This window comes from Natator depressus, chromosome 5, assembly GCF_965152275.1.
Source record: "Natator depressus isolate rNatDep1 chromosome 5, rNatDep2.hap1, whole genome shotgun sequence".
NCBI classification, from domain to species: domain Eukaryota; kingdom Metazoa; phylum Chordata; order Testudines; family Cheloniidae; genus Natator; species Natator depressus.
In genome coordinates, this window is record NC_134238.1 from 76191107 (window position 1) to 76335285 (window position 144179).

Genomic DNA, 144179 nt, shown 5'->3' on the forward strand with positions numbered 1-144179 from the left:
ACAAAGGCGAATGGCTCCACCCTTCTTCTGCATCACTACTATAGGTGAAACCCATTCTGAGGAGTTGATCTCTTCAATAATGTCCTTTTGAACAAGTTTTCTAAGTTCCTCTGAAACAGCTTCCCTGACTGAAAATGGTAAGCGCTGTAATTTCTGTTGTACAGCCATCACATTATTCCACATTTTAACTTTATGCAGAAACCCATAAGCACAGCCGAGTTTCTCCTCAACTTGGTGTTGGGTCCCAGCTGAAACTGGTGTGTGTACCGCAAGAGTGCTTTGCTGAGGAAGATCAATTCGTCCATTAACTACGCTGAGATTGAAAGCAGCCAATAAATCTCTGCCAAGGATAGGAGTGCCTTTGTGGACAACGTAGAACTCTGCAGTTACACAGCAATCACCAAAAGTAACTATTACTGGCAGGCAGCCATGTACTGGAATATGGTTTTTCAAATAGCACACCAAGTGAAGTTTGGGTTCAGTAAGAGGCACATCTTTAAAGTAATGCAGATAGATGGAATCAGGTAGTATAGATACTGCTGAGCCAGTGTCCAACATTAGCTGAATAGAGTGTGGTTACCTGAGGGTATGTTGGAAACATTTACAGTGCACTTTATCTGTTCTGGAATATGTGTAGTAGTGATTTTGTCCACGCTCAGCACAGTAACATCTGGCATTGTAACTGCATGCACCTGTTGATTGAACTGGCTACTGCAACATACTTTAGCAAAATGTCCAATCTTTTTGCAATGATCACACTGAGCTACTTTTGCTGGACATCCTGTGTAGCTTGCAAGGTGTTGTGGGGATCAACAGCGAAAACATGCTTTTACTGTATTTTTGAATTTGGTGGTTTTTCATTAGTTTTCCTCTTGCAATTGTATGTCTGCAGTGGTAGTGAACTTTTCTGCAAAGGAGTCACAGCCTGGACTGTGCCTCCTGTATCCATGCTCATTATTTTGGCTTCAGCTGTAGCTGACTCAATCTGAATAGCAATGGTTATTGCTTTTCCTAGTGTAAATTGTGGTTCTAGAAGTAAGAGTTCTCTTACATGAAGCATGGTTGTTTTCTCAATGACCTGGTCTCTAATCATCTCATCTGCCATATTCCCAAAGTCACAAATTACAATCAGACTTCTCAGGGAAGCAATATACTGCATTATAGCTTTTCCTGGTTTCTGCTCACGCTGGCGAAATCTGTAGCAATTAGCTATTACATTCACTTTTGGCACAAAAAAATTCTTTAATGCAGTGAGTGCAGTCTCATATTTATCATCTGCAAGGGGAAAAGTGTAAAATAGACGCTGCCCTTCTGCTCCAAGGCAGTGGATTAGCAGAACATGCTTTCTTACTTCAGAAATCTCTGTAACACTGATTGCAAGCAGATAAGTCTCAAACATATGGATCCAGGCAGTAAAAGCAATTGGAGGCTCACCTGGGCTTTTCAGAAAGGGTGCAGGTGGGTTCAGAGGCAGAAGATCCATCATCGTCGCCAGAATGTTGTATCAACCAGGCAAGGTACTAACAAGCTTCAACAGGACTTTATTTTCAAATTGGAAACCTCTTTACCACGCTGCTGCTGCACCCTTTGTAGCTTTCTCCCAGCCTCTCTATTCCTCCCCCGTCCTTCCTGTTTCCTCTACTTTCAGACTACCAACAGCCAGTGCTCCCAATTCTAATAATTACAAGCAACATCTAAACACCACCGGAGCAAGCTCACTATGGGGCGAAAAAGCACTAATGAGAGAGAAATAGCAATGTGTTTGAGGCCTGTACCTGGCCTGGGTCACAATCACTCCATAATTGGATTATAACCCCTCTAAATCAACGAGGCATTGAAAACACATCCCAGCAGCACAAGGAAAGTTAGAATAGTGCCCAGATAACAGTAGTCTGATCCTGCAAGCAAATTTAGATTTTAGTCAACAGGGTAGATTAGAGTAATTAAAGGGTCAGTCATATTCCATATAAACATCCACCCATCATCTATATGTTGCTCATCCCAGACAATGGAGGTAAGAGGAATGTGACGGGTGTGCATCATAGCTTGTCCCCATAGCTTGGAGTACCTTTACTGCTACTTCAATTAGCTTCCACTGCTCTGAACCATCATCTTTGATTTTGCTCATGGGCTTCCGGTCCTTAAATGCATCATGTTCAGATTTCTTGTCTGCACATTTGGTGCCCTGCTTAATCTCTCAGCAGAGATACATGTAGCAATCAGTTCTTCCTATTCTCTCTTCACACCATACACTACACCCAGCCCTCACTATTTACTTTCCCTTCCTCTTCTTTTCCGCTCTCAGCTTTGTGCCCTCTTCCCAGTTAGGTGCTGAGAACCTGCAACTCCCATGATTTTTTTCGATGGGATGGCTTCAAAAGGGGATGTAGGGGCCCAGTAACTATCAAACGCAGGCCTCAACTACCCTTTCTCTTCTCCATAAACTCACTTTTAATCCTTTCTTTCCTAATCTCCGCACACCTCTCTCCCAGGCTTGAACTGTTGCCCATGTTTGACTTTTGTTACCATTATCCTTAATTTAAGGCAACTATTCTCAATTCATAAAAACTATTTGCAAACTTGGACCTTCAGATGTTTCACTGCTACTAGTTACCCAAATAGCAACAACTGCCAACAATGCCCAATTTCATCTATGACTAGCCAGGAGACTCTTCCCCTTTTGACCAAGGCAGACTTCATCATGTTGATCCATGTATATGTGACTTCCAGGCTTGATTACTGCCATGTGCTGTATCTAGTGGTGCATGTGATAATCTAGAAGAATCTCTAGCTGGCATAGGATGTGTCAGCCCATCTCAGAAACAAAATAACTCTGGTGCTACTGGTGCAGCATTTGCTCTCCTTAGGCTTCTACGTCAAACTCAAAGGCCTGGATACAAATTCTCTGTGGCACTCCCTTTCCACTCGGCATACCGAAGAAGTAGAGACCATCAAGCAGATACTTAGCTCTCCCTGATTCTCAAACTGGTCTAATTCCAGCCCCAAAGTAATTTAAAGCAACCTAGTGGCTGTTCTAAATGACACAAGCTGGTAACAGCTCCCAAGGTGCCATTTGTCAGCTTCTTATACCCAGAGCGCAGTAGTATTGTGACTATGCTTCTCCAATTCAGGGGCATGGAGAAGGAATTGCATGTAAAGCCATTATACCAGGTATACACCAGTTTAAGGTTCCCCATGCCAAGGGAATTCTGGCATGGCCGGATCTTACAAGTTTCTGATACTTTTGCATTGTTCCAGAAGTGTAAAGAGTCCAGAAAAGGAGGAGAAATTATGGTCCCTGGGTCTTGATCTTCAAAGTCCAACCACTCTCAAAGACCAACTCTCTTCATCACTATAACCGTCCCAAACTGCAATCAATGGAACAAATGGAACTGTCAATAAAAGTGAAACGCATGAGAGAGGGGGATAGAGCTTTCATGGCGACCCAGAGCTGTGGAACATCCTGCCTCAAGATGACAATGAATCTGTTTCCTTCTTAACACAATGATGAACCCATTCCTTTACCAGAGCTTTGCCACCATTCTAGCCACCTCCCAAGGGGAGAAGAGACAAAAGGAAATGTGTGTAGGGAAGGAGGAAAAAATCCCTCTAATGCAATAGATGATTCTGAAGAAAAAAGAAGTTGAAGAATGTATCTAGGCAAGATAAGCTCTAAATATTGTTATGTGCTATTATTTAAGTTCCTTATCTATATAGTTTGAGGTGGGGTGGGGAGGAAAGAAAACAAAAGATCTCGGCCAGAACCTCAGCTGCTGTAAATCCAGCATAGTTCCATTGACTGCAATGGAGCTATGCCAATCAATAACCGTTGAGTATATGGCCCAAATTGTTTTAAACTTTGCTGGCTTTAATTTTTGAACCACTCACATAGTACAGTGAGTGTGGGACAGAAGGATGGATGAGATAGATTGTAAATGCCTTGGGGCTGGGTCTTGTCTTATTTGTCTTGCACGGTGCTGTGTTCGTTTGTGGTGCTATGTGAATGATAAATAAAAAATGTTGTCTTTGGAAGAAAACATAGTTGGCATCGGAACAACTCTTCAAATGATAACTATATGTTTTTTCTGATTCATAATTTCACATTTGTGGATTTGGATAGGTGCTTCTTTGTTCTTTTATAAATTAATTCTATTTGTTTTGATAAGCCTTGTCTTTTTGATGGGCGGGGGATGCAGGGTGAAAGCACACATAGCATGTTTACTCTTTCCTCCTTGGTCCTGTGGAAGGGCCATATTTTTCTATCACTATCACTTGTTGGCGTCCTCTTGACCTGTGCCCGTTGCACGTCTCTTGTTACCTGAGATTGTAAAATCTGTCTAATGAGACAAACATCAAGTCCAGCTTCGGGTTGTCCACCTCATCCTCATGAAGCTAATCCAGTTCTGTTCTGTTCTATTTAGAATTTATGTTCTGCACCATACACCATAGCATAGTACTCCAGTGGGAGTAGGAGCAGACTTGAACAATGTTTTTGCTTAGAGAACACAGCTTGCTTTCCTTTTCTCTGCTGCATTATAGAGAACAATAACTTGTTCCTCAATCTTGCCCTCATGCTCTACCCTGCCTGCTGATTGTTTAAAAGAGCACTACAATTTAATGGAAATTCTATTACAAATAAACTATTTCAACCAGACAGGAATGCACACTACTCAGTAGCAACGGTTAAATTGCAAAGATAACAAGTTTTCCTGTAGCCAGCAGTTCTTTAAATAGCCGGTGTTCCAGATATGAGAGATGTCAAGAAAGACAAAGAAAACAGTAGTCTAATACTACAGAGCCAGAGAAAAACACACTCTGAAATTAACCTCCACCCCAGGTAAGACACTGACATATTGAATGAACAAAATTAATAAAGACAACTATGGATTAGTTATGTTAAGTTAGTTTGAAGATCCACAAAATAACCTAGTTTATCAACATTGCTGGATATTACATTGCAAACTAAAGGTTATTTCATCAATTATGGAGACTGGAGATATTTTTCCTGCACTGTTCTCTGTTCATATTAATGCTGAGAAACTTCTCACATGCAAGTTGGGAAGCTTTTTATGAACCTCTGCTGAATGCAGATTTGATAAACAAACTTTTGACTCCAAAGTCTTCCTATTTTTTCCTCACAAAGGATTTTAAAATGGGATCTTATTCACTTCAGAAAAATCTTGATAGACCTGATCAGTAAAGGAAGGTGAAATCCCTCAGCAATTGATCATCAAAATGAAACTCTCTTCTTTTTTTCTGCTACAGGCAAATTAGCTCCTTCTTTGGGAAAAATGGTCTGTACAGTGAACAAGTTTATAGTCTCCTGTTGACAATTTTTGGTGAGCTGTCTATTATGTTTTAGCATTATGCAACTGTTAGTCCATCTGCTTCTGCCCACTTTGGCATACTGAAAGTTTGTTGTTATTTTTATCAAAAGTAACATTATTGGTTTTGACATGAAGGGTTTGAGTGATTTTTTTTTTTTTTTTAGAAAAGATCAAAATGAGGATGATTTGTTATTATTCTTTAGGAGAAATAGGTATCACTTGTACAAGCTGTCTAATTTTAAGAACTAAGGGAAAAGTTCCCTTACCCGTATGCACTGTGATCTATTTGCCTTATGTTCTTTCCTTCTGCCCAGACTGTTTGTGCTTTGGGATATGTCTGTGCTGATACGGGGAGGTGTGACTGGAGCAAGTGAGGACATACCTAAGCTAGATCAAAGCTTGCTCAAGTAACAATAGCAGTGAAGCCGTGGTAGCATGGGTGGCTTCACAGGCTAGCTCTGCCCACTCAGGATTCTTGAGTACATACCAAGGCTCCACTGCAACTTACATTCGAGCTTACTTAGGTACCTCTACAGGTGCTCCATTCACTCCTCCCAATTGCAGTGTAGACACACCTTCAAATAAATGTTTGTTACTTCTGTCAGATATTGAAGAACTGTGTGGGGTTTCTAAGGCACAGCCTCACCATGCTCAGCTTACATCTTGTAAGGACCAAAACAGACAATGGAAAAAGCATACATGATTGTTAAGACTTGACTTCCATGGGTATACAGTATTCTTGCTTAGTTAGCACTTTGAATGGTTTCTCTTGTAAATATACTATCTCAAAGCCAGTTGGAGCAGAAAAGAAAGGCCAGCCAACTACCACTCTTTTAGAACCATTTCCCCAGGACTCTCGGCCCCCAACGCTGCCCCTATTGAAGTCAATAACAAACCTTCCCATGATTTTAGTGGTGTGGGATGGGGCCCTATGATTTTAATATCTAACAATTCCTACTGAATTCTAAGCTTCTCTGCTTTTACTACTTATTTATGTGTATTTCCTCTTTTCTTAGTGGAGGGTCATTATGAGGTACTCCAGAAGTCTCACTTTGCCTTTCTCCTAAGTACAAGAGACACAGATAATTGGTTCTCAGAGATTCCTTTCAGCTATATTTGCATGGGTTTTTTTACAATTATTTAATGATTGTCTAAAATGGCTTGCTTGAACTAACCCAAGAACTGGATTCTTCTGCCTTCTGTATTCTAAGTGGTTCACAGTAAGTGTTAATTTAAAATTTCTTAGAAACCTGTTATTCATTGGCATATCTTCTTAAAAACCACAGCAGAGGGCTTAATTAGTATATTGACTATAGTTGAAAAATTCCTTGTTATATCACAGGATTTCTTTGATTAGAATTAATTTGTAGCCTCTATTATAAATTTCAGATTATATTGCTTTTTGCTTAAGGCTCAAATGAAACCAAACACTTACGGTTCATGGTCTTAATCCAATTAAACACATTGTGTGGTCAGGATTTCCTAAAGTGACCCATTCATAACCCTATTGAATTGAAAAGGATATGTGTAAATTGACATTTAACTTAACTCAGAGACTTCTGACTTTTTTATCTGGCATCTTGATTGGCACCACTGAGCATGTGTATACACTCTCTCCACATAAGACAACAGTTCCTCTCTTTTACTCCATCTCTCTTCCTACACAGGGCATATGAAAGAATGTAGATCACACTGACAGGATAGGAGACTGTATTTTGGAAAACAGTGACTCTGAGAAGGACACAGTGGTCATGCTGGACAACTGACTGAACATGAGCTCCCAGTGCAATGTGGATGGGGAATATGGTCACCCTAGATATAGAAGAACTTAAGACAGAGAAATAGATCAATTTTGTTTCATACATTACAGGGAATAGCCGTACATCCATGCCTCCGGTATAGCTTGCAAGCCCCTTCTACTCCTGTAGTGCCTCTGCAGGGCCCATCCTGATGAATAACTTCACAGCATATCTCATTGGTTTGTCCTTGGCCTTTTTGAGTAAGACCAATCTCTGCCTCCTAGTCACCTGCCTCAGTTTAACATCTTCCATAGTGAGGACAGCCTAAAAGGGATGTAGAGGAGATTACTATCTAGCTTGCCTCCAATGCCTGCCATGCCCCTTTACACCTCCAACGCCTTAGAAGCACATCCAGCATGCAAACAAAACTTCAAAAACAAGTCTGGAACACCGGATAGATCCAAATTAACCTGATTTTAGTTTTCCAAACCCATTCTGAATTTCCCTACCTCCAACTTTTCATAAAGTAGACTACCTACATTACTCAATTTCAAACCACTTCACGTATGTCTGTAGGGGAGATTTAATCCAAAACTTTTTGATACAAGGCAAGTAACTTGCAGAATGCAAGTCACTCCAGTAGCATGTGCATAGAACCCCTGTTTTGTTTCAAATTGCATTGTGTGAAAACATAGCAACAGTTGCATTGTGTGAACATGGCAACAGCTGTGAACTGAGGGCATTCTCTGAAGGTATCCCATGGTCCTTTGCTTCTCTGCTGAGCAGTGTGTATCCCAGGATTGTTTTCTCTGTGAATTGTACAAAGCCCGGTGGATCAAAATTTTTTTTTAAATCCCATGTTTTTGGTGTCACCACACCATACTTCCTTTCTGGGCTGGCTTGCGCCATTTTCAAATTGCTGTTGACCAGGATCAACGCATAAATGCTCTGCACCACTGTGGTGGTTGTTGGGATGCAGACATTGCAAGCACTGGAGTATTATGTGGGGTGGTTGAAGTTTTAGGTACTCTATGTGCTTTTGTAAAACTCTATGAATTGTTTCAGCTTTATTTTTAAGGAGTTTTTTGTTAAATGCAATGAATACTCAGAATGGATGTACTGTAAATGGTTTTATTGTGAACAAACAATAAAAACTAATAATAAAGTTTGAATGAAACCAATGGAAAAATAATCTTTGTATATGGAAATACATTTAACTAACCAATCTTCTTAAGTAACCAAATATACACAAACCTTTCATTACTGCAACAGTGCAAACAAAACTTGAAGTGCAACAGTAAGAATATTTTAAACACAACTTTTTGTGGGGGTGCATAAACTTAAAGGTGAGTATACACCTTGCCATTGGCTCTTTTTGTACGCATGACCTCGGTCCTGGGGAGAGTGCATGTATTGTAGGTTCGTTCATTCATAAGCCAATAGCAATTTGAAAATGACGCAAGCCAGCTCAGAAAGGAAGGATGGTGTGGCAACACAAAAAACCATGGGATTTAAATTTTTTTTTTTATCCATCTGGCTTTGCACAATACACAGCGAAAACAATCCTGGGATACACACTGCTCAGTAGAGAAGCAAAGGACTATGGGATACCTTCAGAGAATGCCCCCAGTTCACACACAACTGTTGCCATGTGTTCACACAATGCAATTTGAAACAGAACAGGGATTCTATGCACATGCTATTGGAGTGACTTGCATTCTGCGAGTTACTTGCCGTGTATCAAAAAGTTTTGGATTAAATCTCCCATACGGACATGTGCGAAGTGGTTTTAAATTGAGTAATGTAGGTAGTCTACTTTATGAAAAATTGGAGGTAGGGAAAATTCAGAATGGGTTTGGAAAACTAAAATCAGGTTAATTTGGATCTGTCCGGTGTATTTCAAACTCTCCAAGTTAGGAGGTGAAGGTGGGAACAATGGCTCTAGTTCTGGCTCACCTGTCTGAAGTAACTCAGGATTTGAGAGTGGAATATTTTTCACCAAGACTTAAAGTTGAATGGCAAAATTAAAAAAAACAAAAAACAAAAAACAACCAAACATTTAGTTCCTGATTGTCCCTAAATAACACAAAGGGAGTATTCATCATAGTACTAGTTAAAACTTACCCTTTGATGTGGATTTGGTTTCTCTGCAATCACCAGCTCTTACTTAATGTGACACCCCTGGCAATACTCTCGTAATATCACACTCACTATCAGTCATAGATCACCATCCTGGAGCTGGAGGCTGACTACAGATATAAAGTACTATATATTCCTTTCTTTACAGCTTGTAAAACTTTGGAATTTTTTAAATTTTATAAGCTGTGGGATAGAAGATACAAATATTACCAATTTGAAAAATATTGTAGTTCTAGACTATTTGAAGGTCACTTTTACTGGGAATTAAAAACATGATCCAACGTTCACTGTTCCTATGCTATAAAAATACAGATTGTGTCCTGATATTTTTAAACAGAGTAATAACAGTGCTGTGTAATATAATATATAAATATGGTACATCCTGCAATCCTTATAAAAGGTGACCCTTGTATCTCAACAGTTATTGCTTGTACAGACATATAGGGCATGATCAGAACTCCTTACACAAGCAAAACTCCCACTGAAGAGTGCAGGAACAGGTCCATAAGCAGGAATATCAACTCTATGCAAGATATTATCACACATAACACATAAAAATATACTTGGCAGGCTAATAAGCTGCATTTAAATATAGAGTGTATTTATAGCCCCTAAATTACAAAATATGCTGCTTTTCTTTTCCATAGACGCTGTGTTCTTTGACCACGTATGAATTATATGTGACATTGTGTTCTGAAGCTGACCTGCATTACTTTTCAGACCATTTAATCATACAGGGCTGACCAGCATTCCTTTAAAAAAACCACCTAATCAAATGCATTTCAAATACCCAAAACAGTTATTTAATCGCCATACAAGTACGAGTGTGAAATGTACAGTGTCCAAATATGCCATTTCCTAAGAGCACTGAAATAGTCAAATGTTTCCAAAATAAAACCCTTCTCTTCCTCTCCCTGAATCACACACTCCTCAGACAGTGCACAGACCATTTTAGAGTGAATTTGAGCAAAGTACTGTTCCACATAACATGGCCTCAATACAAAAACTAGAATTCATTGTAGTCAATGTTCAAGCTTCTTTTCACACATCTTAAAAACATACATTTATTTTTTAAAATTAACACTCTTCCACCTTTGGGCAAGTGTACTGAATGAGCTGTGAAATATATGAGAACACATTATGTTGCAAGGAAATTATCATGGAATACTATATTGCCTTTCATCTTCAAGTCACTGATGCAAATGTAGATCAGATCAGTATAGTAGTTACTATCTGATGGCTGTTCTATGGAATACATCAAATGGTGGTCTCAATTCCATTCCTAATGGGCCAGGAATTAGTGACTTCACTGGAAATCTCAGTATGAAGGCCAAGGAGTGAATGAACATGCAGACTGAACTACCGCTCTCAATTCCTAGAGATGTTCAGTCCAGAACAGGGTTTAGTAACATTAGTGGCTTGCGCCCCTACTGTCTGTGCTAAATTTGTTCTGCGGATAACAGTTACCAGTAATGTCAAACCAGGATTTTTTACAAGCATGAAATTCACTTTACTATGCACATCTTTGGGGCTTTTGCAGTGTTGTCTCATCTGAGACAGAAAACCCCAGTCCTGATTTATGTTTGAAATGTAAAAGCATACAGAAAATCTCGGGGGGGGGGGAGGGGAGGGCAATGAGAAAGATATAGAGCAGGATTAGTTTAAAAGACAGGCTGGAAAATGTGTGTGAATAGTGATTAAAAAAAAATCCCAGACACTTCTGAGAAAACATGGCAGAAGAGAATAAAATTAAATTATGAAGAAGAGGGGAAAATGCATTTAAAGGAACTTTCACTGCAGCCAAACTATCACTTAGTGTATGGGTAGTGTTTTCCTGTTACATCACACTGAAATCACAATGGTTTAGCCTAGTAAGTTATCACTCGAGAATCTTATAACAAACAATTAATGGAATGTTTAAGTAGAGTGACCACCTGGCCCATGTTTGACAAATATACTATATATTCGGAAGCAAAGGCACAGCTTGTAACTGCGCTAACCCTCAATAACATGAAATAAAATAAGGTTTTCTAACAGGGAGTTAAAATGAGTTTAATGGAAACGTGTTCCATACATTGCAAGGGTGCCACCAACTCCATCTGTATCTACTGGAAGGAAAGCATGATGTGTGCTTTCCAGGTTTTATACTAAGCCAAAAACCAAGGTTTTATTTTAAACAGATGTGAACGAATTAAACCCAATATTTTCAGGTATTTTTAGTGCACTATGATGCCATGTGATTAATACGTTATACCATGAGTGCGTGTTTTCACCTTAAAGATAGCTTTTTAGACATCTATCACAAATCGTGCCTGCTGTTGCCAGCACATTACAACTCTGCGCCCTGTATTGCTACTTTTAGCACATGTTGGTGTTTTTAGAAGGACCCGCTTCTGGAGCGGCGCCCGGTGTGACAGCAGAACCCCCGAGGGAATTCCGTGAGCGGCACAACCAGGGCACGCGCCCGGCCTTTCCCATTCTTTCCGTGCGGGAGGGCTCTTGCCAGGCGGCATGGTGCGAAGAAGGCAGGCGTTTCTGCTCAGCCCTCACCCGAGCTGACCCCTCTCAAGGAGCGATCGTTGACCCACTTGAGGAGAGGGGCATCGAGCCCTAGACAAACAAACACCCCAGCAGTTCACCCCGGAAACCTCCCCCCAGCAGCCCGGGCGGGGGCGATTCCCGGTGTGTGTGTGTGTGTGAAGGATACAACGCCCGGCTCCCCCTCCTGGCGTTGTCCGGTTTCAGCCCCATGCCCAGGGGCAGCGGAGCCGCACGGCCCCGGCGGCGGGGACGGAGTAGGAACGGGGCGCCCCGAGCTGCAGCCGGGGTCTCTGTCCCGGGGGGGGGGGGAGGAGAAAGTGCAAGAAGCACGAGCGTGCGCGTGGGGAAGCTCGCGGGAGGCGAGGGCGCAGGGGAGCGGGCGGAAAGGCGAGGACGGGCCGAGCGCGGGCGGGATGGGCAGCTGGCGGGGCGGCAGGGGAGTGGGCGGGGAGCTCGCGGCGGGCAGCCTCACGCGCCTCCGCCCTGCCTGACTCCCCCCCTTCCCCTTCTTCCCGCCCGGCGGCGCCTCGCCTGCTCATCACGTGGCGGCTCTCCCCAGCCCCCCGAATTCCCGGCGTGGGGAATGGCCGCGGCGTGACTGTGACGCAAGCAGCGGGCGGCAGCGTCCCCGAGCTCGCCCGGGCCGCGTTCTGCCGGAGTCCGAGCGGCGGCAGGAGCGGCGCGAGCCCGGCCCCGCGGAGCAGCAGGAGCACTGTGGCCGGCAGAGCCCCGGGGTGAGTGAGCGAAAGTTCCCTCGAGCCTGGGCCAGCCAGAGCCCCGGGGGAGGGGGCAGCGGAGGCTGCGGCTCCAAGTTTGCATTACGGGGGCCCCACCCCCCTTCCCTCGCCGCGGTGCACGGCGAGGCGGATTCCGGGCATCGCATCCCTTCTGGCAGCCTAGGCAGGGCACGGCGCTGTTTGTCTCCGGGAGAGCAGCGCCTCGCCGGGCAGGGGTTAGGACAGACCCGGTGTCTCTATAGTAACGCTGCAGCCAAGGGGTTGTTTGAGCAGGGAGATGGTTGACACACAAGAGGCAGCAGCTTCCACCGCTACCTTATGGGGCATCGATGTTCTTCCCCCCACTCCCTTGGCTGGCATCCTGTCTAGTATTGCCGCTTATTGTGTCTTCCTTTCAACGAGCCACTTCTTGAAAAACGGGCACGGAAAAAAGGCAGCATCACATACAGGGAGAGGTGGCGGGTGGGGTGAAACCAATACACAATAGAATAGTGTGGGAAGTGCCTGCTACCCCCCCCCGCCCCCCCGAAATCCAGCATTCAGGACTTGGACATCCTCAGCCACCTCTCTTGCTGGGTTACAGTGTGCTTTGGTTTTGCTGCTTGCTGAAATGTGGCTCCTTTGCTTTCCTCTCCTGATGACTTTCATCTGCAGGTGGTAAGTGAGGTAAAGGGTTATTGTGGCTGTTGTCGAAATGCCAGGCTGTGTTTATTTTAAACACAAAACAAAACAATGAAAAGGGAGAAGAAAAATTAGGAGGACGTTACTGGCAGCCACACAGTTTCCACAGGAAATGCTAGCATTCTTTGCTGAACTCTGCTTGCGGAGAAGAAATCGGTTTCAGAAATAACTATTGTTGACAATTTTCAGTGTTCCTTGAACTAAATCCTGAAATATAATAGTCTGTTCCTGTGGTATTTTGGCTTGCCTGTGAATAGCTGGTGAAAAAGGAGGAATGCTCCTGTTGTTTCCCTCTTAAAACAAGAAACAGAGCCCTGTACTTCTTATCAGCATATGATTGACAGGTATCAATCAAGGAAGAATAGCACCCAGCTCTGTAAAGAAAGACAATGACAGCAGAAATAAAGCAGCAAAGAGTCCTGTGGCAGCTTATAGACTAACAGACGTACTGGAGCATAAGCTTTCGTGGGTGAATACCCACTTCTTCAGATGCATCTGAAGAAGTGGGTATTCATCCACGAAAGCTTACGCTCCAGTACGTCTGTTAGTCTATAAGCTGCCACAGGACTCTGCCGCTTTTACAGATCCAGACTAACACGGCTACCCCTCTCACAGCAGAAATGAAGAGCCTCTTCTCTCCCCTATAAAGTGGAGCCAGCCCAGGGTTGTGTTTTCCAGATGAAATTAGGGTTTTATCTGAGGGATTTAATTAGAGCTAAAGCATATACATGGTGTCAGTTCACCAAAGTGCCACTGTAAAAATCATTTTCTATGGAATTTGAAGCCAATGCAAATTTATTTGTGTTCTGTTCTCAGCCCAGACATCCCTTATGGGAAAATGGTTTTAAACACTGTACATATTTTACTGGTACATATTGATAGTTAAAAGAAAATTTAAGAAAAGTTTGCTGTTTTTATACCATAACGAAATATTAGTAGAAACTGCATTTATTTAGTTCTAAGAACAGTAACTACAGGTCTATCTGATAGAAGGACTGCATCTTAGATTACAGTTAAATTAATCCAAGGCTATTCTAATAATACAGGGTTGAAATTTACAAACTGTTTACTCAAGCTGATATCAATGGGAGTCCTTGTACCAGTAAAAACAACTTGGATGAGTAAGGGCTGCAGGGTCAGGCTCTTAGCATATAAATTAGCTCTGAAATATACTAACGCTTGATTTCAGAGTTGCCAGCTCATATTTGATGTTTGACTTGAAGCCTCAGCACATGGAGACAATTGATTGTGAGCTTTATTTATTTATTTTTTACATAGAGAGTTAGGGCTTGGCAACAGAGGCAGGTAATGTGCACTATAAGGGTGTGCATAGATCAGTTAATGTGCATCACATTAGTGCACTGTAGAAATCAGAAATCACACCCTTGTAGTGCATATTACCCCACCATGTAAAAAGCCCTAAGTTTCTAGCCTTATGGTTGCAGAGAAAAGCTTGGAAATATGATCCCAGTGCACCCTAAAGATTCCAAAAAAACAGAAGGCAAATAAAAACAACATTTTATTGTCTTTAAAATCTCATGATTTTTAAGCCATGATTTTTGAAGGGCCTGACTCATGATTTTTAAACATTAGGGTTGGCAGGTACTGTCTCTTACTTCCTTTGAAGTCAATGGGAGCAGGATCAGATCCTCCAATTGGAAAATAAAAATAATTCCACTTGGTGCAGTTAGGCATGATCCTGCAAACGTCTATTTCTCTGGTCAGTCCAATGGCACGAGGTCCAATAGCAAACCTTTATAGGATCTAAGTCAAGTCAATAGGACTACTTGAGTAAATAGGTTGAGCACTGAGCAGTATTTAACCCAATGTATAGAGAAAATATTTTTTTTTCATTATTAGCCTTTTTAGTTAGAAAAATGCCATTTGTAATAGAGCTATACAAACAGGCTACTCCTCTTTGCCCAATCATTAACTCAGTCATAACCCAGCAACTAAAAACATATTTCAGATCTTTGTGAATTGCCATGTAAATCTTCCCTGCGTCTTTGAGCTAGGGAAAGCAGATGTGCTTTGCAGCATGCCCTGAAGGTTTATAAAGTCTAACTGTTCAGAATGAGGGAATGGTGGAGGGCGAGATCCAAAGGTGAGCGACCCTCACAGAGAATATCCTGCTAGATGCCTTCTTAAATGAGTGGGTTTGTGGCAAGTAAGTTAGATGTTAGGTAATGCTCTCATTTGAAATAATTGTACAACAGAGTCTGCTGTTTGATAGTGATTCTCCTGAAATGGGGAAAAATCATGAGAGTATGACCTAGCTGCTTTTGGGCTACATTTTGCCTTTAAGGTACAGAAAGCTCTGTCTAAGGCAGGGGTGGGCAAACTTTTTGCACAGAGGGCCACATCGGGGTTGCAAAACTGTATGGAGGGCCGGGTAGGGAAGGCTGTGCCTCCCCAAACAGCCTGGCCCCGCCCCCTACCTACCCACTCCCAGTTCCCACCCACTGCCTGCCCCCTCAGAACCCCCAACCCACCCAACCCCCCTGCTCCTTGTCCCCTAACCACCCCCTTCTGGGACCCCCACCCCTAACCACCTCCTGGGACCCCACCCCTATCCAACCCCACCTGCTCCCCATCCCCTGATCGCCCCGCTACATCCAACCACCCCCTGTCCCCTGACTGCCCCCCCCCGGAACCTCCTGCCCCTTATCCAACCCACCCCTCCCCCCCCTCGCTCCCTGCCTTTTACCGTGCCACTCAGAGCGGCAGGAACTTGCTGCCGTGCTACCCGGAGGGAGCAGCGGGCCAGAGCGCTGGCTGCGGGGGAGAGGGGACAGAACGGGAGGGGAGCTCAAGGGCCGGGCAGGACGGTCCCGTGGGCTGGACGTGGCCCGCGGGCCGTAGTTTGCGCACCTCTGGTGTAAGGAGTGATATGTAGGTACACCTCATCAAGTGGACCAGTGGGAGGCAGTGTGCTTGAGAGAGGCGCCTTTTAGTGGGACAGTGCTTGCTGTGGTTCCTTTTGTGTACTTTGAGGAGAACTAATTTGCAACACGCTTTTATGAGATGCAGCATACCCCCTCATGCTTCTAAACAGATCTTCTGGTCAGTATTAAGTGGGTGTAGTGGAGCAATGGCTCGGTTTTCTGCCCATCCCCCCACTTGCTCCAGAGGAAGGAACATTTTGGGTGATTCACTGAGCATCAGGAGCAGTGATCCAGGAGGCACTAACATGGTAGCATACAGGGAGGGAAGAACCTTGGTTCTCTCTGTGACTGCGTTAGCGCTAAGCACAATCTAGCCCTTTGATTTTTACTCTGACCTGAAATAGAGGCTTGCTGGCATGTAGTTATTTTAATAAAGTCTTTATAATGAACCAGAGTTGTCAACTCTTTGCTGTATATAATCCAGAATACTTAAGTATTTAACACTGTATGAAATAATCATTTTCACTGTCAAGATGAAAAATATGTCAAAAAGTATTTGAGAAGTGTTGTAGCTTGAATGAAGTGTGAAAACAAGTAGACTGTCATAGTAAAGGGAGCTTGGAGCCGGGCAGTGGTGGTGTTGGTGTTTTGCCAGATACAAGGTATTTCTTTGTCAAAGGGGTGAGGGATGGTTCACGTGGAGCAGGTGCATCATTAAAAACACAAGGAAATAGTCCTGCAACAACAGGACTGTTATCACTATTAAAATAGGATACATGCATCAGATACATTATTGATCCAGGTGTCACAGAGGAGTTCTTTGCTGGTGGGGAGAAACAGGCACATAAATAGTCTGGTAGAAATTCCAACAGCTGTTTATCTGTCTTGTAATTTCATCTTCAAGTGTAAAGTTACCAGTGATATACAATATAAAGAAGCTACAGTTACCAAAAATAGCTGATTTATGCATTTCAACTTTCATAGGTTGGTCAGTATGGAGATCATCCTTTGCTATGCACAGGTCTTATTCTTGTTTTTTAAAGAACAGTTTAAGAAGTACGTAAATGCACCAAATTTGTGTTCAAAATAGTTTTGTAAACAACACTGTTGTGCTTTTAACAGCATTTTGTATTTTTCTATATTTAATTTTAAGATGTAAATAGGTTATTCTAAACTGTTCCTTTATCAATATTCCCCCCCCCCCCCGCATGTTTTCTTGTGCATGCTAGACTGTTGGCCTTTTCTCTTTATCTGTATAAAGGAGAAAAATTGTTATTCTAAACACTAACTTTAATCAAATGCTATTATTGCTGCTGTTGTACATTCAGATATTGTTCTTAAAGCATATTCTTTAATTAAGCTGAGTACTAACCTATCATTTTGGAAACTCATGTTTTGAGCATTGGATACAATATAATATTTGTGCTTGTTGCTAGGACGTGGGCAAAAACTGTTCTTTTGTTACAAAAAGGAATGATCAGGAGATGGATGTATGCTTAACACCATTATTTGGTTTATTTTGACTTAAAACAGATTTAAAATGAGATGTAAATGCATTTTACAGTCGCTAGTAAAAAAACAAATTTGAGTTTATACTGTATCTTTGAACGTGGTGCATGTTTTCGCCTAGCTACAGTAGAATTGCGATAACCTGGACTTCTTGGTTGCTCAATATGTTTGAATTAATAGGTGTTCTGATAATAGGAGTCAATCAACAGAGACAGTATAACAGGGAAACATGCTGGCAGTTCATTAGAAGAAGAATAAGAAAGAGAGAATCAGCTATTGAGTATCCTATTGTATAAGGCTTGTGTTATATAGCATCATGATGAAATGTTTGACTAAAGTAATTAGCTTGACATAAGCTACATGATGGTTGTTAATTTTTTTTTTATGTATACTTTTTGTTATCTGTGCACAGCATATTAAGTGATCCTTAGGAAAAGGGGAACTGACTTTTAAAATATAAATATGATGAGGGTAATTGATGATTTAAGATTCTGGCTATTAGAAAGACACTGGCAAAGTGGCTAGCCCCACAAATTGGACTACCTTTGTAATTGCCCCATACTAGAAGTCTTATCTTCAGTAATCTCTAAATCCATTTATTTTGCAAACCAGTTTTTGCTTGCTGCATCCATGTATGATATACTGTTAAAAATGTATATGGAGCAGTTCATACATTATAGGTAAGAGTACGTTTTAGTCGCAGGTGTTTTTACTAAAAGTCATGGACAAGTAGCAGGCAGTAAACAAAAGTTCATGGCCTGTGACCTGTCCATGACTTTTACTAAAATACCCCTGACTAAAATTTGGGGGGAGGGGGTTTGGAAGGGTGGCCCTGGGGGTGCTGGGGGGGCATGGCCCATGGGGACGCTGTGGGTGCTGGGGGGGAGGTGCGACCCAGGAGGGTGCTCGTGGAGCTGGGGCAGGCTCCCTACCCGGCTCCCGGGAAGCAGCGACCCTAGCTCCATGTGCTGCCTCGTCTCCACCACGAGCCCCAGTTCTGCAGCTCCCATTGGCTGGGAACGTGGCCAATGGGAGCTGCGGCGGCGGAGGCAGCACATGGAGCTAGGAGCTGAGGGAGGGGAGTTCCGGTCACCCTTCCAGGGAGTTCCCACCAGATAAGCACTGCTCCACATCCCAGCCCTGAGTGCCCCCCCCCGCACACCCAAACTCCTGCTGCTGGGGGGGCGGGATTGGGGGGCCCAAGACTGCTCCAGCAGCAGCCGGTGCGCCTGGCCCACCAGCTGCCTGAGCTGCTCAGGTGGCCTCCAGGCCAGGCGCACTGGCCACTGTAGAAGTCACAGGGGTCACAGAATCTGTGACTTCTGTGATCTCTGTGACAAACACGGAGGATAAGAGGCTGTGCATATGCTTCTGTTTGTTTAATGTTAGTCTATCAAGCTGTACTTTTGCTAATTTGTTGATGATGTTTATTAATTTCTGGAAGGAAGATGGCTCTGTTGACAAATAATTTTAATGAAAAGATTCTTGAAAATAAGATCTTCAGGGGTCTGACCATCTCAAGGATTAGTATGAGACTACTAAGCCTTATATCTGTTGGTCATCAGTATAAATCTGGCTTTTGTCCATTGTGACCAAAAGTAGGAGTTGTCTCATAAACGTTCAGTAGCCATCGTGAAAAGCATTGGTGGTGTCAGTTTAATTCCAAGCAGATAGCTTTTCACATCAAAATTGGCACCTTGAAACTGGTATTCTCATTACAATAAATCAAAGATTACATAGGCATAAATAATGAACTACCAATTCACCACCGAGAAGTAGTTCCTGAGGGTCTTAGCATATTAGTAAATAGTATATTGAAATTTATACTGTGATTTCCCATGTTGTACCCAATTTGTGGATAAATTGACCTGCAGTCTATCTACATCTCTGATCATTTCATTTAAAATCAGTGGCTCCTCTTACTCTAGGGGTCCCTTCAAACCATCCTCCAAGCTCCCATGGTGTTTCTCTTCTCCAAACCGCTTCTGTGGACCTTAGTAGTGCTATGGGAGGTCTCCCCTAACCATTTACCAGGGAGTATGAACTGAGACAAGGGCTTCTGTGCACCTGCAGTTCACTTTTGAACATGCATCTAAGTTAGACAAGCATGCTTGAGCACTGCACCTTTGGTGTGCATTTTGGCTGTGATTCAGCAAAGCACTTAAACACACGTGTCTTTGTTCAGCAAAGCACTAGAGTAGTAGTGGTTTCTGGATTATGGGATTCTTTGGTGGGGGGAACTAAAAAAAGTCTGTGGCAAATTCAGGTAAATTAAAAAAAATAGTTGGTATTAGTTATTAAATAAAGCTTTGGGTGTGGGGGAGGCATTGTAGACTGTGACAACTGTTGAGGTTTTTGGTTTTGAGGTTTTTCAAGGGGCATGAGAGATGGGTTTTGGTACCCATGATGCATGAAAGGCTTTGGGTAGCTCTTTTTTTCTTTCCAGTTTTAGGCCAATGCAAAAATAAGTTTGGAGTGAGAGGTCACGAATTCAGCAGCTGCCCCACAGTATACCATTCCAGGCTCTGCCATGGCATCCAACAGGGATGGATAAGCATGTTACTGATAGTTTGAGGTTTCTACTGAAATTATCGGCATTGCAGTAGTTGGTACTCGTGTGGTTGCTTACATTACCATTTAGGCTCATGAGTTAACACCCCATGAAGCTGAGAATGGGAACGTTTGACACCTCTCTTAAGGCATGTCTTCACTAGCAACATTAAAGCACTGCCGTGTAGTCGTGGCACCAGCTCTCCCAGCGCTATAAAAAAAACCCACCTCCATGAGGGGAGTAGCTACCACGCTGGGAAACTTGCAGCACTCGGGGGTATTTTTTCACACCCCTGAGCGAGAAAGTTGCAGCACTGTAAAGTGGCAGTGTAGACAAGGACTTAGTATTATTGCGTCATGTTCCCTGTAGCCTTTGAAAACTGCATCAGTGTACATTTGGTTCCTGTATGGAAATTTTTCTTCAAAACCATAAGGGCTAGAGACTTTTTATATAAAAGTTTAGAACCTGGAGTACAATTATGCAGCAGTTTCAAAGAGGGCAATTATATCGCTATTTATGAGGGAACATAAACACATGGTCTTGACTAAAGTAGTGACTTCAACTATACTGAAAGAACCTGTATTTATCTCATTTTACAGAAATGTTTATCTTTTTGTATATATCAGGAAAGAGACCCACATTATAAAGAGCTGACTTGTTTTTTTTTGTTGTCAGTCAAATTCTCTGTTATTAAAGTGTACCATATTCTTAGCGCTGGAATTTTTTTTCAAAAATATGGTATTTAGATATGCTGCTGTTTAAGACACTTCTTTATGGCAATAATATTTGACATTAATAGGTCATATACCAAAATTTAATATGGAAGTATTTGTAATGGAAATATGTTTGCCCTTCCTCCCATAAAAAGACCCCCAAATGTAATTTAAGAAAGTTAAGGCAGAAACCGTAGTTTCTAAGGATGAGGATGAAACAGAAAAAAGGTGAGCTTGTGTAAATGTTCCATGAGCCACAAAAATATATTATGCAAAAACTATGGTGATAAATCAAAAAATTAAGAAATAGGATGCAACAAGATGTGTTTCTGTGAAATAACACATGCTTTGGTGACAGAAGGTGAAGCTGAGCTTTTCAGGCTGGTGAAATGTCACAGCTTGTTTATATACCAAGATAAAAATATTCTCTTTAGATAAATGACTAAATAGAAATAAATTCATTATTTTCCCCCATCCTTCCTCAAATTGCAGCTGTGGTTAAAAAAAAAAAAAGGCGATTGTAAAAATGTTACCTTATTGCTTCCATTACCTGCTGCTCAAGGAAAAATAGCAGCACTGTTTAGTGGATTAACTAGGAGCAAGGAATTCCTAATGCTGGCTCTGACTGATTTTAAGGAAGTCTTTCTGCCTCAGTTTACCTATTAGTAAAATGGAGGAAACCTGACCAGTGTACTGAATTTACTCATTATAAAGGGTGCTAATAGCAACATCTGTTTCTAATGTGGGGAGCTGATAGAGACCTAACACTTAGTTGTCTAACACTTTCCATTAGAAATGACTCTTGCAATACTGTCTTGAGAAGCTCTATCACTTCCATTGTTTGCAGTTTGGATCATTGAAATTCAGCATTAACAAGGCACTGAGATCTTTCTTTGGTCCATGAAATATGTCTCATGAACAAAGTCCTTCTTTGGCCCATGAAATTCCATTCAATTTTGGCTGACGTATAAACTTTTGAAAATTGCTGTTTTCTTTCTTTTGCATTGTCAGCAAAATTTTGGCAGCATGTAAAAATAATAACTGAATATGAACATTGTAATGAAAGGCCGGTCCCTTGCAGCACCGGCAGCACACGCTGCACTGAGATCCCTGGAAGCAAGACAGTCTTCGCAGGAAGAAGTTGGAGAGAGTTGGCGGTGGTCCATAGTTAGAGCAACAGCCTGGTACTTTGTGGACCTACATTTAGTTTACTGCTCTACCACAGATTTCCTTTGTGATCTTGGTCAAATCTCTTATGTCTAGATTTACAAAGGCATTTAGGTGCCTAAATGTATAGATAGGCATCTAGTGGGATTTTCAATAGTGCCTAAGTAGGTTAGGCCACTGAACATCTATCTGCATCTTTAGGTGCCTAAACTCTTTTTTAAATCTGGCCCTCAGCCTCTCTCTTTGTACCTCTGTTCCCCATTTGTAAAATAGAGATATAGCATTCCTCTTCCTCATAGGAGTGTTGTGAGGATAAATGCATTGAAGATTGTCAGATACTCAGATATACTATAGTAATGGGGATCATGTAAGTACCCTAGATAAATAAGATAGAGTGGAGGAGAAAGAACTGCACTGGGCTTCCCCCCTCCCCCCCCAGCAATCTTTCCCTCTGGAGGTGCTAGGTGGGTAAGAAGCTCCCCCACTTCCTGGAACAAGGGAAGAGAGAGGGCCAGGCCAGGCTCCCCTCCCAGACTCAGCAAGTCACCTCAGCAACCCATTCCACCCCGCCCCCGGGGGAATGGCCTTTTGCTGCCAGCTAACATAGTTAGTCCTATATTTCAAGTCATGCTCAGATTAAGGGAACAAATTTTATACGTGGAACTGTTACAGTTGGATTTTTTTTACCTTTTTCTTAAAAAAAAAAAAAAAAAAAACTAGGAAATCACATACAGAATTTTTAAAGTATTGTCATTTAGGTTACAAAGTCAAATACTGGAAAGATAGGAAATGCCAGAATTAAGCCTATGGTCCCATAATTCATACCCATTGTGTGTATACATTGCGATACAGTCTTCAATGTGCCTCTTTCAGTGCACAGAATGCACAATGCTCCTATAATGAATCAGGGTTGGGTGGTGGACAAAATTGTAAGCTGTCATGGGATAAAAAGGATGGTCCTCTCACGGATCAGTAACTGGTTAAAAGATAGAAACAAGGAGTAGAAATAAATGGTCAGTTTTCAGAATGGAGAAGGGTAAATAGTGGTATCCCCCAGGAGGTCTGTAGTGGGACCAGTACTGTTCAAAATATTCATAAATGATCTGGGAAAAGGGGTACACAGTGAGGTGGCAAAATTCTCAGATGATACAAAGCTACTCAAGATAGTTAAGTCCCAGGCAGACTGTGAAGAGCTACAAAAGGATCTCTCAAAACTGGGTGACTGGGCAACAAAGTGGCAGATTAAATTTCATGTTGATAAATGCAAAGTAATGCACATTGGAAAACATAGCCCAATAATATATATAAAAGGATAAGGTCTAAATAAGCTGTTACCACTCAAGAAAGAGATCTTGGAGTCATTGTGGAGAGTTCTCTGAAAATAGTCACTCAATGTGCAACAGCGATCAAAAAAGCTAACAGAATGTTGGGAATCGTTAGGAAGGGGATAGATAATAAGACAGAAAATATCATATTGCCTCTATATAAATCCATAGTATGCCCACATCTTGAATACTGAATGCAGATCTGGTCGCCCTATCTCAAAAAAGATATATTGGAATAGGAAAAGGTACAGAAAAGGGCCACAAAAACGATTAGGGATATGGAACAGCTTCCATATGAGGAAAGATTAATAAGACTGGGGCTTTTCAGCTTGGAAAAGAGACGACTAACAGGGGGATATGATACAGGTCTATAAAATCATGACTGGTGTGGAGAAAGTAAATAAGGAAGAGTTATTTACTCCTTCTCATAACACAAGAGCTAAGGGCCACAAAATGAAATTAATAGGCAGCAGGTTTAAAACAAACAAACGGAAGTATTTCCTCACACAATGCATAGTCAACCTGTGGAACTCTGCCAGAGGATGTTGTGAAGGCCAAGACTATAACAGAGTTAAAAAAGGAACTAGATAAGTTCATGGAAGATAGGTCCATTAATGGCTAGTAGCCAGGATGGGCAGGCATGCAAAACCATGCTCTGAAGTGTCCCTAGCCTCTGTTTGTCAGAAACTGGGATGGACGACGGGGGATGGATCACTTGATAATTACCTGTTCTGTTCATTCCCTCTGAAGCATCTGGCATTGGCCACTGTTGGAAGACAGGATACTGGGCCAGATGGACCATTGGTCTGACCCAGTATGGCTGTTCTTATATAGGATCCTTGCCTTATTTGTCCTCTAAATTAGAAAGTGTTTGGATTGTAAGGCAGGGGGCTGTAGGAAGAGAAGGAGTGGTTAAGACAGGCAAATACCACATGGGACTGCTCAGTTCTATCCGTGCTTCTCTTACAGTCTCCCTATGTGATGCTGAACAAGTAACTTAAGCCAGAATTTTGGCAGGTGGCTAATTGTGTGTCCTTCGTTTTCTGAGTGCCCAGGTTGAGCCATTTGGGGCCTAATATATAGAAGTGTTGCTGAGCATGCATCTGAAGTCAGTGGGTGCCCAGTACCTCTGGTAGTGGTTAAGTGCATGTCTGAAGATATGGGCAGAAGATTGGAAGTCATGATGTCCTGAGTTCTGAGCTGTGTCTGACAGTGATTCCTTTGTCTCTTTGTCTCCGTTTCCCCATTTGTAAAATGAGAGTTATAATCCCCTTTTATTTTGTAGTGGAAATAAATTCATTAATGCTTGTAAGGTGTTCAGATATTATAGTGAGGACACTAATAAAGGCAATGAGGAAGTGAATCATTTTGCGTTCATTTCTGCAGAAATACTGGATTGGGTGCAGTAAATGAGGCAGGGGCTACTACTTGAAGGATGAGGAGAAACATTTCTGAATAGTGGCCCTGTTCCCTGAGTACTCGCCTGCTTGTGCACTGAATGAGGCAGAGGTCCTGTGGAAAAATAGCATGTGATGTGTAATTAAGACTGTATCTTACTGCATATGCACAGAGGGCTAAATTAAGAAAGCATGGGCAACATGAATTCAGCCATTTCCTAACTTTCTAGTGTTTGGCTTCAAAACCTAGACAAAGTTCTTTTTAATGAAATTTTTAAAAAATATAATTGTTTTGAGATTCTCTAAAGCAGTGTTTCCCAAACTTGGGACGCCGCTTGTTCAGGGAAAGCCCCTGGCGGGCCAGGCCGGTTTGTTTACCTGCAGCGTCCACAGATTCGGCCCATCGTGGCTCCCACTGACCGCGGTTCACCCTGTGCCGCTTCCTGCGGCCCCCATTGGCCTGCAGCGGCGAACCGCGGCCAGTAGGAGCCGCGATGGGCCGAACCTGTGGACGCGGCAGGTAAACAAACTGGCCTGGCCTGCCAGGGGCTTTCCCTGAAAAAGCGGCGTCCCAAGTTTGGGAAACACTGCTCTAATGGAAGGCAAAAAGTACAAATGATTATTATTTTATTTAAGTCATGTCTGCTGCCTGCTCAAAACAAATTTGCTTGTTTGTTTTTAACATTAGCAACACTATAAAGCCAGTATACTGTAGCTGCAGAAGTACAAGCTACATTCGCAAAAGGAAAAGGAGTACTTGTGGCACCTTAGAGACTAACAAATTTATTTGAGCATAAGCTTTCGTGAGCTACAGCTCACTTCATTGGATGCATCCGATGAAGTGAGCTGTAGCTCATGAAAGCTTATGCTCAAATAAATTTGTTAGTCTCTAAGGTGCCACAAGTACTCCCTTTTCTTTTTGCGAATACAGACTAACACGGCTGCTACTCTGAAGCTACATTCTCTTTCTCATTAATATAATTCAGGTAAGCTGTGATTCCAGAAGGCCACATTCCGATTTCAGTTATATAGGTGTAAATCTGGAGTAATTCCAGAGAGGTCAGTGGAATTATTCCAGATAGGGATGTAAAAGTTTAACTGGTAAGCATCAGTCTTATCGGTTTCGGTTAACAATTAAACTCTGCTGCTGCCCGCATCCAGGACCCAACTGCCACCCCATACCCGGCATCCTGGTTGCCGGGCGCAGGACCCGAAGAACTCCTTAATGGTTAACTGTTTAACTGATAGAATTTTAAAAGCTTAAACGGTTACTGTTTTTAAACCCTATTGACATCCCTAGTTTCTGCACTCAGTAAGAGTCTGGAATTATCTCATTATTTATCTCATTTATTATTTTTAATTATGTCTTAAAATTAACTGAAAATAACAGTATTTAACTTTTAAACACTCCAGCAAACTCTCATACACATCCCTCTTATAGGAGGTGATGTATAAGGCTGGTCATTTGTTTATTATGAAGTGGTGTGTTTCTATTTTTTTCCTTTGTTTTTTAGGGTTTGCCAAATGATACTTACAGATGATACCTGTAATTTTAATTTTGCAGATGGCAGAGCTGACAAACTATAATGGACTAGGTTGTTCAAGTCAGAAAAAAGGAGTATACAAAAGGAGAGGAATTGGTAATAACCACATGGCAGGACAGGGAAAGAAGGATGATACAACAGACGGGACAATATGAAAAGAGACCTGGTTCCAGCAGTGTTTCTGACATTCAGTGCGTTTACATGCGAGCAAGGAGATACAGAGGATTTTACACAAATTATGGATAAATTTGGGAGATACTATAACACCTGGAGATAATATTACTTAAGGGAGACATTATTTTAAATTAATAATTAATGGTAATATGAAGCAAAAATCATCTCAGTATTAGATATAGGACATGCATTTTTGGCAAGCAAATTTAGATGAGTTAAGCTCTAAATAACTTTTAATACACTGTTTTAATGTTACAATTGTAAGTGAATGCCATTTGGCATTAATTCTGTTCCCAAGATATTTTAAAAAGTGATCACACAAACCATTGCGGGATTACAAGACATTGAAATTCTAATGGATGATTATTTAATTTGGCTCAGGGAACTTGGAGAACACAATGAAAGATTTAGGGAAATGTTGCAGAGGTACCTCTCTGTGAACTTAAAAAAAATCTCAACCAATCCATGCCTCAACAGTAGCTATTTGTATTTGACATGAGTTGAGCAAAGATATTTTAATTATTGAATCAGTTAAAATAAAAGTTCTAGTTCAATTATCCATTCCACAATGTAAAATGTATCTGAGGAGACTTTTGGGGATGATTAACTTTTTACAAAATTAATTCCAGATCTGATTATGGTCAGTAAGAGAATTGCTAGATAAGGACCTTGCCTAGTATTGGGAAAACAGACAGAAACTGACATTTTATTAGTTAAATCACCATTTCAAAATATTTCAGATATAATAACAGTGTTTACCTGAACTTTTTACATTGTTAAGGCTACAGTTTTGGCATGGAATTTTTTAGTAAATTTCATGTGTCCCCCCCCCACCCCCCTGCACATGAAGTCACAGAAAGGTCAGCAAATAATGTAGTTTTCACTACATCAGTATACCCACAAGCATGATGGGGGGTGCTGAAAGGTAAAGCTGAGGGCAGGGAATTGGCGAGAAAGCCCACCCAGTATTGACCCTGTATTGGCAGCTCCTGTCGCATAAGCCTGGGCCTGGGTTATATACGTTCATCAACCATTCAGGAGGCATGGTGTAACTGACACTTTACAATATGTTTTTCATCTAGAACAAGTAATGTTTGATGTAAAGAGTAATGGCTTATGACAGAATCACACTAATTTTGGAAATTATAAATGTGAATCAAGAATTCTTTAGCATTCAGACAGTTAATTTGCTCTGCATTTTTTGACTGTACATTTAAATAGCCACACAAGCTTCTATTGTTTCATTGCTTACATTAACAGGGTACAGTTTGTGTCAGATAATTTAGGAGCACTGTAAGTTGATCTCCTGATTATCATCTAGTAGCTTGCCTTCCGTGTTAAGGAAAAGGAATAAGCAATGGCTTTTATGTGAAGTTCATTGTATTTCAGTTGCTAGTAATCTCTGAAATAATGAAGTGAACTACAGATAATCTTGACATGAAATAGTACAGCATTTTATGTTTCTCTTTCAGTGTTCCAAGCAACCATGACTTGATCCATATAAGTCTTTGGTTCACTCTCAAATCTGAGTTTAATGGAGGATTTACAGAAATGTTGGACAGCACAAGTATTTGTGTATGATTGATGCAGTGTTCTGTATATATCCTATAGTTCTGCATTATAAATTATTGGTGTTTTAGTATTAAAAACAGATGATAACATATAGCTTTAGCATTATTATATATGCACAGGAGATGGATACAGTAGATTCCACTTATTAGCGACCTCTCTGTTCTCAGGAAAAAGTTGCTATGATTCAAAGGTTTCCAGGGCTTCAGCCAGGGAAGGAAGTGCCCAGGACACACCAAGCCCGAGCCACTAGGGCCAGGCCAGAGCTCAGCATGGTGGGCACAGAGAGGACCCATGCAGCCCTATGGGCCCCCAGTGTCCCTGCTCACTGTGGGAAGCCTCAGCCCTTCCTGTGGCTGTCCTGACCTCAGCCTCCCCTCCCAGATATAGGCAGGTTTGCGGGGTTGCAGCCAGGGCACACAGGCCAAAGAGCTGTTCATAAGCAGCAAGCCTGTTGCCAATATCAGAATCCCATTAACATTAAAGTCAATGGGATGGGATTGGTTCCCAGCAAAATGTTCCTGTTAATCAGAAGTTGTTAATATCAGGATTGTTATTAAGTGGCATCCACTGTATATGCATACATAGTGTGTGTGTTTGTGAATGCTGAGCATCCTCAAAATGTACTAAAAATGTGTTGTTCATTCCTGCCAACAGCCATGAGTCAGTGGAAAATAACTAACTGGTAAAATCATCTGAAAAATACACATTCACAATTTGTTAATATTAATCTCTAAGTGCAGATATTTACCCATTAATTTTATTTTTAGTGATGTTTTGAAGCTTTGAGAATTCCTGTTTGTGAATTTGCTGCATTGGCACTGATATTTAAAGTAGCCTAGAAAATGTAGAGAGGTTAATAATAAATATTGTTTTATATTGTTAAGACTTTATATTGTTAAGACAGGTTATAAAGGTTTATGAAAGATGGAAATCAAGGTTGCAGGCTTTTTGATTTGAAAATATCACTTTGTGAATGCAGCTTTTGTGTTTTACTTGCAAAGTCATAAATTCAATCTGAAATTACAGTTATCATTGTATATGTATGTTTTTTTTAAGAGGTGCAGTTTTCACTCAGAGCATTCACTCAGAATGTTGCACTAAAATTTCATAGCAAGTGGAGAAAGAAAGGCTTAAAAGATATAGGCTATTTTGTTAAGCAATATTTTCAAGTTCATGTCCAGTTCTTGAGAATGACAAAAGTATAGATTTGTTCAGTTGTAGTGTTTTTGCATGCTCAGATTTCTAGAGAGAACTTTGTCAAACAAAGTTTGTATGTGGATGTGCTATTTTAACTTGGGTTTAGAATTATAATTAAATTACCAGTATTCAAAACAAATGTATTCAGAGATATTTTTGGTAGGCTTGTTTAAGAAAATATTTTTGTAGGCTGTAAAAATTACAATGAAACACTTACTAGCTGTCCACTTTAAACATGAAGCATTGTACATTAATTGCTCAAAAATATATCAGTGTCATAGTTCCCACTGTATTATGCATGCTTTATTTTATTATTGATTGGTCTAGGTTTTGTTCTAACTTAACTTATTTCCTATTCATATCTTCATAGGTACTGTAATTCTTTCTTTACTTGGTTCAGTGTTTTGTCCTTAATTTTAGTCTGATCATTCTGTCTCATGTCTTTGATGATTTTCTAACATTTAAAATGGAAAATGTATCTTTCTTGAAGGAGCTGTAACTTGTAGATTGAGTGCCTTTTGTGAGTTCAGAGTTCATATTTGGGACTAAATGTACTGCAATGTGAATAATCCCTTAGTCATCCCACTCATTTCAAGGAGATCACTTATGTAAGTAAAGTTGCAGTATCAACCCATTGGCTTAGATTTGGCTCCTACTGTCATGCTGCCTGGTATGGGACACAGCTAAGAGTGCCAGTCTCAGTTCAGACTTCCAGAAAACCAGGGCATGCACCCCAAACTGGTGGTATATTCTATTAAGATTTCACCAAATCAGTAACAAATATGTGCTTCCAAAATGCTGTACTAGCTATTATGGAGCCACAGACAGTCGCCCTCCGGCCCTCTAACCCCTCATACACCACCCAGAAAAAAAAGACTTTTATGATAAATTATTATCAAAACCACATGTATTGGGTTCTTCCATTTCCAAAGAACCAGACACGCAGCCCAGATCAATATGTACTTCTGGATCTCACCCAAAAACCACGCTGGCAGACAATTTTTTAGTAAACTAAACTGAAGGGGTGTGTGTGTGTGTGTGTGTGTGTGTGTGTTATTAAATGGTTAAAGTGAATCATATACATTACAGTTGATTTTAGAGTTTGTAGATGGGAATAATATCAGTAATGTTAAATCTGCTAGTTTGCAGGAAGTCTCTCTGGATCACCCAAAAGATTGGGGGTCCTCAGTCTATTATTCGAAGCTTCCCTTTGTTAGAAATCATAGTTAAGGCTGCGAGTCCGTCACAGAAGTCATGGATTCCATGACTTTCGGGGACCTCCGTGACTTCTGCAGCAGCCGGTGTGGCTGATCCAGGAGCAGCTCGGACAGCCCCTGGGCCAGCTGCACTGACTGCTGCAGGGGCAGTCTCAGGCCACCGCTCCCACCCAGCCAGCCAGCAGGAGTTTGCGTGTGGGAGAGGGCTCAGGGTTTGGGCAGGGGTTTGGGATGCGGGAGGGGATGAGGGCTCTGGGCGGCGCTTACGTCGAGGAGGGACTCCCCAGAAATGGCTACATGTTCCTCGACATCCTGGTATCCCTGGCCCCCTGTCCCAGAGCACCCAAGTTTTAGTTAGGGGTATATAGTACAAGTCATGGACAGGTCACGGGCCGTGAATTTTTGTTTACTGCCCATGACCTGTCCATGACTTTTACTAAAAATACCCGTAACTAAAATGTAACCTTAACCATATCCAGAGATGTGGAGCAGGAAAGAGGCATGAAGGTGATATCACATCTGATGAAGTGGGTTTTAGCCCACGAAAGCTTATGCACAAATAAATTTGTTTGTCTCTAAGGTGCCACAAGGACTCCTCGTTAGTCTCCAGTTTGGAACATAAGAACGACCATACTGGGTCAGGCCAAAGGTCCATCTAGCTCAGTATCCTGTCTTCCAACAGTGGCCAATGCCAGGTGCCTGAGGGAATTAACAGAACAGGTAATCACCAAGTGATCCTTCCCGTGTCGCCTATTCCCAGCTTCTGGTAAACAGAGGCTAGGGACACCATCCCTGTCCATCCTGGCTAATAGCCATTGATGGACCTATCCTCCATGAACTTATCTAGTTCTTTTTTTTTAACTCTGTTATAGTCTTGGCCTTCACAACCTCCTCTAGCAAGGAGTTCCATAGGTTGACTGTGCGTTGTATAAAAAAAAAATACTTCCTTTTGTTTGTTCTAAACCTGCTGCCTATTAATTTCTTTTGGGGACCCCTAGTTCTTATGTTACGAGAAGCAGTAAATGACACTTCCTTATTTACTTTCTCCACACCAGTCATGATTTTATAGACCTTGATCATATCTCCCCTTAGCTGTCTCTTTTCCAAGCTAAAAAGTCCCAGTCTTATTAATCTCGATTCTCTCTTCATATGGCAGCCGTTCCATACCCCTAATCATTTTAGTTGCCCTTTTCTGTACCTTTTCCAATCCAATATATCTTTCTTGAGATGGGGTGACCACATCTGCACGCAGTATTCAAGATGTAGACCAGACCCCTAGGGGACACCACTTTTTACCTTTCTCCATTCTGAAAACTGACCATTTATTCCTACCCTTTGTTTCATACCTTTTAACCAGTTACCAATCCATGAGAGGACCTTCCCTCTTATCCCATGACAGCTTACTTTGCTTAAGAGCCTTTGGTGAGGGACCTTGTCAAAGGCTTTCCCAAAATCTAAATACACTATATCTCCTTGTCCACTTGCTTGTTGACCCCCTCAGCCTCAGCCCATGTGCATGGAAAGTTACTGTCACAAACATGGAATCGGGGATCACATGTCCTACATGCCCAGCTGAATCCTTGGGCCTCCATTGTCAATATGCTCTCTAAGGCATCATGAGGAGAGCCCCATCGGAATAGCTGATTATCCTTAATGGCCCATCTACCATGGCTGACTGATCTTAGTGTAAATCTGTCTTATCCAGGAACACAACATGTTTGAGATACAAACACATAACAAAGATTCATAACTTCATATACAGTGAGAATGCATGCATATAAATAGGATAACATTGTTCAACAGATCACAACTTTTCTAGTAGTATCTTACAAAGCATAGTTTGCATAGGATTTATCACAATTGTGCAATGGGGTTCTGCATTAGTGGTTATACCTTAGTGTAAGAATGGTCATCTTTCTTTTTATACAGCGTCACACCTACAACTGAAGGTTGGGATCCAAGTATAAAAGTTAAAAATCCAAAGAAGTTTTATGCTTTCTTTTTCAGTTTTTAGAATGTATTTGAGTTGATTGGTTTAGTGGGGAGGAGAGCGAGAACCATATTATGTGGTGATACTATAAAACTAGATTTATTAAATTTAATTTAGATTTTCAATGGTAATGTGAAAAATGTAAGTTTTAGAAGCAATAATAATAAGAAAACCCTTTTCCCCCTTAACGAGAGATGTTTGAAGACAGTCAGGATGCTGAAAAACTAAAGCACTTATAAAAAATCCAGTTAAAAATATTTGCAAATCCCAATTTTGCTACAGACATTGAACCCCTGGAAAGCAATATGATACATAACGTCTCCTTGAGGGAAAATACCCCCATAAAACTGAGAAGACAACAAAATAGCATGTATTGTATGTACCTTTGCCATAACCCTTCAGAGGGGAAAACAGAAAGTAGTTCCCCTGTTAGTCTTTCAAACGGAATTTAGGGGATATTTAATAAAATGTAGCTGGCCTTTCTACTGCATCCCCCCCTCACATAGTATAATCTACTCTTCAGTGCCCAGCTCAGTCTGAGAGAGGTGGTGATTTGGAGCTTGTGCAGCAAGTCCCAGAACTACTGCTTCATTCTTTCGCTAATGTGCAAGAACAAGTCCACACCATATCTCCTGTAACCTCGGGTGGATTTTCAAAGTGTTGAACTGGGATGTGCACAGATGTCTTGACTTGTACAGTCAGAATGCTCTGGCACCCAGCTTGGTTTATTGTACTTGACTCTTTGAGCGGGCAGCACAGTGCACTGCAGTCTGTTAGGTGCGTCTCGGCTACATTAGCAGCCAGTCATTTTTAGCTGTGTAGTGTAAATCTGAAGTTCAAGCTCTGTAGCACATAAATTCATGTATGGTATTTCTTAATAGACCTGCTCATTCTGTGCACTTCTAGATTTCCAAATATGAGCAATCTATTTTCCTACCTGCTAGGCCTATCAGCTGATTGTAATAGATCAGAAAGACTCTGTATACAGCTTCAGGGTCTTCCTATTGGAAATAACCATGTAAATGATCCTGATGCATTCTTATAGATTTTTTTACAGACCATGAGTAATGTTCAGACAAATGAGAGATTGGAAAACATCACTTTACAAAATGGAATATGGTTTATCAAGTACTTCAGTATTGCGCTCTATCAATTTGAAACAATTGGTTAGAGGGACAAGTCCTTACACATTTGTGTCTGTAACATTTAAAATACTGTGGGTATGCCTGGTGTCCTATTGAAGCTCAGCCATAACTCCCATTATTAGTAATGGGAGTTCTGTGTGTGAATCTATAGCGGAATAGTGATTACAACCAACTCTGGAAAGCTGACTTCACAAGGTAGCCTCCAGTTCTCCCTTCAGGGAAGGATTCTTGAGCATGTACAGGGGGAGAAGATGTGGCTTGAAGTTCTAGGCTCCCTGGTGATATTAGGTTCTGCCCTTCCCATTCCTAGGGCAGTTATCTAAGGAGCTAGTCCTTCCATATAGCTCTCTGGGTCCTTCCATCACCAGGAGGGCTCCTTGGAGAGAGAGAGAGAGCTACATACTTTCCTACATGGAGATTTCTGCATTCCCCTTGACAGAGTTAAAAAACACAGAGTAGGGAATTCTGAGGGCAGTGGAAATATGCTGGTTCTTCCATTATGCGTCAGAGTATGTGTAGGTGTTCATGCCCCTTATGCATGTGAGATCAGTTTAAATAGCTGTGTTTATCACGGATGCACATGTGCCTCTGTATGAGGGTATAGAGGGTGGAGTGGCGCCAATGCTTTCTGTTCCCTCTTCTTACCTGTGATAGTGAGACGGGACCTTGTGGGTGTCCCATCTGCTACTCTGTAGCTCCAATTAAAACTCTGCAGAACTCTTCTACTTCACACATGATGGACTGCTGTGAATGAACTTGACCCATTTGGCCTGATTTTGGATGGTCAGGCCCCCTTTTACACCCGACTCTATATAGGGCATCTCAACATAGCAGACTCTAAGCCTTCAGGCTTCAGTCCCTGCCCTTTCTATGGTGGGCTGATGTCTTTAAAAGATGGGTACAGGAGGTGTTTCTTCTGCTTGGGCAAGAGTAATTTATGGTAGACGCTCCGTATACCAGCCATTCTCTTTGAGAGCTTGCAAGCTGTGGGATACTTAACTGAAGCTTTGTTTCCTGGATCAATCGATGACTGTCTCTTCAGATCCCAAAATAGGTACAAGAGCCTAGCATGTACTGGGAGGAAAAAAAACATCCATGACCACCCCATCTAGCAAATTTATGATGCCTAAAATTAGCATGGAGAAGATCCCAGCAGCGAACAAAAACCCAGTGCTTAAGTTGACACCATCAGCATGGAAGCTAGCGCTGTCACCTCTGGTACCAAAGTCTGGCACTGAGAGAGGCTGCCAACTGGCGGAGAGAGATACATGCTAGTTCTGATCAAGCTAGCATGCTAAAAATAAAAGTGTTAAGAGAGCCTCTCTGCCCAAGTACAAATCTTTCCAAGATGCTGAGTACGTATAGCTCCACAGAGGACACCTGTGCATCATTTTCTTGCCATAAGTCTTCCTGCTACAGTGATCTGCAGGCCATTTATATGCCTTTTCACTAATTTTTCCTGGTCTCAAGGTCAGGTGGGACAAGGCCATGCTCATCCTGGTAGTTCCATACTGTCTGAGATAATTTTGGCCATCAAACCTATTGCAAATGTCCTGTCAGCCTCCCATCCATTTCCCAGACCACCTGAACAAAATGGCTTACAATTATGGTCATGTATTGCACTCGGACCCAAAGTCTTTGCATCCAATTGCTTGGCTATTGGTGGGTTGAGCAATGCTGACGAAGACTGCTCCTGTGAGGTTCAAAAAATTCTCATACAGAGCAGAAAGCTGTCCACTACAAAGACGTAGTCCTTGAAATGAAAAAGATTCTTCATATGGGCAGTCTAACACCATCTAGACCCAGTAGAGGTTCAGACATAGGTGCTGGAACTAGGGGTGCCAGGGGTGCTGCTGCACCCCTTGGCTTGAAGTGGTTTCCATCATATACAGCAGAAACCAAAATGTGGCAGCAGAAAATTCCTCCAGACTGAGGCTTCAGTGACACAAACTGCCCAAGGCCTCTGCTCTGAAAGAGATGGAGCAGGCCAACACTGCCAACATATTGAAAGGAGATGGGACAAACAAATCCATGAGATTGAACCTACACACCTCCCAGGCAGCTTCCACCATGAAATTTCCTGCCAGTTTTGGCTGGAAATATAAACTGCTTCTCCGAATGGAACCTGGGGGGGTGGATTCAACCTTGAGGACATCTGCTTGTGTGAGTGTAAAAAAATATCCCTCTGCCCCCATAGGGGTAAACTGACTGACTAGTATGTTGGAAAATTTGAGTACTCTCTGACAGCATTACCCAATGCTGCATATATTTCCAGTAAAGTTGTGATTTTACTTGTATTTTGGTCATGTGCCAAGAATGATGGTATGTTTTATAGATACAGAAAATTATATTAATAAAAATAGAAATTATGGTGCGACTACGCACGAAAACAAACTTTCCTATGACACTGCTTGCTTAAAAACTAAACATTGTACAGTTAAAACCAAATTATGTGCTCAGCCTTTAAACTAAATCTAACCAATCACTGTTTTTGCTTACTTGTCCATTGTGAAAAATTAAATATTTGCTTTTGAAGCTAAGCTTCTGTCTGCTGAACATCATCTGCTAGCATTTCTCTCAGTAAATAAAAGTATTCCCAACCTCTGTTCACTAGCTAGGCTCTTCTGTGGTTACAAAATAGACATACTGCTTGCTATTATTTTTTGTGGGAGAAGTGGAGAATGTGGAGCTGGGACACATTTTACTTCCAATAATTGCCTTCAGCAGATTGGACCTAGGCCTGGCGCAGTAGTGCTCCCTGATGGGCACAATAGCAGACCCTATCCTTGGGAGTGCAAGGACTGCCCCCTCTTAACACTGTTTGGCATATAAACCACCCCAATGGAGGCAGGGGACTAAGTGGAGCTAGAGCTGGTCAGGTGGCAGCAGGCTGTCCCACCCAAAGGGTTGGTTCAGTGTGTGCTCTCCCTCTTTATGCCAAGCAGCTCAGATAGGAATTGTCTACTAAGCACAGTCCCTCCTGGAATGCCTCTTAGGCAGTATGGCTCTGTGCTTTTTCCAGTGCAGACCAATGACTAAATGCCACACTCTGACCTCAACTGAACAGCAGTCTGATCAGAATCACCTTTTTCCACATGGATATTTTGTTGTGCAGAAAGCAGAAATACAATGGGTCATAGAAAAAGAATAAAACTACTGGTGTGTGAAAGGATGTCTGGTGACAAAGCAGAGAAGGATGGTTCTGAAACAATTACGAAGGGACAGGTTTGTTACACTTTGATCTATCTTATGGTTCCTCTTTGCCATTAAAAAATTATAGCTGTCATTTGCTCATTTTTACTATTTAGTTTTATGGTCTTACTCGGTGAATTATTATTTGTCAGTGATATTTTAGTGAAATAACTATCTCAATTCCCATTAAAAATTATTAGATGGCATCTCTCTAGATTTTGAAATACTCAGCTGTGCAAACAGTTTCTTACCTCTTTATCAATCACCTTTAAAACTGTGAGGTCACCTCTCAGAAATCTTGTCTCCATTGAAAATAATCCTTTAAGTCATGCAGTTGCTCCTTATGTTCAAACAGGAGACATTTGATGCAACTCTTCTCAGCTTGAAAAGTTCCTCCTGTTTCTCCATTGTTTCTCCTACTGTTCTCACCAGTGTTCCTGTATCTTGGTGACCATCCCAACCAAGGAGGGTGACATTTGGCTTCTTCACTTCCTCACTGCTTCTCCATGTGTTGGCAATAGTGATCACTTGAGAACAGTCAGCCTGATCCTGTGAATCCTCAATACATGCAACTCCCATTGAAGTTATCGGCGTTCTGTAGGCACTTAAAGGATTGGGCCCTAACAAAAAGCATGTGTAATGCAAAGCAGAGGAATCTGAGTAGTTGTGTGGAGAATAGAATAGTAGTGGATGAAAAGTTACAGAATGGCAAATTAAAAGATCCTCTTACTGTTAGTTTTAGTATTTCATAGTATGGAGTCTAACCCATGACTTAGATTAGAATTTGTCAGCAGGACATTTGTGGTCTAGTTTTTAACTGCATTAGGAAGACTTAGTGTCTGAAAAACATTCCGAAGAATATTGCACAAGATGAAGGAAGAAGCACCAAATGGCTTAAAGGGTAAATCTGACTATCTGTTGTCTTTTGAAATGGAGGGCAGCAGCTGCACACTTCTGCTGAATCTTATGTAGTCTTTTAAACCTGTACAAAGTGGGTATAAAAATGCTACTAAATCAAAATGGGAGTGTTCTTGTACCCGCTTTGCCCATTTGTAGACATCTACATAGTTGCAAGGAAGTGAAGAATGAGGCTCATTATCTCTATTGTGTACCTTTTAAATTTGAAAGAGTAAAGTAAGTTGACCCGATCAATACTGTATCCCTCTGGTGATGGGAAGAGTATGTGCTGTGCCTATTCCTGCATTGGAAGTGTAGTGAATAAGAGGGAAAATGGAGCATTCTTTCTAGGCTCTGCACACAAAAACCTTAATAGAATGCTAGCTGATTATCACAGAATCTGATTATGATTCTAGTTCTGACACAGGTATCTAACTGTAGTAGATGATAACTGGCGTATTGATACGTAGTTCTTCCATAAAATGAGATGGCAAGGTTGTGACTTGGTATGTTCAAGGCCAACATATTTAGAATAAAATGGTCATTATAGTTCATGTGCACACACCTTTTCTCTGAGTTCATGCAAAATGCTGGCTTTGTCTCAAGTGGTCCCTTCTCATAGTTACTACATTAAGTCCTGTTCTAAAGGATAAAAACTAGGAAGTGAAGTATTTACTGAGGACAAAAATCTCCTAGAGATTAACAGTATCTTCTTATCCATCTTTTTTGCAACAGGTAAATTACATTGCAAGCACAGCTAGCGTTGCTTATCTAACAACTTGGAATTTACTCATATTCCTAATTGCTTTCAGAAGTTTAGCTGAATGGCGGTTAATAAAGGACTTGTGTTGATCTGTTTTGTACCTTTTGACATGTCAATCAATAATGATACAAAACTGTAAGATCAATTTCAAAACCTCTCAGCTTCCTCATGAAAAGGAACTTCATTGACTTCTCAGATAATTTTACTAGAAGGTTGGTTGGAGAGACCTTCATGATACAAGTATAATGTAATGCATTTATCAATGTCTTGCATTATGTTTTTAATCACATTTTGGAGCCTACCTAAGTTTCATCGGTGTGGGGTCCTAAGGAAGGTTTTCAAGAAATCATTTATAGATTTGTGAAATGATGAACTTGTGCAGATAGGCCAGAAACCAACAATGCTATGTACCTGTAACAGAAGATAGATGATTGATGAGGAAGGTAAAAGCTTGATTATTTTCATTTAACTAGTAAGTTGCTTGAAAGGACATATATTACACAATCGCTGTCATATGTATAGACTCGGGATTATAAAACCAGAAATTGATCACTGTGATCATCTTCTACTCTGACCTCCTGTATAACACAGTCCATAGAACTTCTCCAAAACATTTCCTGTTTGGACTAGAGCATATCTTGTAGAAAAACATCCAGTCTTGATTTACAAATTGCCAGTGATAGTGAATCCACCATGACCATTGATAAGTTGTTCCAATGATTAATTACCCTCACTGTTAAAAATGTGTGCCAGATTTCTAATCTGCATTTGTCTAGCTTCAGCTTCCAGCAATTATATCTACTTATACCTTATGTTATAGCTTTTTTTTTTAAAGAACGGTGTGAGAAACATGTTTGAGAGCCAGCTGGGATATACTGAAGATTATGGCATCTTTACCATAAATAACACTTGTTCACCAGTACCAGCTTCCTTTGGAAAGACTGTAATAGTTGCTTTAATGAATGGTAATTTATTTATTTGATTGATTTTTGACAGACTAGTCTAAAAGGATATAGGTAGTAATGCAGAGCATACTGAAATAAGCATATCCTAATTGCAGCTTGTTTAAACAGTGGTTACACAAACTGCTTTTAATGTATGTTTCTATGTCCAGTTAGTCCAGAAGTACTTTCCCTACTGTAATTTTAAATGTGTCAAGCTATGGCATTTCCACTGTTTCCTTAGGGAGACAACTCTACAGTTTAATAGATGCCATCCCTGGGAAGTTTTCCCTAATAGTAAGGGGTTTTTTTTGGTTTGGTTTGGTTTAATTTAATTTCAGCCCATTGTTCTTGGTGAGAAAAAACAACCTCCTCTTGAGCCATCCTAATTAATGTATCTCCCTCCTTGACGTTTAATACCTTTCAGATATTTTTAACTATGTCTGAGACAAAACTGCGTTCCACCACAATTTAGAAGGGGAGTTGCATGTTATCTGGTGTCAAACACAGGTACTTCCCTCTGTAGATATAGTTTGGTAGTTTGTTGAAAACAATGATATTATAAATTCAACTTATAATAACAAGAATACGCTCTGCCCTTGTTATGTGTTCTGATGAAGTTTCTGTTTGGCCTCTCCCTTCATTTATATATACATATTTGTATCATTTAGAGAGAGTTGTGGGTCATTTAATCTAGCTCTCATCTGCATGTCAATGAGGCTCAAAGTCTATGAAAAGAATTAGCTGGTTGAAAATGTTTATACAAGTTTCCTGCAAATGCAGTTGACGTGAAAATCATCCTGTCTGAAACAATTGTCTTTTGAGCTATGGTGCAGCAAAGTAAGTGTGTTAACATTACATCACTGCGGAATATTTCATATTATCAACTAACAGTCGTGTAGTTCAAAGTGAATACAAACATAAATTAATCAAATATAGCAAATCAAATATCTGTGTTCAAACAGATCAGCTGATCTTTTATTTATGTTGATACTTTCATTAAGATTTAGCATATGATGCATTAGCTTTTGCAGAGTACATGAACCATGTATGCTGTTTCAATTTTAAAATAACAAATATTTATTTCCATTCTCTTTGGTTTCTCCTTCAGGACTAATTAAAACAAACAAGTTTATTTTTCTAGGCATCATTGCAAAATGTGCAAATGCATGCATTCTGGTTTAATGGTTTGAGTACGATTTTTCTTTTGCTTAAATCTCTAAGGAAATACAAATGTGTTTCTGGAAATGGATTGTATTTATTACTATCAAATGCAGATTGGTACTTGACAAACTTTGTGGTCTGTCTTCAAAAGAATGTTACAATTCAGCTCACTCATTTGCCTAAACATTGACTGCTTTTTAAAAAAAATATTAGTAGTTCAAAAGTTTTCTGAGAGGGGGTATGTTACGTGTCATTCCATATTCTTTATGAAAATATGCTTATGATATGAATATGACATAACAGAGAGATACTTTATGCAAGATGGCTCATGTGAGATATCATTGGCAAGGTTATGATTTACTGAATGTGATTATCCTATTTGTATGCCTGTATCATTTCTGTATCTGAAATTAGGAATATTGACTATATATCTGTATTTCAACTATGCTGCTTTGGGTGACCCCCACTGCTAACACTTCAGGTACAACAGTGGAAAAGCCAGACGGGGCGGATGACCTATCAACAAGGAAATGGACTGTAAAAGAGCTTAGTCTTCCTGTGAATGTGTGGGTCAGCTTGGGAAGAATTGGCTACAAGGGCCCTACAGAGTCAGGTGGTCTTGTCACCTGATACTAAAACATTACCTGGAACTTCTTGTAACTTTCTGCTGTACGGAAAGGGCTGGGTCAAACTAGGAAACAAAGGACTCCTGCCTTATGCAGATCCTATTTAAGGGTGGGCAGTGAGGTAATCCTGGTCGTCAGTTCTCCCCTGCTACTCCACCCAAGATAACTGCTGGAAACGACTAAGACTGAACAGGAGGAAAGAACTGGGCCCAGGCTGGAAGTGCATCTGGCCTGTGAAGATTATTAGAACCATATTTAGGATGAGAACTCACATATAAGTAGTTTCTTTCATGTATTAAGCTTAGTTTGCGTACTCTGTTTTATTTTCTTAGTAATCTGCCTTGTTCTGTCTGCTACCTCCTTAACGCCTTAAAATACACCTGTTATTGTTAATAAATTTATTTCTGGTTTATAATACAACCCAGTTTATCTGATTTCTACTGGGGGGGGGGTGAGAAATTGTGCATACCCTCTTCCACATTGAGGGAAGAGGCAAATATATTATATCTTTGGGTCTGTACTCCAAGAGAGGTGGACAGCTGAGTGCTGGAGCAAGTCCCTTAAGCTGAGTCTTCCCATAACTGATCTGCAGCTGGGTGTGGCTCTGCCTGTGTGTGTGTTAGAGGAGGTTTTAAGAGCCTGGCTCAGCAAGACAGGTTAAAGGGGGCCCATGCTGGCAGAACAGGTAGACTCAGTGGTATCTCAGGTGACTTCCCAAGGGGTCCAACCTATTACGGTATAAAGGTGAATTTTTCTCTTTTTAAATATTTTAAATATGCAGTAAAAGCTTGTTCACAAAAGAGCGTACAAGAATAGTAATGAAAAGCAGGCAGAGAAGGCCTATGAAACACCAGCTAAAGGTCAGATAGTGTCTCCCTACTCATGCTGGGTAAAATCTCACCCCATTGAAGTCAATGGCAGAGCTCCTATGGATTTCTGCGGAGCCAGGATTTCACCCATTGAGTAATACTTTACTTCTAGAGTCAGGGTATATCTACACTTTAAAATGGTACAGTGGCGCAGCTGCAACACTTCAGTGTGGACACTACATACATTGGGTTTTCCCATTGGTGTAGGTTGTACAAAAGGCTGTAGCTAGTGCTGTCTACACTGGGGGTTAGGTTGGTATAACTACATCTCTCAGGTGTGAATTTTTCAGAGCCCTTGGAGACGTAGCTGTACCAATGTAAATTCCTAGTGTAGAACAGCCCTAAGTAAGTATGTAGAGTAACATACTACTCAGCATAAGTAACAGCATCAGGATCTTGCCCTTATGAGCATACTTTACACCCATTCCTTGCTTCTAGATATGCAAGTTTTATCCGGACTGAAAATTGTCTCTCACAGTAACCATTAAGACTAAGTCTACACTGCACACTACTGGCAGCAGCAGTAGCTACACACCTAAGTGAAAACTAGTCTGCCCACACTGTGATGTGCAGTTACATGCGGCAGCGAAAGGCTCAGGCGGGAGGAGGCAACAAGGAAAGACTCCAACAGTGGAGACCTGCTGGAGCCCTTCTCCATTGCTTCCCCTGCCAGAATCTTTCCCTGCTGCTGGATCCTTTCCCTGTGGTGGAGGAAGACTCTCTGGCAGGGAGACACTACACTGTAGAGTGGGGAGGCTCTGCTTGGAGATGGAGAGAGCCCTGAACAGAATGTACATACCATAAGGGTTCAGGCATGGCTTTACTCAGCTAAGCAGTGCCTCGCAGTCTACGCTGCTGTTTATGCCTGTGTTAGGGTTGTGGAGGATTTACCACGCAATGGGTGGGGTGGAAGCTTTGTATACCTGAGAAAGTCTTGAGGATTATGTGCGCGTATACTTTTCTTGACCTTCTTTGAGACCCCTTAGCGCAGCTTCTGTCTTTCTCCCCAGCAGCTGGATGGAACTCTTTGTAAACTTTTGCTGAAGGGGCCCACTGCTAGACAGCATAACACAATAAAGGCCTGCCTGTCTTTTTTTCCCCTCTGAAGTCATAGCTAAACTCCCATTAATTTCAATAGAAGCAGAATCAGGCCCAGAATTTTCCGTTCTCTCTTTCCAGGTATGGTGTTTCTGCAGGCTCTTGTGGCTATAATTCAGTTTTTTTAAGTTATATTTTTTAAATAGCATCTCTTAATTGTTTGAACATCAGTATGCTCTGTCCCATTCCTAGTCTCAGCCCTATCAGTAAGATTTGTATAATGATTGTAGTTGTGTGCTGATTAAAAGCAGTGTTTTCACTCTGACTTGCTTCAGAAGTAATATACTATTATAAATGGCTGCTGTGAACTTTTGAACTCAGGGAAACTTCTGAATAAATGTGATAAGGGATAAGGTAATCCTGGTCTCAGAATTCACTCCTCCAGTGAAGCCAATTACGTCATTTTCAACCCAGTTGTTCATTTTTCTTACAATACATTGTTCCTTCAAATTCACCTAAGGTCTTTAAAATACCCTTTTTTATTCTTTTGTATTTTGAAATTGACTGTGTAGATAATTCCCCTTGTACTATGTATTTTTATTGGCTTGCTTAAAAGGGAGAAAAAAAAGTAAATAAAACAAGCTAGTACTAGAGAGACGCTTAGTCAGTGAGAGAGAATCCAGACGTTGCACTTGACAAGTAATAGAAACAATGTTATTTAACATAATTTTTTTAAAAGAAAAAACCTTGTGAGATTCCCCAAACCCAGAAAGATGGGTTGAACAGTACACTAGAGATTGCATTGTAGTACTACGATCCCTCATTAGACTTATTACTTTCAAAATAGTGTCACAGTATGTCAGGTTGTCATTTTCTCTGAACGTGTGAAGCTGAAATGAAGTACTTTAGCTGCAAATCAACTGTCAATTTGAGTAACAGCTTCTGAGTTTTCATTCCCAGGCTGGTCTATTTAAATCTTTAATGATGAAACAGTCATTTTCCCTTAGAGTTATTGAGGACAATGTAAATATAAATAAGTGAGCTGTATTTTTTTCTGTGTAGTTTAATTCATCCCCACTGGGAAAATTAAACTGTAATACATATACATGGCATACAAATAGAGCTGCAAGCTATAAACTATTAATATTTTGTATTGTGATAGAACCCAGAGTCTTTAATCAGTACTGGGACCTCATTGTATTAAGCATTGTACCAATACTCTTTTGTGATTATATACTTTTTATGTGTTGCACCCAAAACTCCAAGAGGACTTCAGTATATGGCACTTAAAACTGTACTTGGACCTCCCACAAGTAAAGTTTTATACAGAGCCTCATCCAAAGCTTATTGGGAGTCTTACTATTGACTTCCCTGGGGTTTGGATTAGGACTCTGCAGCCCATGTTCCCCCTGTACTGTACTTTGCCCCCCCCCCCCCCCACACACACACTTTAGCAGTGCTCCTGGATATGTGCTTTCCTTCAGGCTCAAGCAGCCGGATGACTGAGATTGCCATTAAAGAGCCAAATTCATCCTTAGTGGTACTCTGCTGAAGCCAGTAGAGTTCCAGCAGGGATTAATTTGATCCATAGTCCCAGATAATTTCTGACTGCTGCCAGAATTTACTGAAAATCTGCCTTCCGGAACAGTTTTAATTGGGTGCTGGGGTTTAAAGTCCATTCAGAATACACTGCACAGAATAATTTTTACTGATACGTTGGTTTGAAACTGAAGAAGCTTGGTTATATTTTCTTAGCTCTTTGTAAGGGCAAGTTGACTTTACAAAATAAAGTTGACCTAAGTTAGGTAGTTATTGCAGTGGGTCATGTCCACTCTATGTCCCCTCTGTCGGTGGTATGCATTCTCACCAGGAGCACTTCCACCTACTTAACTGTGTGGCGCATTGTGGGGCACTTGCAGCTGGAGCACCCCCTGCCCTGGGGCTGACAGCTGAAGCTCTCCTCCCACCCCCACCCAGGGGTCAACGGCCCCAGCTCTCAGCCCCATGCGGGGCTCACAGATGCAGGCACCCAGTCACCCAGAGGCCGACAACCAACCGATGATGTAACTCAGTGTCATAAATATAAAGGGAAGGCTAACCACCTTCAAATCCCTCCTGGCCAGAGGAAAAACCCTTTCACCTGTAAAGGGTTAAGAAGCTAAGATAACCTCACTGGCACCTGACCAGAATGACCAGTGAGGAGACAAGATACTTTCAAAGCTGGAGCCGGGGGGGGGGGGGGAACAAAAGGTCTATCCGTCTGTGTGATGCTTTTGCTGGGACCAGAGCAGGAATGCAGGTCAGAACTCCTGTAAAGAGTTAGTAAGCAATCTAGTTAGATATGTGTTAGATTCTGTTTTGTTTAATGGCTGATCAAATAAGTTTTGCTGAATGGAATGTATATACCTGTTTTTGTGTCTTTTTGTAACTTAAGGTTTTGCCTAGTGGGATTCTCTATGTTTTGAATCTGACTACTCTGTAAGGTATTTCCCTTCCTGATTTTACAGAGGTTTTTCTTTTACTTTTTCTTTAATTAAAATTCTTCTTTTAAGAACCTGATTGCTTTTTCCTTGTTCTTAAGATCCAAGGGTTTGGGTCTGTGTTCACCTATGCAAATTGGTGAGGATTTTTATCACGCCTTCCCCAAGAAAGGGGGTGTAGTGCTTGGGGGGATGTTTTGGGGGGGAGACGTTTCCAAGTGGGCACTTCCCCTGTTGTTTGTGTAACACTTTGGTGGTGGCAGCTTTTAACCTAAGCTGGTAAGAATAAGCTTAGGGGGTCTTTCATGCAGGTCCCCACATCTGTACCCTAGAGTTCAGAGTGGGGAAAGAACCTTGACGTGGTGGCAGAGCCGTGGGATCAATTTGAGATTTTTTGGGGATTTATTTGAAATCATTTTGAGATTTTTTTTTTTTTTTTGAACCAGAAGCACAGAAGGATTTTAAAAGATTTTAAAGGGTTTTGTAAAAGGGGACAAAGCAGCAAACATAACAAAAGGGAGCTTGCTTTTGTGAGCTGGAGTTTCTCTACCTAAAGGCAGAGTAGTTAATCTGCTGCAGGGAAATTCACAAGTTCTTCACAGACCTGAAGAGGTTTGTTTTTTTTTTTAGCTAAGAGCAACTAGAGGGTTTTTCTGTCTATTTGCCTGGAGACAAAGGATTTTTCTGTAGGCTGACAATCACTATCAGAGAACCATAGGTATCAGGTTACAGCACAACCTATTTTTTTTGACAAGCCAAGTTTTTTTTTTTTTTTTGGTTGTTTTATTTCTAACTCTCGGGTGTAAAGTTAGTTAAAAACAGAGAGGCAAACATGACAGAGCCCAAGGCAGAAACAGTCAAAGAGGCTGCCCACAGGAGAGAACTGGAGGCAGCGAAAGAGGCAGAAAAAAACCAAGAGGCTGCCCACAGGAGAGCTATGGAGGTAAAGGAAAAAGAAATGGAGGCAAGGGGAAAAAAATGGAGGAGAAGGAAAAAGAGAGGAAGCATGAACTGGAGATGGAAAAGGCAAAGGCTGAGCGGAATCTACTGGATAACCCTAACCATCCTTTCCCAACAATCCACAAATGGGAGCGACTATGTCCACAGTATGATGAATCCCGTGATATTGCTGAATATTTTCTCACCTTTGAGAGACTGTGCACTCTCCATAAAATTCCTGAAGCTCACAAGATGACCACATTGGTCGCAAAATTGACTGGAAGAGCTCTGGACATATTCAATAAGATGCCAATTGATGAGGCTTCTGACTATAGTAAGTTCAAGGATTTTGTTTTAAAGCAATTTCAAATTACATCTGAAACATACAGAGTAAAATTTCGAACCCTTAAGAGCGGGCCTGGACTAAGTAATGTGGCTTATCTAAACCAGATGAAGGATCTGTTAGATAAATGGGTCCAAGGAAGGGGTGTCACTAGTTTTGACGGAATGTGTGATTTGATAGCTCAGGAGCAATTCCTGAATATGTCCAAGGAGGAAATAAAACAGTGTTTATGGGATAAGGAAATGGACTCAGCAGAAAGTCTTGCTTCTTATGCTGATCGATACGAGCAGTCCCAGACCGCCAGAGAGGCGGGCAAACCGGAACAAAATGGGTGGAGGGAGGAGAGAGGAACAACCCTGGTCGCAGTTGGAGCGGATATTAGAAGGGACACCCTCAGACCACACCCTACTACCGGGGACAACCCAAGACCCCAACTACACACCAAGGAATACTCCAGACACCTTATCATCCTGCCACACCGCTCTCCAGCAACCAACCTCGCCCCAGTGACCTGTCAGCTAGACGATGTTTTAAATGTAATGCCTAGAGGGATTCTGTATGTTTTGAATCTGACTACTCTGTAAGGTATTTCCCTTCCTGATTTTACAGAGGTTTTTCTTTTACTTTTTCTTTAATTAAAATTCTTCTTTTAAGAACCTGATTGCTTTTTTCATTGTTCTTAAGATCCAAGGGCTTGGGTCTGTGTTCACCTATGCAAATTGGTGAGGATTTTTATCAAGCCTTCCCCAGGAAAGGGGGTGTAGTGCTTGGGGGGATATTTTGGGGGGGAGACGTTTCCAAGTGGGCGCTTCCCCTGTTGTTTGTGTAACACTTTGGTGGTGGCAGCTTTTAACCTAAGCTGGTAAGAATAAGCTTAGGGGGTCTTTCATGCAGGTCCCCACATCTGTACCCTAGAGTTCAGACTAGGGAAGGAACCTCGACACTCAGTGTCTACAGAGACACTGCGTCGCCATAGCTACATCAACCTAAGTGTTACACCTTTTGTGGAGGTTGTGTTATTGGGTCGGAATAGTGGGTGACTTACATCAGCGGGAGCAATGTTGTAATGTTAACGTTTACAGAGTTAGATCAACGTAAGCTGCCTTACATCAGCTTAACTCTGTAGTGTAGACCAGGCCTCACTGTTAGTCATGGGATAAGGTTGTATGACACTCATCAGGTTTTAAGCATTGCTTTCTAACACGCATTCATTTGTACTGTATACCCAATATAAAGATCGTAAAATCTTCCACTATGTCTGTGAAGCTTATTTATCTTAGAACTGCTGTACATATCTAATGCTCAAGAGAGGGCAATAAGTTTATTTTTGATCTCAGACCTATAATTTATGTAAAGTAACAGTCTCTAATTAAAAACCAGCTGGCATGGCATTCTAGATTAAAGCCTAAATCTTTAATATTAGCTTTTGCACATGTGCATTTCAGAAAACCTAGCCTTTTGTCAACCAAAAGTATTGAGAAAGTTTGAGTTTTTATTTGACTGAAAGTTTAAGTAAATCCCCAGATACTCTAGCACTGTAGTTTTGAGATGTGGAAAATTATTTACTGTTTATCCTTCAGCTGCATTTCTTAAAATCATAACCCGAATGTATGTTAAAGTGATGGCAAACCTCTTTTTAATTGTTGTTCTTGTATCCATGAATAAATCTGTTAGCCATGATTATCAGTGATTTGTTGGTTTGTTTTGTCTTCAACAAAGGACATTTCCCTCCCCCTTTTTCACCCCCTCCACTGCTCTTGGTTTTAGTCCTTCACTCAGAGCAGGGTTAGAGACCATTCTAGGCTGAGGAAGGCTGGATGAGAATCTTTTCTGAAGCAGCTCATTTCATTTATACGTTTGGCTCAAGGGAGCACCTTTGCTCCAAAGTTTTTGCAGTTTGCCCAGAGTAGGGAGCAAGAAACTGAACGATGTATCTGCTCCTCTTTTCTTTCTGCCTTCCCTCCCACTCCTCTTTTTCTTCACTCTGTCAACGACTCTCTCTCACCCACACTGACACACAGAATGCGTAAAGAAGAGTAAGATGCATGAAGTGATAGGTCACACTAGACCGGGTCCTCTCAGAGGTCCAGAGTTCCCAGCCACTTCCAGCTTTTGAGGCCCCTAGCCATAATAAAAATAAAAAATGACACATGAAAACAAAATAAGGCACCAAAAAAAGAGTGAGACATAATTTGAATATTTTTTTATTTAACAAATGCTTTTCTAGCCTTTATCTGTGCAAATGCACTAATTATTGAGGGAAAAATCTAGCTTTTGTGCAATGTCACAGTTGATATTAAGCATGGCGAGCCCATTCAAACGCTCTTGTCCCATAGTTGAACGATGATAATTCTTTACCTGCTTCAACACGTTGAAGGTTCATTCATCTGAAGTCACTGATGCAGGCAAACTGACAAAAATACGCAATGCAATTGTAATATTAGGAAACACCCCAGAAAGACCAAGTTTGAGTATTTCTTGAAGCAATTCCTTAAATTTGCAGCTCTAAGCTAAGAGGGTGTGTCACATTTTGGTCCGATAGGGATGTGCATAAAAACAAGTTGCAAAACTTATCAAATGCCAAAAAATTAACAAGTGTCTAAATTTGAGGCCCCCTTTGAGCTTGAGGCCCAGGCCAAATGGCTCTCCTGGCCCTTCTGATTGGTCCTGCACTAGACATATCTGTGATTGGGACTTTCTGCCCCCTTGGAGTTTTGCTGTTGAAAGATACCTATTTTTGCCATCCTTTTGCCATTTCTGATATATCAAAAAGGTAAACTGAAAGAATTATTTTATGCTTTTTTTACTTGGCATTATTATAATAATGTGTTTCTTCAAGACAATATTACTTAGCACCACTTCTGTTTTACTTTTTAAAAAAATCTTTTCCCTCTTAACTTCTTGTCCCCCCTTGCCTCTCCACCCCCCCCCGAAGAATTTTTAAAAATGACTTGTTCAAGGATAACTTAGATGTCAAATTTGTTTTTCCAGCAAGAAAATATAGGTGTCTCAAGGGTTTTTTTAGCCACGTTACTATAACTGCACTTTTCCCAAAGAACAGAAAATGGCAGATACCAGGTTAAGGAGAGCCAGAAGAGAAATATAACAAACTAGAGGCCACATCATCCATTTCTTCTGCTTTTTGGTGGTGTTTAAAAGGAAATTGAAGCAGGATTCCAGTTTTCAGCTTCTGCCTCAGGAAACATGCAGTAGTTAGTCAGTGCACCCAAGATTTTTAAGTAATAGTTGTTTCTCCAGGAAGTAATAAATAATTAAATTTCACTGTATTTGTGGTTGGTAAAAGCTACCAGATAAGATTTCCCCCATTGCCTTTTTTCATTTTACCATTTTATTATTTATTTCTCTCTGTCTCTGTCCTTAGTCTGTTTTTTTTTTATTTTGTGTGTGTAGGCAACAAGGTTTAAGTTCTGATAAATCAATTTTATTTGGGGGAAGGGTAGCAAAGAACAACCTAATATTTTGGGGAGACACCAAAGAATGTTTCTCAGACCTGAACAGGAAGGGGAAGGGGGGTGATTTTTAGCAAAACTGCATAACCCCTAAATTATTTGATATTTAGCATTCATTACAATGCAGTGTATGTGAGAGATTATTATTTTATTTATTATGTATTTTACAAGTATCATATTTCCATCTTCTTTAGTTAAATAATATCCTTGTGCTTTCTCACAGTAGTAGTGCCCATAAAATGATGATAACACCCATTGAGTACATACATACGGAGTGCTGTGGTTTGTGAGGTTTTTTTTTTTTTTTTTCAGTATTGCATTCTATCAACAGGCTGGATTATTTTATGTGTTCTTCTCAACTGTTGGAGTAATATGTATGTGAACCAACTCACCAGACAGATTAAATTTTTACAGGAATTCTTGAAGTCCAAAACCTTTCTAAGGAGCAAAATACATTTCAGAAGACTGACCAGTTAAAAAAACATGGAACTTTCTGCTGTCATATTGGAGATGATCACTTGCTTGCTCATTTGATTGCTATGACCTTGGTTGGAAACATTGTTAATCTGTTGTATCAGGAGGTGCATCGCTGGACATTAGTGAATGTCACTGTACTTATTTTCAGCATTGCATTTGTTCATCTTGCTAAGAAATTGGTGGTAAATGTTATGAAGATTGTTTACACCTCCTGTGGTATGTTGGATTCACCTGGCTGCAAAGTTCTCCTGTTCGCAGAAGCACTGACTATGACTCTTGCCATATGATTCACAGTATATATAGCATTGCTCTGTTGTGTTAAACTGTATCAGGTAATCTACCCCTGAGTGACACTCCAAGCATGGACCAGTACAAATGTTGTTGGTCATTGTTTTTGCTATTTGGGTTGCTGGTATTGCAGTTTGTTGCCCAGTTTTAGCACATAAGAAAAGAATGCATAGCTGACTGCAGGAAACAAAACTTATTAGAGTTCCAGTGATTTTCTTTATGCAGAATGTAAGGTTGAGTACAGAAATAAAAACTAGAGTTGTTTTTTTTTTCCCTATGGGAAAATATTTGTGATGCTTTTTGACTTTCTTCCCTTGATAGTTTTTAGTTGTGTTCTGTTTCAAATAGCCCTTCTGCTCTGAAACCATGAGAAGGCAACATATGGTGGTATTTGGATTGGGAATGATGCTGCAGAGACTAATTCCTCAGAGCACTTTAAAGTTATATCATTGATGTTTCTTGTTTCTGCACTCTGGATTTCTCACTTTATCCTTGTTTATTACCAAAAGGATCTAGACTCCTGTTGTTTTATGCCAATGATCCTCACAGTTCTGTCTTCAGGTTATTCATAACTCTATTGGTTCTTATCTTCTTAAATTGAATAATTACAATTGAGGGTAAAGCTGCTGTCTTTCTGTTGTCCAAATGAAAACAAATCAGTCTGCTGTACCGAAAACTGTTGTGGCTTTTCCATACACTTAATAACAGAAATCAGTTTATTTCTGAAGGCCAACAAAATTATCAAATAGTTTTCATCACTGGAAAATGCTTCTTTCCAATAAACTTTTTGGATACACTGCAATCCAAAGAGGGATGGATTTTAAAAGTCAAATAAAGAAAAACTGGAATAATGTTAATAATTGAAGCAAAACTCTGGTAAAACACACTTTTGGTAGTACATCTTGCTGCAGTATAAGGATATTGTAACTGTAGGCACTTGTTTATACCTGTTTGTGTGTACCCAATCTGTTATGTGACTCTTAAATTTTATATCTTGTAATTTATTTATTACATATTTAGTCATATGTTACTTCACCGGGGCAGGTCTGTGTCTGGTTCAGATGGGGCACAGTCTTCTAGGTAGTTGCAGATGGATTTGGGAATTTTTTGTCACCACTTCATTGCCAGATGGGTAGAGCCATTCCTTGGTAAACATATTTCAGAATTCATTGGTCTTCCATCCTAATATGTCCATACTAAGAAGGCCATCGAAATCTTAACAATGCTAATGGAGGTAATTGCTGAATTCGGCTTCAAATAGCCTAATTTCTGATCTTGTCCTGACTCTTAATATGGACCAACAGAAGAAGACAACAAGAATTAAAACGTCCCTCTTCCAGTTTAAGAGGGGCAGGAACTTCTGGAAGAGCCACCTTCCTTCAACCAAGAAGAGATCCAGTTCACAGTCCGTAAGCTGAAATCTCAGTTTGTGACATTTCACCTAAGTTGTTGAAGACCAGTGAGAATATTATTGTACCATGGCTGCATAGGCTCTTCCAGATCATCTGGCACACTTACATTATCCCCAATGACTGGTGTTACTTTGCATCTGTTCAAAAAGAATGATATGGCTGAGTGTAACAACTATAGAGGCATTATGCTGTTAGTGATCCCAGGGACAGTCTTCACTTCTGGTCTAGTGTCTCAAATCAGCGATCCACTTTGTGACAAAGACTGGGATACTTAATGTAGCTTTAGACCTGGTTTATTCCGTTGTTGACCAGATCTTTACCTTGAGACAGATTTTTGAGGAGATAGTGGTTCTCAAACTTTTGTACTGGTGACTCCTTTCACATAGCAAGCCTCTGAGTGCGACCCCTCCTTATAAATTAAAAACACTTTTTTTTATATATTTAACACCATTATAAATGCTGGAGGCAAAGTGGGGTTTGAGGTGGAGGCTGACAGCTCGCGACCCCCAGTTTGAGAACCCCTGAGATAGCTGAATTTAATAAGACATTCACAACACTTTGTATAGGTTTCTGTCAGGCCTTTTATTTAGTGCATTGAGTGAGTTTGTGGGATCTGATGAGGCAACCCAGCATCTCTGGGAAGATAATGTCATTGATAGAAAAGACCTATAATTGATTTAAACTCAATTTTCCATTCTATGTCAAATACACCACATTCTTTCCTATCTACATGGAGTTTGGCAATGCTGTGTTCTGTCATCATTGTTCAATACTGGCATTGATTGGTTGATGGATATTCACGAGGAGGCATTGTTCGGTGGCACTGAGCTCAACACCATTCTTCTTTGAGATTTTGAATATGCTGATGACATTGTCTTATTGGCTCAGTTTGGCTCTCAGCTGCTGTGATTCACCAATCTGTTCAGGCAAAAAGCAGTGCACTTTGGTCTCATTATCATATGGCTGAAACTAATCCCTGGCCATTACCATCAAGCAGCCACCAGCTCCAGATGATAACCAGCTCAATATGAATCTGCATGGACAGGACATTGAGTTGGTGGCAACTGTCAAATATTTAAGTAATGTCATAGACAGTACAGGAAAATGCTTGAAAGATGTGGACACTCGTACAGCAGAAGCTGCTGCCATAATTTGGGCCCTTCCGTAGCCTGTTTGGGGACTTCATGACATTGAGCCTGTTATGAAGCTGCATATCAATAGAACCACAGTTGTACTGACACAGTTGCATGGCAGAGAAATGTGGGTGTGGAGGAAGTGGACTGACGTTTTTGATGCTCATTTTTTTATAGTTACTAATGGTGTGTGTGTCAATGGGATGAATGGGTGTAGATAAGTAATGTAAAGTGGGCCACCCCTACTTCATGTAACATTCCCTCTTCTCTCAGCCTCCCCCACTAATAGTTGTTTTAGCTCTAACACACACTGCCTTTCACCCCTCATTATGGCCTATGTCCAGAGGTAACAGTTGGTGCAGAATAAAGGACAGTGCACTGTTGCACTGCCCTTGGAGCAGTCTGGGAGGCTGTGGCTCAGAGACTCATAATCTCCATCCCTCTTCCCCTCTTGTTTTGTGGAAGGAGTGAACTGCACTAGGTCTGCACTCAGAGATGTGTATGCTGTCAAATGTGCCATTATAACTGTGTCACTGGGCACATTGTGGGGGGCAGAGTCAAGGTTCTGCCATTTCCTGCCCCGTTCTGCCTACCACCAGTGTAGTGTGGTACATCGTAGTTCTGCAGAACCTGCTTCTGCACCTGCATAGCTTCCCATAATGCAGGTCATTGGCATAGGGATGCCTTGCAAAATTTGGCCACATTTAAGTTGGCACATTTAGTGAATGCCAAATTGATGTACAAAATGGAGCAGGAAATTTTTCTCATTTTATGCTTGCAAGAGTAGGTTGGTTGTTAATGATACAGTTTGACTAAAATATCTACAACTAAATATTTTTCCATGACTAAGCCATAATTTCCCTCCAAATGTACAATGTAACAGCCATAACAAATATACTGCAGTCTTATGTGCTCATTAATGAACAAACAGGTGGAAAACTCTGAAGACCTGATCACGTCACCCTTACTCACACTGACTGGTATCTTACTATGTGAGTGCACTTTGAGCATTAATTTGGTATTCATCAAGTGAACAAAATAAGTGCAATTATTCTGCCCAATAGTTTCCTATTATACACCACCTTCTGCTCCCTCATATAAAGAAGATATGGCTTGTTTTGTATTATTTTCCCATTTTACACCCATTTCCCTCCCATTGTCCCATCTATATGTAACCCGACCCACCAGCTAATTCACAAGTGAATTTATTCCAGAGTCTGTCACAGAAGTTGTCCCAATTTTGTATTTTGCTCCTTGAACACAAAGTTTTAGTTGAGGTAAAACCTGTTTTGCGTAAGTGGAGAAAACACATAAGATTTGTATGTTTTTAAACAGCTGTCTGTAGATTGCTGTGAAGGAGAAATATATTAATACCTTAAGTGTGTTTGAGGGGGAAAAAAAACACCACCTTTGAACTTCCATAGAAAACCTGATACTAAATGATCCTGTATTTGCAGTAATTTGATGAGAATCATACATTCAGCTTTTCAAGCTTAAAAACTTTTTATAACGTTTCAAGAGCAGCTGTTTTAAGATCAACTTTTAGTTTGTGGAGGTCAGTGTATAGGAGATTAACGACTACAATTTTGTATGCCAATGAATATAACACCTGCAGAATAGGGTTTTTTGGGTTTTTTTTAAACTTGTTAGAACATTGCTAACCAAATGTTATTGATGCATACAATGATTCTGTTTAGACCAGCACAGCTTAATTTCCATTATTTGTAAATATATTGTTTACCAATTGTCAGATTGATGAACTGGGGCTGGTATATTTTTTGCTTCAAGCTTTTCATTTGTCACACACAAGTGCTGGCAGAGTGAATTTGCTGCCGTAATAATGCTTAGCACTTAGTGCTTTACATCTTAATTGTTATTGTTAATGCATTATCATCTTTCTTTGTCAGCTAACTTAAATATCTTCCTTTTTTCAGCTTTGTACTTGTCTTTGGTCAGGATGTATGCCTTTGACAAGTTGGAAAATGATTTGGTTAGAATTAAGAAAATTATGAGTACTTTATAATCCTAACCCCTTTGGGATGTGTGATCTCTGATTCATGCAGATTTGCAGATCTTATGTTCTTTCTTTGCTCATGCAGAGTTTTTCTTAAGCTATTTTTTCCGCTGTGAGGAACTAGTAAAGAACCCCAAGGATTGGTGCCTATAGGTATAGTTCAGTTCTTGTCACGGTCACCATTTCAGGGAATGAGTATCACGATGGTACTCTGGGTGACAGAAAGGAAGTCATCCACCTCCTTGATATTGTCTTTTGCCTCTCCCACTGAGGATGTGGGTGCTCTGCACCTTGCAGGATCAAGCATCTAGTGGGCTGTTACTGTTTAAGGATTTGATCCTGCAACTGACTCTGTATGCACAGCCTCGTTGACTTCAGTGGGGCTCTGCATGGGGAGAGGGTGTCTGTGAGTGTACAACAAGTTGCAGGATTGGAGTCTGTCACATCCTGTTCACATTCAAGGTGGCTGTCCTGCTCTATTAGCTGAAATGGGCACAAGCACGTGCACAAAAAACCCCATGATACCTGCCCAGAGCAGACAAATTAAATGAAAAGTATTTGGAAGAGTACTTCAATTCCAGTCCAGCTTAAATACTTTGTCAGTAATGTGGTGACCAGGTGAAAATGTTTTAAAGGTTTTAGATTCTTTAATATATATTATCTCATTTTCTGTATTTTTAATAGGACTTTACTGCTGTACTGACTCACCCAAAATGTGCATAGAAGAATAATGGAAGCCCCTGAATACCTTGATTTGGATGAAATAGATTTTAGCGATGATATATCTGTAAGTATAAATATTTTTTGTTTGTTTAGAGAGAGAGGATTTAAGTGGCTCGATTTCTAGCATAAGACACACATCTCATTGTCATTAGAGGCCAAAGCAGGCTTTTACCTCATGCAGAGGCTACCTATTTTGCTTCAAGTATATATGAACTGAATTCAGGTATACAGAAAAAATTAACAATGTCCCCATGTGCTAGAATGAAAATCAGATTTTTTTCCAAGGGAAACATAAATCGCTGAAAGTAGAGTTTGGGGCCCGCACTTTGTCTGCATTAGTAAAGATGATCTGCAAATCAATTTAATACATTTATTTTACTCTTGCTGAACTGCCTTTATTAACTCTTTGGGTGAAATACCCATCGAGTGATTACCTACAATCACCAAAAGAATAGTTTTAAAAGAATTGAAAATAGTGCCATATGCTATCCCCTTCCCCCATCATGAGTTTATTTGTGTAACTTGCTACTCTGCCACATAGGCCAGCTCCAGACTTCAGCAAGTTTCATTAATAGGTTACAATTTGATATGTTTTGAGGTCTTATAGTACAGCTAGAGCCAGCAGGACTTCCAGGGAGTCTAAAGAGAGCATGGCTCTGTTACACCACTTCTCTCCTCATCCGTTACTAATGGGCTAATGCCCCCCTCCTAGGTATGGAATTCAGAGGCAGTCCAATGTTACTTTTGGAGGCTCCAGGACTAAGCTCCATCCTTGAGCTCAGGATGCTGGATTTTCTGCCTCCAGCGGTGGACCAAGTTGACGGTTCAGTTTCTCCTGAACATTTTGATTTTAAATCTTTATTTGTATTCATTTTCATGCAGTTGTAGTTTATAATTTTCCTCTTCCTCCTCCTGTGCATTGGGTAAATAGCAGCATGGTGACTTCAACCACCTGGATCTGCTACTGCAGCATCTCCCCTGCTGGGATCCTGTGCCCTTACTCAGACATGGCAGAGCTAGCCTGCAAATACTTGACTTAAATCTAATGAGGTATTCCCTCTGTGAGGCAGCACTTACAACAGCTACAGAGGGTGAATTATACCCTGCCTCTTCCCAGCCAGCCAACACACTTGCTCTGCCAGAGTACAGGGCTCAGAGTTGGACTGGCATGTCTGGTCTCCACCTTGCCCAGAGGGGAGACAACTCCAATCAGGGGCTTCTTTAGTTTTTCAGGGAGAGAGTCTAAGAATGAGGAGGAAGCTAACTGCAAAAGACTTGGGCTGGACAGGGGGAAAAAACCCCTAGAAAGGATCCAGAGTCATCCCCCCCACCCTGTGGATACTGAAGTGCGCCCTTTGTTCCTTGGGGAAAGAAGCCAGGCTCCTACACAGCTCCCACTGTGATTCAGGGAATTTTCATGATATTCAGGGATAAGTCCTGAAAACCCCAGAGACCCAAAAAGGATAAAGCAATTGTGTCCTTCACAAGGCAGTAATTAATATTTTTAATGAACAAGTGGGGTGAAAATCAGGGTTTATACCTGTGACCGGGTGCATCGCAATACCCCTTATTTTTTGCCTTCTTCTGCAGAGGGATTGTTTACTGGGGCTTTTCTATATAGAAGCTCTCATAGTGTTCTGTATTGTGTTCATGGCCCCATCCCCGCCCTGCAGCATGTCTGGGCATGCAGAGAAGCCTGTTCCTCCTGTGGAGCCCTGCTCAGGATGCAGCCTAATGGGAACTATGCCTGTCTGGCTTTCAGCCCAAAGTCCCTTGCCCTGCTAGGGAAAGGGATTCAGATTTCAGTAATGGGAATTGTGCCATAAATTGTACCATATGATCATTAGCCATAAACTTTTGCTGTGCCATGGAAAGGTGCTCAGGCTCTGGAAAGCAGGAAAGGGTCTCTCTCTCCACCTCTCCCTCACTCTGCATGCTGGCTCCTAACCCTTACGTTCTCTTCAGACAGTCAGTGACCAGATCAGAGGCACTCGAGGATTCCACTCCTCATGAAGCCATATCGTAATGGGATTACAGGGAGGTAAAAGGACTGAGAAATACAGGGCCGAAGGATTGTGGGATAGCATTGGTGGAATCTCTGGACGTGAACTGGGGGACCCAGGTTTCAGCTATGTCCACGCTGCAAAATGACAGAATTTGGACCCAAGTCCCACTGGGACTTGGGCTCAGCTCAGCCCACCCCACCCTACCCCACCGCTAGGCGGCTCATAGGACCTGGATCCTGAGGGTTTGCTAACCCAAGTCAGAAGGTTTATACGGTAAGTGGGATTGGGCTTATACCTACGTCTCAGCATGACAAAGTCACAAGAGCATTTGTGTACGAGTGCTTATAATTCCTGAAGACTCTTCCTTCTGAACAACCCTTTGCATCCAGAGTCTGAAGTGGCAGGCAGTAGTCACAGCAAGGCACAGGTCGCACATTACACATTTATACCCATACATAGGCAACATGCCAATCAGTACCTTGTACAGAGAAACAGAATCATTCATAACTGGAGAGCAGCTGGAAAGGATTCATAGCTACCCGTTCTTCAAAATCAGGAAGAGCTTTTGATCCCAGTGCAGAGAATTGCTCACGCAGAGATCAAAATAAATAATGGCTCTGTCTATGTTACCATAATGACAAAGATTTGCAAATATCCAAAACTTCATTACATCATTCATTTCTTGAGGGGCCATCAGTAGCCAATTATCTCCAGTGGCTAGGGTTGCTGGTGCCATGCATCAGCTCCATCCCGAGTGGATTTCTTAAAATGTACCTGCAGAAGTTTCTTCAGAGGATGTAGAACTTGATGCACTGACTCCTTCATTCAGACTGGGAAAACCTACATTTAACTCCCTGAGTGTTGGAAAAGAAGTTGATCATGGATTCTTCATTAACCTCTAATCAAGTCTGGTGGTCAGACAGAATTCGACCAGGATATTTCATTCATTGATCTGGTCAAATTTATATTTCAGGTGTAAGGGGAAAGCTCCTTAGGGGCAGGGTCTGCCTCTTTTGTGTAGTGCCAACCACAATGGGGCACTGACCTCTGGATGCTTGTGATACAAATATTATAATAATCCCAAAGTTTGGTGCTCTGAGCTATGCTAGAGTTTCTCCAGGAGATTTGGTTGGAGCCCTACAGCCAAGTCCCTTAGAAATGTGGGTAGCAGCCTTAGCAGCATTTTGCAGCCAGGCACATGGAATCCTCTATTTGACTGTGAGGTGCCATGTTTAATCACAATGACAAACTAGACAAGCCTGTGGCTGGCCTTTCTAGTTGTCATTACTTCTGAAAGGCAAGTTTTGGAATTAGTTCCTATATCTATACAAAAAACACAGTGCTGTTGCCATGTGCCAAAGTTTATTCTTGTAGCTTCAGAAACCCTTTCTGTTCAAGGTAAGTTCCTCTTTCCACAGTTCCTGGAAAATAGTCCTCCTATCATTTTGTTGTAATCCTTGAAAGGTTGTAGCATGTGTGGGCATTCCTACCACTCCAAACACATATCTCAAGTATATGGTATATATACACCAATTGTACCCTATTCATCTCATTCCATCTGAAATGCAAAGGCCTTATTGCCTCAAAGTTGCTGCAGGCAAGATACAAAAATTCTGCACCAATTGGCATGCTAGGTATGTGGGGAAACTAAAGGGGGAAAGTGTATGGGCCTCATCTGAGGAGGGTTTGTAAAATAAGCTTCTTTTCCTCTGAAGAGACATCCTTTGGTAGGAAGAAGCTACTGGGTTGGTTCCCACATAACTTGTTAGTTTATAAAGCTGTTGCTTTATAAAGGGGAGCTTCCATTCCTACTATTACTCGACTATAATAATTAAATTCTGCGTATCCCTCCCTCTTTCTGAGATTCACTGCTTGCTTCTTCCTATGAGTAATGAGTGAGGAGAGAAGCTTTGCAAATGAATGAGAAATTTCTTAGCTGATAATTTTCTTTCTGTTAGTAGCTTTTCTCCAAATTCAGCCCACCCGCATAGCCTGATAAATGACCAGAATAGAAGTTGAAGCTTTTCTCTAAAAGGAGACTGTGGGCTTGTCTACACTAACAATTAGTCTGTGCAAGCTGTGGTCTGAATCTACCCTGCACTAGCCTACTGCAGTCTAATTGTCCATGTAGACCTTGCTGGTGCACATTAACAGTTCATTAGCACACTTTGATCTAGATGACTTTGGACTGGAATTAGCTCAAAGCACTCTAACGAATTGTTAACCCATGGCAGCGGGATCCACAGGGACAGTTACCCTGCACTAGCCTGTCACAGTCTAAGTTCATAGCCCAGTTTTCCACAGTCTAATTGTATAGACAGGCCCTTAGATATTATATATTGTCTTAAGGTTAATTTAGTACATTTCATATGAGCTTGTCTTAATGCTAATAACTGGTTGCTGAAATTTTTCTACAGTTGTGGAATAACTCTTCTGGTGGCTTGAGCTGAAGGGCGGAGCTTAGTCCTGGAGTATCCAGCAACTCACTGGACTGCTTCCAAATTCCATATGGGCGGGGGGAGGAGAATTAGTGCATAAGTAATGAATCTGAGAGATTTCAGAGTAGCAGCCATGTTAGTCTGTATTCGCAAAAAGAAAAGGAGTAGTTGTGGCACCTTAGAGACGAACAAATTTATTTGAGCATAAGCTTTCGTGAGCTACAGCTCACTTCATCGGATGTAACATCGGATGAAGTGAGCTGTAGCTCACGAAAGCTTATGCTCAAATAAATTGGTTAGTCTCTAAGGTGCCACAAGTACTCCTTTTCTTTTTGCGAATCTGAGAGAAGCTGCTAAGGGGAAGAAAATGATCAGGTAAGAAATGTCTCAGTCCAGGTGTTCTTGAAATACTTGCAGCTGTAATTATTGTAAGCAAAAAAGCTGTTCATTTAAGGTGGACACTTGGCAGTTATTACAGGAACCACTAATGCAGTTCATTCCTCCCTCCCTAATCATATCTCTGCCACAAATGTTTCTCTTTTATGAATTAAAAGTTGTTTATATGCTGAATGTCTGGCGAATGAGGGCACTTCGACACAGGAATATTTCTGTTGTAAATGGAATTTATTAATTTGATTTGCAGGTCACCTTTATGATACGAAGTGCAGAGCCCAAGCTCTCTTGTCAGACAACATTATAAACTCTTGCAAAGGATTTTATTTTCTTTCTAGCATTTCAGAAGATGGTTCCTTTTAAAAAAGCTCCAGATGCTTTACTCACATACAGCTTCCTTTTAAAATGGGTTTTATTTTTACCTATTTTTATGTTGACTTTTATTTAAAGGCAAGGGGGTGAGGGGAGATATTGAGACATTACAAGACAATGATCCAATCTTGAGAGGATAGTTTATTCTGGGGAACTGTCTTGTTATGACTGTTCCATGTTACATTATGTCCTGTAATCTCTTTCTAGGCCCAGTTTTACAAAAAACATAAAGCAGAAATAGATGTATCCTCTTCTTGCCTCTCCCATTTTGCCTGATGCTACAGAATGGTGGATTTAACTACCAGTTTCACTGTTATACAGCTGAGTACTCTGACCTCCTGCTGAACGTCGGAGCTAATGGCATAGATTATAGAACAAGAAATATCCCCATTCCCAGGCAGGAGAATGAAGGAGTTGATGTCAAAGGAAAGATTAACTTGAGAAGTACTGGCTTTCCTACTACTCTGCTCATCTCTTGTGTGGTCAAATGCATGAATAAACAGGCTTTGCACAAGGAAAGCGTGCAGGGATGGGAACAGGGCAAAATTCTTCCTTTTATCAGTCCACAAAACACTCCCTTTTGTCAGTCCACAAAACACTTATGCTGTTGCCTCTCTAATCCCTAATTACCTGTGTGCATGTGACTAGCAGTGGCTAATTTGTCTGGGTTGTTTAGGGCTCTCTGTCAAGCTCTCTTGGGTTTCTGAAATTTCAGATTTCACCTTCATGCTGCTGTGGAGAGAGCAGCTCGAGAGCACTTTTGTTAACCATTTTCAACTTTCCTGCTACACTTCCTCTTCAGATCCAAAGCAGATAAGTAGTGACTGGAAATTGTTTCAATCCGATGGCTGTTCTGTGGCCTATGTGAAGTGCTGTAGTGGTCTTAATCCATTTCTCAGTGTACATTTCTCTTCCAGCTGAGATCCTTGTGGGTCATCTTAGCCAACAGGTCCAGATCTGAACGGCCACAGAGACTATCTTTGGAATACAAGAGATGTTTTAAACGCAAAATAAATATTTTTTAAGTCTCACATATGTGTCTAAGTAAATAAAAACTATAGCTTTCTCTCCCATAAGATGCTCATTTTTGAGACTTTTAGACTACCATAATTTAAGTGCCACAAATCACAGATTTATTTGGATGTAGTTTATATATAAGTAGGGTAGTGTGACTCTTGTTTACATTATACAGAAATATCATTCCGTCCAAAATGACGTTAGGTCATCAACTAGGACATCTTCACTTATTACTCTTATGAAAGAGCAAGTGAAACAGGCAATAGAAGAGCATGAAATGAATAAAAGTGGGAACACTATGAAACTTGTAAATTGCATTTAATCTCAGGTATACCTTTAAAAATCAGTATGCACAAGTTTAACCTTCCCCCTTTCCCAGTCACTCATATGGGGACAGATAAAATTAGCCCTGTTAGTAAGTTGTATACCGTTCTAGTGGTCCCTTTATGGTTTCTTAGTACTTTAAAATACAGGCTGTTTACTACACTCTCACGTTATGCAGTTAAAATTATTATTACTACTTACTATTGCAATACAGCAGTAATACAAAATGGCCCGATGTGTTAGGTATTGTACAAGCACACAGGAAGACAGTCTGTTTCCCAAAGAGCTGTGTGTGGGTACAGGGGTCTGCCTGCATTGTGCCAGTGCTGGATTGGAGCTGGATTTGAAAGAATACACTACATGTGAGTTTAAGTAACAGTAAGAGGTAATTAAATACAGTAATAAAATTTTTTATTTACATAGATTAGCTATTGCACTCCTTGATGAATTTTAAAGCCTTTTGTCTTTTATTAATAAAATTGGCCGTCCTTAATGGCTGCTCACCCCAGCCAGACATTGATTGACTGACTTCTTGGCAGAGCTAATTATCAGCCTCTAATTTTTACACAGAGACACAACAGGCAAAAGGCTGTTAAAAGACTTGCAAACTCTTTCCGATTCAAACAAAAGACATGTATCACTTATAAAGCCAATAGAAAAACAACTCCTGTCTGTTGTTAAAAGTGAACAATAAAATACAGAGGGTATGTCTATATCAAATGGTGGAAACAATACACATGAGCATGAAGAATCAGAATAGGGCTGCAAATGTGTTAATCATAGCAAGTTGGCCCATAGTTTATCCTCTTGGGAAGTAAATTATTTCCTTATAGTCAAGCCACCAGTCTTGCTATTTTCTTTACAGTTATGGATGCTATTCTTTGTGTTTTGTTTTGTTTTAATGTTTAGATAAGTGAATTCTGTGTTCATTAAAGGAAGAGATTGAGAGCACTGACATAGCATAGACAAAGTTTTTTGTGTAAGCTTTTTGTTTTCATTTTTAATGTCAATAAATATTCATCTGTTATGCTTAGGCAGCCATTTGTATCAGACATGCAGTATAAACAAATGAATTAATAAAATATGTTGTAAGGCTGCTCTGCTAATTCATAATCTTGTTCCTGACCTGCAGCACCCACAGTGTGTCCTGGACACAGATTGTGAATTTGTGGAATTGTGGGTAAGAGTTCTGTAAGGCACACAAAAACCCTGAAGGGAATAGTTAAGGTCTGATCACCTTCCTCATTTTCAGGTGCAACCCGCGCTAGGGTTTGTAACCTTGTCTCTGGAGGGGAAAAGTGGGTGTTTTTCATTTTACTATGGAAGCACTGTATGTGGTGATGCGTTCTATGTATTGCTTTACTAGTTCTAGATCACTGTTTAAGTAGCAACCCTTGAAAAGTGTCCTCAAAGAGGAATGTATTGCACAGTTTTAAACCATGAAGTAGTGAATTTAAAAATGTTTTAAAACTTACTTAAAATGTTTAAACTTTATTAATAAAATGGTGCAACTGTAATCTTAACTCTGGTAGTTAAGTCTAATCTTTTTGAGAGAGTGTTTAATATCCAGACTTACAATACAATATAACAGTTAAAGAATTTAGTATCAGTCGAGAATTTTGAATGATAGGCCAAAATTTGGAACTAAAATTTAATTTTCTTTTGTTGATTTAATGTGAATGGAAGATGACTGAATTGCTGCATTTTCCAGAATAATATTTAAACAATAATGGTTTGTTCTAGGAAAAGTTCTACAATGTTAATAACAACTGAAAAAAAACTTAATTGTAATATGGACAAGAAGTTGTCTGTATCATCTAGCTAAAAACAGAGGAGTTAGGAGTTTAAGATCAAGACAAAGGCACTGGAGACCCAATCCAGTGCCCGTGAAATCTGAGAGAGTTTTGCCGTTGACTTCAGTGGGAGCAGGGCAAGGTCCTTGATGCTTTCAGCGGTCACTACGGACCTGATCCTGTGAGGTTGTCAGAGTCCCCATTGAGGTGCTGAGTGTCTCTTGGGAAGTGCTGAGCACCTCAGTTCCAATGTAGTGGAAGTTAAGGGTGCTCCATATGACAAGTGAAAGATTAACAAAAAACCATTATTGTTACTAAACATTTCCCTTAATTTTATTTTTTAAATTGTTTCTGTTATATATCTGTCCCGCTACATTTAATTTTTCTTCCATTATTTTTCTTTCTCCTATTGTTGGGCTGGCTGTGAATTTTAAGCTTGAATGAAACTGCCTAGAATGTCCCTGCTAGATATTCTGAAGGTTTGCCTGTTTGTGGGTGTGTATATTTAAAATTCATTTAATACAAACTTTAAAATAATGTTAAGTGCAAAGATTTTAGAATTTCTATTCCTTAAGAATAGAATTTTGTAGTCCATTATTGCTGGAATGGACTAGTTATTTAACAAGCCATGATCATTTTCACTAGTGTGTGACTACAGATTTACAGCTTCTACCAGCAGAAAAACTGGATTTATCTGGATTCCCACTAAATTCTTAGAAATCTCTCGCCTGCTGTTACTAATCTCGTACTAATAGTTCCATTTTTTCCACCATAGAGGTATAAAGATTGCAGATTAAAGACCCTGATCATGAAGTTTGCTGAATGCCATCTTTTTCAGTGGGGATTGAGGGCACTCAGCATCTCTTAAAATCTGGGTCATCTCTGGGTAACATGGTTGAAATAAAAAATACTACTACTAAGCAATCTAGTCTTGTAACATGCTTTTGTTTTGCAACTGGACTTTAGTGTAAACCACAAGATAACTCCTCTTCTGAGTTAGTGAAGACCAGGATAGAGAGTGTCTGCCATTTAAAGAAGGAGAATCCTCTCTTCCTCACTCTGCTGCTCGCTCACTCTGTGCGCTGGAGCATATGACTTAACTGCTTCTTGCCTTGGTTTCTCTTTCTTTAGCTAGGTTTAATAATATGTATTTCACAGAGGAGCTGTGAGGCTTAATTAATGTGTGTAAAGCATTTTAAGATCCTTGAATGAAAAGTGGAAAATAACATCCCTGAATTATGTGTAACAAACATGGCATTCTGGATAAAGAATGGGAGCCCCACAGCTATCAGCATCGCAGTTCGATCCATTGAGTTACTTGGAAATTCTGGCTGGAAGAAAGGTTAACAACTGTTGGTGGACCAGGACTGGAGCTAGAAAGCTAGAGAAGGAAGTTGCAGAGGGAAGAGCTGGGAAAGATCTGCTACAGGAAGCAAGTACTATTACCTCCTAGCAGCTCTGTAGTTTCTCAGCTGAAAGCCACATCTCTGTATTGACCACAAATGCAGATAGCAGAAATGTAAAAATGCAAAAATATTTCTGAGAACAGAGGTGGGTGGGAGGAAATCTGTTAATGAAATCAAACATATATCGTTAAACATCATCGTCAGATTTATAACACAGTTAATTGACTTTTTTGTGGTTAACTGAATATATTTTAATACAACGTAGGACCAACAAGAAAGTTTGTACTTCCAGGAGTGGAGAAAAAAGACAGAGAAGGAATGGGTCTTCACTTTTGAGGGTGCCTGACAAACACATTACAGTAGAGTACAAAAGGCCTAATTCTAACTGAATTACAGACTGTGTAATAGTTTAACCTGCACCAGCTGGTGTTATAGAGCTACCATATTTCTTGGTAGCTTCTTTTAAGAATCTTACTATGCCAGTTCAACATTATCTTTTTTTATCTGTGTGGTAAAATACCAAAATGTACAGATCAATAGTTGACTTTTTATTCAATAGCAGCAACAAAAAATACATGCAGTTTGTATTTGATGGTATCCTTCTCCATCCACCCTTCACATATCACTTATTATCTTAGGGTATAACTACACTGGAATTAAAAACCCGTGGCTGGCCCATGCCAGCTGACTCAGGCTCTGGCTAAAGGGCTGTTTAATTATGGTGTAGACGTTCGGGCTCGGGCTGGAGCCCAGGCTCTAGGACCCTACGAGGTGGGAGGGTCCCAGAGCTTAGGCTGAAGTCTCAACCCGAACATCCACACCACAGTTAAATAGCCCCTTAATCTGGGCCCCTTAGTCCGAGTCAGCTGGCATAGGCCAGCCACGGGTGTCTAATTGCAGTGTAGACATACCCTTAGATTGTGAGCTGGGACAAAATCTTTGTATGTGTTTGTACTGCCCCCTAGTATAATGGAACTTCTTTCTAGGTAGCTTTGCAATATAAAAATTAATTAATAAATTAAAGTTCTGATGCTGAGAATACTTAGCATCTGCAGTTCCCATTGACATAGTTGCAGGTGCCCAATATCTCTCAGGATTAGTAGGCCCTAAAGGAGAAAAGTAAAGTATGGAAGGGAGCTGTGTTTGGGTCGGGGGGCGGGGGGTGGTGTGTGTTTGAAGTAGCCACAATCCATGGAGTGACTGTTTTACTTGAGTTCACTTGAATCAAACGAGTAAGTTATTTCTGTAATTGGTCACCTGAGATTTACTTTGTATCATTCAGAGGCATATTGTCACTTGAACTTCAATTTGCTTCAGACATGCAATTGGCAAACTGTCAACAAAAAAACAAAACTGGTATAACCGTTCCTTTTCTGTGTCGAAAGCTGCCATGTTTTTGTATGTCGTTGTTCTGCTTCATCTGTCAATAGCAGACTAGCTAAAAATATGTCTTCCTTTAAGAACATAGGGTTTTTATACATTCCTCAAAATTTTGTGCTATATTAATCCTAAATATTTTTTACTTTACCTTTTAACTGTTTTTAATAGCTTTTAAATGTGCAAAAGCCATTGATTTTTTTTTCCAAAGGCATAATGATTTTCAGATATGTGTTGGTTTGAAAGGAAACTCTTGTGACACTCTAGCATTAGATTAAGGGTTTCTTGATATTGAGTAACCAGATTTCTGTTTGTGGGAAATTGTATTTTTATGATGTTGGATCATATGGCAGATTGAAGGCATTCCACAAGATTATAAGGAAATGATTGCCGCTTAGTCGGATAAATATGTTGTCCTCCCCCACCCCCCTGCTCTTTTTAAAGTTGAATCCAAAGAATAACTTGTTGATCAACATCAGGTGTATCCCCTCACATCAAATATTTGTTTTAATGAAAGCTATTCTTGGATGAGTAGACTTTTATGTTCTTGTTTTCCTGTGCATTGTGGGGAGGTGTCTATATCTGAGATCAGATCTCTAACACACTAGCATATTTTTTTCATAGAGCATTGTATAAATCTGAATTTTATCTGCTATAAAACAAATTATGTTAGAGAGGTATGCTGGATCTTGCAAAATCAAACACCGTAATGTATAGCACAGGTGATCAAAGTAGTCCCTGGGTTTCTAAAGCCCCTGTCAATTTTAATATGGTGGTGGTGGTGCCACCTGTGGAAATTATTAATATATGTGATATGTCATCATGACCCAAGCAGTTATGCTCCACAGGGATGACAAGTCCCAGCAAGAAATACTGATATCTGATGGAGCGCTGGACGCTGGGATGCAGTTGCCTTCATAGGCAGCTGCTCCATTTCGTGCAGATTAGGGGTAGCCTCAGGACTCAGCTACATAGGACACTTGAAATGTCCCTACTGCTACTACTGTGTTTTTCTTTTGTATAATTTTGGGAATGAACCAATTTGTACTTTATATGCATTTTTCCCTCTCTCTATTTCAGTACTCGGTAACTTCTCTCAAGACTATCCCAGAATTATGTAGACGGTGTGATACACAAAATGAAGACATATCAGGTATGCTGCCCACTTTTGTTCTCCCATCCTCTTTTAGGCTGCTTCTTAAATTGCAGAACTTGACAGCCTTTGCTTCTTGGCAGTGTTCTGCTGTTTTTGTTTTTTTTTTATTTTTGTACTGCTTTCTGGAAACATGGATTTTTTTTTTTCCAACAGATGTTAGGTCATTAGCACAAAAAAAAATTCCATAAAAGGATTTGGCTGTATAAACGTAAGGCTTCATCTGAGCAACTCCAAACCACAATATATGCAACAATTTACTTGAAAACCCAAGAAACCATTGGTGACAAGACATAATGATGTAGGCGCCAATGAAAGAATGTTGGATACATTTACTACCCCTATGACGTGACCAGTTTGAGGGATGATATTTTGCCAGGGTCTGAAATCCTATCAGAGATGCTACAAGATAGAGTAGAGTACAGTAGAATCTAGGACATACTGTAACAGTTAAGATTAAAGCGAAGTTTTTGAGTTTAATAGTGTAAACTAAATGAAGAATCATGGCATCTAGATGAGAACCAGCTGGAGACCTTTCCCCCCTCTGACAAAAAGTTCATGCAGTGTTGTTTTTCACTTTCTAAATCAGATTAAGCCTCTTTTGTTTTTCTTTTTGTGATGAACAAAAATGAATTGATGAGAGTAATACTTTAGTGTGGAGCTATGAAAAGTTTATCTTTCATCTGATGCTTTAATTATGCTTTCATTAATATTGTTGAATCTAAAACATTTATAGCAGAAACCTGAGACCTGAAATTCATGGGAAGATGGACCATGCCAGACTTTGGCAACCCTTATTTCTGTATTTCCTTTCACATAGTTGTAAATTACCAAGGTTTGTAGATAAATTGAAGCTTTCTAATAGCTGCTTCTCCTGCCAGAATCATTAAGGGCTAGATTGTCACAATCCTTATGGCAGCTGGACTTGAAAATAAAGAGAAGTAAAGCCTCACTTACTTCTCTGCTCAGATTGTGACTGGCTGCAGAGGGGAGGGCAGGGTCTACTCAGACAATACTTTTCTGCTGCAAACAAGTGGGTGGGGACGGGGTGGGAAATGGGATGTAAACTATAATGATCTTGGGGGTCATTAAACAACAAATGAGAGTGGAATAAAACTTTTAATAAAACAAACTACAGAACTTCTGTGATGAATGGCTGTACACAGTTACGCTGTGTTCTCAACCCCAGCTTCCACGACACCTCTCTAAACTACTATATTTATAATACTGTCCCATATGAGGGAGCGTCTTTAAATTATAATCTTCCACATACAGATCTCTGCATAAACTGCTCCTCAAAAAGGGGATAAAGCAAGAGGGAGCAGGGTAGGAATTGCAACTAAAAGTCACAATTCATTCTCTAGTCTCCCAGCCAGAATGGTCTGCTCAGCTCTCTTTGAAGAAATAATATTTCTTTTTATTTGCAGAGAGAGAGCCTTGCAAACGTAAACGTATATAAACCAATAACAAGTTTGGAATATTTCTTAGGCCTGATTCTTCTTAGAGATCCTGGGATAGCCACAGCCTGTTGTGCAGCTGAATTTTTAACTAAGTTCCATCTGTAAAGTCCCTTTTGCTGTCAGTTGTCTTCCAGTGATGCCCGCTGAGTTACTACTTTACACACCAATTGCCTTGAATAGGGTTGGATAGATGCAACTACAGGCATTTCTGGAAGACAGAAGGTAGCACCACGGGACCCCTACCAATGGAAATTAACTAAGAGTTCTGTTGGAAGATGCTTGATCCAGAAAAGAATGCAATTTACTTTCTCAGAGCTGGTAATCATTTCAGTCCTAATGGTTCTGTAGGACTGAAAGTAGCATGACCGTATTTTTTTCATTAAACGTATAATGGAATATATGCAGGGAGTAGAACTGTTGAGTGAGAAGATACCATTCCATATCCTTGATGGGCATAAATAGGTATAACTCCATTGAAGTATCAGTAGAGCTACATCAGCTGAGGTCATTTTTACATAGTTGCCTTTGAGAGAGAAACCTTAATTTTTCTTCCTTAGTTTCCCTATTAGGAAATAGAGATAATAATTACCTGTCTTCAAAAAGAGTTTGGATAAATAATCAATCAGTGACTGTATAGCACTAAATAAGTGCCAAACTTTAGGATACATATACATACCACCGTCATATGGGGGCATACTAGCCCTCAGAGTCCTGGCTTAAGTGGACAATTATTACAAAACTTTAAAAAATGTTAGCAGTTATGTATGGACCCCAGAACAAGTATTTGGGTTCATCCTCTCTTGCAGCAGGAGACTACAAGTCCCATCTCTTCTCCTTCACACACAGGTTCACCATTCAAACAATGGGGTTTTCCTGTTACTGCAGCTTAGGAGGCAAAACCAGGCCTGTTATGTATGGGAAAAATGGCTTGGCTTGACTTCAGTCACTGGGAAAAACCCAGGTTTTATTCTGTTCTACTGGTGGTCTCCTGTCCTTCTGACTTCCTGATCTGCTGATTATAGCAAAGCTATTAAACTCTCCAAGGGTTATTTATTATGTATTTCCATATAAAGAGAAAATATATCCAGCCCCTACAGAAGATGTTAAAAACTGTAAATGAAGACAACCTGGTATGTCTGCACTCCATTGACAATTTAAATTATAATTATATACAGAACAACTGTGCAGTATTAGGAGAAGTGTTGGGGCTCCCCTGAGACCTCTTCCACTCACTTCCCCCAGAACTCGGTTCAACTCCCATCTCATCACTCAGGTTCCTTTCTTTGGTAAACAGTAAAGCTATACTTAGTTGATTAGTCTCAAACGCAGGAGGTAGAAGCGCACAGGATATGTCACAGATCCAAATTACACAGAAAACTTGTTCCTTTACATTTACACACACATCACATTAATATACATTCTATCACATGCTTCATGATTGGCTTGGTTACTTTTTAGGAACCAATCCCGTACAGCAAGCTCTCTCAATGTGCTGTTCATGCATAATCTGACCTCTACCTTATTTTACATTTAGGCTTGTTTACTAATAGCAGAATATTCCTCCTGATCTGAGCTAGCCATCCTAACTCCAGCATACTGCCTGTGATAAGAACTTAACTTTCCATTCATCTTCCCAATCGTGCCCAATAAGAAATGAAGCAAGTTACTTATGTCAAGCCAGGCATAAATTTATCCCAGAGCTGTTTTCTGAATGAACTGAAAGCTAAACATATCCGAATAATAGGGCTAGCAAAATAATAACCACTCTGCACTCAAGACTTTTCCTCTGCCTCAGTAGTGGTGCTTTGGATTAGATGTACTGCAGAAAAAATAAATTGCCACTTTTTTTTCCCCCAGCTGTGGGTTTGAATCAGTTTTTTGGTGGTTTTTTCTTTTCTATTTTAGTTCAGCAAGTTCAATCAAGGGGTCAAGAATCCAGAAAAATATAGATACATTTTTATTTTATATTAAAAAATTGAAGATATATGTACAGCAATGTCACTGCAGGACAATTTGAACTGAATTGTGTCACCAGAACTTCTTGATGAGACTAAAATCCTGTATTACATCATTGCTAATCTGTTGTTCATGGTGTAAGAATGGGGTTTACTCAATACCATTTTCTTCACCCATTTCATCTAAATGTTTGAATAATGTGGTGGTAACATGAGAAAGCGTTTGGTTATATTAATTTTAAATTGCTCTAAATACCTTTAATGCTAGGAAAACATAGCATGCTGATTGGTAAATAATGTTTTCTCATGGATTCCTTCCAAACTTTTCAACAGATTTTTTTGTCCTTATTGCCTGACTGTTGCTCCTTCAGGGCCCATGGTTATCTGGATTTCACTTCTTATTTTCAAAAATCCACTAATGCATCTTTTTTTCCCCCCTCATTGTCCATTCTTTTGGTCAACGAGGGGCCAACGGGTCTGAGAGAAGAATCCACTCCAGCTGGATTTTCCCCATGGTGTAAAAGGGTTGGGTCTTTTGGCATTTTCCCCATGGCATCTTCTTGCTCTATTGTCTCCTGAAGGTCAAGGATCTGTGCCTAAGGGGAAATGCATTCCTCAGTCTCTCACTTTCTCCCACGCCCTGCACAAATTAACAGAGTTAATGCAAAGTGAGGGCATTTTATCTTTTCTGTGGCTCTCTTACCATCAGGGAGTTACTGTTTAATGGGCACATTGCTGGGACTGTGGAGTCTAAGAGAAACCTAGGAGTTCAGTAAAGCTTCAGGGAGCCCCACAGTTAGTCAGGTGTTCCAGATCCCTGGGTTTCCACTGGATTTAAGAGGGAAAGCACATCTCTTTCTGTGGGAAAGGGTATGAGGTAAGTTCTCCTTCATGACACAAAATGATTCAGGGAGAACTTGGAGGTATGTCTATCCTGCAGCTGAGAGTGAGCATCCAGCATGAGTAGACAGACTTGCGCTAGCGGGGCTCAAGCTAGATCACTAAAAATAGTGGTGTGGACATTGTGGCTTGGGCGGAAGACCCCCCTAGGCTTGACCTTGCCAGAGTTCCAACATCCACTATACGATTTTTAGTGTGCTAGCTCAGCTCAAGCTAGTGCAAGTCTGTCAACCCAAAGTGGGAGGTTTACTCCTAGCTGCAATACAGGCATATCCTATGAGGGTTTTCTGTCCCATCCTGCCTCCTGGAACGGCTGTTCATAGCCAGGGTAATTAGATCCAAGGACCTTTATGGTCCTATCTATACTGAGGCCAACCAGAGTTAAAAGAATCAGTTTAAACATAATTTCAGCTAGTTCAGTTTCTGATATGGTGTTGTTTGCCCGTAGGTCACTTGATTTCCGGAGTTTTTTCTAAGCAAGAATGATTTACTTGAGCAGAAATCAGCTCTTCTTGCCTTCATTGTTCAATATGAAACTGGTTGCTTTCTTTCTTATAGTAAGTGAACATTGGGGAGACAGGTAGATTTGATAAGGCCTTTGGAGCTAATAGTTCATGACATCTGTGCCCAACCAGCTTCACTGAGCTAGTTGATTGTACTAAGGTGTATTCTGTTAGCTGAGATGATGTTAAATAGGTGTCTAGAACAAGAACAGCATCCTACTGGAGATCTTTATTCACTTACTAATGTAAACCAACTGACCTCTTATCCCCAGCAGTGAAAGGTTAGCTCAGTAACCCTCTATGCTACTGTATCCACTGAACTAAATTAAGCATGATTCACAAGAATATCCAGGGGGTATTGACCCTTTGCTTCCAATTATTAGTCAACAAATATATGCAGCCATATGTTACATAATAGACAACTGAAGAAATAGTGAGGGCTGGGGACTCAAACTCACAATTTATACTGGCTACTGACCATGTCCAAAAAGGTCAGCAGCAAACAATTCATGGAGCACATTTTGACAGGACATTTTTTCAGTCCAAAAATTTAGACCAGTTCTCATAACTAAAGCACCATAAGCATTTATAAGGCCATATTGTCCTTTACAATAAGGCTCCTTTATCCCACTTTGGCAATGTAAAGGAGCCTTAAAAAAATTTTACACCTGTTTTATACTCCTGGGGGAATTAACTAAAAACAATGGGAACTATTCACTAAGCAGGCAGGCTGCTATATTCTCCTCTGCCTGAGGAAACAGAGCCTGCCCCAAGCCTACCTCTTCAGAAATACCCCAAAGCCCTGCCCCTCCATGCTCAGAGCACTGTAATAGCAAGCGAGAGAGACAGTTTCTCTCTCTCTCTCTCTCTCAAACATACACATGACTACTCAGTCTCCCTCCCCCAGGTGGTGATTTATGTCTCTACTGGCTGCTCTGGGTGCCCAAATCGACCTGTCTGCACTGCCAGGGAGTGGGTGCATGACCGCTCTTGTGGCTTCCCTTGGTTTTCCCATCAGAAGTCATTTTTCTGTGGGTATGCAAAGAAATCTGCAGGGGCCATGAATTCTGTGCATGCGCAGTGACACAGAATTCCCCCAGCAGTATGCTCTGCACAATTTATGCGTCACGCTATTTGGTAGTTTACCAATATGTGACTTATATTAAGGTACAATTGTGATTTGGTGGCAGTTGTATTTGTAAGTTCTGGGTATTTATAATTCCTCCTAAGTGTGTCCCAACTAAATATGTTTGAAATTACTGGAATAAATGAAAGATTGGATAATGTCAGGCCCTGAAAAAAAGGGAAGATACAAGATTCCGTTCAGATAAACAATAATTAGAATAATGGGTATATAGTAATGCAATTATACTTGTGATACTTCTTCAGCTTAAAATCTGTTGTTTTTACCTAATTTCCTCCCCTTCATTATTTTGTATCTGTACTAACCTTGTGATTCCCTCCCAGACATCTGAGTGTGGATTTTCCCTCACCTCACCTGGTCACATCCTAAAATCAGTCCAGACAAGGTTTGGACGATCCCAATTCATTTATCATCTCCCTCCCTCTCTCCTCTATATCCTATCCATTATAGTTGACAGCATTTGCAATGCTCTTCCTCTAGCCAAGCTAGGACAAGTGAATCCTTCACTGCGGCTATTGCTGTATGGATCATTTGGAAAGAGATGTAGAGTGAGCTAATAGTAATGCCTGTTTCTGTCATATCCTAACCCCAGACCTTACTTTGTCCTAATGGATAAGTGGAACTGAAATCCAGGAAGTTGAGAACACCCACTCTCACACACATAGGGTCATTCACAAATCAAGTTTCTCATGCCAGAGCACTTGTGTCAAAGCACAAGTTGTGCTCTTTGAAGCTGCTAGTATATTAAAACTGTAAAACAGCACCACCTTCAGTTAAAATTGTTAATATATTTCACTGATGTTATTAATTAAAATAGAAATACATTCAGAACTGGTTCTTATTATCCCATTGTTATATATAGCATCCCTTTGTCTCTTAAAGCCCCATCTTTGCTAACACTGGTGGAGATGAATCAGTGTGAACAACTGTGAGGAATTTTCTAAAATATTCCTTCGTGTAGACTACGCCTCAGTGTCTGTATATGAAGTCCAAGACCGCTGGACCTGGAATAAATGAAAGTCTTAATTCATTCAAGGGGCTCTGATGAAGTAAAGTAATGAACCACAAGAGGAAAGATAAGGCAGAGATGTCAGCAGAATTCCCAATGTAAAATCATCCATCTATTTACTCCTGTCTCTCCAGTGGTTATACAGAATATAAATGGTAACTTTAAAACATAAAGGGCTAGATTTTTTTAAAAATGTTGTGCAGGTTTCTAGTTGGGTACCACAAGGATCAGTGCTAGGCCAAGTCTTCACTACTGATCATGGAAAGGGAGTAAACACCACAATAAGGGAATTTTCAGATGATAGGAAATTGAAAGCTGTTACCAAGTCCTGCAGGGGCAGAGAAGAGGTGCTTCATTAAGACAAGGTATTCTGAATTCATTCATCTGACGTTAGAAATGAGAGCCAACTAAAACCAAGCCTAACATAGGTGTGCTCATTTACAAACCATGAAAGCCTAAAAGGTTGATTAATGGAGACCATCGATACCTTGTCGGCAACGGTGATGAATATTCCAGATTTGCCATCCTGCGAGACTTCAGCTTCCATGCTGACAACACCTCAGATTCAAAAGCCCCAAAACACATTTCCTCACTTACCTCCCTAGCAGTTTCACATGTCACCTCCAGTCTAACCCATAAAGCTAAATGTCATTATAGACTACATCATGACCCAGCTACTATCTTGGAAAGACAGTCATCTCATTAAGGAAATGATCATAGCTCTCCCAATTCTCAGGAAACAAGAAAAACCCAGGACCTTGATATGACTATGAAGACTCATGGAGCCCATCAAATTCCAAAACATGCTTAAGGACAGCAGCATATCATCATCATCATGCTCTAGTCTTGACCATTGGCCCAGTGGTCTCCAAGCAGTACCCTCCTGCCGATCACTACACAGACCTCCTTGGTTCTCAGACACACTGTATCAGATAAAAAGAGGGGGTGGAAACTTGAAAGCCAATGTTGGAAAACAAAGGCTGAAACAGACAAGTCAAAACAGAAAGAATCTTTCAAAGCCTATGCTAAAGCAGTATTATAGGTCAGGAAACCTGCCTTTCAGCCTCTGAAGTTGTTAAGGAGGCATTCAAGGTGGTAAACCTGTTCATTAACCCTTACTCCCTGGTGTCCACAGCAGAACCAAGTACCAAGTGTTGCAAGGAACTATCATCCCACTTTAGTGAAGTAATCACATGTTCAGAAAGGCTTCTGAGGCTCCATGGAACTTCTCCCCCTATACTGGCCAACGAACAGCCCTTCTGCATTCCCAGAGTTCAGTCCTTTCATGCCTCTAGAAGTACTGGACACCTGGGAAAGTCTCAACCCAAACCCTCTGAATCATGACCCTCCAGGTTGGTGAAAGAGCGTCATGAACAGCAGATGCCGCTCATCACCAAAATAGCCAATAACTCATTCAGAGAAGGAATCTTCCCTTTCTCCTTCAAACATGCAGTTGTCCAACCAGCACTGAAGAAACCCATCGTGACATCAAACCTAGCCAACTACCACCCAATATCAAACCTTCAGTTCCTGAGCAAGTTCATAGAGAAGTTTGCACACTGGAAAGATGGTCTAGTGGTTAGGGCACTAGCATGAGCTTCAGGAAACCTGGGTTCTTCAGTTTCTATGAAATAGGGAAGAATTATTTCCTTGTTATAGTTGGGAAATGGAGACATTGTATAAGTGATGTACCAATGGTTACGTAAGTGTGGAGCAGATTTTGGAATTTAATAAAATATCCTGGGTTCCATTTCAGTGCCTGTGTCATGGTTTCTAGAGTAGTCAAGCAGTTAGCCTTTATTTGACCCTGATTGACAATGGCTTCTGCATGACCTCATGAGTGTGGAGGGGTGAGCAAGATCCTTCTCCCACTGGAGCAGCTGTGTAAAGCTACTCACAATAGCAATCCCTGAGCCCTCAGCTCTCTGGAAATCAAACCCCCTGCTGACTTCTGATCTCTCAGGGAAGAAGTCCATGACAAGGGGGTGGGGAGGAGGCAAGGTTATGGCCCTGCTCCTTTCTGCACAGGTCTGTGGAGTGGGGCCAGTGCGCATGGGGGATCAGCGCTCTGTCAGTGTAATGGCTGGTGCAAAATATGCAATCCCCATGCACAGGAAGCAGCATCAGAAGAGATTGTGCCTGCCTGTCTGATCAGCCTCACTTCCTATAGGGGTCTGTGGGTTAACGCTACAACCTTCTAGTCCTGTATTATGTGCAATATCAATCCATCTTTCTGCTTAAATAAGTAGATATATTCATGAGTTACCAGAAACTTAGATAATTGTGTTGTATTTAAATCTGCTTTTCTGTCGGCAATACGTATAAAGAAATGTCCGACTTATGTAGTGGACAAAATAGAAGGAAAAATGAGTAATGAGCAAAAGGTGGTTTACTGTGGATGTAATGCAGGAAACAAGAATTAAATGAACATGTGGTGAATCAAGAAAGCTTTGTAGAAAACAGCTTTTGCTTTCTCTTAACATCAGGTTTAATATTTTTACTATCACTGTTATGTGTGGATTTTAATTTTTAAGATTAAAAAGTGGCAAAGGGGTAGCTTGTTTCAGCCTAGAAACAGAATAATGGATCTAAGCATAAGGAAAGTGATGACAAACAAAATGTTGATGCCATTTTCTCTGTCTAGACCCTTCTGTTGAAAGAAGTGTTTTCATAAGACTCAGGCAGAATTCATTTCCATTCAGAATCCTTAATGGTTCCTGTCAGAACAAAACAGCTGGAAAACATATGGTATCCATTTCCCTGTATCACTTGGAAAAAATTTCACATGTAAATAAAACCAACATAAAAGTGTAACCCTTTGAACCTAGAATCTTATACAATACATAAATAAATCAGTACAATGCGTTCTTCTTTTGGCCCACTAAATTACTTGTGGTGTTGTTGTTGTTGTTTTCTTTGATATAAATTCACAAGAGCCTCCAAAGAAATCAAGGTGATAGTCGGACAACTCCATTTACTAAGCACTACTATCCTTTTGATTCATATCTTCTATAATGTATTGAAAACTGTATATTGCTGCTTCTTAAGAAAGGTATTTGTTACAGATTATGTATGTGATCACAAATTAGACCTCACTGATGCACTACAGCTAGTAATAAATCTACCATGTTTAAAATGTGCCTCTTTAGAATGTGCTCATTCTTTATAAACATTAAAGGTCACCTGGAAAGAAAACATCTAAGTTGATTTTAGTGAAAGAATTTGATGAGTTTCCCACCTCCCCACTAAAAATATAAATATAAAGCTTAGTATTGGGGTTCCACTGATTCTGGGCACTGTGGTTATGATGAACTGGGACTGTACTTTTTGTAGTTATGGAAGGGTGGAGGATTTTTCTACTGACTAGAACTGGTTGAAAAATCGAGGCATTCTGGATAAAATTTTCAACCAAAATGGAAAGAAAACCAGTAGTTTGAAACTTTCCATGAAAAATACAGATCTGAAATGTTTCCACCAAAAAAGCCAGATATTCTGATTCGGAAATCCTGATGTAATGCCTCATGGGAGTTGAGGTTCAGGTGCCTCATGCTCCCCCTCTCCCATACAAGCTCCCTGGATCAGAGTACGTTTCCTATGAAGCATCACAATTTTCCCTGGGGGTGAGGGGACGTGGTGCACCACAGGAGTCCCATGCCTGCAATATATAATGGGGCATAAAGTCAAGCTGGGGAGCCTGACCCATAGAGGAGAATGGGGACATAAGGCAAGGAATTACAGTTCCTTTGAGGCACCATAGTGGCACATCCAAATAGATATATCTCATTTTCAGCCAGAGTCCAAGAACTTTCCAGTTCTTTGATGAAGAATAAAATTTTTCTGCAGAAAGCAGACAGTTTTTGTGAAAAACTTTTAGTCAAAAATTCAAATTTCCAGTGAAAGCCAGTTGTGATGGGAAATTTCCAAACAGCCCTATTGCTAAACGCGCAGAAGAATATCCCACTCTTCCAATGAAGCTCAATGAGATAAAAATGGCAGAGCATAGGTTAGCGTGGTTTTATGACAGGATTAATATGGATGCCAATGGACCTTTACCAATTGATGTTACATGTATCATGTACTTGGGGTTTATATTTTTCTCATTAAATTTGGTTCAGTTCTTTTTGTTTAAGGTGTATGTCAAATTTGAAAGGAGTTTCTTTCCAGACTGTTTAATTTTGGTATTACTGTAGCAGAAGTATGATTAACTGCAAATCTGCTTAGGTGTGAATGCAACATGTTTTCTAGTAAATTTCTGTTCCTTGTGCTTTAATCTTCAAAGTATACAACTGGATAAACATACACACCTGATACTGATGTTCTGTTCTTACTCAAATTACTTTTTTTCTGTAGTTTCAAGCACTGGCTGGAGCTGTGGCGTTTCAACTCTTATTGGAAATGCACAAAAACCAACAGGAATTGCAGACATGTACAGTAAGTTCAGACCAGTGAAGAGGGTTTCCCCACTAAAGCACCAGCCGGAGAGCTCTGAGAACAATGAAAGTGATGACCAAAAGAACCAGAAGGTGGAATACCAGAAAGGTAGCGATTCTCACCCTACATCTCAGAATGATGATCAGTGTTCAGGAGATGGAGAGGGCCTTAAAAGTAAAAGCATTGAGTCTGGTGTTGTGCTTGGGGAGCTGGAGCATTATGACCTGGACATGGATGAAATTTTGGATGTGCCTTACATTAAATCAAGCCAGCAACTTGCTTCTTTTACCAAGGTGGCCCCAGAGAAAAGGATTTTGGGTGTATGTTCAACAGTGAATGGTCTGAGTGGCAAGACCTGCTCTGCAGGAAACAGTGAGAACTTGCCAGCCAGCACAACACAGTTTTGTGTTCTGTCCCCTGTGAAAAGCTCTCAGATGAGAAATGCGCAGTCCATTGTCCTTAATCAGCACAAGCATTTAGCTGAAGAATTAGAGCTTTCCCAGCCTCTAGTTAAATGTAGCTCAGTCCATGAAACTGAAGCCCAGAGCAAGGGCTTCCTCAACGGGACATTTACCGATCCCCAAGCTCATAAAACTGAGAAGACAATGCCAAACTGCCAGCTGAGGACTTTTCATCTGCAGACAGCCGTGACAGAAAACAAACTTGATGAACTGAACAGTAATATGAACTGGAGCAGCTCAGGAGGCCCAGAGGAAAGGGGTGAAGACATGAAAAAAAATAAAAGCATCTTAAACATTGTGAAAGAAGGGCAGATATCATTACTGGTAAGTGTCATCCTTTTCATAAGGCATTTCTAATAAAACACATCTGTAAGACAATACAATAAGTCGACAGTTGATTAGGTGCATATCAAACGTTGCAACTCCATTTGATCCCCTTTAATCAGAAACTGCGTGCATGGGTTTCCAAATGAAACATGTGGAGTTTATGTACAAATATGATATTTAATCTTAGGTAGTCATGATGGAAAATATTAGTAATTTAGATAATAAACTGAAATAATATAAAATGCAGATTCTTTTCATCTTAAAATCTACTTGTTTACTAAATTAAAATGTATTTCTTTATGAAGTTTTGCCTTGCAGAATGTTTGCAGTTCACTTTGTTCAGTTATTTATGGATTACGTCACTTTCTACTCAGATGCTGACCATGGGAACAGAGAGGCTTCTGTTGTATTCTGATTATTATTCAGGAGTGTTTATGCCAGTTTGTTGCAGCAGCATTCACAGATGGGAGCTCACACTAAAGCTTGATTGCCCTCTGACCCATATGAAGTTTTGGTTAGTTCCAGCTCTTTGATCAGAAACCATGAATAGGTGTTTCCAAAGTAACTAGTTGCAAATTAACATCATGATGCAGGAAAACAAGACTCAGAAAGGCTGTCAGAGTAGCAGTGCGTGCACTATTTTGTGCTATCTTTTGTTCAGCTTTACCAGTCTAAAGCAAGCACAATGGCACATAATTAACACAGCAACAAAGACAAAAGCAGAGTTATTCAAAGACTAGAAAAAGGCAGAGGAATAGATTACAATACTAAAAATAATAACAGAATTCAAAAAGCTGGAAGTAAAGAAATGCAGAGGATTTTTGTATAAAACACCTAATTGAATCAGATTGTATGCTAGCTAATCTGCATAACCATATGATCTTGTCACTGTTACTCCTTACCTTTGTCCTCCCTTCTTCCTCTCTCTCCTGTTGTTTCTGAAAAACAGTTATGTTTTGTCTTAAAATTAGATTCAGGCAAGGATCACATATTGCCATATATCTGTGCATTAGTTAGTACAATAATTCTAAGCACTATTGCAATACAAATAATATTAATGGAACTAGCTAACACATTAAAATAGCATTCAGACGTTTTAGAGCTTAATTACATTTTTCACTGTACTTAATATAAGCTACCACTTTTACCATGAACTAGGATAAATCTGACCTTTTTCAATTATTTGTCCTCCTAGTGGCACGTGAAATGGGGGGAAAAAAGCATAGGCAAATTTGCTAAGGGGAGTCATGGACACTTTATGCCAAATTACTCCTAGAGATAGTAGCAAAAAAGAAAAGGGACAAATTTTAAAAAAAACATTCGAAATGTGAGTATATTCTGTCAGATAAAGTAACCAGAAACTATACAGAGAGGCCAAACCGCAGGACTTGACCTTTCTCTGTATATGAGAATCTTGTTAGAAACTGCTGAATCAGACCAATAGTCATTCTAGTTTCTGATTATACCAGCACTAGATGCTTTAGAGGAAAGTGTAAAACCCCTGTTATGGACAAATGTACAATAACATGTGCATGGAGAATGATTCTTCATAGGCCCATATATTGGTGTTTGGCTTATATCCTGTGTTCGGCTTATATCCTGAACCATGAGACTTGATATCCTGTATACATTTTTATCCTAAATTGCATAATTGAATTGCTGCCTTTTCCACTGTTCCTTTTTGCACAGCCACACCTAGCAGCAGACAATCTGGACAAAATTCATGATGAAAGTGAGAACAATCTGTTGCACATAGCAGCATCACAGGGACACGCAGAGTGCTTGCAACATCTCACTTCTTTGATGGGAGAAGACTGTTTGAATGAGCGGAACAATGAACAACTAACTCCAGCTGGGTTAGCAATAAAGGTGATTTGGGCTTAAACAATCTGTGATGGCTATAAATAATGCTTAGACCAGGATGATGTTATTTTCAATCCTTTTGCTAAATTAAAGCAAAAAGGGGGTATTTCTGTCATTAGGTGATGTCACATAAGTAAATAAAAATGTGTTTCTTTTATAGAGTTAATGTCAGCCATAAACCACTGTATCATTTAATGGATTGTTGTTGTTTTTTTCACATACACATTAACCTAACTTTAGCTTAGTTAACTGGTATTAAGAAAAATCAGCTGTTCTATTTCAAGGAACTTTTATTCATATTAACTCAGATTCAGACTAGTATTCCTTTACTGGCTATAACTATGTCTTGTTTTTCACTCAGATGAGTATATCATTAAAGACAAGTATGGGAAATATGTGTTGGTAAAGCATGACAGCACTTTTGGTAGTTTCTAATGCTGCTTTTTTCCACGTGCCACATCTGAAGCTGAAACTTCTTCGATATCAAGAGCAGTTTGGAGTACCAGACCAAAGTTAAAATGGACCTCTTGCAGAGCACTGCGTGCAGCCTGTCAGAAACTAGAAAAATGAATGTCACCTGGGAAAAAGTTAAAGCTTATGGGAAAATGTATTTTACAGTAAAACATGAAACTTTATAGTGCTGTTGTGCTGTAGTAAAATCCAGTGGTGTGCAGGAAGTTTGACAGTAAAACTAAACTGCTATCTTTCAAATAAGGAATGAAATCGATGTCTAACTTCTCTTGGCAAGTAAATTGCTTTTCAGAGTTATAGGAACCTTAGGCTGTGTCTACACTGCACTTTTGTCATTAAAACTTTTGTCGCTCAGGGATATAAAAACCACCCCCCTGAACAATAAGAGTTTCAACAACAAAAAGTGCCTGTGTGGACAGCACTTCATCGGTGGAAAATGCTCTCCCGGTGATGAAGCTACTGCCCCTCGTTGGAGGTGGTGTTGTTTTGTCACCAGGAAAGCTCTCTCCCAGCGACAAAGAGCAGCTCCACTGCGTACATTACAAAGGCATGGCTCCAGTGGCACAGCCGTGCCATTGTAAGACACACAGTATAGACATAGCCTTAGAATGACTGTCCTGGCCAAATTCAAGTCTGGATATCTACATTCTGTCTCCCTAAAGTCCTCTTGCAGTTTCAGTTGAGTGTAGTATTTTTCTTTACTACTTATCCTAACCTGTCAGATAGCATTGCTATACTCTGCTAACTTCATTGTCTCCTTTCCCAGAGTGCGTGGCTGTTTTTCAATAGTTGATGAAGCCATTCCTTTTGTTTATAAAACATGTGGGCATCCTTTGAGATAAAAAGCATTATATATATTTATTATACCATGAAGGCATGGGTACTGTATCATGTAGGAGACTCAGGCACAAGTTCCATTAATTATAATGCGTTGTGCTTGTGTTGTCCTTCAAGTTGTAAAATTGTTCTGGCATAACTAAATTTGACAGTCTTTAATCCCCATCCCTGCAACTCTTTAGGCACCAATATAATTTATAATGGGTTTTATTCTCCTTGCACTTGTTTTACACCAGTATGACTCCAATGGAGTATATTCTGATTTACACCAGTGTGCAGACCCAATGTCTGTGTATAGGAGCAGGACTTCCCATACCAGATTATTCTAATTGTCTCTGACAATGACCACTGCCACATGCTTCAGAAGATGATGTTTGTGTGATGCACATCATTCTCCATTAAGGACTGAGTGAATTCCAACCAAGCCATGTAATTTAAGACCTCATTCTGATTCTTTCATGAGCTGGAGAGTTGAACTGGAGTAAGTGCTGTATCAAGCACGTCACACTGCCATACTGATAGTTTGTTTTAACTTATGTGAAAACCCCCTGCAAATTATAAAGGGTTCCCTTGATGACTTTAGTTGTTTAGCAAACACTATCATTTATTAATCCATTTCTTTGATTTAAAAAGTCTCAAAATAGAACATTTTATTTGAGGGGTGGTAAAAAAGGTACTGTTTTATCAAGATAGTTTTAAATTTGGCTGCATTAGAGCTAGGATCTGAGATGTAAGATTTCTTTTAAAGGACTGATTAAAAGTATACATTACAATATTTTCACAGCTTTAATTATTTTTAATTAAATTGAGAGAAATATAAGAAAGTGAGTAAAGTAACTTGAAACTTTTTAGATAGAGCATTACAAAGGTTTTACAAAAAAATAAATAAGAAATGTATCTTATCAAGTAAAGGCAGGTCAAATTTTGTATCTCCTAATCTAGAGAGTATCCCTTTAACTGTGTGACAGTAAAAGTTTAATATATGTGGCCAAATCATACTCTATCTATTCACACAAGTAGTAGTCCCATTGATTTGATTTCTAAATTGCTGGGACTAATCTCATGAGTAACACAAGCAGAGTTCCATACTGTACAGCTTGAATATTTAAGTATCACTTCATTTACTCTTGAAATGCAGCCGCATCTGTGGTGTCATTCAGCAGCCATTCTGTGCCAAAAACTCTATACAACAGGCATTTAGAAGGGAAAGGGAGAAATAATTTATTCATATAAATCTCCAGGGTAAATTTTAAGTAGGCAAAATATTATCAGTATCACGTTATAATTAAGCCAGCCCACTTGCGTTAACAAATATGTTATCAGAAGATATAAACACAACCTTGCAAACAAATTAGGATGATTTACATGAACATCAGTATGCATACATGATTCTCATTAGCATTTCCATATGTAGTAGATGTGGTTTGGAATCTAAAACAACTGGAATTTTTTTAATCCTTCTCTTTCTCTATTTAGAATGGTCAACTGGAGTGTGTACGGTGGATGGTGAGCGAAACAGAAGCCATTGCTGAATTAAGTTGCTCAAAAGATCACCCAAGCCTTATTCACTATGCAGGTTGCTATGGTCAGGTATGGGTTCCATTTTAAATGAGTGTTTTTGCTTTTTACAAGAGACTGATTCAATGCTTGCACAAGAATTCCCTTTTATACTGTTCTTCATGTGAGATGTTTTGCAACAGAACTTACATTCATTACTAAATGCAACCTCTCAATTATTAAATTCAAACTTTCTTAATTAGTCAGAATGTTAAGGCCCCATACAACTGCATATTTTAATTAAGGTGTTTTAAAATTATTTCTCCTTCTAGTTCCTGCCATCAAGATGTAAATTATTGGCTGTGGGTAGGGTTAAGTGACACATTAGGTTGGTACGTTACTCTCTCACCTCTGATAGAAGAGATTAGTCATCTCATCATGGTCCTAATGGACTTTTGGCCACATCAGAAAACAACCAAGCAATCTGGTACAGTTTACATGACCTTTCCAGGAGACTACAAGCCTGAAATAATTTGGCAAAAGCGTGACAATTTAGGAATTGGATGCAATAGCAATGGCGCAAGGTGTGGGGAAACTTGAATAACATCTGCCTACCTCTAGCCATTTTTATTGAGCTTTATCTAAAAGCACGTTGTAAACTAACCTTATCTTATACTAATCGACATAGAAATCTAGTGATGGATAACCTTAAAAGGGTCAGTATTTGGATGCTTCTGCCAATTATACTGATTTGTGGGGAGCTTGGGGGAAGATACGCTACTAGATTACACAGCCCTCTGTTACTATATGGTCCTCTTTCCCCAAATAAGCCCTACAGTGAACCCTCCCCAAAGGACCCCCATCATCTTTGGGTTCTGCGGTGTCTCTTGAGGAAAAGAACTAATGGGCTGCTAACCCTCTCTTATTTCTCTGGTGGATAGGCTACTCTCCCCCAAATTTCTTCAGGGGCCAGTCAAAGCCTGATGGCCTTCACAGGGGAAGTGCACAAGCAACCCTCATCTTATCCTGTGTAACTGGGAACAGCACAGAACCAGTTGCTGATTTTGCCACCACTGCTTTTTTTCCCCTCTCACTGACCTCTCATTGAGATACTGCAGTTCTGCCTGTCTAACTGGCCCTATGCATGGAACTGGAAGCATTTCAGAGAATGCTACCATGGAGGTCCTGGACTTTAATCTATTTCCTAAATTTAGCTCCCAGGTCCTCTCTCCTACTTTTCCCTATGTCATTAGTACCTATATGTACCAAGACCACTAGCTCCTGCCTAGCAGTGTCCATAAATCTATCTAGCTGTTTCAAGAGGTCCACGACCTTTCAACGTGCACGCAATCATCATGCACTGCTCCCGATCATTACAAACCCAACTATCTCTATTTCTAATAATCAAATCCTCCATTGCTATTACCTGTCTCCTAATAACAGAAGTCCCCTGTCCCAGAGGGGAATCCTCAGTACAAGAGGATAGCATGAGATCATCTGGAAGAAGAGTCGCAACTATGCAATTGTTTCCCTCCTCTCCAGCTCGATGTTCTCCTTCCCTGAGACTTTCATCCTCCTCAGCAGCACTGAAGCTGTCAGACTGGGGCTGGGATCACTCTGTGTCCCTGAAAGTCTTGTCTTTTGTATCTCTTTGTCTCCCTTAGCTCCCCCCATTTCAGTCACTCGGGTCTTAAGAGCCTGTACTTGGTCTCTGTGGACCATGAGTTGCTTGCACCTAATGCACACATACACCAGCTGCCCACAAGGCAGGTAATCATACATGCTTCACTCAGTGCAATAAACTGGATAGCCCACACTCTGCTGCTGGACTTCTGCTTGCATTATTTTTACTTGTTTTATTTGGTCTTTGTTTTTTGAGGGGAGTTTATTGGCCTAAGTTTACAGTATGTTTGTTAGGTGTTTTTGGCTCTCACGCTCCCTCTCTAATCTCCCTCAAGAAACTCTCCCGTTCAATAGCTGCTCTGGTCACTTGGGAGCAGGCTTTTTAAATCCTTGTTCTTGCTGTGTTAGCCCCACCCCCTTGTCAAGGGATCCTAAAGGGATCAGGAATTAAAGGATAGCAGGCTATAACCTCATTAGTAAGCTCTCAGCCTTGCCTGGCAGGCTTCTAGGTTCAGCACAGCCCCCAAAACAGACCACACTATGAACTCAAATCAAGCATGCACATAACAGACAAACTGACAGATTGTAAACTCACCCCAACAATCACGTGGTCACTCCTCCTTCACCTGGAGCAGGATGTCATGGAAGGATGCATATCTTAACTGATATGCTTAGAACTTTTTGTTTTGGGAAACTTAGATTTTTTTTTTTTTCAAACCATTAGATCTAGCATTCTACAAGTGTAGGTTAACCTTAATAACGACTGCAAGTGGATGATAATCACAAGCCTTGAAAATATGAGATATAACTGATTAATATCTATAGTCTATTGCAGATGTGAATCACATTTATGATTATTTTACATTACCCAAATCTTATGGAGTTTGCCTGTTATCATCCTCCATTTTCTTTGAATGAATTTAGTTGAAGAACATCTCTATTTTCTGTGCATTTCCAAGAATCTTCATCTTCAAAATACACTAAATGATTTCTTGTACACTGAAACAGCCTTTTGACGTTCAAGAATTCATTTTTCATCTGTATTACTCAAACATTCATTTAATTTATCTACAGATGCCATTTGGGGGTATACCTATTGAAGAGTAGTCATTTTGAGAGAGAGAAGTTATTTTAATGTTTAAAAATATTAATAGTATGTTGCCTAGAACTAAAATCTAGGGGCAAACTTTTAAATGGGTTTGAACCTGGCCTCTAATTTTGTGTTTGCAGTCAACTACTGGTACAAACAATAGCATTTAGTCATCCACCTACTTGATTTTTAGGTACAATCAGATGATTGATAGGTGACTAAATAGCATAATTTGCACCATACTAATTGGAGGCACAGAATTTGAGGATAGCTTCAAAACTTTGGACCTTAATATTCACCAGAGAAGTTTATATAAAAACATTTCTAAACTATAGTTGTTTTTAATCCTATACAAGCGTCTCTCTAAAATACTTTTGTTTTCTGATAATTAAAACTTAAGGGCACTACCTAGCAAAATGATGTTCCTTCACCATTGTTGGCCAACACGGCAGGCATCCCCAGAGATTGTTCCAAGTAAGAATTTTAAGGGGGATACATGAACTGAAAACAGGGTCTTAAGAGAAGTGTCAAGCAACTTTAATAATAGTTAGTGTTACCAGTGCCATCTCTAATAAATTTTGCTTAAGCTTTATTTCTTTCTTAATCTTTTTCCCTAGGAGAAAATACTTCTCTGGCTTCTCCAGTTTATGCAAGAACAAGGGATTTCTTTGGATGAAGTTGACCAGGATGGTAACAGTGCAGTGCACATAGCTGCCCAGCATGGCTATTTAGGATGTATACAGGTAGAGTACTAACTACACTTATTTCAGAGCGCTCCTTTAAATTTAAAAATCTGCTGATTAAAAATCCTTAATATCAAAATGGAGAACCGTATCGATAAGAAATAAATCCTTTATAATAAAAAGATACTAAAACCATAAAAAAGCTTGAACAAGTAGGCCACAAAGTGAAACTTCTAAAAACGTATGTACCTTCAGTGCTAAACTCCACTCTGTTATACACATGTAAATCCAGAGTAATTATGTTGTAATGAGACAAGAATTAAGGACTGAATTTGTAGAGAGGTTTTTTTTTAATTGATACACAGAAAGATAACATGACTCCATGTGCATTAAGATGAGACTACCCCCTTAATGAGTTAATGAACTTCTAAAGAGCTGAAAGGGACTCTGTCAGGATTGATAGGCATACTCTGGCATTGACCTCCTTTGAAAGCTCTTACCTTTCTGATGCTTGCCATCTATTTCTCTTTCGAGTAAACCATTGCAACTATCCAGAAGGGGGGAAAAACCATAAACAGCGATGGTGCACTATGATGAACAACTGCACGCAGAGCTAGCTGCCCAGTCCAGCATTGCACAGTCTTAATCCCTGGGAATCATCAGAAGCATTGTGCACAAAAATGGTTTCTAGTGTTCAGTGCTGCTAGCACTTCTTTTGTTAGGCAGCCAAAATTGTTGACAGGATGAATAATGGATGGGGAAAGAATTAGTCTAAATGGATGGCAAATGGATTGTGTGGAAAAGGAGAGTATCTGAGAAAGATATTGGTCAGAAAGGAAGGAGAATAGAGAGAAGAGGAAAAGAGAAGATCAGCTACGTGGATGGAAGACACAAACCAGAAGTCGAGATGGGAAAAAGAAGATACAGGGGCAAGAGGAAGAGAGAAACAGAGAAAATGTATCTGACCAGTAGTAATATTTTTTGAGAGTCATAGACAAGGAGTGCTAATTTCAGGAAAGTCATTTCAGGCATCTGTAAGTAGTAAGCGCAGTAGGAGAAAATTGAACCAGCAGACGTTGAGGTAAGAAATCGATCAAACAGATTTGGAGACATGAGCATTACAAAACTTTGATTCCTGAGTTTCCTTGTTAGTGAGATGCTGTCCTGCTTTGAAAGACGTCAGGAGTGGACCCTTCCCAGTTTATTGTGAGAGTCACATTAAACGAATCAGCGCATATGCGCAATCCCTATCTTAGTGTTTTTGTTGTTATTTTGCAGATAGTTGCAACGATCAGTTGGAAAAGAAATAGATGGAAGGAATGCGAAAGGTGTAGGACCTACCAGATGGGAGCACTGTCATGGTAGGTCAATGTTTAAGGCTACCAACTTTGACAGTGTCCCTTAGAGCTGTGCGATAAATTGTGAAAGAGCAGTGTTTAGCAAATGATTTTGCGTGGAATGGTAACAATTCCAGTCCATTCTGGGAAATGAAGTTAAATGGATGCAAGACTAGTCCCGTTTCCCTTCTGAAGAGGTAACTTGAATAAATTGTCCTGAATTTTTGAAAATATTTTTTTCTTTGATAGATAAACCAGTAGGGGAAAACCTGGCAATTACAGACCAGTAAGCTTTATATCAGTACCAGGAAAATTTATTTGAAATAATCATTAGATTCTTTTTTTAAAAAAGCACAGCTTCTGTAAAGGAAAGTTGTGCCACTCCCATCTACTAGAGTTCTTCGAGTGTGTCTGTCACCCCTCTGAGTCTGCCACATCTTCCATCTACAACATGCTCCTATGCCAAGGGACCAGGACAGAAAGCTAGCTGCACTGACCTTATTATTCCCAGGGATTCCCTGTGCCAGTGAAAACCCAGCTGAGCTGAAAAGCTTGGATCGGTAATTTCATAGTAAGGCATTCTTAAAATCAGGCTAGTTGGTCACTCACAGAAAAAGACAGATTTTGTACAAGTGCATTTGAAAAAGGCTTATTGTATTATTACCAGAAGTGAAAGTAGGCTGGTACGGGCCAGTACAGTGTGCCCCTTTTTCCATGCACCCCCCTGACCCCCCTCCCTGGCCACCGCCGAAGGGGGAGGCCAAAAGGGGCAGCTGCCCCGGGGCCCGACTATTGAAAAGTGCCTGGGGTTTCCGGCTCCTACCGCAGCAGCAGCTGGAGCCCCGGGCCCTTTAAATCACTGCCAGAGCCCTGACCAGCATGGGCTGGCTGGGGGAGGCTGACCCCAAGGCCCCACCCTTTCTGGGGATCCAGAGCCAGGTCCCCGTACTGGTAAGTATTTTATCTTACTTTCACCCTGATTATCACAAGCAAAATTTGGCAGGTGTCCAAATGTAAACTCTCTTTTCATTCACTAGTCTCAACCCCAGTGTATACTGTATATTTAAAACCCATTATAAAAGTTACATTACACAAAGTAACAAAAGGTGTAAGATCAAATTAACTGTGGGACAGGAAAAGCAAAAAGGGGGAAATGTATCATCTGGTGTCTCTAATCATCTTAAGGGATAGTTCAGTATTCTAAATTATTCCTGTTCCCCATTGTTAACTTTGATTGTCAAGTTAGGAGCTCTGACTTACTGAAGAGTTATCTGTATGGATGATTTTTAAAAATAATTTAGTCCAAGATTTTCAAAACGGAGTGCCTAAAATCAGGGTTCTAAATTCAGTTTTAGGAACCTTAATAGGAACACCCAGCTGTTCCCATTGACTTGAAAATCTTTGCCTTAGTTTATAGCAGAGGTTTTAAAGACACTTACAGCTAGTCGTGTTCTTTCTACATCTTTGCAGACATTGGTTGAATATGGAGCAAATGTCACTATGCAAAACCGTGCTGGAGAGAAACCCTCACAAAGTGCTGAACGACATGGACACACCATGTGTTCCCGTTACTTAGTGGTTGTGGAGACATGCATGTCATTGGCATCTCAGGTTGTGAAGTTAACTAAACAACTAAAGGAGTAAGTGTCTAATTCATAAGGGTGGGATAGTGGCTACACTGGGAATGTTCTCAAAACAAGTCTCTCCCTTGTCTTCAGTTTATTAACTAGGTCTCTCTGCTTCCTCTACATTAAAATTAGTCAATTAACACTTTCCCCTTCTTTCTCCATCCACCACCATACTCTTTCTAACTCTAATCAAGCTGCTCCTTCATCTTTAACTGCTTAGCTCTTCTACTAATCTTGGTGAGAGTTCACTGTTCTTATGTGGGCGTGGGTTTGAGTGATGATATCTATGTATTTATGTGTGTGTAAGTAATCACCTTACACTTGTTCCCTTAAAAGACTAAGGATCACATGATTTCTAATCTTATTTTTCTATTCACTTAGCATACATTTAGATGCATTAAAATGGTTATTTGCAATTACAGTGTTGGGTGTTGACGTTTTGAGGAATAAAGAAAATAGTAGTTGGAAAGTCTTTGGGTCTTGGAAATACAATATTTCCAGAATACTATGTTCTGGTTTTTTTCTGCATATGACCAAGTTTGAGTGCATCACTATGGCTCGTAGCAAATGAATTAGCTATAAGGGCCTGATTTTCAAAATGTTAGGTGTGCGATAGCATGTCTACATTGTGTAAGCAGTTACTGTGGTTGAATGTCCCCTTAGGGTGAATTTTCAAAAGCACTCAGTATTGGCCTAACTTGGCTCCCATTGAGATCGGGTGGTAATATTAGACCAAAAATGAACCCTGAAAATCCAGCTTTTAGTGCACACTATATCCCATTTACACATTCAAACATGGGTCACATGATTTATCAAAACAAACCCAATGTTTTGAGAATCAGGGTCAAAATGTTTTATTTAATATTTATTCTTCCTTTGTTTTAAGTACATGTGTATCTGCTGCATAGGACTTTGTATATATAACAAAAAGACTTTACAGTAGCAACTTGCCTCCTTTATCATTACAGAATGCTTCAGTTCATTTGAGGTATTTTGTTTTTGTGAACATATATGCAAACGTGTATACATGTGTTATTGAAACATCTCAGTTAATGATAGTTTACATTTTATACACACACTGTAATGACCCCATGGGTCTTGAACCTGTAAGATTGCTAGTCAGCTGACCTCTCCCTGCTCACACCCAGTTGATCTCTACTTGCTGACCAAACGGAGAGAACAAGAAACCAAAAGCAACATCAGTGAGGCCTCTTCCGGGTCCTGATTGAAGGAACACCAGGATCTCTAATTGGTCAGAGCTTCCTGTGCCTCTCTTTGGGTTTAAATAGGAAGCTGTCTGCACAATTAGGCTCTATCTGGTTGCTGCACAGACACCTCGTCCAATGCTTCAGATTCTGATATGCCTGATTACTAGCATCCTGACCGTGTCTTGATTCATGATGACCTGACTAGTGTCTGACCCCGTCCAGATGAGTTCGTGTGGCTCCTGCCTGATTCCTGGTAACTTGAACATGATGCTCAAGAATTAGGTTGCTAAGCAGTGCAGTAGATCCAGCTGCTTACATTTCTTTCTTTCCCCACTCCCCACACACAGTGAAAAACACTTTCCAAAGCAGTGAATTCAAAAGAGAAAAATGTTATATCTTGTCACACTTTTCATATGCTGTCATTCAGTATTGAAAATTCACTCTTATTTAGATACTCATCTCATTGTTATATTTTCACTAAAAACAAACTGAAATAGAAATGGAGAGTATAAATCACAACCATCAGTTCTCTGTTTCAGTTCTCTTTTCAGTAGAATTCTCTTTTATCAAGACTCACCGTACCTTTGTTAGATTTTACCTTTGATGTCTCATTGGGGAGGGAAGACTAAACCTGCCAGCCAGCAGGCACGTTTGCCCCCTTAGGAATAATATCTAGCTCAGACTATTTCCTGAGAACAGCAAGAGGCACCTCCCAGACCCCCGGCTTCCCTTGAGCTGTAGAGCCTAGGAAGCCCTTAGAATCATTAAACTTGACTCCGGATTAGTTTCTGTGCTTGTCCCAGCTGGAAATCAATCTGTGCTCTGTAGGAGTCTGTCTCTTCAGGCCAAAGGGGTTTGTTCCACTGAGTGCAACACTGCCTCTCCCCCATCTCTGATAGAGACAAAATGCTGTGAGCTTCTTGTGGAGCTGTCTTGCAGCCTAGTCAGGCAGTGGAATAATCCATCGTTGGCTTGAAAAAGCAACTTCTGCCCACCTGCTTGCCCCACTACTGGAACTGATAGGAGCAGCTACCCACTATGCTTAGTTGCCCACACATAGCAGTCAGTGCATATTCTGGAAGAGGACAAGAGTTCAGGCCTTGCTTTGCACCCACCCCCAAACCAGCGGCACCAGCAGTGGCACAGAAACACACAGTGATACCACTGTCATGAATGGGCATAGGGAGCCCCAGCTCCAGACTAACTGGAAGACTCAGTGACTCCAGTATTTCTCAAGATTCCCACTTCAGCAGGGTCCCAGCCCCATTTGAGAGGGCCAGATCCTCAGCCAAGAGGACTTAAAGGGTATGTTCCTGTTGGCACAAAGCTTACTATGCTGTTTTTTCTCTGCTCTCTCTCCCAAGCCTATAATAGGGATTATTCCAGGAGCAGGAGGGATTACAGCTGGAGTGCCCTCCACTCCAGTGATCCTAGGTTGGCAGAATGGTCCCTAGGGGACTGTTCCATCCTGCATAAATTAGAGCAGCCCCTGGTTGGTCCCAGGATTGGAAGAGGCTAAAAGGAGGCTTAGAGTCACCTTTGCCTCCCAAACTCCCTCAGCAGTGCCAAGCATGACCCTATAGACTTCCAGAATGGCCACCTTCCGCACTTGCAGCAAATCCTGGACTGATACATCAGGCCATTGCAGCATAACACTGGACACTTTCCCATCACCTTCCCCCTACCCTCCCAGTTGCTGCTGACCACAGCTTACTTCCACTTACTTACCAGTGCTTCACATCAGCCGGAGATAAGTGCCTTTCTCTGAAACCCCCTTGTATCTCCGTCCATGGAAGCGCTAAAGTGGTTAATACTACCACCTTCCTTTTCAGCCACTTCATCTGCCTCCCTGGAATGGGTGCCACTGTTAACATGTTGTCAAGCCAGACTGTGCCAAATACTGATGGGATCTGGCTATGTGAAATCAGATCACCATCCCTCCTGCTCAGCCTGGCCAGCCAGAAGTTCAGATGCCTGAACCAACTCAGGAAGCATCTCTTCTGTTTCTTGTTTCAAGGACCCTCCCCAGAAAAGGAGCACCTGGCAGAGAGCAACCCCAGGGGAAAGACACTCTGCTACTGGACTAAGCCCCTCCATGGTTCAGTGTTAAGGAAGAGCACAAAAACAGGAGTAAAACAGAACATTCAGATCAGTTTTCAGTTTCCCCTTGATCAGAGCAAATGGGCAAGCTCAAAGGCTAAGAGTAAACACAAAAGGTCTCTAAGGTGGTCTCGGTCTCTCCCTAGAAAGAAGATATGACACTCAGAAAATAGGAAATATGTAGAAGCCAGAAATCCTCCCTTTCATCCTCATCTTCAGAGTAAGAAGAACTCAGAATCCAGGCCAGAAGAGAGAGAGATCCAGGAAACTTCCTTCTACCATGGGTCAAAGGGAAAATGAAACAACAAACAAGTATTTATCTTCAGCTTGAATATAAAAAGCCCATCCTGCATCTCTCTGTCTAGTTATAGAGAACATGATCAATTCAGAATGGGAGCAGCCAACCAAAAGAGATTCCCAAGACAGTCACAAAAGTTTTTCACAATGCCTACATAAAATGCCTTTGGTTGTACTTCTCAAGGTCAAATTAACAATTTGGTTAATCAGCCGAGGCGCTTAACAATTTGGTTAATCAGACTGATTTCCTCAATAATATGTCTGTGGCCTAAGGAACCCATGGACCTCTGATAGAAGACACCCTGATGCACAAATGAGCCAACTTTTGACCCTCTACTGGCATTATCAGCCTTGACCTGTGTGTTACTTGAGTTATCTTGGCCTGAACAATTCAATCAGGCCCAAAGATATAAAATCAGCCCTTCCCTAGATCTCTTTGACAGTGCCTTTCCATGGCAGACTCCTCTGTGGACTCCCTATGGTTTGCAGCACGATGTATTGGACATAATACCATAGCTAGATGACATTTGGTGGAGCTGGGGGGGGTGGGAATCATCTACCCAAGCCAAGCACTAAATGGCTTCCTTGAAATCCTCAAGGGGCAAGCTCTTTGTCAAAGCAATGAATAAAGGAGCCCTAGAATAAAAAGATACAGACAAAAATACCCTCGTGTCAGTGAAGCATGGACTACAGGTTTTCATCAAAAAGCAGTCTGTCCTTTTGTTGCCCCTGTTCATCTACATTCTGTAGATAAAACACCGGGATTTAGCTGAAATTTTATATGAATGGTTTTATAAAGTTGTGTAGTTGAAGCCAAACAATTAATAATGATTATAGGATAAAATGAAACTTTATAGTATGCTCTGTTTGTTTTGTGTATGGTACTCTGTTATAAAATATAAAAGTGTATTCAGATACCAGCTGTTAACTTTAAAATGTTATTCCATCATTACTTATGTGTTCTATTTTCTACTGTATAAACTGCCTGGGTTTTTTAAATAAAACAATAGATCTGGGCACATAGAAACATTTTGATACAGTCTGGGGCCTCAGCTTGTTCCCACTATCATCAGTGACTAAACTCTGTGACTTGATTAGGAGTAAGGTAGGGCCCATAGTTAGTAAGGGCCATACCCTGAGGTAAGAATCTCAGTATTTGGCCTTTAGATGTTTAGAAGTAAATTAAACCCTAACTAAACACACAGCAGTGAAGGTGATCTGTAATTATGTATTTTAATAGCAAAGCCCATAATATTGCATGACAAAGTACTGCTCATAGAATATCAGGGTTGGAAGGGACCACAGGGGGTCATCTAGTCCAACGCCGTGCTCAAAGCACGACCAATCCCCAACTAAATCATCCCAAGCCTGACCTTAAAAACCTCTAAGGAAGGAGATTCCACCACCTCCCTAGGTAACCCATTCTAGTGCTTCACCACCCTCCTAGTGAAAAAGTTTTTCCTAATATCCAACCTCCCCCACTGCAACTTGAGAGCATTACTCCTTGTTCTGTCATCTGATACCACTGAGAACAGTCTAGATCCATCCTCTTTGGAACCCCCTTTCAGGTAGTTGAAAGCAGCTATCAAATCCCCCCTCATTCTTCTCTTCCTCAGACTAAATAATCCCAGTTCCCTCAGCCTCTCCTCATAAGTCATGTGCTCCAGCCCCCTATTCATGTTTGTTGCCCTCCACTAGACTCTTTCTCATTTTTCCACGTCCTTCTTGTGGTGTGGGGCCCAAAACTGGACATAGACGGCCGGGGGGTATGTGTTTCTAGCAGGTGGTGTGGACTCTGTTTAAAGAGTTATAACTACCCCTCAAGAATGTATGATCCTGTAATTCACAAGGCTATCGTGTGTGCGCGTGCATGTCTGTTACATAGTATTCATTATGTAATGAAATGAGGGAAATATGGCAATGGAGTAAGCTTTAATATTTTTAGTTTAATAAAGAATAAATAGAACTAATATTTTTGTATAATGCCTTTCAAAAATAATTGAGGTTGGGCAGGAGTAACTGTAAGAAAAGATGCTCTAGTGAGGGAAACATATAAATAAAGGTTACAAGTATAGGAAGTTTTTAGTTACACCTATGAAGCAGTTTGTATTCTTTCAGATTAGTTCTCCCTGTATGTGATTTATATTTCTTATTTTAATATTCTGAAATGGAAGTTGAGAAAAGGATAAGAGGTGAGTGAATAGCTATGTAGATATCGGAGAGTAATTGCAAATGAAAATAATTTGCCTGACCCTGGAAAAGACTGTGTCTTGGGAATTTACAGTATAATCCAGTGCTGACAGACTGAGGGAGTGATTTTAAAATAGTACACAGAACTGAGTAGGCGAAGGGAAGGAAAAGGCAAAATTAAAAGACGAGAAGGTGTGTATAACTTAGTGTGGTTATGCTTTGAGAAGTTACTGTAAAATGGCATGTTGGGATCTCCCCTTTATTGCTTTAGTACTTTCCAGATCCACTTTGTACGTTAGAAGAAAAAACATTTATTTTCTGTCAGTCCTGCAAATACAACCTGGGATCTGAGAAGTCATCTGGATTCTTTCTGGCTCTGACGTTTCCAGCTATAAAGACTCTGTATTTTGAACTTAGTTAACAATTCTGTTGATGGTATTTGAGCTAGGAAAAAATCCAGCTCACTGTCACAGAGCTATGTTCGTTCTGCACAACTAACAAGATTAAAAAAATACTAAAAATATAAAGGAGGTAGATAAGACCAAAAACATAAAGCAGATAAAAAGGTAGTGCTTTTTGCATGGTCACTTTTAATGTACAAGTACCTATGCTTAAAGGGGTAGGAAATAAAATCAAATGTGCTGAAAGCATTGTGGGTAAACAGCACTTTACACCACCTGTCTTGCACATTTATTAAATCTTTCTAGTTTGCTCTTTCGTGTGAAGTTTATCTGTGATAAGCTAAATAGCAAGACCCACAAATATGGGTATTTTAGTTAAGATGGTACCCTAATTTAGTGTATGTTGAGTATTCACGGCTATGTCAGGAGATAGCTTTGTCAGTGGATAGAGGAGTCAAAGCTTCCATCCCAGGAAATTTAGGTCCATTTTCTGCAGTCTGCTCAAGGCTACTTTGTAAGTAGTACACTTTGAACCATCCAGAAAGAACCAGTGGTGAAGTCCTTGTGAACAAGAAGAATTTCGAGCCAGCAGAAAGATGGCAGATGTAGCTCCACCACCTCTTGAGCTAGCCATCACACTAACCATTCCCAACCCACAGCAGAAGGGGATGGAGAGGATGGGACACAGTGGAGCAGAGTTCAGATACACCTAATAATATGCCAGCGTTAAGTTAGGACTGCTCCTGTGATGTCCTAATTTGCACCCAAATTGGGTAGCCCTGAATCAGGGAGCCACAAGAAGCTCCATGCAGTGTTCTCCCCCGCCTTCCACTCAGGACTGGAGAATCCAGAATTCTGCTCCTAGAAAGTATCTTTACATATCTTTTCGAAACACAAATGAATCCATTTTCTTGTGGCCTCAATCAATATAGTTCAGATTTGTCCGTGTCTTGAATATGTCCTGGGATTACAGTAATTTTAGAGCAAAGGGAAGTAAATCTGTACACCAAGTGCAACTCCTAAAGTTATAAATTGTAGCTCATGGCCACTCTTTGAGATAGTCTCTTCATGCACTGCTTCATTTTGAGCTGAGTAAAAGGCTGCTTGAATCAAGATAGAGTATTGTATAAAATGTGCTTCAGTCGTAGGTTGCTTACACAGCAACTAAACAGCATGTGCCAGACGACTTGGACTTGCAGGGCTCGGACTGCAAGGCTCTTTTGTTGCAGTGTAGCCTTCCCGGTTCGGGTTGGAGCCTGAGCTCTGAGACCTTCCCACCTCACAGGATCCTAGAGCCTGAGCCCGGAAGTCTACACTGCCATGAAACAGCCCAAGGTCCACAAGTCCAAGTCACCTGGCATGGGCCAGCTGTGGGTTTTTCATTGCAGTGTACACATTACCTTAGTGGCCAGCATCATTGTATCAAATATGAGGCTAACTAATATAGTGTCAACTTTCCTAGCAAGTTATCAGTGAATGCTTCAGCTGGGTGCAAACTTCATATTCTAGAGAACTGGATTTTTTAAATAAAGTAATAAAATATTTCCAAGGGTGAACTGTTCAAAGGTGAGCACCTAAAGTGAACTCTCAGAAAAATACACAAAGACAACCAATATTTGTGTATGCACTTTGGTTGACACAACTTCTGCACACACATTTGAAAACTTGGCCTTTTTAAAAGTATATGTGCAGTAAAACCTGTTATGCTACCCCACCCCACTATGAATTCTCTATATGACACATTTTACAGAAAAGCTATTTCGGAAATCTTTTAGAGAATTTTAAAAAAATGTATTGGGATTAGTTCTTATATTGTTCTACCTGTGTCTTAGTTACTGTGAATCCAGCTACAAACTGTCAACGAAGAGGAAAAATTAAAACTAATAAACTTAAAACACCTCTTAAAAAGGCCTTAAAACCCTTATGTACATAAAAATGTCTTGATGGTAAAATGTTGTACGTGGGAACATACCCTGGCAGAAGGAAGAATTATGTCTGCTATTGGAAAGCTTTCAGAGTGGCAACCGTGTTAGTCTGTATCCGCAAAAAGAACAGGAGTACTTGTGGCACCTTAGAGACTAACAAATTTATTAGAGCATAAGCTTTCGTGGGCTACAGTCCACTTCATCGGATGCATAGAATGGAACATATAGTAAGATATATATAGAGAGAGAGATATAGATATAGATATATATACAGATAAGTTGGAAGTTACCATACAAACTGTGAGAGGCTAATTAGTTAAGATGAGCTATTATCAGCAGGAGGAAAAAAAACTTGTGTAGTGATAATCAAGATGGCCCATTTCAACAGTTGACAAGAAGGTGTGAGGATACTTAACTTAAAGAAATAGATTCAAGTTTTTTTTCTCCTGCTGATAATAGCTCATTAGCCTCTCACAGTTCGTATGGTAACTTCCAACTTGTGTGTGTGTGTGTGTGTGTGTGTGTGTGTATGTATGTATGTCTTACTATATGTTCCAGTCTATGCATCCGATGAAGTGGGCTGTAGCCCACGAAAGCTTATGCTCTAATAAATTTGTTAGTCTCTAAGGTGCCACAAGTACTCCTGTTCTTTTTATTGGAAAGCTGTGAGTCTCTCTTTTCCTACAGTTATGAAGCCTCAATTTCTAGCTCTGCAAAGTTTTGAGATAGTGGAGTTTAAATCTGTCATTGGTACAAGAGTAAATATTGTCTGTCTTGAGCCACACAGGTACAAGAGAAATGCAATTTATTATGGATGTCATCTTCATGTTTTTGTTTATATAGATCTCTCTGTACCTGGAATAAGTGTCTCTGTTCATATTTGCATATATGGTCTTTCTCTCTTTCTTTGCTAGGGTTGCTCTGTAATCATACGTGCAATATCAGTTATGCACAATATTGTGTGTTTATTTATTTAATTGTGGTTCTCCAAAGCTCTAGACGTGCATCCAGACTATTTACAAAGCACATACAGAGTAAAACAGGAAATTAAGAGGTTGTGTATGGGCTATGGTTGTGTATTCTATTGACTACACTGTGGTATTTTTGTCACTGTCCTATGTGGGAGTGCAGGTACACAGTCTGCTCTATCCTTCAGGATGAAGTAGATAGTTCTGCTGATGCACTAGTCCTGTTTTGTGGGCAATGGCCTTGCCCCCTCCTCTTAACCTTCCTGGGATTTGCTCTATAGAGGGAATAGGAGTGAGCAATACCTGCACTCCCCAGAGCTAGGGCCTCCTGCAAGGGGCATCCATTCCCTTCCCATGCATAGCTGAGCAAGAGCCATCGTGATCTGACCTTAAGTTTGCTGTGACTTGACAGTTTGGGATTTTAAATTGGCACCAGATGGATTAAGCTTTGTGCGTCACTCAGCTCCAGCAAATTGCTGCTTAAAATTCTAAACTTGCAACTTACAGCAGTCGCTAGCAGTAATAAATAATTTATATTAACTAGGCAGTTTTCAGAAGGTGCTATACAGTGATCACAGGGTTCCCATTAGAGGCAATTTACAGGAGTACAGAACCTCTTTGTCCATGTTAATATTTGTATGCACTCTATATTTGCATCTTCAATTATAGATGAACAGAGCCTTTCTTCTGAATGTGATGCTGAATGAGTGGTATCATTTACCCTCTTATTTAATGATGGGTTTAATGGTTTAATATTTCCTTACAGGCAGACAGTAGAACGTGTGACATTACAGAACCAACTCCAGCAGCTTTTAGAAGCCCAGAGATCAGAGGGCCAATCACTACCAACATCCCCAAGGTAACAGTTTACAGGAGTGGAATTCTAAAGTAGTGTAACTTGGAGCCTTTTTATTGTATAACTATTATCAGGAGAGATGATGGTCTATCTATTCATTCACACATTAAAAAATAGTAAAACATCTGCTAAAACTCAATACATTTCTTTTTCACTGCTGATTTAAAGTTCACATCTTTTAAATTGCCAGCTTGTAATAGGTGTAAATACTGGACATTCTTAGAAAGATGTAAGCAGAACTAATCATCCCTGTTCCTCACCAGTATAAAATCTGATTTATTGTGGAAGCCGAGTACATTTTGTATAAGATGAATCACAGTGAATGCTGGAAACACCTGGTGAAATTGTAAAGCTTCACTTTATGTGGTCCATTGTAACCTCATGCTGGCTATAATTCATAAAACCAGTTGCTAACAAAACATGCTTGCAGATTAATGTGGCTCCTCACACTCCTTATGTGTTTTGCCCATACTAGCTAGTGTAAAAAACCACAAAACCAGAAACCTATATAATTTAACATGTCAATGCCTTTTGCTAAAATAGATCACTTGACATAAAACTGTGGGGAGGAAGGAGACAAGACTGGGAGCCAGCAGGCCTGGTTTATGTTTCTGACCCTGTCAGACTTCTTATATGTCTTTGGCCAAGCCAATTTTATCCTGATCCTGCAAGAACTTAAGTATGTGCTTAACTTTAATCAGTTGTCAGTCCAGTTGACTTCAATGGGATTGCAAATGCGAGCAAAGTAACACACATACTTAAATGTTTGCAGGATTGTTCCCTTAATCTCTTTCTCACTCAGAGTCTTTATCTGTAAAATGGAGATGAATCTTTCCTGCATAAGAGGGGTGTGTTATGGAGCTAACTTGATTTTAACATAGGCGCTGAAGTCAATGGAAGGAGCCGCCTATAGACTTCAGTGGACTTAGGATCAAGCCCATAGAGTGCTATTTATACAGCACCTAATACGTTGTGGGAAACATACTAATCATTAGTATTTGTAGAGTGCACTGGATGGGGTATTATACAAGTGCAAATTATTATTATTTATATTATTTTCTGAAGTAAATGCACCTTCTGAGACTGAAGAAGTGTTTGTATATACAAGAGGGGTGGATTGGTGGGTGAATTGTTTGGTTGGTATATCTTTTTCACATGGGAGAGGAAGATGCATGCTCTGCATCACTCACTAATTCTAACCACGAACCACCTCCTCTTGATTATGTGGGTAGGGATGAAAGTGGCTCTTCACTTTTTTTAAACTTTGCTTTCATGGTGGTCACTGTTTTCCTCCCAGTTACAACTCCCTCACCCATCCTATCTTACCATGCCAATAGCTCTGCTCATTGAAGCACATTCCAAGAGCCAAAGGAAGATCATCAGAACTAACCCTCTTTCACGCAAATGATAGGAATATCTGTGCTAGACCCAAGTAGTTTTTGCATGCACATTTCCCAGGAGGCCAGATACAGCTTTCATTTGTCTATTTCATTTATTACTATTTCACTTATATACTAAACATTTCTTAATTAAGATGAAGTGATTAATAATAGTATATTAATGTAAAAAGTCCCAGGATTAGGACTATGAAATTATTAGAACTATAGTTTGAAAAAAGAAGAAATTCACACCTACACTGCCTCAAATTAACTGTAACTGAGTTCTTTGCCTGTGGCCATGAGTAAAAGCAGGGTGGTATTTGGTTTGTAATCAGGATATGGAATTTGTGGACTATGACCCATGCCTCAGGGAAGGAGCTCTGTAACATAAATCCTTTACAAGCCAGACTTAAGATTGTATTTCCTTACTTTCCAATATTTGAGTTTTTTATTTGTGTAATGTCCTAATAATGTTGAACTTACTTAATGTATATTTACATCCTTTTCAATATGCTAAATATAAAGGGGGAGGTGTGAATGGCCCTAACTTTTTATATAGTCTTACATGGTTTATTGTTAGTGGTGGGTGAATCCAACATGTGTGAAATGCACCTCTGGCTAGCACAAAGCATGTTTGTGGTAATTAGGCCAAGTTATCTTTGTATTATGATTGGACAAAAATAGTTTAAAAAGAATGGGGTTTTTTTACCTTTTTGAAAAACGTGTAAGAAAGATCTATAACTGAAAAACAGCTGTTTCTTTCAATTTTTCCTCTAAAACTCTTCTTTGGAATTCAAGTAGCCATACACAATTTCAGGCTGTACTGAGTTTTTCTTTGTGAATTTTAGAAGAGAAAGGGAGTCAAAATCTAGTTTAGAATGGGAACAGAGTTAAAGCCTTCACTGTGGAGCCACTGCAGTTGCTCCATAATAATACATTCTAAATACATTCTACGTGGACAAAGATCAAGGGGATAAGAGGAGCAATATGCTCAGACAGACGCGCACTGCAAATGGCAGCACTGAATTTGATATCTGTACATATTTGACCGTAGTGTCCTGTATTGAAAATAATTTCTCTTTTTTTTTTTTTTTTTATTTAAGTTCACTATTGTCCCCTCCTTGTGGCAAACCCCAGTGGAAAGCCTCTGATGCAGATGATTTGTCTCTACCAAAAAGTAAATTGAACACCCAAGATGGGATTCAGATTCTTGGCAGCATGGGAACTTCCAGCCATACTCGGTCCAAGATGAAAGACGAGGACTCCGATAAAATCCTACGCCAATTGTTGGGGAAAGAAATCTCTGAGAATGTCTGTATGCAGGAGAAGCTGACATTGGAATTTCAGGATGCTCATGCTTCCTCCAAGAATGTGAAGAAGATTCTACCGGAGAAAAGGGAGCTGAAGTTAGCCAGACTGAGGCAGCTTATGCAGAGATCCCTCAGCGAGTCTGATACAGACTCAAATAATTCTGAGGACCTGAAGAATACTCCCGTGAAAAGAACTGACAAACCAAGGCCACAACCGATAGTAGAAAATGTTGAAAGCACTGAGAGTTTGCACCTGATGATTAAGAAACACACTTTGGCAGCAGGGCGCCGGTTTCCTTTTGGCATTAGAGCTTCCAAATCTGTGGATGGCCACAGCCCATCTCCCTCTTCAGAGAGCAGTGATCCTGATAACGAACCCCAGTATCAGTCTGGGACTGCATCTCAGAGCCAAGTTTCTGGAGATACCTCTCAGTCCAGCACTGACAGTGCCACTGTTCAAAAGGTTGCTACTAGTCCTAAGAGCGCCCTCAAGTCTCCCTCTTCAAAGCGCAGAACCTCCCAGAATTTAAAACTCAGAGTAACCTTTGAGGAGCCCGTGGTGCAGATGGAGCAAACAGAGATTGAACTGAATGAGGAAAAGGACAAAGACCGGGGCAAAGCGCCTCAGCGGGCTCCAGCCAGCACTGAACCTGGGGATCAGCTGAAAAGGCCGTTTGGAACATTTAGATCTATAATGGAGACTCTGAGCGGGAACCAGAACAACAACAACAACAGTCAAACAGCAAACTTGATGAAAACCTCATCAACATTGCCCTTTACCTCATTAGGAAGAAAGGCTGCAGATAGCAAGGGAAATCCAGCAGCTCCTACTAAAGGAAAAAATAAGACAGTGAGTGCTCTCAGGGTGTGGGGAGGAGGTGTTTTTTTCCTCTCATTTCTTTTCCTTTTTAAGTAATGAACAATTTGCCTTTGATTAAGAATGACAGCTTCGTGTTCTTCTCTCCCCACTGCCATGTACACACAAACAAACAATAAGCGCTGTTTGGTAAAAAGAAACACAGACTGCAGATCATAGTTGGCCTTTATTGGAAGACTTATGGAAGGAGAGGGAATTGTTGAGGGTGAAATTCCTCCCCCCATGCAGAGAGTCAGCACAAAATCTAGGAACCACTTAAGTGCCCTTAATTGATGCATTGGCGCTGTGCTCTGCACAGAGGGGAGTTTCACCCAGAATAAATTTTTAATCTTCTTGTGGGGGACAATTCATAGTGAGAACATTAATTTTAAAACCTTTGGATTACAAAGGAGTAAATAAATTCAGGGCCACCCCTGTCTTATAGATCTGGTTACCCGGAGTGGCAGGATTGAGAGAGTGGCAGAAAATAATGTAAACATACCCTTTTTCTGCCGCTGCCCCTCTCCGCCTCCATTTCCGCTATAGTGCAGTCTATGAGCAGCCACTGCCCAATTCACTCCTCACACCCTCCCAGCTGTTGCTTTCTTTCCCCTACACCCTCCTGTTCATATCAGAGCACCTGATTGGTACCTGAGAGTTGGCATATCATAGTGAGCTGAGCCATGATGTAGCTCACATGCAGCCTGGGTGCCCAACTAAGTGCCCCTCCAGAGAGGAACTGGGGAAAGAAGGATGTGTCTGTTCAGAAACCGCCTCCCTTGTTTGAAAGAGGGAGCAGAATTCCCCCAAATGAGTGTCTCCCTGAGGGAGGGAGAGAAAGAAGAGTGTGTGTGTATGTGTGAGTGCAAGAGAGACAGAGGGGTGGGAAACAATGCGAGTACAGTGTGTATGTATGTGGCTGTGAGGAGCAACAGGCGTGTCTGGCGAGGCATAGAATAGAATGTGTGAGTGACAGGATGTGGTGGAGCACTGAACGTGAGTGATGAGTCAGGGTCTCTTGGGGTGAGAAGGACGAGGGAAGGGATAAATGGAGGACAAAAAAAGGAAGGAGAAATTGAAAGGGAGGAGAAACATTAAAAGAACAGCAAACAGACTAAGGGAGAGAAAAATGGAGGAATTATGTACTGTCGAAAAATACAATTTAGGAGTAAATGGAAAAAGAGGAAGAAAAGGTGCATCCAAATATACAGCCAGTTAGAGGAAGTGAATGAAGGAAAGAAAAAGGCAAAAAGAAGAAAAAGCAATCTCATAAGATTTACTGTATTATTAATAGACCATGTAGTGCCAAAACATTAAATGAAAATTAAAAATGTAAAGGCAATGGGATAGTTAGATGGACAAGAGAGAGTGCACTTAATGCTATTTGCATAGAAATGCACAGCCAGGTTAAAGATTGCAGATTTGGGCCTTCAAATAGCTCACAAATTGTTGTAACTGTAATAGTTGAACTACCATTGAAATACAGAAGTAACTCGATACCATAAGAGTGAAATTTTTCAAAAAGATGGATTTAGATATTTGAGAGAGAGAGAAAAGGACTGATTGTCTTCAAAAATATTCTGGCAGAAAATGAGACAGTGTGGATGAGATAATATCTTTTACTGGACCAACTTCTTTTGGTGAAAGAGACAAGCTTTCGCACTTTTGCAGAGCTCTTCTCTTTCACCAACAGAAGTTGGCCCAGTAAAAGATATTACCTCACCCACCTTGTCTTTCTAATATCCTGGAACCAAGACAGCTACAACACTGCAAACTGACAGAAAGTGGTGTCGTAAATAGTTTACTTAGCTCACTTAGGAAGATTAAACAGTTGGAAAGGAAATTCTGACGCTATCAATCATTCCTTGCAGTATTGACACTTGCTCTGTGTAGAATCGTAGGACTGGAAGGGACCTCGAGAGGTCATCTTGTTAAATGTCAAGGTGCCCCATTTGCATGTTATCTTTGTCAAACACCAAATTCATCTGGAAATGTAGTTTCACAGCTGGTCAGAGATACCTCACAGCAATGGACTTTCTCTATCTCCAAAAAAGTAACAGATTAATTATGTTTTAAAGTATCTTTTTAAAAAGCTTTCACTGTTAAAAATTCTCCTGTAGCCTTTTGACTGCACAGTTACTTTACATATGTCTGTGTGCATTGTGCATGTGATAAGCTCATTGCATGTTTTCAACTGACTTATATATTGCACTTCCCTAGGGGCCTTACTCCAGCTACACCAATCTTTCCTCTAGCATGCTGATTGAAGACCATCTGTGTAACTATGCATGGTATGTGCTGATGCAGAGTGAATTGTTTGGCTTCATTATTGTTGCTTTTCCTCATCCTAATTGCATGTGCTTGTTAAAATAATTCGCAGCTGAGATAAACGAAATGATTTATGTCAGGAATAAAAAACAAGGCAAATATTTGATTTCCTTAAAAAAAAGAAAAAAAAACACACTTGTGATGGACTTCTTCTAATGTCACAGGTGAACTAGCCTAGAGGCCTCAGCTGCGAGCATGCATAAAAGTAGTCATACTCATAAATCCGCCATGCAGTTTAGTTCCGTTTGGCATAGCACTCGGTCTCTGTTGAATGAAAGTCAAGTACCAGATGAGAATGGAAATTAAATTTCCTCTTATGAGTAGGGCAAGTCAACCTCTAATCACAATCTGAACATAAAGTACAGTGTTCTCCCTTCCGTGTTCTTCTCACCCAGCCTTGGACTTCAGAAGAAATTATATATGTTAAAACAAAGTCTCATAATTTTGACCATTTGTTTAATCCTTCTAATTTAAATGTACTGCGTTATGAGATTGTCAGGCAGACAGACCAGTTTTTCAGTAGCCATAAATGTGTGCTGCAAAATGCAGCATTTCATAAGATATATGTTTGTTTTAAAAGAAAATATTCCTTAAACTGCTCTGTTGTTTTGACCTAGTGCTAGGAACTTTGGGAAAAGTTTAAAATTAATCTTTTAGCAATTTAGGAGTTTGAATGACTTTAGCAGTTTTAGGAGTTCAGGAGGTTTTGTTTTTTGTTTTTGTTTTTTTTTAAATCTAGGGCTGGGGGTGTCTGTTCCTTACCACCCAAATCCTTCTTGCATATCCCTAACTTGATTTTAATAGTTCAGACCAGTGGTTCTCAACCTAATTACCAATGTGGGCCCCATATAGAGCTCTGTGTGTGTTATGTGGGCCACATCCGCACAATATATATACTACCTGGTATGGCCATGAGGATGTCACCTGGGCCGCAGCTGTGTGCTGATTGGGTCGCAAGTGGGCTATGGGTTGAGAACCATTGGTTCAGACAAACAAGAATCTGATTCTCACTTACACCGGTGTCAGTGAAATCAGGATCGGGATACTCAATTCTAGTTTTCGAAGGTTTTCTTCTTCCCTGGGGAATACTGGGGAGATTCGCTTCTGACCTATTTTAAGATAGGGAAAATGCCTGTATTATAACAGTCTCTTGTAATGTTTTTTGGACGCTCTCCAGCCAAAATAGCCCAGACGCTTGAGTATTGTGAGATGCTAGGCCATTAATCATCCCCCTACGCTAGAACCATCTCACAGGGCTGTGAGCCCTTGCAGTATTTTCACAAGTGCCACAATTTTGCACCATTAAAATTGGCCTTTCGTGAGAAGTTCCTGGTAGTGTAGGCTTTCTGCTGGAGAGGTACTGCAGTGGTTTTCAACCTGTGGTCCACGGACCCCTGGAGGTCTGCAAACTGTCTAAGGGGTCCACAAAAGGTTGTAATTACCAGATGGAGAAATAGGGAACCAGTTTAGGGATAGTTTTTAACTATCTCCTCCTCCTATCCAGCATTGAGTGGGGCTGAGAGAAGCAAAGGTAGGGGTGTGTGATGGTAGAAAAAGGATCCAAGGAGCGTGTAGATGGCTCAGTGAGTGGGTGTCTCCCCTTTCCTCTCCAGCCTGCAGGGAGCCACCCCCAACTGGGCTGCAGTCTCCCAGACCATTCACAAGAGAAAGAGCTGAACAGGGGAAGGCATCCTAACATGGGAGCTGAGCAGCGGCAGTGCCCAGAAACAGTAGAAAGACTGAGGTGTGGGTTGGTGCTCGTTTGAAGGGAGGGGGCTGTAGAGGGCAGGGCACAGAGGAGAGAGCTGAGATCAGTGGGTTGGGGAAGGGATGGTTTTGGGGAAGAGTCCCCCTGTCAACCAGGAGTAAAAGAGAGGAGGTCCCCCAGTTGGGGTGTGTATTTTCTGTGCACTTCAGGAGAGTTCCCTGAATTACAAAAAGGGGCTATTCTTGCTAGGAGTCAGAAATCAGAAAACAGACCAACAAGCAGTGCGTTTAAAAAACATTTTTAAAGGGTTCTGATGATTCTTTAAGTCAAACGTTGGTTTGGTCTGTCTCATGATTTTGGAACATTCAAGTTTGACAAGTCTGTGCCTGTCATTTTCCCATTCATCAGCAAACCCCACCCACTAGTGTGATGTAGCCTGTGCAGCTTAATATGTTAGGGCAGTGGTCTCCAATCTTTTTATGCACAAGATCACTTTTTGATTTTAAGTGCCACCCAGCATCTGCGCCACCCCTTCCCCGAGGCCCCGCCCTGCTCATGCCATACCCCTCCCTCCGTCGCTCACTGTCCCCCACCCTCACTCACTTTCACTGGCTGGGGCAGGAGGTTGGGGTTCAGAAGGGGGTGCAGGCTCTGGGCTGTGACGAAGAGGTTCGGAGTGTGGCAGGGGGCTCCGGGCTGAGCCTGGGGTAGGGGGTTTGGGGTGCAGGAGTGGGTATGGGGTGCAAGCTCTGGGAGAGAGTTTGGGTGCAGGAGGGAGTATGGGATGTTGGCTCTGGGAGAGGGCTCAGGGCTTGAGCAGAGGCTTGGGGTACAGGAGGGGGTTAGGGGTGCAGGAGGGGGTATGGGTGCTGGCTCTGGGAGGGGGCTCAGGGCTGGGGGTTGGGGTGCAGGCTCCCACCAGGCAGCACTTACCTCAGGCGGATCCTGGTCAGCAGCACAATGGGAGCTGTGGGGGCGGTGCCTGTAGGCAGGAGCAGTGCACGGACACCCCTGCCCCACCCCTCCCCCCCAGCAGGGGCATGCTGGCCACTTCCGGGAGCGGCATGGGGCCGGGGCAGGCAGGGAGCCTGCCTTAGCCCCGCTGCACTGCCAGACTTTTAGTGGCCAGAGATCATGATCGACTGTCAGACGCTCCAGGATCGACTCGTTGGTGACCCTTGTGTTAGGGAAAGTATCAGCCTCAGTCCCATTACCAGTCATTCTGGGCAGAGTCTGACTTTTCCCCTGGAATGAGTTGGAAGACTGTAATTCTGATTGAAACATTACAGAGCTTTTTCCAAAAAAAGAAGTACCTGTTTCGAATAGGATGCTCCCTCTACAGTTATAATCTTTTTCAGATGCTTAAGCCTGTGGCTTATCTATCTGGACAGTATCAAACTCATTCTAACTCTAACCTTGCCATATGTCATTTTTTAGCAAATGGTGAATAATTATTTGAGATCAACCTGAAATCAACCAACAGCCCCATCCAACCGCAGCTTCTTTTTTTAGAAACATTTAAAAATCTCATCAGTGTCAGGGCTTTGGCTTGTTGTTTACTTTTCCAAGCGAAGTACTTTTCTTGATAGTGAAGAAATTAAAATTTCCAGGGTCCTTGTAAAATTAGATTCACTCCATTTCTCTGAACATCTGAGGAGAGATTTCAATGCGGAGGGTGATTTTTTTTCTCTTTGAAAGGACTGGTTAGCTTTTTATTTATTACAAGTCCAAACAAATGTTTGCAATTACTGGTGTCTTAGATGCCAATGAAATGTTCACTTCATTTGAAATCTGTAATACATTAAAGTGAGCACTGGTTCATCTTATCAGTAAGAAGCTCTGTATTAGCTGCTGGCCATCAGCAACTAGAAGTACTTTGTTTGGATGTACAAGTGCATTAGGGGAATCCACCATCATAGTGCCGTCAGGTAGTTAATAAATAGTACATCCTTTTAAAATTATAAATGCCTATTAAAGCAATAGACATTGCCAATGTGAGTTCCAGTGCCCAGTAATTGACTACACTGGGAGTTATATTTCCTGAGCGCAAAATGAGTGCATAACAGGTTGAAGATCAGTTATGGTCAGTCATCAGTGTCTGCTGTGTAAGGGACCCTATGGTGCACTAGTCTAGGGGCACAGTCTCCACTATCAACCAGGAGACCCAAGTTAGAAACCTGTTATGAAAATCTTCTCCCTCAGGCTGGCAGGAACTGGGAACAGTATACAAGTGGGGCACTAAGATCCCACCCACTCCCTCCCATAGCTCAGCATGCAGTGTTACAAAAACATGGAAAATGCTGCATTGAGCAGCAGACTGAGGAGAGGCAGTGATGAGCAGTGATTTGTTGCTAGCCTGATGGTGCTCCCTACATGGAGTCAAGGAGCAGCTTCTCTAGATGACATGTTCCCCTAGAAAAGCTGCATCCTTCCCACAAACCATGAAGCAGTTGTAGAGCTGTAACATGGAGGGTGCTTGAGTCTGTGGCTTCTTTTGTGCTCTGCACGGCCTTCCACATGAGGAAGGCTGAGGGATTCACACAGCTGTGGATTCCAGTGGTGTTAAACTGGCATAAAACTGGAACAGCGCAGTAGCGAGTCATCCCAAAAGCAGCTGTCTGGCTTGCACAGAGCTACAGCAGGATCAGGGCTGTGCAAACGTGAGCTTGAAGCCACCTTTTCAGACACGCACCCTTGACCTGTGCTCTGTGAAGTTTAACCGCACACCAGAATCTGGCCCTTACAGTGACCAAGTTATATGATGATTATATTGTAGCAGTATTACTGCTAAGGACAAGTAATGGAAGGTGGGAATTTTAAGAGTGTCCAAAAGACGTCACTGTGAAAATGGGAGGAGTTGGATGCCTAACTCCCTTAGGCACTTTTGAAAATCCTACCCCAAAATTTAAAAACATTATTGAAGAGAATTAGAACAGCATTAAACTCATATTATGCTCTTGGGTGATCAGATCACCGACAAATCAAAAGAATTGAAGAGTTGTGAATTGAATTTATATATTATAAAATAGTTAGCAGACTTAAATGTTTTTCTTTAGTTTCCCTGCTTAAATTAAAGGATAAAATTCTGAGCATATAGTACACCCTTTAAAAACTGGTTGAATGGGCCCTTTAAAAACTGGTTGAATGGGGCATTCTGGAGATTAAAATATATATTATAGAGAAGACATACTTTTTGATGTTGCTAATAAATAACATCTTAATTATTAAAACTGGAAAAATTGTAAAAGGTACAGAATACTTGGTGCTCTACAAACAAGGTATGGTCTTCCCATAATGAGCTTACCATATAATTATTGCCATCCTTTTGTTTACTTTTTGTTTGAATTTTTGTATGCTGAATATGATTTTCTGAACGTACTATTGAGGTAAAATTTTCAAAAGCACCTAAGTCCCACTGGCTTGCAGTGGGACTTAGGAATTTTTGAAAATTGTACCCATTATCATTAAATATTTCAATAGTGCCTTAATTTATACAATGATAAAACATTTTACAAAATGTTAAAAACAAAGGCCCCAGTTCTACAGCTGGCTTTGGGTATCTGCCCATGCAAATCTGATACCTGAATAAGATCCATAAGGAAGTCAGTGGGACTACGTACAGTATTAAGCCCTCCATTCAGTAGTAAATGTTTCGAGAATCAAGCTTATAGATAAAGTTGCATTCACCACACAAAACTTGCATTCTAAATAAAACAAGATAAACAAGCGCAAGACCAACACTCCGTATGATCATGGATAATTTTCTTCTTTTTCTCCCCAGGCATAATGACATCAATAGGATAAGTCTGAAATCGTACAGCCAAAAAAGTATTGAAGAGCCAGAGCTGCAGGAATTCTTCCTCTAAATCACATCTCATGGTGTCTCGTCTGCCTTCAAACATGGTTTGAAATGCCTGAAATATCTTCTTTAACAACACTAATATGAGACATAACTCTCACCAGCAAAACAAGACTGTTAGGATGCCTTAAATTTGTAGCAGTTAGACCATATACAAAATGTTTTTATGCTATGTGTGTGTGTGTAACTTGTTTGTAAGATATACTGTTCAAAGGCATGGGGGAGCAAAAGTAGTGGTTTGGAAATTGCAGTGACACAGGCAACCTCCAGAATGTTTATCTGGCCACTGAACACATTTTGTACTTCATCTATTGCATGGATATACTGTAATATGTCTGTATTTCCCTTTCTCAATGACATATACTGTAAAAATTTCAGCCAGGACTCTGCCTGCTGAGCTCCTCAATGAGACCAAGGCAATAGCATTGTTTTTTTTTTGTCTAGTATGTTTTGTCTGTTATTTCTATTTTTTTGTAAAAAAGAAATAAAAACAGTGTTAACAATATACCATCTGAATGGGCCCAGATACTTCTCATTTCTCTGTTCTTTGCTTCCTGACAGCGGCCTTTTTGGTTTTTAGAACGCTTAAGTATTGAATGATGGAAGTATCTGTGCAGTGAACAACAACCTAGACTTCCACACAAAGGGTCAAATGTGCAAAGTCATTTGTGTTAAAAATTGCTTTGAAATTTTAAATGTGCTTTTGTAGCTTTAAAAAGAAATTTCAAAGAGCTCAGGAAACTCATAAATAGGTTTCAGAATTAACATTTTTTATTTACTGTCAGGAACTGGAATGTGCTTGGTGCTGTGCTGGCCTCAGAGTCCCTGCTCTGAGGACCCTACAGTCTATTAAAGCCCAGTTCATATCTCTTGGCAGCCCACAGACTTTCCATTAAATTCAGTGGGACCTAGTTCAGTCTTTGAAAGACAGACATTGGTAATACAAGATATACTGGGAGATCCAGAGAAAGATGTTGTTTTAGTCTCTCGCTCTGCCTTGTATATAGTGGGTTTTTTAACGGGTTAGTGTTTTGCAACCTCATGGAAGAAGTGAGTTTTTAATTCCTCATTCAAGTCTCCTCTAGAGTCTTTATACATTATCAAAACATTCCATTTGGCACTCCCTACAGTATATAGTTCTAAAGCAGAATAACAGGCAATTGTTAAATGATGCATTTCTCCCTCATTTTTCAACTGTGCTATGTGGACTTGGTGAGACAGATCTTACTACAACAATAGGCTTCCAAACAGCATAGTAAAATATAGAGAGCATTAGTCAAGAGCAAGTTTACTGGTAGCATTTTTCTTTTCAAAGAAGACAAGCTACAATGTTGAAATTGCACAAATTAACGTCCCACTTGTGTGATTTACAGGTAAGATAATGTGAGAGATCAGGGTGTGGCTTAATGGAGCAAAATAGGGTCACTTGGGTCAGTTTTCCAAATGTGTTTCACTGTGCAACTGTTACTGACTTGAGAGGAGATATGTGACTAAACCTTTTATGCATTGCTTATTGGCTTTCCACAGCAATTCTATCAGTTAAAAGGTAGCTGATGAAGAGATCAGAAAAATATACTGAAATAATAAAAGGCAAGCACACAGAAGTGAAATTCAGAGTTTGTGTCAACATCCCTAGTTCTTATCTTCCATTTGGCAATGCCTTGGTTTTCAAATAGAAGGAACGAATTTAGACTCCAGCTGACCTGAACTGTGGTTTTTAAGAAAACAATGAAACCTCCAAAATATCTGAAAGCCAGGAACAGAAATACCTCTAGCTGGGCCTCTCCTCCTCCATGTGTCCATGAGAAATAAAAATGAAAAGAGAAAAAGGACACGTGTGTTCCGGTTGTCTGAGTGTTGAAAGATAATGTCTGAAAAGAGGGTAAGCAAAGTTCCTGTGTCTGATGCATGGATTTCTTGAGACAGATTTGTGGTGAGAGTTTGAAGTGTGTGAACAATCTTGGAACATCAAGAAACTCACAAATATAACATGGTTTATGAAGGATAAATGGACAATCCAATTTAAAAAAATTGAACAGACAGCATATTAAAAATGTTTACCCTTCAACAATGACTGCACCATCAACACTTAAAGATGACAGGTCTGAAATTCTAGAGGTAGAATGCCTTGCATGAGTATGTGATGGATGGAGAGCGGAAGGACAGTTTTAGTCCTATAGGACACAGAGTCCACAAAGTGATTAAAATGTGTACAGCTCTCTTGACTGATTTGATGCGTGTAAAGCCCATGGCAGCTATCTATAACCTCTTGTGGCAGCAGGAGACGAGCTGAGCTTTGGTGAAGGATTGTAACAGGTTACAGTGTAAATATTGTCAGGTACTGGGAGAAGAAAATTATGTTTTCTGGACACTGTGGCTTTAGAGGACACCTGCTGTCAATTCCAATTCATATTGGGGATATTTGCATTCCATATCTTAGAGATAGCAGGTGCATTATGTGGTAAATTGAAATTACCCAAGCACTATAAAACCACATGAGATTGCTAAATTACATGGGACTGGGATTTGAGATGTTCAGGATTTCTGATTAAAGGGATCTATGAATAATTCTGGCTGAAGTTGATTCTAAAGGCTCTGAGATTATTGGATTATAAAGTACAGTAGGAAAGAGCTGGGTGTTGTGGTTGACACCCTCACACACTTGATACATGTTATTCCATGTTCCTAACTCATCTTGTACAGTATATGTTGTACCAACTGAGCCAGTCACAACATGCTGCTGATCTTCAGCTGTGGAAAGCCATGGGTAGTGGCTCTGGCAAGGTAATCCTGCAGAAAGGATAGCCTGCTATAAATGTCAAAAAAATCCCACCCGGGGTTTTACATCTCTTGGAAGTGAGCTCATGTAAATAAGTTTTTCACTCTGCTACTCCCAGGTCTCAGAGCTATTGGTCTCCGTCACAGGGTGGCTATTCCCTTTAAATGAAGCAAGTCCAGCGCCTCTTTACAAGTACTGTACAGCTTGGCCAATTAAGGTGGTGAGGTAACACCTGGGGCCATAAAGGAGCAAGGAGAATGAGAGAGGAGTTCCCTGAGGGAAGGCTGAAGGGGGGGGGGGTTGCCTGCTGATCTCCTTGAGCTAGATCTGGAGAGGGCTGAAGGCAGCAGAGGGAGTTTCCTGCCAACTTCCAAGCTGGAGAGGAATGCAGGTTGGGAAGTAGTGGATGGGTTTACCTGGTGGCCTGTCTGAGATGAGAGGTGTCAAGGTTCCTTCCCCACTCTGAACTCTAGGGTACAGATATGGGGACCTGCATGAAAGCCCCCCTAAGCTTATTCTTACCAGCTTAGGTTAAAAACTTCCCCAAGGTACAAACTTTGCCTTGTCCTTGAACAGTATGCTGCCACCACCAAGCGTTTTAAACAAAGAATAGGGAAAGAGACCACTTGGAGACGTCTTCCCCCAAAATATCCCCCCAAGCCCTACACCCCCTTTCCTGGGGAAGGCTAGATAATAATATCCTCACCAACTGGTACAGGTGAACACAGACCCAAACCCTTGGATCTTAAGAACAATGAAAAAAATCAATCAGGTTCTTAAAAGAAGAATTTTATTTTTAAAAAAGGTAAAAGAATCACCTCTGTAAAAAACATGATGGTAAATACTTTACAGGGAAATCAGATTCAAAACACAGAGAATCCCTCTAGGCAAAACCTTAAGTTACAAAAATACACAAAAACAGGAATACACATTCCCTCCAGCACAGCTTATTTTACAAGCCATTAAAATCGAACGCATTTTCTAGCTAAAAGAAAAGGAGTACTTGTGGCACCTTAGAGGCTAACACGGCTGTTACTCTGAAACCTGCCATTTTCTAGCTAGATTACTTACTAACTTTACAGGCGTTGGAAAGCTTGCATTCCTGATCTGTTCCCAGCAAAAGCATCTCACAGACAGCCCAAACCCTTTGTTCCCCACCCTCCAGATTTGAAAGAATCTTGTCCCCTCATTGGCCATTTTGGGTCAGGTGCCAGGGGGTTACCTTAGCTTCTTAACCCTTTACAGGTGAAAGGATATTGCCTCTGGCCAGGAGGGATTTTATAGCACTGTATACAGAAAGGTGGTTACGCTTTCCTTTATATTTATGACAAGAGGTTAGCTGACAAGGGAGTATGATGGATACTCCCAATAGATGCTTTGGGGCTCTTGTTGGGAAGAGTGGGGTTGCACTCCAGCTGGAAGAGCTGGGGATGGCTTTCCTGGCCGAATGACAGGCAAGGCCTGAAGAAGCATCTGGATCTGTTGGAGGAGGCTGGAGTGTGGTATGTGCTATGTCTATGGACTAGAGGATGTGAGATTGTCAGGGCTACATGCACTGGGGGTGGGGAATAGACTGTGGCTTGGAACTTTTGTTATAGATAGGTACACTGTGGTTTTTATAATAAACTGACCCCAAAGAGAGTATTATTGAGGCAAGAAAGTCTGTCATGGAGTCCTTAGGGGCCAAGAGAGAAAGTGGTGTTAAAGTGCCCAGCTACAAGGGGGCACTCAGGGATGAGTTGGAGCCATTTACAGTTTCCCACCCAGGGCTCCAGAGCCTGCAGGTATTAACTTATGTTGTCCCCAGTGGAGAAATGCACTGGTTCTGTGACCTCCAGCTGGCTGAAATGCAAGTAGTAGACTGGTACCATTATGTATCCTTCATTGCCATGGTATCTAGGCACCATAACTCATTTGTGTTGTATAAAATTCTCCAGGCCTCTGATGGACCACCATCAGCATTTAAAATAGGAGAGGAAGAATTTATGCCCCCTCTGCTTCCAGTTATTAGGATTCTGTAAAGCATGCAGGTTTCTTCGGCTGCCAGTCTAAGTGAGGCTCTCTTGCCTACGGATGGATATCTTTTGAGAGGTAGCCCCCCACAAATCTCACTTCGGGATGGAGCAGGCAGAAGAGGTATCTTCAGAGAAGACTGCTCCTTCATCTTTTGCTTGAAGTTTGAAACAGATGACTCATGTGAGCACAGCCGCTTCAGGTGCAGATCCTTTCAGAAACTTGGTTGACATTCATTCAGTCATGGAAGAGCCTGCCCATTATTGGGGATATTATGGGGACAAATATCTAAACTGCTACATGTGGCAGGGGTAGGAATAGCAGGGCTACCATACATTGCCTCACTTGGCAGAGATCAGTAACCTGAGTCAGCCTTAAGCTTGCTCAAAGTAAGTAGTCCCACTCCTATCTGCCCATCCTTTTGATCCTATGCAAGCTCTATATCTCTCAAGCCATTTCTGTCTTCCTATCTGGTAGAGGGGTTGGAGAAGGAGGAAACAACTTACCTGACTCCATCACACATCAGCAATGGAGCCAGAAAGGAAGGGAACTAACGGTCTGGTTTTCAATCTCTCCATCCTCCTACCCTGCCCCCAAATACATCATTCCCCTTACGGTTTAGGGTTGCCCGTGGTCTTTGTGGGAGATTGAAGCCAGAGATCTTCTGCATTAGATCTTCCACAAGTCATTTGTTTGTGACTTCTTGTGAACTCTATTCAGCTTTCCAAGCTTCATCAGGACTGAAGTTGCATTGTTGAGGGTTAAATGTGTGGGTCCAAAATGGCTTATATGACTGCAAGCGGTAATGAGGGATGTTGTTAAGGTCCTGGTGGCTGGGAAGATGTTCATTTTCCATGATTCTCTGGAATTTCGGAAGGGTTGTGGTATTGCAGCGAATGGATGGGGGAGCAGTGTGCGACAGCACTGGCAGCCAAGGTGTTGGGGGTCGACTTAAGGGTTCCAGTGATGCATCGCATTGCAGTGCTGAGTTGGACATCAACAAAACATAAAGTCCAAGTTAGCCCCTGTAAAGTGAATGCAATTCATTGGGGCATGTTTGGATTCATTGGCAGGCAGGGCCATCCTTTCCACACACAGATTCATAACTTTGTTGAATATGATCAGGATAGTTCAAAAGAGCTCCTATACTAAAGTAAGGAACTGCTTGCTGGGGACTATGGCAGCTTGCACTTTTGTGACCGAGCATGCAAGATTACTCCTCCGCTGCTTTCAGGGCTAGCACAGGAGGACCTGTTCCTCAACCAGGAACGGCTTGAACAAACAGATTACAGTTCCCCTGCAGGTGAAGAACTTCCTGGATTGGTGGAAAGATCAGCACAATGTCTGTGGGAGCATCCCTTTCATCAACACAGCTGCAACAATAAATGAGAATGCACACATCATTGTTAGGGCAGAGAGCACACCTCAATACACTCACAACTCAGGGCAAATGCAATTTTGGAAATCACCTAAATGCTTTGTCTCCTTTGCAGAAAGATCAAAGGGGTCCGCTATGTCTTCACAGAGACTGTCAAGATGGATCTCTGGGTCTATTACTGCTTGTGGTGATGCTGTTGGTGCTTTGTACACCCCAGAGGATTACAGCACACTTTACCAGGTCACAAGCAATTTCCACAGCTCTACTCCTAAACATTCCAGTTTCTGAGATATGTAGAGCTGCTACATGGCCCTCAGTGCATATCTTTTCTAAACACTATGCCTTGGTCCATGCAACCAGATCTGATGCAGCACTTGGTTCTGTTGTACTGTCTCTTCAGTATTGGACTTATTCTGAAGCTTCCTCTTCCCTGTGAGGCTACTGTTTGGGAGTCACCTGAAGTGGAGCACCAACAGGGATACTTCTATAAGAAGAAGACAAGGTTACTACCTTCCACAGTAACTGTGGTTCTTTGAAATGTGACTATATGGGTGCTCTGCTACCCATCCTCCTTCCCGTCCACTTTGGACTGTTCCTGTTGGATGTTCAGCGAGAGAAGGAACTGAGGATAGTTTGCCCATGCAGCCCTATGTATGCTCAGAGGATGGCACTGGGTTATATAGAGTGCATGCACAGGCTGAACAGACACTGCTAATGGAAAATCTTTAATCAAGGGTTGAAGAAGTGCACATGCATCTGAAGGGGGGACACATCTCGAAGAACCACAGTTACTGCACAAGGTGAGTACCTTTTCTTTTTATACTGACAGGTTTCAGAGTAGCAGCCGTGTTAGTCTGTATTCGCAAAAAGAAAAGGAGTACTTGTGGCACCTTAGAGACTAACCAATTTATTTGAGCATAAGCTTTCGTGAGCTACAGCTCACTTCACTGGATGCATCCGATGAAGTGAGCTGTAGCTCACAAAAGCTTCTGCTCAAATAAATTGGTTTGTCTCTAAGGTGCCACAAGTACTCCTTTTCTTTTTATACTGCAGCCTATCACCAGAGTATCTGAGGCTATGTCTACACTGGAGCTGAGGGTGTGATTCCTAGTATGTGTATGCCACACCTAACTGAACCTGTAGTCTCCCACTCTCCCTGCCCCACTCCATGGTTCATTCCAGGAGTACCCAGTCAAGTCTCAAGTCTCCAGCCTTCACCTGTCTGTGGGCAGGATCCTTGTCCCACTCCCTTCTGCCTGGGGTTATTAAGGCTGCACAGCTTCCTGCCTAAACTGCAATATCCCTAGCAAGCCATTCTGCCTATAGTCCGGTGCCTGTGCTTTGCTTTTCTCTCTGAGGGCTATGAAGAGTGTATTGCCTGCAATTACAAGGTACCACACAGCTCTTTCTAAGCAAGCACATTTATTCTTGAGGTAAAAACATTATAGAGAGAACATACAAACCAATAAAAATTCCTATACTCATGGTAAAGCTAACCATAGGTCACCCATCAATTTTATGGGGCCCTAGTAGGTTAAATTCTTTCCAACCCTTCTGCAAGTGTTGGCACCCCCTTAGGCAGAAGGTCCTCTCCATTTACTGGATCAGAAGGAAGACTCTGAGTCAATTAAAACACATTCAAAAGCCCTTTTTATGCCAAAAGCCCTTTCTTTGTCTGTTCATCTCTGGAAAACCCAGTTTGAACCTTTTACATGCAAGCCTTCCCAGGAAGTGATACCTCTCTGGAGGTGTTCACTGAGTGATTCGCCTTAATCACCCCCCGCTGTTTTTGGTTCCAGAAGGATTTTTGGTAACCCTCCCCCATGTTGTTGCATACAATCCCTGGCCCACAGTGATACATAAACTTTGTACAATATGGTCCCCAAAGGTGTTACATAGGATTGCAATATCTGTCACCACGTAGATGTGCCCATGCTAGCTCTGCCTAAGCTAGCATGCTAAAAATAGTAGTGTAGCTGGGGCAGCACTGGCAGTGGCTTGGACTCACCATCCTGAGTATATACCCGCCTGGGCCCTGGGGTATCTACTCAGGCAGCTAGCCCAAGCTGCTGCCTGTGCAACCCTGGCTACACTGCTATTTTTAGTATGCCAGCTTGAGCAGAGCTCGCGTAGGAACATCTATGTGAGCTGAGAATCACACCCCAGTTTCAAGTGTAGACATAGCCCTAGTGTTTCCTGTATAAAATCGAACAGCAGTATCCAACAATCCCTTGTTGACTTCATTTAGTCTCTGGCTCTCCTGTCTTTCAAATATTAAAAACTCTGCTAGGAATGTTTGTTTTAGTTGGTTAGCTGATTTGTTTGTCACAGATGTTTTGAGGGATTTGGTGGGGTGGGACTGCTTGGGTAGATGTTGGGTGATAATTTTATGAGTGTGGCTCTTCTATCATGGCAGCTGATGTGGTGTTGAACATCAGCAAAGCAGCTTGGTTATAACATTTATTTGTATTTAAATTTGTACACTGGAAGAAAAAATATTGGTTGAGTAGGTTACTGATAAATGAAATACATAAGATCCAGCACAATCAGTTTGTGTGGGTCTAAAACAAAGAATTGTGTAAGACAAGTTAGAAAGGCAAAGAAAGTATCAGTTTAAATTTAACATTCGTTCCACTGAAGCTGTCACTCAAAAACTTTCTTGTACCATTAAGTCTGACATAAGATCAATGGTACAACAAAGTATGAATGGCAGCATAACAATACAAATATTCCAGCATCCATATGTCTGTAGCACTAATAACTGGCTTGAAATGTGCTCATTAAAAGATGTTTCATACCTTTCAGGCAAAGTAATTTCAGAATACTGCAAAGCAGCAGAGTTGAAAATAAACTGAAAATGTCAGCACGTTATGTGCTGAATGTAAATTAATGTGTTAGTGAAGAGATTAGTGCTGGTGCAGTTTTTGTCTGTTGATTGTAGAATAAGACTCAGCTGCTACTACCCTTGCAAACTGGCAGTGTTTCTTAACCTTTTAGAAACCTTTTTGAGTGAAATTTGACAAACAGAATCATCTACAGCATAATCACTGAATCAACAGTATTAAAGACATTTTACTGCAAGGCTTAAATGTCAATCATTCAACAACTTCCCAATGACAAAATATAATATGAATAATCGCTCTACTTTATGGTGCATTCACTGTACTAAGTTTTGAATGAGATAAAGAAAGACTATTCTAGCTGCTGATCAAATGTGTCCAAGAAGCACCTGTTATAAGTTATAGCTACTGTAAAAAATGTGCCTAGATCACAATATATATTTTTAAAAATGCATTTTAAAACATGCAGGATGGTAAAATTAAGTACACAATTATGCATGAAAATAAAATAATATTTTCACGTGTGCAGTGTATGCAAAGTCCTGTCTCTCAGAAAAAAAACACAACCTAAGTTAAGGTTGCTAAAGAGCAACAACTATCAACACAAACTCTGGGAAATCCCCATTTAAGTTCATCATCCCATCCTACGTAATATTGCTTTCATATCACTTTCTCAAATATACAACTGGGGCCTGGGGGAATTCTGTGAGACTGCGCACATGCAGAATTCATGTCTTGCGCAGACATTTTTTTCTCTACAGAAAATACATTCTGCCAAAGAGGTGCTGCAGTTATGCCTTTTGCCCACCAGGGCTGCTGTGGCACCAGAACTGAAACAAGCTGCTCCCGGGCAGGAGCAGCTCCAGCTGCAGATAGGGAAGGGAAGAGAAGAGGCTGTGTTCCTCGCAGTACCCTGCCCATGGGCCCTGGTCAAGAGGCATGGGATATGGGGGGATGGACAGCATGGGGCACATGGGAGTCACTGCAGGGGTCACAGACTGGGGTTCAGAAGGGCTAGTGGGGGGGACAAACTGGGGGAGAGGCTGAATTTGAGTGAAGGGTGCAGGGCCACATGGGGTTGGAGGGAGGCAAAGTGGCTGGGGGGGGGGTGTAGGGACATATGGGGATGGGTAAAATGTGCCTGACTGAATGGGAGAGGCTAGGGGTCAGTCAGGGTCTGCATGGGGGAGGCTCCCTAACAATCTCTCCCCACACATACACAAAAAAACCCTGTTCCATACTTCTCCCACCCACATCCAACCACCCTCCAAATTCACACCCAGGCAATTACTTCTTCCCAGCAATTACTTCCTTTACCTTCAGCTCCTCTGTTACCCCGACTCCCCCAAGCCTTTGCACTGCTTCTGGGGGGGGGGGCGAGAAACACAGTTCTGTGTTGTAGTTTAAATGAATTATTACTCAAAGTTCTGAATTAATATACCTATTAAGGAATCTATTTGTCAAAAAACATTTCCTGAATCTTTTTTGTTGTCTGTATTGTTACAGACATACTGGCTGACAGGTATTTTGAAATAAATTACCAAAATCATTGAAACTGGTGTGATTATATTGTGTTATTTTGACAAATAAAATTTGCAGAATTTTAAAATATTGTACACAGAATTTTTAATTTTTTGGCACAGAATTTTTATTTTTTGGCACAGAATTCACCCAGGAATAAAATACCCATCAACCACCCACAACACAACTACTAACTCCATCACACTTGTCAGCAAACACACAACTTTAACCAAATACCACATCAAAAACCCACTTACAACCAGGAAAAAAAATGAGGTAAGTTCGCCATATGCCACACCATCTTTTTAAACTAAGATATATCCTAAGTACATCTACCTCCATCTCATAGCATACAATTCATAATAATGCAACATCAGCTGTCCACACATTCACATTCTTATAACACACCATTATCTAGCCAAATACAACTATAAATACTATTTCAAACTACATTCTTCCTAAAAAGAACACAGCTCCATCTTTTACATCTATACAATGGCTTGCTTCCTTTATTAGTCGACATGGTTGGAGCTAAGGGTGTGTGCTTGCAGACAAGTGTGATACAGGTGGCAGGGGTGTGCGGGGGTGGGTGATAGCTATGGGTATAGTTTAGAACAAGATGTCAAAGCATAAGTCTGTTAGGAAACATTTTTTAAAAAAAGCTACTTTTTAAGTGTTTCCCCACAGCCAAAGTTGGAAAATATTTGCCTGAATAAATATGATAGGATTCAGTTGGCTTTTTAATAGTGAGAGTGTTTGGACGCTCAATCCAATCACTAAAATCTGATTTAGAAGGACTTCCAGATGCATGTGCATTTCAGATGCCGAAGCCCGAGCCCCACCGCCCTGCAGGGGAGGGGACAAAATGTGAGGGCTTCAGCCCTGGGCAGAGGGGGGCTGGAACCTGATCCCTGCCACCCAGGGAGAAGCTGAAGCCTGAGCCCCACCACCTAGGGCTGAATCCCTCTGACTTCAGCGTCCACCCCAGGCGGTGAGGATCGGACTTTGGCTTCAGCCCCAGCCCACAAGTATAACGCCAATGCTGGCAACCCCATTAAAACAGGGTCACGACCCACTTTAGGGTCCCGACCCACAGTTTGAGAACCGCTGTACTACTCCAAAAATGGGCCACAGTCGTGACCTGGCAGGATCAATTTTAAGGGTGAGGAGATGGTTCAGGTCCCCATCATATCATGATCAGTGGAACTGGAGTCAGAGGGCCCATGTTCTCTGGAAGGACCGTTATCGTCAGGAAAATAGGGAATGTGGGGAGTTTGGTTGGAAGCAACTCACCACAGGGACAGAGCAGTCCGCAAGGTTTAACAGTGTTAAAAATGTGTTCATCTTAGCCTGCATTCACCTGTGCTCTTTGTTAATGAAATATGATGGCAGAGTCTGAGCTCTTGAGTTCTCTGCAGTGCCTCCCTTGGCAGTGTGAGCCATAGATTCTATGTGAAGCCCCCTGGAGCCCTAGTCCAGCGATAGACCCAATGGAAGGAGGAGTTCCAGATGTTCCGTGGCCTGGCCATGTAGGAGGACAACAGCAGCAAGTAAGATTATTATCTGTACCTTAATCTGGAACAAGGCAGAGAGGTGTACAGCACTCTGAAGCTCACCACTCCCTCAAGCCTCCCAGCAGTCCTAGGAACTATGGCTCCCCAAAACAGAACCAAACGATGGAGCCACACAGGTTTTTCACTAATGAGCAATCCAAAGGGGAGGGGATAGTTTCACAACAAACATAAAACACACACATTATTTTATGAAACAAACATTGACTGGGTAAAACACCTGTGTGGGGATAAAACCCTTATGTTCTCCAATGAATCCTGAGTTTGTTCTTATAAAATTCCATTCTCACACTACCAAAAAAAAAATCACTTATTTGTTTTCTAAGATACTTAATTTCCCTCTGTAAAGAATTTTCTTACACTGTAGGGGAAAATAATACAGAGGCATCTTTAGGGAAGTATCATTTCTCTAGTTCCAGCTTGTATCACTAATGGAGGAAGGATTTTGACAGAAACTTGTATTCCAGAAACTGACTGTACTTAATATATGTGGTATCTACTCTGAACAGCTTTTAAAATAAAAACCAGGGAGTGTCTGACACAGACAAAAGAGGAGGGAATATGGGGTTGATTAAAACCAAACGTAAGTCTGTTGGGAATCTCTCTTGCTGCTTCCTAAGGTACTGCATGACTGCCACCTCGTATTTCTCCTGGAGGGGCATATTTCCAAGCTTTCCAATGGAGATTGCCATCTTTCAGGGTGAAAAGCAAAACACAGGAAGTGGATGGATATGTTCTGAGCTTGATACAGACTGACTGTAAAGTGAAGATGAATATGTTCACATTCCAGAAGTATGATGGCTCCATTCATGCTCTGAACATCAATTAGTCGGTCTTAGCATGGTGTTTTCAGAGAGCTATGCTTTTTAACACACATTTAAGACAATTTCAGCCACAGGATAAAAACTAGGTTTGTGGCTCCACAGATGTGAGGGAAGCCAACATCATTACTAGCTGCACTTTAAAGATCCATAATTATAATCAAGGTTACTCACATTATTAAAGGGAGAAATTGCCAATTACAACTATATAAAATTGGGCATATGGCTGTGGGCAGGTTTTTGTAGTTCTGGAGTCTGTGGCCTACTACCTTGCTATCAGCTTCCTCCTACTTCACCCACTCCCCATCTTGAAGATGAAATTGGAGCCACCTTTATGGTGGGAGCTCACTGACACCTGCTAGTTGAATTGTGTGCCTATTGTCTGGCATTCTCCAGGATTTGGAGTTCTCCATATCTGATCACATACCAGAGCACACAAGAATTCAAATGCCACGTGCTTGTATAGAGGCAGTGGGCCTAACGGTAGTCGGGATATAATAGATCCACTCTGTTTTGTACAAGGAATATGAGTGTTTCAGATAACTATCCTCTCCCAGTCCAAATTATGGGAGCCAAAATTTTCTTAATGATATATCTAAGGCTTCAGGTAACATGACTTTGGAAAGGTTTTAAATCCAAACAATATGAAAAAGTACAAAACAGTGTTGACAGAGATTGTTTGTTTAAATCTTGGTAATTGAAAGTGAATGGTATGGTCATCAGTTCAGCATCTGTCCTAGGAGAATTAATTTTCTGTATTCCAGATGCTTTCAGTGTACTGGGGGAAACGCAATATGCACCAACTATTATTGCAGAGCATATAACAGAATCCCCAATCTTGAGCACTAAAGGAGCATATTTCAGCAACATGTCAACAAAGTGAGCATTGCAGGGGTTTTCCTTGTTACAAGACATGGCTTGTAAAGAAGGGTTTTCAGATCCTTACCATTAAGGAAAAAGATAATTGTACCGAGAATGTAGAAGAGGAGCTATAGACAAACTGCAGCTGTGCTGAGATGCTTCCTGCAATATAGCACAATTGACCACCAGAGGGAGACAGAGTTTGTAACATTTCAGAATTGGAAGTAGAGCTTTAAAAATAAAGCTGCAAGGAAAGCTCAAAGAGATAGCAGGTGGATGAACCCAAAGCTCAAGATAGAGACAGCACATGGAGGAGCCCATTTCTAAGAGGCCCACATATTAGATAGTATTAGAAATGTGTAATTAGAAACATGTAATAATTAATTGGCCATTTTATCAGTGTGCATTTGCAAGAGACAAGAGGCATGACAACTGCAGTGAGAGCCCACCTTTGAAAATATAGGTCTTAATTCAGCAAGTCACTTAAGCACATATGCAGTCCCATCCTATTCAGCAAAATGCTTAAGAATGTGGTTGAAGTCCCACTGCATTCAATTTCAAAGATAAGCATGTGCTTATGTGATTTGATGGATTGGGGCCTTAATGGAGAAAGAATTAGATTAGTATTATAGTCCTTGTTTTTATACACCCTTTAGCTAGCTGTTATCATCAAGATTAGTCTACACTGGATTTTAAATTGTTTTAATAAGTGTTAATTAATGAGCATGTAAAATGTATTGTAAAAAGGACATTCGGGACAAACATTTATGGTCTCCCTTCTAATCATGTTAGCTAAGGTGTTAGAACATGATTTAAAAGGCCAGTGTAGACATGTCCTGAGTGAACTGCAGGGGCTTGGCATTCAGAGAGCAGTGAGACAGACCACATGGATTAGCTATGCAACCTCCCTTGTTTTGCCAGAGCAATAAACCAGCAGCCTATCGTGACCTTACTACTGATGTATCATAACTGTTGTTACTGGGATATCTGACATCTAAAAATGTATGGGTGGGTTATAGTGGGTTAATACACTTGCGTGTCATATCTGGAAAGCTGGATTCAAATCCTGCACTAAAAGAGAAAATAAAGTATGTTTCCCCTAGTTACGTATGCCACAATCACCTCATCTATTGATGCTGTTGATATTCTCTGACTAGGAGAGGCCTGTGCCTGAGAGCGCAGTTTAGGCTGAAGGTATGCTGGCAGCACAAATGTAGCCGACAGTTTGAAATTTGTATACACATATGCCTCCTTGCTGCCACTCCCTCGCGGCTAGTATAATCTCACATTGGAGACATGCCGTTAAATATAGGAGCATATTAATAAAAGCACTGCTACTGAACAAAAAACTCCAAACCACTGCCAGGCACCATAAGAAACGTTGCCCCCTTGAAACTACAAATTATACACCACGGCATTCATGGCATATGGATGTCTGTATGTGTGGTTTATTATATGAGGAAACCACTAAACTCACCCTTGGAGTTAGAAAGTAAAAAGATATGATAGACTAAACTGGTGTTTGACATTTGATGGCTAAACATTCATTTCTGTCAGCAAAGATTGGCAGCCAAGGAAAGATAAAAGGAAGTAAGTTGTTGCGAGTTCCATGGATTTTGACTTTTGATCTATCATATTATAATCCTTTAAGAAGATATAAAGCCAGCTGGTTTTCCAGAGGAAGAGAACAAAGACAGGACACAAATAAGCCGTATGAAAATTCCAGCTCAGTTCCTTCTGAGGTTAGCAGGGATTGTGAATTGCAGAAGTGTCATAATTAACACCCAGGTGGCTGTATCTTAGATGCACCAAAACTGTGCCCTCCCCCAAAATAATTAGACCCCCCCCTCAAGAGACAACTCATCTAAACTCCCCAGGCTATTAATACCTTGGTCTTCCTCCTTCCCAATGTAGACTAGCCCAGTTTTCAGAAATGTTAACTGTAAGACAAAGTGGGTAACGAGTCTTTTTAAGACAACTAGAGTGTGCTGAATCCAAATATGATGCTTACCAGACTGTGTTATGCATAAGGGCCTCTACAAAGAGAACAAAGTAACATACAGAAATTGCTGAAGTACAAATCTTTATTTCCTTTTTGTTTAGGATTAATATACTTCAACTGGATTTTTAATGAACCGTAGGATGTGATAAAAGTGATTAAATAATGCTTTTTATAATGCTATTGAATTTCAATTTCTTATTTGCAAGAGGTACTAGAAATATTTTAATGTTATACAACAGTATAAAAGAATGTTTGCATGGCTCTTTTAACTTGTGCATTAGCACCCTAAAACAAAAATATATAAGCCAATTTAACAATCAGGAATACAACATATGAGCTGAAAACTCATATTTGTAAAACAAGTGAAAATATTTTCTTGACTAAATGTTAAGGAAACGTTTTAATGCACACAGGTTATCACATATGTTAGTGTTCTACTGTTTCAAGAAATGTTGGTACACAGTAACAGACTGAAACAACATTTCAGTAGGTCACTTATTATGACACATCTACTTATTTGATAATACTGTCCTTAAACACTGTCAGGTACATTGACACAATCTTGTTCCAGTTCCCAAATCTGCATGCTCCTGTACTAACAAGTTGTGCTGTCCTACACCTGCATTGCTGACTTCTGCATCCTGTTGTCCAGCCACAGGATAACGCCTCCATGCAGTCTGCTGCTATTGGTGGCAATGCCATAGGCTATGGCACTCTTGATGGCCTCCTCGATCTTTTCCTAGATCCTTCAAGAGAAAAGACGTGGCTTCTTACACACCCATTGCAGGGTTTGGCCTCTCAGATGGCTGGATTTAGCTCCAATCCAATTCAATGCCAATTTTCACGTCATTTCTCAGAGTAGAACTGCGCTTTAGTGCTGAATCTTAATGTACACTGTATTCCAAACCACATTCAGATTAATATATTTCTTATATCTGCCAGGGGGAAAAGGAGTAGGAATAGATGACTTACACAATAGTCCTCCTATTTTGGTTTTATATAGTAAATGAAATGTTAAAATGTTACCATAGCTATTACCAATTTAGAAATAAAAAGGATTCATTAAAATGTATGCTAGGAAGAGAAAATTATTTAGCCACTGGCGAGCGGTCCTTCCTCAGAGTGAGGGAAAACACATTGTTATATAAGATTATTCACTCTACCTTATTAACAAAAGGTGGCTTCATGTTTAGCCCTGACCTTAGTTTTTATCCATCCAGCATATTGACTATGACATCCCATTTTGGTTTTAGACTAGCAATGTTCATTGGCCACAGTTGCATGCACTACGGATTTATGAGTCACTTGTTTTACATGACTATAAATTATTTCTCTCTCCAGTTATGGCTTTCCCCGGCCAATAATATTATCTAGGCGTTTTGGTTGTTATTAAAGGGGAATTCTTGAAAGGCTTTAATTGTAAATAATTAAGTTAAGCATATAACAAGGTCAATAAACTTTCCTTTCTTGTCAGATTGCTGTGTTCCCCTAATTCAATTCTACATAGTAAGTAAAGAAAAGAAATTAGATTTTTTGGGGGGGGCCTAATAAACTCTTAGTGTTAGGCAAGTTGGGAGCTCTCATGTCAACATTAATACATTTTGTTTTAAGAAATGCCAACGCTAGTGCAGTGGTCTCAATTTTGGGAACAAAATGCATCTCCAAGAATGAATACTCTGAAGGTATAAAATATGCAATTATTCCATTTAACTTTGCAATTTACTCTCTATTGTGTTCTTTTCTACTTAGTGATTTATACCTTATCCATCTTTGTATAATCCAAACATCTGGATAAAACAGCAGATTTTAATAGTGCAGAGCAACACCACTTAACGGTTTATGACAGGAAGTGAAAAAGAAAGCTGTCTCCAAATAAAACTGCAGGGGGGATTCTGAGAAGCAGAATGATGCTTTCTTGTCATCTGTAAGATGGTTTTCTTGACTGACTGGCATATTCCATTACAGTGAAATAATACTTACATCTGTAGTACAGAACTTCCTGTTAAGGGTGTAAGTGAAGTACATGGAAAGCCCATTCTCTCGCTCTCTTTACACTTTCAAGCACTGTTGCTAAGGAAAAGACCCTTGATGGAACGAAAGTGCAAATCATGAACATTTCCTAGAAGAGTTAGCATCAATAATTGAAGCAGCCTTTTACATAACCTGTCAAATTGGTTTAGAAAGTACGTAAAATGGTGCTTTTAACAGCTTGACAGGAGGAAAAGTCAGACTGCCCTTTTTAGAGCTTGTAGCTGCCCTTTTTAGAGCTTTTCAAAGATCTAGCCCAGAAATCCAAGCTGTCATGGTCACTAATTGAGATTCAAATACTGATTCATTTTCCTACGTGTTTAAAAAAAGTTTTCAACTTTTGAATGTAACATCTAAAAGTAGGAGTAATGGCTCTTCCTGAAAGTCAAATAACAAGCCAAGTATTTTAATTGTAAATGTCTCACTGAAGAATGGGTGTAGACATGACTTCATTCTCTAACTCACGTGCATTACAGGTCTAGGGAACCCTGGTGGGCTTGGCCTATTTTAGTCATAGTTGTCATGGGAGATCCGTAACGATTTAAGAAGGTAACTTAAAAAAATCTCCATACAGAACCCACCATATGGTATATTTATTGGCAAATGCTGATCCCCCCAGGAACAAGTTCTGTAGTAACAAATGATGAATTATGTGGCTTCATAAGCACACATGTCATCAAATGCACCATTGACCTTTTTACATTTTCAGGGGGATTTTCTGCATTGTGCAGTTTCTCTGGTTTCAAAGTGAAGCAGTTTAACAATGTGTCCTGGAGGAAACAGGTAATCAATAATTTCAGGTTTTGTTTCTGTAAAAGGTAAATGAGGCCCCTATATTTGTTGAACAAGTAAGCAAGCCAGCATTTAGTGAAACTAAATCAGGGGATAATAAGGCACATGTATAATACTTCCTTACTGGAAAAGAAGGAAGAATAGGTCAAATAGATCTTGCAGTGCGAAAGCATAAATTGTTGTTTTTTTAAAAAAAACTGTGCTTGCTTTGCAAGAAACAGAATTGGGAAAATGTCAAATTCCAGTGGGGTTGTAAATTGTAACACCAGATAACACCTAGGAGGATGAGTCTCAAGCTATAAAGAAACAGGATTGGATTGAAAGTTGATCAAAAGCAGAGGGCTAGATTCTGAGCTTAGAATGTTGGTCTTGGACTCATCAGGACATGAAAACTAATTGTACCTATAATGAGACTATTAGGACCAGGAGAAAAGATATTTAGGGTGCTGAGTCAGAGGCATCGTCACAGTCCTATGCAAACCCTAACCTTTTTGTAGAAAACCTTACTTACGTGAATCGTAGCTGAGCAGTTGATTCTATGACAAAAGAATACAGGTGTTGGAACCTTAACTGAGTTTGTAGCAGTGTGGTTTTTTTTAAAACAAATGACATTCTGTTAAGATCTGTTATAAAGGACAATCTATCCATGTGTCTATATAATATATGCAAATCTGCATACAGTACACAAAGCATGTATACTTGCAAGTGCACTTGCTGACTGATTGCAGCACTGATGCAATTTATATTCCTTTACTGTGTTTGTGATCAAGGGGGAAAGTATTTTTCTCTGATCCACCATATCATGTGTGAAGTTCAGACTAGCAGGACTGCTCTTTGTATTGAACATCCTGATGCATTCTTCACTTGGTAACAGAGTCAAACATTTCTCTGTAAGGGGAGTTTCCAATCTACTTCACAGAAAAGATTGATTGGATCCAGACTGGTCTGGCAGTTTCTGTGGGAGCCATATCAGAACAGGAGGAGAGGCACATATGGTCTTCACTTGTGGACTTTCACCTGGTCTGGCATATAAAGGACTTGGATGTACTACATAAAGACAAACTGGCCAGAGCTTAATTGGCATAATAAGATGGAGATGATGCTGGGAGAATCAGGTAGAAGAATCAAGAGGGACTGTGACTGCTCCATCTGTTGGTGGAGTAGGTCTATCTCTTGCCAAAGATATTTGTAGTCTACAGGTCTTTTGGAACCATGATCTCTCTTGATTTCCCAAGGTGATGTGGTGACTTATACCACTTGTTTTCCATCTGCAGTTAACGAAGAGATTGTAGTCTTTCTGTTGCTGATTAGGTCCTCATCACAGACATCCTTGCCTTTATCACTACTGCAATGCACTCTACTTGGAGCTAGCTTGGAAGATCACTTGGGTGGTTGAGCTAGCACTGAATGAGGCAGCCTAACTGCTTGATGGAGTGGGCTAATACAACTAGATTCCACCTGTGCTTCTCAAACTATTGTTTACCCATCTGCTTCTAGATGCAATCAAGATGTTGATTCTAATGTATGGAGCCCTCGTGTTCTTTGAGACCTTAGGTACTGATCTCTCCTTATGCACCACTTCAGTGACTCTGATTAGGTAATTTAATGTGATGTTGCAATAAATTTATGCCATGCCTCAGGCAGGCAATGCAATAGACAGGCAAAAACTACTGGATAATAGAATCCCATATTCTGTTGAAGCTAAAGATTTTAATTGCTCTGATTATAATTTGGCCATTAGGTTAACCGACATTCTTGCAAAAAGACCGAAAGATTCTTTACCACATGCTGTTTTGACACATCTGAAAGGGGGTAGCTTCTGCAGCACAGTGCCCACTAGCAACATGCTGAGGAATTGATTTAATACTGAGTTAGAGAGAAGGGTGTCACCTACTGAACTGTGAACAACACTTCTTTGCAGCACCCTGTTTTCCTTAGGAGTCCATTAATTGACCTGGCCAGACTGCTTTACTCACAGAGTTGGAGAGGTTCACAGACTGAAGGACTCTTTTAAATGAAGAGCCCCCTTTATTGCCCTTCTCAATGTCAATTGTCAATCCCTTCCCCTCTTTAATCTAGAGGTTACTAGAGGCCCTCTCAACATCACAAAAATAATTCAAGATGTCCCTTCCTACTCGAGGAATCTATGAGGCAAACCACACTTGAAAAACAGAATAATTTAAACAGACAGAAACGGCTCACATCTCAGGCAGCCAAGAGAATTTTTGGGCCCTAATGACATTTGCAAGTCCTGGGCCCAGGTCCTTTACTCCATCCGTTCATGACTAATAGTCCTCACTGACTGGAACAGCTAAGAACTGGTTGCCAAATAGAATATTTTTACAAACCTACTTAAATTTCTACACTGATAAATACAAAACTCAGTGTCAGAAAGAAAAGTGCAAAGCAGGAGTTAAAAAAATTGATAAAATGATCAAATGAAATCCTCAAAGAAGATTATGAAACAATGGACGATGACAGGGCACTTCATGATTACCCCACAAAAACGTGCCTGTAATTGGGAGAAGACAGAGTCAGGAGCACATTGAAAAACAAGTTCTGTGGAACTTTCTGAAACTCTTGCCACATATTTAAGGGAGCAGCTCCCATTTGAAATGTCCCACCCGTCCTGCTCCTGGAAACTGGATTAACAATATTTGCATTTCCATTTTTTAGCCTTTCTGATGTCCAGACACACGTACAGTACCTAAACTGTCAACCCACCAACAATTGTATTGGCATTTCTAAAGTGCTTGTTACTGTCGTATCCAAGCATATTGAAAAACAAAAAACACAGCCACTGAAGAAGTTAAGGGTCCCTTAGCTGAGAAAGGATCCTTTTATTAGTAGTGAGAAATAGAGTCCATCCCTTAAAAACTGACCCTTGATCTCTCCTGAGCAGGAATACAGCATAGCTAACTAGCCAGGGACAAAGTGCATATTCTTATCTGCTCTCATGTCTCTTTTTAATCAGGACATTCAACCCAAGTTTCTACCTTGCCCCTACATTTAGAGAATGTGGCTTTCCGAAGGCTAAATGGTATTCACAAAGCTGAGGCACCGGGAGACATGTAGGAAGCTGCACCCTGTCAACATGACGATGCACTCTGCAGCATCTCTTTTGATCTGGAATGTATTCCTTTTCAAATGGTTTTCTCCTCCCTGCCTCCTATTTTTCAGATAACTAATGAGGGGGAAAACAAGGAGGCAGAGAACTCATATTCACCCCGGGGCAGCTCCTGCGTCCTGTTATTGTATACGTGCCCAGCCCAATGCTTCAAGCCCATTTGTCATGTGTATATAAATCACTGAGGTATAAAATGGAGGGCAGAGGGAGAAAAGACCACTGAAGGGAAGTAGGAGGGGAAGAGTAAATTTTGGAGGTGATGACTGTCACCATATATTATTTTTGCTGTGGTCTGATACCTAGCATAAAGTATACCTGGGCATTGTGACTTGGCCAGATAAGGTTCTTTATTAAGTGTATAAATTGGTGGTAAAATGTTTGTGAAGTGGTCAGCTAGTCAGCTCTTCCCTACGATACAACCCTATTGAAATGAAGGGGCTTTGAGACAAAATGGGGCTTTCAGCAGGCAGGTAATCAATATCTCTTGTCTCTACCCATGGTTATTCTATAGCACCCATCACCACAGAGTCTGAGCACTGATTTATGGTGCACTGTATTGCTGGAGGAATGTGACAGCCCTTCAGTTAATCAGAGTTGATTCTATGGGGTTATTCAGTAGTCATTTTGAAAAGCTCCGTAGGATCCTCCTGTCTTCCCAGCCACAGGCCTACACTATGGTTTCCTCTGCTCTAGTAGAAGAAAGTTGGATACAGTTCCCTCCAGACTGGAGCCTGTTAGGACCACTACAAGCGTTAGCAGCAGGGCATTGGAGTGTCATAAGGCACTTCTGAGTAGGGGGAACTTAGCATTTCCAGCCCATGGAATGAACTGAGTAAGTTTGGTACTAGAACTTAATTTCCTCCTGTGGCAACCTGCTGCGCATGCACTCGAGTAATCCTGCTGCAATTATAAGTGTAAGGTAACATTTGTAATGACATGGTTATACTACTAGTTAGTAAACGCCAGGTGGGTGCTCTAGCTATTAAGTGGGCTGAGGGGAGGGAATCTTCAAATTAAGATTGTTTATATCTGTGCATGTCAGGCAAAGAAAATCAAACCAGCACTGCTCTATAAATCAAGATATTGTATTTAATGACCAGTAGAAACAAACACAGTCCCATAAGATTGGACACCCCCATCAGAGGGGCTGGGTAGCTGCTGGGAGCTGTTTTGACTGTTTCATTCAATGTAATGTCTTGTTTGTTTGTTCAATTTTCCTGGCTTGCACACATAAGGGTAGGTGAATACAAAGAAATGAGCTCTGATTTTAGACACAAAGTCATCTGAGCATGTGTTAGAAGACCCAGGCTATGTTCCTGCCTTGAGTTCTCAGAAAAAGATCATGTTGCTTTTCTCTTTAGCTATCATCCTGTTCCAGTACAACACTGCGATACCAACTCTGTTGCCTGTTCAAACTACTGGCAGGGCAGATTTCAGGGGGGTTTTAACGTTTAAAACATCATAAGACAGCACATCCCAAGGTGTCACCTCTAACAATGGAAACCTTTTTGCAAATTTCCCCTAGTAAAACAGTAGAGGGAGCTGTTGTCATGTAATGAGAAAATGTTCCCATTTGCTAACCCTTATACCTTAGCTTTGTCAGAATAAGGAAATAATATCAGTGCAAACGCATACTGTAGTTATTTCCCTCTGCTTAGCAATACTCTGAACCCTCTTCATAAGACTATCCTCAGGAGCCCAGTATCTGGAGTGTTAAAAGCGGATGACATAGAAAAAAGGCACAAAGGCTGGTGTAAACTGGCTATCTTCTGGCTGAGCAGCAGGTGTGACTTCTATTCAAAGCGAGGGCAGCTCAATGGCATATGAAGCAGTGTGATCTAGTGGACTAAAGAGACAAAGAACATTGTGCACTTATTATTGGGGGAATGTGACAGCCCTTGTGCGTTCTAATCCTGGCTCCGACACTGACTCCCACTTGCCTTGGCCAAGACAGCTAACTATTTTACCATTTTATCTGTCAAATGGCTGAGGAATATTAATATTTCAGGCATTTTATTCATTTTGCCATGTGTAAATGGAGGGGAGGCAGTTCTGACTATTCAAGTAGTTGAAGTTTGTCAAGAACTGTGCTAAAATTCACCAGAATGCACACAAACTCTTTTGTGGCTTTGGATCAGTGGACCTCAGACTCCTGCCTTCGTTGGGGAATTGCCCCTTACGAAACTTTAAAAGAAATATTAGCAGCTATGCTCCCCCACTGCACCAGGAGGCTGATAAACAAGAAGCTTTGCAGTACTTTTAGTATCCCAGCCAATGGAACATGATTGTTTAACCCCTGGGATCCCTTTCAGCCTGTCATGCCACACTTTGCTTTTGCATATTTTTAGAATGGCGAGGTCTTAAAAGCGGTAGCGGAGGAGGAGGGGTAAAACCAGCAAAGCACTGTTAGACTGAGTTTCCCTGTCCCCTTCCAGAATCCACTGAATAGATCTATAGAAGAGAAGATGTACATGTATTGTGTTGTAGCCTAATGCCTGGAGATCCTGAATAGGGACCAGAGCACCATTGTGCAAGGTGTTGCACAGATAGTAAGCCAAAAACCAGACAGTTCTTGCCACTGAGGCTTAGTCTTATGCAAGATGCAACACAGGGACAAGACAAATAAGATGTTGGGGGGAGAGAAAGAGGTAAAAGTGAAACAAGAGGGTTTTGGGCAGTGAACAGAAGCCATTGTTCACCACCAGCTAAGCAGGCAGGGTTTTATAAGCCTCACAGCAGAGGGGAGTTTTGAGGAAAGATTTGAAAGAGGATAAAGTAGTGACTCTATGGATTTTATCAGGGAGTCTGCACCATTCCCCGGTCTACTTAGAGGCTGGGATGACATATGTAATCTATTCTTTCCAAGTACTGGCTGCAAGTGAATTTGTACCATTTAAAGAAACTAATACTTTGACCCTGTTTAGATTTTGTCTTTCTTTCACTGTAGTAAGGCTGCAGTTACACTTTTTTTAATATTGGAAAATGCAATACAATCCATTGATAAAAGTACAAACTCTAGCTAAGAATGAGGTACTCTGGGAGGGAGATTTGGCCGCCATCTTTCAACAGCACTACAACCTGCAGCGTAAGGTATCTGACATACATAGCGTGATACATATTTATATGTCTGTAAGCAGAGTCAGGATGCGCTCTGCCCTGACATCTGGTGGTGAGTTGTGGCAGGTTGTGGAAAAGAACTTCAGGGGCTGATCTCATTTGCATAGGCACACCCACACCGGCTAGATGGTCACTTTGGCTGCTGTGGGATCCCCAGTTTCTCTGTTATTGGAGCAGAAAGAATAAAGTGTTGTTATCCTGATTATGTGAATCAAGGATAGTGGAACTGTACTTGGCTTTTTGTTATGATGGAGAGACTCACCATCAACTAAATAGCACTCGCTAGGCAAGGGACATGGGTTCCAAAACTCAGTGCCTAGGGAGAGGCTGGGGACAGGCATTTGTATGTTGTGGTATGGGCCTTTCTTTAGGGGCCTGAATGCCAATTGCACCTCCTTCTCTCTCCACTGTGTAATAGCAGAACTAATTTTGGTTCCGCTAGGAGTCTTGTTACAGATTGCAGAACTGAATTCACTTTGGGCTAATGGTGCACCAGAGCTGGGGCTCCCTTACTATGAGCTGAAATCACTGTGTAGTGTCTTAAGTAGTGGGGGGCCTGAACATATATTGGTGAGGGGCTTGCAGGATGGTTATGGGGGAGGAGCAGCTGGTGGAGAGCGGCGGTGAAGGCTGCAGCAGAAACCCACGGAGAGGCGGGGCAGTCAGCTGTCGGAGCTTGTAAGGTGACCCTTTACTTCCCCCCCCACATTTCCACACAGGCTGGGGGGGTTAAAACTCCACAGATGATCTTTTGAACTCTGTACTCACCAAGGACAGAGACCAAGACTTTGGGGTTGCTGGATTTTGGGATGGTTGGACTTTTGGGACTTGGCGTGACTTTTGGGTTGCTGGACTCAAGAACCAAAGGGAAAGGACATGGGCCAATTTGCTTAGGGTGGGTTTTTGCTCACGATTTGTGTTATGAATCCTGTTGGTGGTGTTTCCCCAACATAATGCCACATTGTTTCTCTCTGTTATTAAAAGGCTTTTGCTACACTCAGACTCTGTGCTTGCGAGAGGGGAAGTATTGCCCAGGTGCGTGGTATATATTTGTCCCAGGTCACTGGGTGGGGGCTCGAGCCAGTTTTGCATTGTGTTATTGGAACAGAACCCCTAGATACTGAACCTGGCCCTTGTTGCTGCCAACTCTGATGGGCAGAAGGGCTACATATCCTACAGGAATCTTCACACAGGATAGTCAGAACAGGGTTCCTGATACAACATGGGAAGTGTTATGGCGGTCTTGACACGGTCTCCCACAGTATTCTTGCCAGCAAGTTAAAGAAGTATGGGCTGGATGAATGGACTATAAGGTGGATAGAAAGTTGGCAGGATTGTCGGGCTCAACAGGTAGTGATCAATGGCTCCATGTCTACTTGGCAGCCAGTATCAAGTGGATTGCGCCAAGGGTCGGTCCTGGGGCCGCTTTTGTTCAATATCTTCATAAATGATCTGGAGGATGGCGTGGACTGCACCCTCAGCAAGTTTGCAGATGACACTCAACTGGGAGGAGAGGTAGATACGCTGGAGGGTAGGGATAGAATACAGAGGGACCTAGACAAATTGGAGGATTGGGCCAAAAGAAATCTGATGAGGTTCAACAAGGACAAGTGCAGAGTCCTGCACTTAGGACGGAAGAATCCCATGCACCGCTACAGACTAGGGACCAAATGGCTAGGCAGCAGTTCTGCAGAAAACTAGGGGTTACAGTGGACGAGAAGCTGGATATGAGTCAACAGTGTGCCGTTGTTGCCAAGAAGGCCAATGGCATTTTGGGATGTATATGTAGGGGCATTGCCAGCAGATCGAGGGATGTGATCGTTCCCCTCTATTTGACGTTGGTGAGGCCTCATCTGGAGTCCTGTGTCCAGTTTTGGGCCCCACAAGAAGGATGTGGAAAAATTGGAAAGAGTCCAGCGGAGGGCAACAAAAATGATTAGGGGACTGGAACTCATGAGTTATGAGGAGAGGCTGAGGGAACTGGGATTGTTTAGTCTGCGGAAGAGAAGAATGAGGGGAGATTTGATAGCTGCTTTCAACTACCTGAAAGAGGGTTCCAAAGAGGATGGATCTAGACTGTTCTCAGTGGTAGCTGATGACAGAACAAGGAGTAATGGTCTCAAGTTGCAGTGGGGGAGGTTTAGGTTGGATATTAGGAAAAACTTTTTCATTAGGAGGGTGGTGAAACACTGGAATGCGTTACCTAGGGAGGTGGTGGAATCTCCTTCCTTAGATATTTTTAAGGTCAGGCTTGACAAAGTCCTGGCTGGGATGATTTAGTTGGGGATTGGTCCTGCTTCGAGCGGGGGTTGGACTGGATGACCTCCTGAGGTCCCTTCCAACCCTGATATTCTATGGTTTCTCTCCACATGTCGGCCTGATCTTGTTAGGCTCTGAGCAACTCCTGTAAAGTGTGGGGAGCTCTCAACCCTCATTAATTCTTTTGGGAGTTAAGGATGCTCAGTACCTCACAAGTTTGGGCCCTTTGCAAGCTAGAGGCTCGTGCCTAGAGGCTAACTGAGAGTGGGGCCCCACTGTGCTACTCTGTACAAACATGGAGTGAGAGACAGTTCCTGCCCCAAATAGTTTGTAATATACATAGACAACACAGAGAAAGGGCAAGGTAAAAGGATATAACAGACATGTAGTGTAAACAATGTCTATGGCAAACATCATAGCAGTTCCATGAAGTTTGGTCTTGTTTTGTTATCTATCCTTTTATAAACAGTTGTCTCATTTCTCACTGGCTTCCTTCTCAAGAGGACTCCATGTTAAAACTGCATGGATGTTTTGGAAAATAATTTAATTGGCTCATTTTCTCTTGCAAAGTACTTTGTTATCTGGTGGAACTTTGGGGGTGTTTTTGTTTGTTTTTGTGCTCAGACACTACAGGAATGGGGGGTGGGTGGGGAAAGGGAATAAAAGTACCCAGTAGATAATCCTGTTTAATTTATATTTTGGATTTATAATACAAAGCATCACTTTGCTGATACATTTTCTTCATCATAGCTCTCAAGTAATTACTCAGAATAGTGGCATTCTTTTCTTTGGTTTAATTTTTCCCCCACTGGAGAAATCACTGGAACTGTGTTAATTTGCAGCTGATCAGCATAAACTGCATCCCAATATATCCATCAAGGCAGAAACTTTCATTGCAATAATAGTCTGCGCACTTTGAGTTACAAGGTACTTTACAAACATCATGTAATCTTCACAACACTCTTTTATTCCCCTTTTGGAGATGGGAAATTTGAGGTAGAAAGATTACAGATCTCTTCCAAAATTACACAGTAAATCCAATCCAATACAAATCAGGATTCCTGGGGTCTCAGGCCTCTGCTTTGGCAACTAGACCATACCTCTATTCCTTGCAATAGAGGGGAATTTTACATGGATTCAGAGTTGGAACTGAGACAGCAGCATTTCACAACTCAGGAAGCTCATAATCTCCACCTCACACTTAGTTCTTTGGGCTCTGATAACTACTTTACAAATCTCTAGATTTTAGGGTCATGTTTCTTGTCTGCCCAAGTTGTAAACTGTATGTATTCATTGGAATACCCTTATTCTGCAAGTATGACATCTGTCTCAACTTCACATAATTTGTGGAGTCACTCACTTGTGACCTTGTCACTATCATGGGGTCTTCAGTGGTGAAGGAATCATGAGGAGGAGGAGGCTACTGAAGGGTAGCAGCTGGGATGGAAGCAAGGGACTACTGCAGAGGGACATATTGTGAAGGGAGATGAGGCCTTTTGGAGGGTCACATAGAGGGATGGAGGCTTGGGGAAAACTGATTAGGCTGAAGGGGTTAAAGTAGTGGAAGCAAGGGACAACTAGAGGTTTGTGGAGGAGGAAGTCTGCATCATTCGCATACATTCTGGATTCATATCTGAACTTTTGATGCTCACCAGAACAGAACCACTGAACTGCCTGATGTCCCCGAATGCCATTTGGTATCCATACATACAGTACTATGAAGGTCTGAGGGAAGAGCAATTTCCTATTCTTGAATATGATCCCAATATAATAATAATAATTAATAATTAATACTGAGCACTTATATATTGTCTTAAATGTTCAGATTACTTCACAGAAATAATTAATCCTTCCCACACTCCTGTGAGGTGGATAGGATAGTAGCATTATCCCCATTTTACAAATGAGAGAACTATGACAGAGTAGTTAAATGACATATCCTACACCAAACAGCAAGTTAGTAGCAGCCAGCTTCCTCATAGGGTGCTGTAACTTCTAGCCACCATGCTGCTGCTTCAATCAATTTATACTGTATCACACCTCTGAGGCGATGGAGCTTGTATTGTAATAGGGTGATACTCCAAATGCTTGGAAAATGTTGAATCCCCTCTAGCAGGCATTCACTATACTATATATATTACCATGTATTAGAGTTTACTGCATTGTTTCCACCAATTCTTGGCTTTTTAAAAGCCTGTGAAAAACGAGTAGAGATAATAAATGAGAGGAAATAATACACAGTAGTAATTACTCCCAAGGACCTGTTCTGTCATCAACTCTAATAAAGTTGATCCTCAGTGGTCTGTGTCCACACTGCAAATATGGTCTTGCTAACCTGATATTACTTTTTGTCTGTCTTGAATCAAAAGGTAGCATTTGATTTGGAAGTGGTACATTTTTTATTTTAAATGGATAGAAAAAACATTGATTTTAAGCCCTAATTGCATACATGTCAAATAACATGTCACGTTTAAAGGCTGTCATGGGAGCCAAACAGTGTAATTGTATATGGACAGTGTTATCTAATTTACCCTGGTTTGTATGATTTATGGATATATTTTGCTGTAGGTTGCATTATTTAGTTCCCTGATAATCTTTCCTTTCCTTAGTGATTTACATCACGAAATCCCTGCTTGTTTTATATCAGTATGTCATTTTGTCAATCAAAATGTCTTTATGCAACAGGAATATAGCAAAAAAGCTACCGAGGAACGACTAATAGAGTCTAGCCATGTGTTTACTTCTCATGGATTATTTACAGGGTAATATATTGGAGAAGCCAGTTCAGAAAGAAGTGGCTGGTTATATGTTAAAAAAAAAAAAAAAGTGCTGCAGTCAGCGCTCTGGGTTTGCTTGCATATGTTTTGTGGAACTGTATAATTGTCTGAAAGATTAATGATCACAAAGTGGATTTTTTTTTCATGTGAGCTCTTGTATTTTTCCCATTGCTTTCCTGATGGTGGAGTCCTATCCCAATTCCTTGCTGCCTCAGCCTTCCTCATTACGCTCTGGCCACGCATGGGGCCATGTAAGGAGGTAATGCAGACATGAGCTACACCTGCTCTGCACCAGTGGACTCCCCTGGTACACTGGGAGGATTCTTGGCTTGCCAGATTTGGATGCTTTGTGGTTCCTTCCTGAGCACCAACCAAGCAGTGAAAAGGGGCCAGAATGTTCTGGAGCATCTGGCCCACCGTGTTTCAGGGAATATTTGTTCAGAGCAAGGTCTGAACAAAGATAGGTTTATGGTATCTTGGTCCATATCTCCTAGGGAGACATAAAAGTAGATTCTCCCTTTGTTTGTTTTACATAAGTTCTCAGCCTTTGTATTTAATAACAGACCTTCCTTTTACATGCATTTTATTGACCATTTTATGGCCAACCATTGCTACATTAGTGTTCAATAAAATGAGAGCTGTATTTTAGAACTATGAACATAAGGTCAGTTTCTTCTCTACATATTCTCTGCTAAATATGGCTAATATGTTAAGAGTAACATTGGTATTATCAAGCATCAGAGAAAAGGAAACAATCTTGTAAGGACACCTGATGCTTAATAGAAAACTTCCTTTTACATTCTATTTAGAAACAATTCTGCTGAGGTACAGGCTCAATCCTATGACCCTTTTGCACCAAAACCTCTCATCTGATGATGTACAGTATGTTTGTGTATGTGTAATCCTCTTAATTGACCGCTAGGGACACAAACATGACCTGAAAACAGTATAATGTTTCTCAAGCATTTTGCTCCTGGAGTGAAATCCTGGCCTTAGTAAAGTAAATAGCAAAATTCCCATTGATTTCAGTGGGGACGGGATTTCACCCCTAATATTTATTTCTCACTTGAAGTCTTAATTAGAGACTATTG

General features: G+C 40.9%; 1 protein-coding gene and 1 pseudogene across 2 annotated transcripts; both read left to right on the forward strand.

The window, feature by feature from the left end:
* Positions 1 to 12265: 12265 nt before the first annotated feature.
* Positions 12266 to 113637, forward strand: SNCAIP (synuclein alpha interacting protein). Of its 2 annotated transcripts, XM_074953028.1 has the most exons (12): positions 12266 to 12480; positions 56281 to 56383; positions 68526 to 68598; positions 79920 to 80785; positions 82478 to 82657; positions 85436 to 85549; positions 88787 to 88912; positions 91660 to 91829; positions 101673 to 101765; positions 104245 to 105301; positions 107528 to 107598; positions 113125 to 113637. In XM_074953028.1, the coding sequence occupies exons 2-12, from the start codon at positions 56327 to 56329 to the stop codon at positions 113207 to 113209; spliced, it is 2892 nt and encodes a 963-aa protein (XP_074809129.1). In that variant the 5' UTR covers positions 12266 to 12480; positions 56281 to 56326; the 3' UTR covers positions 113210 to 113637. The 2 variants fall into 2 exon arrangements, with proteins under 2 accessions (XP_074809129.1, XP_074809130.1); XM_074953029.1 differs by lacking the exon at positions 107528 to 107598 and having other exon boundaries at positions 12267 to 12480.
* Positions 36722 to 51609, forward strand: LOC141987953 (uncharacterized; annotated as a pseudogene).
* Positions 113638 to 144179: the final 30542 nt, after the last annotated feature.

Excerpts from the sequence above, each read along its gene's own strand:
- SNCAIP (XM_074953028.1), top strand. The coding sequence starts at position 56,327 with ATGGAAGCCCCTGAATACCTTGATTTGGATGAAATAGATTTTAGCGAT. Across the intron at positions 80,786-82,477 it reads AAGGGCAGATATCATTACTG|CCACACCTAGCAGCAGACAA; the intron begins GTAAGTGTCATC and ends CTTTTTGCACAG. Across the intron at positions 91,830-101,672 it reads TTAACTAAACAACTAAAGGA|GCAGACAGTAGAACGTGTGA; the intron begins GTAAGTGTCTAA and ends ATTTCCTTACAG.